This window comes from Astatotilapia calliptera, chromosome 16 (assembly GCF_900246225.1).
Source record: "Astatotilapia calliptera chromosome 16, fAstCal1.2, whole genome shotgun sequence".
NCBI classification, from domain to species: domain Eukaryota; kingdom Metazoa; phylum Chordata; class Actinopteri; order Cichliformes; family Cichlidae; genus Astatotilapia; species Astatotilapia calliptera.
Window position 1 is genome coordinate 2,088,786 of NC_039317.1, and position 144,179 is coordinate 2,232,964.

At 43.5% G+C, this 144,179-nt stretch overlaps 3 protein-coding genes and 1 pseudogene across 5 annotated transcripts; 3 read left to right on the plus strand and 1 right to left on the minus strand.

Moving 5' to 3' along the window:
• The first annotated feature begins 35,780 nt into the window (after positions 1–35,780).
• Positions 35,781–74,013, plus strand: parp4 (poly (ADP-ribose) polymerase family, member 4). Of its 3 annotated transcripts, none has more exons than XM_026143983.1 (36): positions 35,782–36,195; positions 36,796–37,030; positions 37,470–37,563; positions 38,413–38,491; positions 38,586–38,690; positions 39,483–39,641; positions 40,333–40,470; positions 40,634–40,801; positions 41,682–41,833; positions 43,860–43,991; positions 46,968–47,066; positions 47,620–47,803; positions 47,972–48,113; positions 48,947–49,089; positions 49,185–49,316; positions 51,491–51,577; positions 51,750–51,914; positions 51,995–52,041; positions 52,212–52,293; positions 53,125–53,262; positions 53,350–53,539; positions 53,816–53,886; positions 57,645–57,832; positions 58,541–58,640; positions 58,755–58,922; positions 63,946–64,026; positions 64,157–64,237; positions 67,792–67,887; positions 67,980–68,111; positions 68,343–68,390; positions 68,703–68,752; positions 68,828–70,147; positions 70,237–70,306; positions 71,623–71,725; positions 72,846–72,978; positions 73,208–74,013. In XM_026143983.1, the coding sequence occupies exons 1-36, from the start codon at positions 36,070–36,072 to the stop codon at positions 73,413–73,415; spliced, it is 5,646 nt and encodes a 1,881-aa protein (XP_025999768.1). In that variant the 5' UTR covers positions 35,782–36,069; the 3' UTR covers positions 73,416–74,013. The 3 variants fall into 3 exon arrangements, with proteins under 3 accessions (XP_025999767.1, XP_025999768.1, XP_025999766.1); XM_026143981.1 differs by having other exon boundaries at positions 35,782–35,859; positions 36,009–36,195; positions 68,703–70,147; XM_026143982.1 differs by having other exon boundaries at positions 35,781–36,195; positions 43,863–43,991; positions 68,703–70,147.
• Positions 74,014–79,418: 5,405 nt separating this feature from the next.
• Positions 79,419–81,505, plus strand: LOC113008028 (trace amine-associated receptor 13c-like). The gene is made up of 2 exons (XM_026145142.1): positions 79,419–79,591; positions 80,654–81,505. Exons 1-2 carry the CDS (start codon positions 79,419–79,421, stop codon positions 81,471–81,473), a joined length of 993 nt encoding a protein of 330 aa, XP_026000927.1. The 3' UTR covers positions 81,474–81,505.
• A 27,768-nt stretch (positions 81,506–109,273) lies between these two features.
• Positions 109,274–110,383, plus strand: LOC113008475 (trace amine-associated receptor 13c-like). The gene is made up of 2 exons (XM_026145907.1): positions 109,274–109,437; positions 109,555–110,383. The coding sequence occupies exons 1-2, from the start codon at positions 109,274–109,276 to the stop codon at positions 110,381–110,383; spliced, it is 993 nt and encodes a 330-aa protein (XP_026001692.1).
• Positions 110,384–143,635: 33,252 nt separating this feature from the next.
• LOC113008480 (trace amine-associated receptor 13c-like) overlaps positions 143,636–144,179 on the minus strand; it is a 1,130-nt pseudogene continuing 586 nt past the window's right edge.

A 144,179-nucleotide genomic window follows, 5' to 3' on the forward strand; every position in this document is an offset into this window, starting at 1 on the left:
AAGCTAATCCATTTATTCCATATTCTGTAGAATTTGTCTTTTCGAATTTTTAAAAGGAATGTCAGTTTTTCCATTTTAAATATTTCGAACACCACATTAAACCAATCCTCAAGACCCTCAACATCATGTTTCCACCTGTTATGTTTGTTAATGTCTGAAAACAGAGGCAACTTGTACACTTTCAGGGAAATTGCATCATTTTCTATTCAATTTTTTTCATCTGACACCCTCAAACCAAGTACAAATCTTATCCCTTGCATGCTAAACATATTTCTGTTTGTGTTGCATTAAGGCAGCTGCTGTCATCCAGAAACTCTGTATGAAAATAACCTCATACTGCTGCTATACCAACAGCCTCTCTCTCCTCATGTGAGGCTGAGATTCACAATGAGAATGAAGGAATACATGTGACAGCTGATGTGACATGGGCTACAGTACAATATGTATAAAAGGCTGACAGAGAGATAAAAGAAATGCTGAGGAAGGATGAGTTTAAATTTACTGGAGGTGTGTGTGTGTGTGTGGGGGGGGGGGGTAGTTTTTTGAGAATTGAGCCAATCCAGACACAAATCTAGCATTTGAGGTGATATCTCGTATTAAGGGAAATTTTACTGTGAGGGGTCCTCACATCAACAACCCTTTACCGTGTCGCTGCTCAAGCCATGTTGGTATGGACCACTAGAGTCAGAGCTCCTCCTAATGGACATCTTTGAGTACTGCAGTGGTCAGGGCAAGGAATTCAAAATAGGAACAGAAGCAAAGAAACATGATTGTGGATGGGACTAACAAGGCACTCACATTTCAGCCACAAAGCATAGTTAGAAGGCTTTCTTCATCTCTCTGGTGAAGAGAAAAGGGCTAAAACATTATACCTATAAAACACACAGACTGTAAAATATTGAAGACTGTATCACAAGTAAGCATAGCATGTGCAATGAACATACTGAAGATGTGCAGATTTGCATATTCTCCCCATGCCTGCTTCTGTTTCCTCCCACTCCTCCCACGGTCTCATGAGTCAAGGAAGTTTCTTTGAGACGAATACGTCGATAACATGCAGCAGGACAAACGGAGTAAAGATGCTGTTCTCTCACTTTCTTTAGAACCGTTCAGTGGTTGATGTTCAAACATTAATGCACTATTTAGATTAGTGATTGATGAACAATTCATCTCTATGTGCCAAAATCTTTCCAGTATTCATTTTGCTCTAAACAGCCAGCCCAGCTCTGCTGTCCAACACGGGGCAGACAATCAAACTGGCATAAAGTGAGAGACAGAATCTAAAATGTGTTATATAAAACTTTTTAAACCTTATTTTAGGCCTGCAGCTCCTCAAGGTGAGCTGCTGAAAAAAATACTGAACTTATGGGAAAAACCTACTCAGTGTTTTAGAGGAATTAAAAAAATAATTATCACCTTTAACAAGAAAAGAAATATAAAATCCATAAAGAATCCAACCAAGCTTTCAGCTTCTCAAGCTGTTCTAATGTCTCGCAGCGTGAAAACTGAAATTTGCTCCATCAAACGCTTTCATCATGAATTTAGAACAACTTGTAAGAGAAGTCCTGCGGGGAGCCTATTTCACCAAATGTGCAAAAATACAACGTACAGTTTGGAGGAGATTATTTCCTCTTTCATTAATGTTAACACATCCCAGTACTGAGCCATTTGCAACACTCGAATCTAAGAGACCGTTAGTACTCAGAGGCAGCCTCTGAACCGGAGCGGGTAATCAGCTCTGTGGAAACACACTTTAGTTCATATGATAAAGATAAACTTGCACTATGATGAAAGATTACAGGAACCATGATTAAAGAATCTCCTGTACAGACATCGCTGGACTAGAAGTTGTTATTTCCATAAAGATTTGATTTGATTTACATTTTCTCTGACAAGCTGCAGGACATTAAGAGAAACCTGCTGCTGTGTGGGTGTATCAACATTTCATTTAGATGCTTTTTATCTTGTGGAAATGTTGTGTATATGATACTTTCATGGAAGGACTACATTGAATGAGAAGCCTAACAACATGAAAATAAGCACTTTATTTGGTGCATGGTTTTATTTTTCAATTTTTATTTTTATTTTATTTAAACTAGAGGGTAACATGTAGTTTGTAGTGAGACCTTTTGGATTCATGTGAACTTTATTTTCAGATTGGTTAGTTTAGTCGAGCTATTGCATATGCACATTTTACTTCAGATACAAGCAACTGAAGAGTCAGCCCCTCTAACCTCAGAACTTCTCTGTATGGTTTATTATACGAGCAGGAGTTCCTCCAAAATGTTAAATTCTGGCAACATTACCTGAACTTGATCGTCAAACAGTTTCCATATTTTTCTATGTTAATTAAAGTTATTTCAATAATTTAATCACTAATAATATAACCATCAGTTATTTTAGACTGAGTGCAATTACTTATTATTTAAATACACCAAAACCTGCAATCCATAACTACTACCACTCAGCTGTGAATAAGCCTTCAGCTCACTCATTGTGCCACCTGTCATAATGTCAGGCAGGCTGGACCCAAAAAGCAGAGTCGGCAAACAGAAATGTTTACTTAAGTGAATGCAGTGATAATGGAGGAGAGTGAGGAAAGGACTGTGGCTGAGGAGGGAGAGTTCTGAGGAGGAGAGAATGAGAGTTAATGGAAGAGAATATTACAGGTTACGTGTGAACTGAACCAGAGCTAATCTTACTTGAGCTTCTGAGGTGGTAAGTATGGGGGAGTACTGGGTTGGCAGGTGAGTTTCCTCAGAAAACAGGTGGAGAGGAGGAGGCAGACTGACCGTGGGTCATGGCATCTGGAGGTTCAGATGGTGGTGAGGAGGAGAAACAGTGTTCAAGGTTATCAGATCATAGGTGAGTTGATTCTTGAGCCGGCAGGGTTCAAATGGGAAACTCAAGTGGACAGCCAGGAGGAACACAGGAAGAAAAGGGACAAACGAGACTTCGAACAGCAAACCAACCAGTGATTTACGCTGAAATCGGACCATAGAGTCACCATATCGATACGGATGGCCTGGTAGGGAATCATAGCACCGCCTGTCCTGCATATACCTGAAGTCTGGTAAATGAACTACCGACAGCTGAAGATAGGTTGGCCCACGACAAAACACCCCAGAGACCTACCAGACCAACAACTACACCTGAGAAAATTAAAAGAAAAAGAAGGAAGAGAAGCGGAAAAACAAGTGTAGCTACGCATCAGCCACTTGAATAGACAGCACCTCGTAACATCAGGCAGTCACCTCGTTACAAGCCAGTGTTTAAGAGCAAAAATGATGACGACATCCAGGACGGCTGATGTAACATCAGCTATGTCAAGCACCTCAGGAAGGTCTTTTACTGATAAAGAGACTTTAGAGATCAGGAAAAAATCTGTTTTATGCAAGGAGATAATTGCAATGCATCATAATACTAAGAGCTTTGGTGTGGTATTACTTTGTTTGTGTCAAAGGAATCACGTCTTTGTCTGTTATTGCACTATGCAGTACAAAAGAGTGTCCTATTTTCCATGATTAAGAGCCATACATGTTACCAATCCATCCATTTTCTTCCACTTGTCCAGCTCCAGCTGTCTAAACAGAGAAGCCCAGACCTCATTCCCTCTGGCCAGCTCCTGAGTCTCAAGCTCCAGCTGAGAGATGTAATCTTGGTCCTGGTTCTCCTCCAGGCTGAAGACATACAAACTGGTTAGGACCAGATCAGTCCCTTCATTTAAACAGCTATAGGCTCAGCTGCTGGGGGACAACCGTGCATTTAAATGGGAGTATTGATTTTAGCTAACTGTTGTCTCCTTGCTTTTCCTTTCTGTTTTTTTTTGTCCTGTTTATTTTCTTTATGTTTGTAAATTTTATTTGACTAAAAGTAAAAGTTAAGCCAGGTTTCTTAACCCATCAAGGCCAAGTTAACATACCTGGGATTGTACGTACCCAGCTGTTAGACTACTTGAATGACTCGCAGCTGTCTGAAATCTTCCAATCCGGTTTTAAGCCCTTTCGCAGCTCTTGTTAAAGCTATGAATGACATTCTTGTTGCGACTGATCGTGGTAAATATGCTGTGCTTGTCTTATTGGACATGACAGCTGCATTTGACACAGTGGACCACGACCTGCTGATCTCCCGCTTACACCACTGTGTGGGAATTTCTGATTTGGCATTGTCGTGGATAAAATCAAATCTTTCCGAAAGGAGTTTTTGTGTTAAGCTGCGGTTGACCGCGTCCTCTGTGGCCCCTCTGCTTTGGGGTGTCCCCCAGGGATCTATCCTCGGGCCATTATTTTTCTCACTGTATTCACTCTGTCTTGGTGCGATTTTTCGTAAACACCGAGTGTCATTTCATTTGTATGCCGATGACTGTCATCTTTACTTACCCTTTAGTCATTTGGATACTTCCCCATGTCAATCTCTGCTTGACTGTCTTAGCAATGTCAAATCATGGATGGCAAATAACTTTCTAAATGTTAATGATCACAAAAGGGAAACAATTTTATTTGGCCCACATCGCTCTACTGATTCTCCAGATGTTGATTTTGGTGATTCGACCTCCCATCTGAAAAGTTTGATCACAAATCTTGGTGTTAAATTTGATTGCACACTTACCTTTGATGGTCATGTAAATCGGAAGTTAAGCCTTTCCTTACCAAACGCAACTTGGAAACTCGTATTCATGCTTTTATCACTTCATGTCTGGAATATTGTAATTCCCTTTTAATTGGGTTTGGGTCTGGCACTTTGTCACGCCAGCAATTAGTGCAAAATGCGGTGCCACGATTTTTAACCGATAGTAGGAAATTCGATCGCATCACTCCGGTTCCGGCTTCTTTGCATTGGCTTCCCATTGAATTTAGGATTCGTTGTAAAGTTCTTTGACTGGTTTTTAAATCCTTAAACAGTCTGGCTCCTGTCTACTTATCTGATTTGCTGAAGTCACATGTTCCTCCTCGCTGGCTCCGTTCAGCTGAGCAGCTGTTGCTGTCGGTTCCTAAGTCGCGGCTGAAATGCAGAGGAGACCGAGCATTTTCAATTGCGGCTCCGAAGCTTTAGAATAACCCTCCCCTCCATATTAGACAAGCGTCATCAGTGCAGGTCTTTAAGTCCAGATTGAAAACCTATTTTTAATCCCTGGCTTTTAACTCATTTCATTTCATTTTATTTCTTTATTTATTTCACACATGGTTCAACAGTGTTTCATTTCCTTCATACAAATCCTCCTTCCCATTATTATAACACCGCACCCATGGGTGAAAAGGAGCAGGAAGAAGAATACATTCTTATTAGCACCTGCCCCCTATCTGCAATCTAATTATTCTTACAAGAGGGCGCCAACAACCCAAAAAACCATGCAGCACTACTAAATGGCAATGAAAAAATTTCCTTCCACATTTAGCCCAAATTACTTTCATGTTCTTCATATTGATTTATCCTTTTAAGTATGTAACACATTTTAAAACGGTGCATGTTTGTACAACTCTTGAGATTATCTTGAAGAGAATTCCACATTCTTATACCTTTGACTGTCGGACACATTGGCCTTTGTGTGGTCTTAGCAAACTGGTGCTTAAAGTCAAACTTCCTTCTGCTGGCACCACTTCCTGAACACAATACAAACAAACTTTGTAACTTAAGAGGTAATGTACTATTTCTTGCCTTGAACATAAATAATAATGTCTGTAATTTCACTAAGTCTTCAAATTTCAACAATTTCGATTTTATAAACAGATTATTTGTATGTTCTCTATATTTAACATTATGAACCATTCGTACCAGTTTCTTCTGTAGCAAGTATAGAGGCTTTATATTAGTCGCATATGTATTCCTCCACACTTCAGCACAATAACTGAGATAGGGGAAAATTAGTGAGAAATATAAAATACGCATCGCCTTATAATCAAGTATATCTCTGACATTACTCAAAATATAAATATTTTTAACCATCTTTTTTCTAACATGTTCAATATGAGATTTCCATTTTAATTTATCATCCAATGGTACTCCCCAAAAAACGGAGTTCAGTAACTCTGTCAATCAGAACTCTATCAATGGACAGAGTTACTTCATCCTCTTTTACCTTTCCAAAATCATAAATTTCATTTTTGTCAAGTTCAAAGATAATTTGTTTACCTGAAACCATTTTTTTTAGTTTTTTCATTTCAGAATTCAGCCAATTCTTTCAATTTATCCCCAGCACAATAAAAATTTGTATCATCTGTAAACAAAACGAAATTTAACATTTTGGACACATCGCAAATATCATTTATGTATAAATTAAAAAGTTTTGGCCCCAAAACAGAACCTTGAGGAACCCCACATTCAATTTTCAGTCTTTCAGAGGAATTGTCTAAATAATGCACATACTGGGACCTATTTTCTAGATAAGTACTTAACCACTGTAATGCAATTCCTCTCACCCCATAAGTATTAAGCGTAGAAATCAAAACAGAATGTTGCAGCGAATCAAAAGCTTTTTTTAAGTCAATAAATACTCCTATTGTATATTTATTATTGTCTGTTGCACATGAAATATCGTCAGTAGTAGTCATCAATGCTAATGCCGTTGATCTATTTTTCCGAAATCCATATTGATTTTCACTTAGTAATTGATGTTTTTCAATAAAGCTATCAAGTCTTTCCACAAACAGTTTTTCAAGTACTTTAGAAAACTGTGACAGAAGTGACACTGGCCTATAGTTATTAAAACTATGTTTCTCTCCCTTTTTATACAGAGGTATCGCTTTTGCCACTTTCATTCTGTCAGGAAATACACCAGCATGGAATGCAAGATTGAAAATATAACAAGGAGGAGTAATTATACAATCCAATGTCTTTTTAACCATAACCATATCTAAACCATGGCAATCAGTAGATGTCTTATTTTTAGTCTTTTTTAGAATTGCTGCAATTTCTTTTTCAGCGATATCAGCTAAGAATAGACTTAACCACTCTGCTTCCACCTTTCCAATCATCCTTTTGTTCTAGCTTATCATGTTTTCTAATTAGATTCGCCAACTTAGGTCTAATATTTACAAAAAAGGAATTGAATTCATTTACCACTTCATTCATGTCCTTTATAATCTTATTTTCCTTATAAAAATAATTAGGCAAATCTAAGGAAACGTTCCTATTGCCTAATATCTCTCTGAAAATATTCCAAATACCCTTTATATTATTTTTCTTTCTTGAAATAATTTGTTATAATATTCTTTCTTGGCCTTCCTTAATATTAATACTAGCCTATTTTATAGACTTTATATTTCTTATCCTTATACATCTGTCCAATTGCTCTTCCTCCTCCTCCTTACGATATAAGGTACACTGAAAAAAAAAGTTCTTTCAATTTACTTGATTTTATTGTGTACATCGGTCCCACATAATATGAATAAGTATGACTGACTTAATTTTCCACTTTCCCTCAAGTAATTAATGCTTGTCAGATCAAAGTATTTTATTTACATCAGATTACTTTAAAAAAAAAATCATGTTTGATCATCTATTATCATAATATCAATGCATTGCATAATATCAATATATTTTAATGTTTAACACCAACTTATTTTTATTTGCCAGTGGTACGCAATGATATTATGTAATGTAAACACATTGCAATTATGTTCTTGCAACACAAATTATGGCTTTAAATCCTACTTAATTTTTTCAATTGAAATATTAACTGATTACTGACAAAAAAGGCAAAGATTGTGAGTGCTACTGAACAATTCCCCTTTATTAAACTGTAACATCAGTGAAAGCAGCAATTCTGCCATGAACAAGTCTAAAATCACATCCATATAAACTTAACACATTTTTAAAGATAGCCTGCAGAAATAACAAAGAAAAAGTTAGTTTGAGAATATATTTGCAAATATTTCACAAAAAACTGACCTCAGCAGCAAATAAAAGAAAGTGCTTATAGATGATCCCGTCATCTCTTACATATAAGATTTGTATTAATTACACAATTGAAAATGTAAACTAAATTAAGACAACCTGGGGGGGAAAAAAAAAAAAAAAAAAAAAAACCCCACACACAAACACACTTTTATGAATAAACAGATTTACACAAATATAACTTGTGCGTTATCTGACAACAGTTTCAGCTTCTGTACATGCATTTACCTGTACAAGATTTCAACTAAGTTGAGCCTTAAATGACATTGTTACATAATACCAAACACCTACATGAATTTTAATCTTCATTTTAAACATGTAAGCAGGACATTAAGGTTGACTTAGAACATATTGCTAAAAATTGTCAGTAAAAATTTCTTACAACATGATACCAAAAGGAAAAATTATCCTGCATTGCAGTCACATGAGGGGAAAACAATAAAAACATAAGCAGTATAACGTTACTGAACACAAAATGAAAAACTGCAAAGAATTGCAGAAGTGCAGTCTTTGACTTCTCAATGAAACAGATGGTTTTTCATGTAGATACACACTCCCTTGACAGACGCAGCATCAACATCTTCACACTGAAATGAAATGTATGTAATTAGCATCTTCATTCAGCCCTTGTCCTTCATTTAAGTTTTAATAGTGTACTTTACATGAATGTTTTTAAAGTAAAGGCGCACAACTTAATAATAGGTTTACTGGCAATTAATAATAAGTTGACAAAGTGAAGGTTAAAAAAAAACAAGCAGATGTAAAAATACAAAATGAGAGAATTTATCATGGGGAAACATTTGAAATCTTCCACAATTATAAAGTTTCATCCAAAGAGAATCATGTTAAGTGAATGTTGAGGCTTAATCACTTACATTATCCATTTATGCCACAATTCTTTTCAGTATTAGTCCACGCTCTCCTCTTCTGTTGACCAACTTCACCAGGTTGTCCAAGTGGAAATCCAGCTGAGCCAGGAACTTTGTTTGAGGGGGGATGGTGGCAATTCTCTTAAACTCAGCGTTGATCTGAAAACATGAGCACAGAGGAATGAGCTTCAAAAGGTTTAATACCTGGAAGAAGGCCGCAATCACTCATGCTGAAGAAATGGGCTGTCAAATAACAACTGTGCCTTAACCATTTTAGGCTAATACCACAAGAACACCGTGTATGAGGCAAACCTTACCTCATGGAAATCAAATAGAGCAGGCCATCTTGCCATGAAAGCCTCCACCATTGGTGCATCACGAACAACTTCACGTCTTCTGTATGAAAAAGTCTTTTCCATCTTTAGTTTCACCAACTCTGTTACTATTTTTTTATGTCCATGTGGTGGGCTTTGACATGTCAATAGCTTTAAGAGTCCCCTTGTCTGTTACTTCTGAAACTGAGGTAAGGTTAAGAAACTCATTCCCAAACAAGGAATCCATAAACTGAAGTCTGAAACTGCCCTGAAGACAACACTGTCTCTTGACTTCAATGATGAGATCCTCAGTTGATTCAGGCGCTCCATTAGAGAGTGAGCCTTCGACAGGTTCCGTCAGCCAAAACAGTCTTTAGGACCATAGGACTCCCCATAGGACTCTGTAGGAAAAAAAGAATTAAATATCAGACATTCAGAAAGAATCGTTTCAGTTTAGTTTTCATAAAGCTATCCATACCAAATACTCAAAGTTATAAAGATCAGACATAAAAAAGAAGAATTTATTTAATGAAATACATGCTACTGAAGCTATTACACTTATATGAACACCTTTTAATTCTATATGCCTTTTTAAAGTCACAATGTGGACTGATCCAATCTCATAGTCAACCAATGGATAAGTATTAAGGAGTTCACAGAGTGAAACGAGAGTGAATATTCTTGTGGATACTGGGCTGAGCTCAAAAGCTCTGTCGTGCTCTCTGTACCAGCCACCAAGCTCTCTGACAATGTAGAATATGCTGTGGTACAATGCAGATATGGGTTTTCAGTATTCTGGCAATCCACCTGCTGCCCTTTGGGCCAGTGCCATTCCATTTCTATAAGTTATGCCCTTTAATGTCACACACTGTGCAAGGTTGACCTCTAGAATGTCAGGGAATATGTACCTAATGACTTAAGCTATCTCCTTTTTAAGCAAATCCACTAGAAAGGCCGATACAGCTGAGACCTCTAATTCAGACTTGCCAAGAGATGGGGAGTTTAGATGTTAAGCTATCATCATCTGATGTTTTGACTTCTCTAATCATAAAGGTAAAAGATTCCACCATCACAAAAAACATTAATTTTAATTGAAAAAAGGTATTCCAGTCCAGAAGAGCATCAATGGTTTCTTTAAAGTACCAATCTTTCCCTCATTTATACATAATGTTTTGAGAAGCAGCTCACATATGTTCTACACAAAGTAGAAAAAAAAAAAGGGGGGGGAGGGTCCTAATTTGTTTTGGGCCGATGTTGGAAAATTCACAATACATCACTTAATAAGACATACTCTGAACAAACTTATCTCCTTGTAGATATCTGGGGCCTGTTCTTCGTACCGCGCTAAGTGAGTTAGCTGGATGAGATTGTTGACGATTTCGCGTGATCCTGGATCGTTCGGTTCCCCGAAGCCCATCCGGGACTTGCTGTCATAGCAACAGAGCCGTAAGCGTAAACCTGCTCGGGAGCAGGTTTACTTTATGTAAACAGGATTAGATCGCGGCCACGCAGGTATGTCCGCGTCATTTATACGAAAGCAACAGCGATATTCCACCACTGTTTCACCATAAATAAATAACATCAATGTAACTAAAGATAATGCAGCACTTGATCCTTTTATTGATGTCACACAGATACATACAGGTCATTTCCTAAAAAAGGGAAATGTACTATTAACATTCTATTACATGTATGTGATTATTACAGATGTAATTCATATTTCAGAGTAGTAATTGTAAATTACTTCGTGTAAGCAAGATGAGAGACCACGGCTATAAAAGCGAAGGTGGATTTGGGAAGCCTGTCGCAGCCATGTCCTGTCCGTATACGCGAGCCACCCATTGTGGAAGGTGCAAGATTGATAAGGAGAGTTTCCAGAATTCAGCGTATATTGCGGGACAGACAGGATCCTTTAGCTCAGCGCGACAGTGTGCTCATTGAGAGATATCGATATTCCCGTGAGGGTATTATTTACATAACCAACTTGTTGACGAGGGGGTGCAGGACCACCACCTGTCTTTTTTTTTGCTCTGCCCTTTTCTTGGTTGCTGTTATGAACAAACAAACAGATTATTCCAGGGTCTCTTTCCAAGAGACTAAAAGCAATATAAGTGATAAATATTACCATTCTGTAGAATATTCTTATATTTCACTTTTACTTGTTCCCATGTTCTAGTGGGTCCTGTTGTGGCTCTAATGTGAAAGGGGATATAATATAACATATTATAATATAATATAATGTAATATAATATTGGATAATATAGTGTAATATAATAAATCTACCCTACCGCCTACTGGTGTTGGCCAGAGGGGCCGATGGCGCAATATGGCAGCCTGGCTTCTGTCAGTCTGCCCCAGGGCAGCTGTGGCTACAACCGTAGCTGCCTCCACCAGTGTGTGAATGTGAGAGTGAATGAATAGTGGCATTGTAAAGCGCTTTGGGTGCCTTGAAAAGCGCTATATAAATCCACTCCATTATTATTGTTATTATTGAATTACTTACGAGTTTGATTTGTCAGCAACTTTCTGCCAGCCCTCTCTCCTTGTTTTTGCAGCCTTTGCAGTGTTCCCTTGCGTTTTAATTAAACTCTGAAACTCCTGACATCCCTCACTCAAGAGTTCTTGCTCTGCTGCCGAAAAATACCGAGCGCGCTCCTTCGACATTTTCGCCGACCAATCAAAGGGTTGCCGATCAATGTTTCTACTATCGATGCGTAGCCCCTGTTGGGCCACCCAGTGATCTCACATTACTTCATCCAGCTATACTAATCGTCAACAACAGGTGTGTTCGGGGAACCGGAATAGCGAGCTCAGAGTTAGCGCGATGATTTGGTCTTGGATGTTTCATTTGATCTTGGATGTAGTAAGCGACGTACGAAGCACAGGGCCCTGCTGTATTATTTGGGCGTGACCAATAGAATAGTCAAGTAAGTGACACTTCACCTAAAACAATGACTAAATGGAAAAATGATTTGGCATTTATGGACACAGGTTCTCAAACCCACGTCTAAGGTGGCAGGATCCTTATTATAACTTGAGTGCGTGTCATCAGCAAGAATTAAGGTATGGCACTGTGGCCCTCCCAGCTTCTTAAACTCTGACGGTTACAGCCACACTAATTAGCCAATGTAGCCATAGCTAGCACGAGTAACACAAACACTATTGCTCTCTCAGTGACGTTTTAACTTGCTAAGCCATCAAAAACGTCAGTTCTCTGTCACATGGATAAATTCCATATCTGACCGACAACAGCTGCTTTCTCCCGACTATGTGCAATTTGTTAATATTTTTCAGCTTTAGCCACAAAGCTAATACCAACTTTAGCTAGCACTGTAAAAACAACATTACAGATTACGTTTCATATAGCATGCACTACAACAATTCTGTGAAAACGTACCCAACTAAAACAAATGTATTTAAATTACTTACCTTCTCACTATGACTGACTCGGTGCCAAAGGTTGCATGTGGCTGAACAGTCTTCCAGAATCTGGCGGTCAATTGCGCTCTCCTTAAATTATGTTGTTGTCTTATTGGATAAGGTAGGTCTTATTATCCAATCATATTTAGTTGTTGTCTTTGAATATATTGCATCATTTCCGGTTGTGGTCAAACATGATTACAATGGTTTTAGTATTCTAATTTAGTCACTTTAAATCAATGCAAGAAAAATGAGTAGTCTCAGTATTGTTTATAATCAAGTAAATGGTACTTTATTTAATCATGTAATTAAGAGAAACATGAAAAGCTTGTGTAGCATTAACTAAATTCATTTGTGCAAATTCAAAAGCCTGCCAATTCCCATTTTTTCAGTGTATCTGAGGTAAAAAAAAACAAACAAACAGGCAAATGATCACTTATATCATTTATGATGAAGCCACTGTTAATATTATTCAATAAACTAAACTGTGCTAATGCACAAAAGAATACCTGCAGTGGTACTTCTGAGTAAAAAAAACCTCATAAAATATGTATGTGGGGTAATCAGGTTGTGAGCTTTTACTTGTTGCAAATCTGCAACGCCTGCCTCGAGAGGGTTAATAAATGATCAATTAATGTTGCTGATGTATCCGTTATTCTACTCGGCTTTGAAATCGGAGGGTATAATCCATTTCCAAATAATAATTCTAAAAAGTCTGATGCCATCTTGTGATTAGTGTCTTTTCCTAACTCTGTAGGAAACTGACACCTTTCTTATTAATTTTATTTTATTTTTAATTTTGCTAGTTTTTGATCTGTGTTGTTCAGCACTTTGGTCTGCCTGGTGTGTTCTTCAAGTGCTATACAAATAAACTGATGATGATGATTGGGTAGATGTCTGCCTCTCCGTGAGCCCAGTTCTGCTCCGTGTTTGCTCATGGGATCATGAGATCATTGGGATTCTCTCTTTAATATTGCAGGCTCTTTAGCTTACAGTATAAAGTACCTTAAGATGACTGTTATGGTCAACTGGAGCTGTTAAAATAAAATGTAACTGCATTCACATGCCCAGAAACCTTAAAGAAGACGTGTCAGAAGGCAGCCTAATCAAATGACAGAAGCACATCAGGAGCTTCTTTCGGTGTGCTGGAGCAGCAGCAGCTCTACTCTGAGCCCCTTTGGGATTACCGAGCTCCTCACACTATCTAACGGTGAGCTCGGGCACATTTCAGAGGAAGCTTGTATCTGCAGTCCTGTTTTTTCAGTCACTACCTGCTTTTTTGTATTATTAATGGCATAACAATAAAAGTAATGTTTTAAATAGTAAAATACACTCTTCTTTTAATGGAATAGTACAAGTCTGGTTGCCATAATGTATGAAAATGGTTAAATGGACTTTAACATGTGTGAAAATACCCACTGGTTGTCTTAGGAAAATAAATTTCCTTTGGTTTATAAAGACATCTCTAAGAATGATACAATACTGAGAATACAATGATTTCACACTTTTTGCACATTTCGACACGCTCTCATCTCACAAGCTTTTTTCTAAGCTTTGGAGGATTCTGGTGTCTGATGATGCAAGTCCTGGCAGGCAGGAACGGCAGCTGTAAGAATCCCCACTGGGAGGTGTGTGTGTGTGTGTGTGTGTGCGTGTGTGTGTGTGTGTGCGTGTGTGCGTGTTCCATTTCCTATATTGCGAGGACATGTCATAGACCCCATAAAGCTGTGCTTGGTGTTGGCATGACTCATGGCATCATTTCTGCAGATTGTCTCTCTCAGTCTGATTGGCTTCAGAGTGTTCTGGTTATAAATCTCTAACACATGAAAGATAGCCAGTGTGAAGGTGATCAGGAAGGGAATCTAGTGTAAAAATCTGTGGAAATTAAATATCTGGATCCATCTGCTCTGGTGACTAAATTAACATAATGTTGAAACTAGACAATGAGCCTCTCTGCTGTTGTTAGCTGGTATCATACATGTGCCACAAAATGTGAGAAGAAGGAAAGTATTTTGTGGCCTCCTACTTTCTGCTATGTAGCCAGGACAATCCCTGAGTGTGCAGTGTGCTCATCTTTTTACTCCTGTGAGTACACTGTGTGGGTACTTGTAATGCACTTCATAGATTAAGATTCATCACAGATTAAGCATTAGAAATAGCTCATTTAACATGGAGGTATGCAAGTTAAAGCACAGCTAATCTCTCTAACACCACGTTTCTCCCACTGTGCTGTTTGATTTGGAACTGCAGGTTCTGACCTGCATCTGCAAAAGTTGATGCATTTCATTGCTGCTCTCATGATGGGCTGATCAGATAATTGCAACATAAGGCTGCTGGTAAGTGCGACTTCACCTCTGTGCTGGAGACAAGAAAAGCCCAATAACATATTATGAAATATTAAACTACTACTAATATTTTAATGGAAACATTTCAGGGATAATTTCATTTAGGGATTGGCTTTGCTAAGGGTTACATTCAGGAAATAAGTGATGTAATGTCTTCTGAAGCGATGGAAAAATGATTATGTTCAGGAAAGAGTGTGTGGGAGAGCTGCCTCCTGCCGTTCTCTCTGTCAGTCCATTGCTGATTTTCCTTTCCAGCAGGATGCATATCATCCAATTTGTCATCCAAAAATGTTCTTGGGCACAGCAACCCGTACATCTTCACATGCTCATTCTTACTCACAGCATCAGTTTCCAAGCTGGTTGTTTAAAATTCCTCAGCCAAATATTGTCCTCCAGTCTTACTGTGTCATGTTGGCAATGATGCACACATCAGCATGTTAGGGACACAGTGTGTCCTGCTTCTGGACACTACCACTGTTGTCTCAAATTAAACACAGTGAGTGGCACGCTTACTGGAAGGGATGCAAGGTTTAACTGTGATTATCACGTGAAAACACAGGCAACATCTTCAGCCTTTACATATAACTCAGTTCTGCTACAATTTAGCCCATGTGATTTGACGCGTGATGATGGACCCGTGGTGATGGACGCACAATGATGGAGGCACAATGATGGACGCATGGTGATGGACCCGTGATGATGGACGCGTGATGATGGACCCGTGGTGATGGACGCGTGATGATGGACCCGTGGTGATGGACGCGTGGTGATGGACGAACAATGATGGAGGCACAATGATGGAAGCAAAATGATGTGACGCATGATGATGGACCCGTGGTGATGGACGCACAATGATGGACGCGTGGTGATGGACCCGTGGTGATGGACGCATAATGATGGAGGCACAATGATGGAGGAACAATGATGTGACGCATGATGATGGACCCGTGGTGATGGACGCGTGATGATGGACCCGTGGTGATGGACGCACAATGATGGAGGCACAATGATGGAGGAACAATGATGTGACGCATGATGATGGACCCGTGGTGATGGACGCGTGATGATGGACGCGTGGTGATGGACCCGTGGTGATGGACGCATAATGATGGAGGCACAATGATGGAAGCAAAATGATGTGACGCATGATGATGGACCCGTGGTGATGGACGCGTGATGATGGACGCGTGGTGATGGACCCGTGGTGATGGACGCATAATGATGGAGGCACAATGATGGAGGAACAATGATGTGACGCATGATGATGGACCCGTGGTGATGGACGCGTGATGATGGACGCGTGATGATGGACCCGTGGTGATGGACGAACAATGATGGAGGCACAATGATGGAAGCAAAATGATGTGACGCATGATGATGGACCCGTGGTGATGGACGCACAATGATGGACGCGTGGTGATGGACCCGTGGTGATGGACGCACAATGATGGAGGCACAATGATGGAGGAACAATGATGTGACGCATGATGATGGACCCGTGGTGATGGACGCGTGATGATGGACCCGTGGTGATGGACGCACAATGATGGAGGCACAATGATGTAAGCAAAATGATGTGACGCATGATGATGGACCCGTGGTGATGGACGCGTGATGATGGACGCGTGGTGATGGACCCGTGGTGATGGACGCATAATGATGGAGGCACAATGATGGAGGAACAATGATGTGACGCATGATGATGGACCCGTGGTGATGGACGCGTGATGATGGACGCGTGGTGATGGACCCGTGGTGATGGACGCACAATGATGGAGGCACAATGATGGAGGAACAATGATGTGACGCATGATGATGGACCCGTGGTGATGGACGCGTGATGATGGACGCGTGATGATGGACCCGTGGTGATGGACGAACAATGATGGAGGCACAATGATGGAAGCAAAATGATGTGACGCATGATGATGGACCCGTGGTGATGGACGCGTGATGATGGACGCGTGGTGATGGACCTGTGGTGATGGACGCATAATGATGGAGGCACAATGATGGAGGAACAATGATGTGACGCATGATGATGGACCCGTGGTGATGGACGCGTGATGATGGACGCGTGGTGATGGACCCGTGGTGATGGACGCACAATGATGGAGGCACAATGATGGAGGAACAATGATGTGACGCATGATGATGGACCCGTGGTGATGGACGCGTGATGATGGACGCGTGATGATGGACCCGTGGTGATGGACGAACAATGATGGAGGCACAATGATGGAAGCAAAATGATGTGACGCATGATGATGGACCCGTGGTGATGGAGGCACAATGATGGAGGCACAATGATGGAGGAACAATGATGTGACGCATGATGATGGACCAGTGGTGATGGACGCGTGATGATGGACGCGTGATGATGGACCTGTGGTGATGGATGCACAATGATGGAGGAACAATGATGTGACGCATGATGATGGACCCGTGGTGATGGACGCATGATGATGGACCCGTGGTGATGGACGCACAATGATGGAGGCACAATGATGGAGGAACAATGATGTGACGCATGATGATGGACCAGTGGTGATAGATGCGTGATGATGGACGCGTGATGATGGACCTGTGGTGATGGATGCACAATGATGGAGGCACAATGATGGAGGAACAATGATGTGACGCATGATGATGGACCAGTGGTGATAGATGCGTGATGATGGACGCGTGATGATGGACCCGTGGTGATGGATGCACAATGATGGAGGCACAATGATGGAGGAACAATGATGTGACGCATGATGATGGACCAGTGGTGATAGATGCGTGATGATGGACGCGTGATGATGGACCCGTGGTGATGGATGCACAATGATGGAGGCACAATGATGGAGGAACAATGATGTGACGCATGATGATGGGCCCGTGGTGATAGACGCATTATGATGGACGCGTGATGATGGACCCGTGGTGATGGACGCATGATGATAGATGCGTAATGATGGACGCGTGGTGACGGACACATGGTGATGGACGCACAATGATGGACCCGTGGTGATGGACACACAATGATGGACGCATGGTGATGGACGCATAGTAATGGACGCGTGATGATGGACGCACGGTGATGGACGTACGGTGATGGACGCACAATGATGGACCCGTGGTGATGGACACACAATGATGGACGCATGGTGATGGACGCATAGTAATGGACGCGTGATGATGGACGCACGGTGATGGACGTACGGTGATGGACGCACAATGATGGACCTGTGGTGATGGACGCACAATGATAGACGCACGGTGATGGACGCATGGTGATGGACCCGTGATGATGGACGCGTGATGACGGACACATGGTGATGGACGCACAATGATGGACGCATGGTGATGGACACGTGATGACGGACACATGGTGATGGACGCAGAATGATGTGATGCATGATGATGGAGGCGTGGTGATGGACTCAGAATGATGTGACGCAGAATGACGGACGCACGGTGATGGACGCACAATGATGGACACGTGATGATAGATGCGTAAGGATGGACGCGTCGTGATAGACGCAGAATGATGTGACGCGTGATGATGGACGCGTCGTGATAGACGCAGAATGATGTGACGCGTGATGATGGACGCGTCGTGATAGACGCAGAATGATGTGACGCGTGATGATGGACGCACAATGATGGAGGCGTGATGATGGAGGCGTGGTGACGGACACATGGTAATGGACGCACAATGATGGACGCATGGTGATGGATGCCTGATGATGGACGCGTGATGATGGACACATGGTGATGGACGCAGAATGATGTGACGCATGATGATGGACGCATGGTGATGGACGCACAATGATGGCCACGTGATGATAGATGCGTAATGATGGACGCCTGATGATGGACGCGTGATGATGGACACATGGTGATGGACGCAGAATGATGTGACGCGTGGTGATGGACGCATGATGATGGACGCACAATGATGGACGTGTTATGACGGACACATGGTGATAGACGCACAATGATGTGACGCATGATGATGGAGGCGTGGTCATGGACGCATGGTGATGGACCCGTGATGATGAACGCGTGATGATAGACGCGCAATGATGGAGGCGTGGTGACAGACACATGGTGATGGACGCACAATGATGGACGCATGGTGATGGACACGTGATGACGGACACATGGTGATGGACGCAGAATGATGTGACGCATGATGATGGAGGCGTGATGATGGGCGCGTGGTGATGGGCGCGTGATGATGGACCCGTGGTGATGGACGCGTGATGATGGACGCACAATGATGGAGGCGTGGTGACAGACACATGGTGATGGACGCAGAATGACGGACGCATGGTGATGGACGCACGGTGATGGACGCACAATGATGGCCACGTGATGATAGATGCGTAATGATGGACGCGTCGTGATAGACGCAGAATGATGTGACGCGTGATGACGGACACATGGTGATGGACGCAGAATGATGTGACGCATGATGATGGAGACGTGATGATGGTCGCGTGATGATGGTCGCGTGATGATGGACGCAATGATGATGGACCGTGATGATGGACGCGTGATGATGGACACATGATGATGGACGCGTGGTGATAGACGTGTGATGATGGACGTGTGATGACGGACACGTGGTGACGGACACACAATGATGGACGCACGGTGATGGACGCATGGTGATGGACCCGTGATGATGGACGCGTGGTGATGGACGTGTGATGACGGACACATGGTGATGGACGCAGAATGATGTGACGCATGATGATGGAGGCATGATGATGGAGGCGTGATGATGGACACGTGGTGATGGACGCGCAATGATGGAGGCGTGGTGACAGACACATGGTGATGGACGCAGAATGACGGACGCATGGTGATGGACGCACGGTGATGGACGCACAATGATGGCCACGTGATGATAGATGCGTAATGATGGACGCGTCGTGATAGACGCAGAATGATGTGACGCGTGATGACGGACACATGGTGATGGACGCAGAATGATGTGACGCATGATGATGGAGACGTGATGATGGTCGCGTGATGATGGACGCAATGATGATGGACGCGTGATGATGGACGCGTGATGATGGACACATGATGATGGACGCGTGGTGATAGACGTGTGATGATGGACGTGTGATGACGGACACGTGGTGACGGACACACAATGATGGACGCACGGTGATGGACGCATGGTGATGGACGTGTGATGACGGACACATGGTGATGGACGCAGAATGATGTGACGCATGATGATGGAGGCATGATGATGGAGCGTGATGATGGACACGTGATGATGGACGCGTGGTGATGGACGTGTGATGATGGACGCGTGGTGATGGACGTGTGATGACGGACACATGGTGATGGACGCAGAATGATGTGACGCATGATGATGGAGGCATGATGATGGAGGCGTGATGATGGACACGTGATGATGGACGCGTGGTGATGGATGTGTAATGACGGACACATGGTGATGGACGCAGAATGATGTGACGCAGGATGATGGAGGCATGATGATGGAGGCGTGATGATGGACACGTGGTGACGGACACGTGGTGACGGACACATGTCCAGCGACTCTTCTGTCGCTGTCTGAAAATGTCTCGTTGGCGACACATTGGCTTTCTGCTTACCCAACACTGCGACCTAGTGTGAAATGTTCCACATTCAGCTTTCTGACTTTGTAGTTTTGTTGATTTGACTCAGTGGCACATTCACAAAGACGAAACAGACGAAATCTCTGTACGACTCAACAAGGAATGATCGTGTTTGAAACATCAAACATTTAGAAATTTTACCATCACATTTTTTGTTTTCATTTTTTCTTATAACAATATATAAAAAATAACTATTTTTCTTTTTTCTTTGATGCACATGTTTTTCTCTGTTATAAACAACTGACAGCTGTTTGTTTAAAATAGTATACCAAAGCAATGGGAATACGTAGCCATAGCAACAACAGTCCAGAATATCGTACATGCATAGAAAGACTGCAGAGAGTGTGATTTGGTTCATTACTACATTATCACAGTTGAAAAAGCAGCAGAAGCTTTGATTATGTAGTTATTTCACCCCAAAGAGAAGAATATGAATGGCTGTACAGACTCAGGCCATGAGGCCACATGGTTCCCTGGTGGCTGTAAATGACAGTGTTTACATTTATTACTTTTTTAAATATTAAAAAATATTCAAAGTTGCTTTATGAAGCTACACAGTTTATTAAACTTAGATGAGACGTTGAGCATGAGCAAACCAAAGAATGGTTCGATTGTGATCTGTCTTTGAATCAGTTCCTTTAAAATTGTGAGAAAGGTTATAATGGATTGCATTTATATAGCGCTTTTCTAGGTACCCAAAGCGCTTTACAGTTCCACTATTCACTCACTCTCACATTCACACACTGGTGCAGGCAAACCACAGTTGTAGCCACAGCTGCCCTGGGGCAGACTGACAGAAGCAAGGCTGCCATATCACGCCATCGGCCCCTCTGGCCAACACCAGTAGGCGGACACAAAAAAGGTTAGATTGCACATTTTCAGTGGCTGTTCAGTACTTTTGGGACTGCATCACATAGCACTTCTATTCTTACTGCCCAGTTAAAGCCTTTAAAATTGGACAGTCTCTGTTTTCAGGCTAATTTGTGTCTCCTGTATAATAGTGATGTGTCGGTCGCGAACGAAATGGCTCTTAGAGCCGGATCTTTGACGTGAACGACGCGAGCCGTGGGTTTTTTTTTTTTTCTCTCACCCTCCCTCTCTCTCTCGCACTTTTTTTCCGCGTCACTCCGCACGCCAGCCTTGTGCTTTATGCTGGGAAGAGAGGGGGGGCGGTAGTTACACTCAGTAGCACAGGAACAGAGCGGGAGGGAGAGAGAGAGAAAGAGAGCCAGGGACAACAACGTCACATTAGAAAGGTATAGTAATCATCCACAACTATTTTCAGTTGCAGATGATAAAGGATTCAGAAGGTTTATTCATGTAGGTCCATATGACAGAGAATATGCATCTTCTTTTTGTTTTCATATTTTAATTTATATTTAACGTAATAACTCAGAAGCACGTAAAAAAACACAACAGAAGTGCTCCAGGATGCTAGGGGACAGTGTTGAGCTTTTGTTATCTTGTGGCTACACAAGCCAGCAAGTACCAACGACCAGATTTGGTGTGTGGTAGTAAAAGGGTACATGAACTTTTTTTTAAAATTATTTGAATATATATAAGTGCTTGTGTATAAATACACAAACAATACACACATGCTTTCAATTGTGTGATTTAAGTGATCTAGTAGCTCTGTTTCGAAGTTCAGTTCATGCTAGAAATGTGCTTTGGAGTTTGTACATGTTTTGTCTCTAGGGGCCACCGCATATATTTATATATAAACATATATAAATAAAACCACTTCTTTTTTTAACATTAGTAATTCATTTTGTGCATAATTTTATATTATTGTTAATAATAAATAAATTAAAGCAACAAAACAACCTGAAGAGCCGGTTCGGAGCCGAAAGAGCCAGTTCTCTAAAAAGAGCCGGAAATCCCATCACTAATGTATAACCACCTTGTTATAAACATTCTGTATTAACATTAATGAAGGCATCTCTTGACTGGAGTTTGTTATACTACATGATCATTTGGTTCTTTTTTCCCCAGCTAGTGAATACGCTCGTTCTTTTATACAGAACAAACACAAAGCTTTCAGCCTCCTTTACCCTTTATTATTATGCTTTATCCTTTACCTGCAATATCTCTTTGGACTTTATATTAACAGGTCCATTGAAAAGCTACCAAATGCGATTTCAACACTTGAAATCAAGTCCATATCTTTAACTGAATTCACCTATCCATGAAACTGCTTATATGTCAATATGGTACCTTTGTCCCTGACAAAGGTACTGTACTGTTTTACATCCGGCAGATCTATAAGAAAAAGTCATGTTCTGTATGAATTTATAACAATATTGTAACACAGTAACAGTTGGGATGTGGTTTGGGAAAATAAATTAGAAGTATTTAGCTGAAGTGTATTTTATTTATGTTAGTTATTTTTTACCTTGTAGTTCTAAATTGGAAGATTATTGTGATATCGAAATATAAAAATTAAATTATATTCTATTATTTTTTCATTGCTCATAATAAGCGTCACACTGGCGGAAGCCGGTATACCCGCCGAAACGGCGTGCATTTATCGAGACTTTCAACCCCACGTAGGCCAATTATGGATCTTCGGATCCACATTATGTCAGCAGCTCCACCGTGAACTATGTTAAAACAAACAGCGCTCACGCCTCACAGATGACAGCTTACAGTCCTGTAGAGATGAAAGTGACTTCGTACAGGGGCGGAGCGTGGGGGTGGCTTACTGGGCTTAAGCCCAGGTTGTTTTGTCAGAAGCTCTTTTGGAGTGTAATTTTTTCATAGTTAGATGCCTGGCTGACAACTGTATAAAACAAAAAGTACACACAATGTTCGAAGCACATAGTGCACACTGTGGGAATTTACGACTGTGCGTGAATCCCCCCTGATATTGGTATGATCCGAGCTCAGACACTAAGCGCGAGGGGGCGGGGCAGCTGCTGCCTGTGAGTGCACTGTTGGAGAAACGGAGCCAGCCATACTAAGGAGAGCTTAAGTTTGAGCAGGTACCAAAGCAAATCATTCGTACTGTACAAATAATGTAACTATGACGGTGTATCACGAAAGATTGATATCAAACTGATCACTTGACCAATATTACGTTACTTGCTCTTCAAGTGACTCAACAAATGGCGAAATGAAAAGCCGAACAAATGCTATTTTTTTTAGAGTCTTAGCTTACGTGTGTTTATTTCACATTTTCAGTTCTTACCCTCCCCGACTAAATCGGTTTCAGTTATGTACTGAAATATAAGAATGGACATTAGAGGCTTCTTTCAAAGAAAAAACTCAGGTAAATGTTATTTTATATATTATGCTTTGTATGTTGTTCAGTATATTTCTATGCAAAACAAGGCTATGTCCACACGTACCCGGGTATTTTTGAAAACGCAGATTTTTCTACACGTTTGCGCCTTTCGTCCACACGTAAACGGCGTTTTTAGTCACTGAAAATGGAGATTTTTAAAAACTCTGTGCAGGGTGGATATTTTCTAAAACTCAGTTTTTGCATTTACGTGTGGATGAAAAAAACGGAGAAAACGCAGCGTCAAAGATGTGCGCCTTTTTTGACGTCACAGTGTGCGCCACGTTATTGTTTCGGTGAAATGAATTTCTACAATACTGTTACTGTTAATTTTACTCTCTGCAGTGTTTAAATGCTTACATATACACACAGTTACTGTCCCTCCACACATACGACTCGGTTCTGCTTCTATGCCCCAGCTTTGTTTACTTTTTCCCGCCGAGGCTTCTAGACTTCTGATTGGCCAACATTTCTACACGGTTAGGAATATAGCGTCACCTGCTGCTTTGGCATGTTCCTAGCAGCGTTTTCCTTCATTTCTGCCTTTACGTGTGGACGGGATTATTTTTTAAAACGAAAATGGAAAATCTCTGTTTTCAAAAATACCCGTGTACGTGTGGACGTAGCCCAAGAGGGATTTCAGTACACAGCAGGATATTCACATTTGTAACCAGATATTTACATACACTTTAGGTAGAAAACATAAAACATTTTTACTTTACAACATCAATTTAGAGTAAACTTTTGTTTTAGATAAATATTGAAATATATTTTGAATTAGTTAAATGTCAGAATAAAGAGAGACAGAGCTGTCTGTTTTTTATCACTTTCATCAAATTTAGGAGTACATGTACACTAAGTTTATTGTTAATTAATAAGAAACTCCAGACGATTCCATTCTGAGCTGAAGAAGCTTCTGATAGGTTAGTAGAGTGAACCCGAAACTCTGGCTGACCCACACCCAGTTTCACACCTTGGCTCAGGCGATTAGAGGATCATCAGGGGGTCCTTTTGTCCCTCTGTGGGGGGTTACTCCTACTAGGTTTATATCTGGGACTCTCCACCATTTGACCTTAGAACTGAAGAAGCTTCTCGGATGAGAAGTGAAACATCTTCAAGTAACTTAAAGAAGTCCAGACGCTTTTCTTTGCAAGCTCCTTTGACTACGATGACCTGGATGACTGAGAACCTTCACAGACATATCTCGTACCTAGTGTTTCTTTTTAGGTTTGTTATTTTTCAAATTCTATATTTATTAAGTTCTGCAGGCTTGTTTGCACAACAAGGCTAAATAATTATATAAACTTTTCTCAATCTAAATATTGTACTTTGGTAGAATTAAAAAATAAGTGTAGTGCAGGTATATGATGATTTTTAGTGCTACTATCATCTAGTTCTGATTGTGGTTCTGTCTTGGTTAAGTCCCAAGTAGTCCTGATTTTGAACTGTTGTAGTCCTGTTTTAATTCTGGATCAGTTCTGGGTCTGGTTGAATTGGGGTTTAGTCCTCGTGTCTTGATACAGCCCTGACTTTGTTCTGCCTTGCTGCTTAATTAAAATACTAGTTTAAGGTGTCCTGCACATGTGATATATATTTTTCCCTATATGAAGTCATTCTTTTTTGAACAAAACTCAAAACAGAGCCAATTAATCTTTGTTAGGTAGACTGACACGGATGGATTACGTGGCAGAAACACACACGGACACAAAATAGTTTGTGATGCAAGTTTATATACACGAGTAGGGGATATTTACAAGGGAAGGGGCTATATACAGTGACAGATAAAAATGTGCCAGGAGATTAACACCGAGGAGATGAGACGGAGCCGAGGTATGCAGGTAGGCAGATGACGCACCGGAGCTACCTGACAACAAGGAACAAAACAGAGTTTACGGCATACCGTTGATAGCCAAACGTTAAACACAAGTGGACGGAGAGAGTTGGAGAGCTTACTTGACACACAAACCACAGCTGCTGCAGTGACCGCAGCCTGATGGAACGTAGCACTCCGTCGCGGATCCACAATAGCCAACACAAAATCCTAGGTAGACGGACAGGCAATGGAACAGGCACTTGTGACAGCGACAATACTCCGACACCAGACGTCCGTGACTCTGCTCCCTAAAAGCGCTCACTGATGACGTCCGATGCGTCGCAGGTGTGTTGGAATGCCATCAAGCCCCGCCTCGCCTACCTATAACAAAAAGGAAAACAAAACCCAAACAACAACAATACACCTACCCACCACCTCCTAACAGTATCCCCCCCTCAAGGAACGCCACCCGGCGGTCCTCCAGGCTTGTCAGGATGCCTCCTGTAAAAATCCACAATAAGCGCCGGGTCCACAATAAAGGCCCTAGAGACCCAGGAGTGCTCCTCCGGGCCATACCCCTCCCAGTCCACCAGAAACTGGGAGCCACGACGGCGCACATCCAGCAGCCGCCGGACCGAATAGACAGGACCGCCGTCCACCACCCGGGCAGGCGGAGGAGGTTCCACGGGTGGGCACAGCGGACTGCGAGAGACTGGCTGCAGTTGAGAAACGTGGAACGTAGGATGAACCCTCATGGAGGCCGGCAGTTGCAGCCTCACGGAAACAGGATTGATGATGCGTTGGATGGTGAAAGGACCCAGGAAGCGAGGGGCAAGCTTCCTGGTCACGCACTTCAAAGGAACATTTGCAGAGGACAGCCAAACCTGTTGGCCCACGGCGTATTGAGGCGCAGGCGTTCTCCTCCGATCAGCAGCCCGGCGAGTCTGAGACACGGTCCGGAGCAGCGCTGCCTTAGTCCGGCGCCAAATCCTCCGACTGCGACGTAAATGATCCTGCACGGCCGGAACCGCAATCTCCGCCTCCTGAGAAGGAAACAACGGCGGCTGATATCCCAGACAGACCTCAAACGGAGAAAAACCAGTAGCTGCCGAGGTGAGAGAGTTATAAGCATACTCAATCCAAGCAAGATGACCACTCCAGGAAGCGGGGGTCAGAGGAGGCCACACAGTGCAAGGCGGACTCCAGCTGCTGATTGGCCCTTTCAGTCTGTCCATTAGACTGTGGGTGATAGCCCGAGGAAAGGCTCACCCCCACCCCCAACGCAGTACAAAAAGCCTTCCACACCCGAGAAACAAACTGAGGCCCCCTGTCAGACACAATGTCCAAAGGAATCCCATGTAACCGAAAAACGTGATCCACGAGCAAGTGAGCAGTTTCCAGGGCAAAAGGGAGCTTAGACAAAGGGACAAAATGCGCCGCCTTGGAGAACCTGTCCACAATGGTGAGGATCACTGAGTGACCAGCGGAACGCGGCAACCCGGTAACAAAGTCAACTGCAATATGCGACCAAGGTCGACCAGGGACAGGCAGGGGATGCAGCAGCCCGGGAGGGGCCAGATGACGGCTCTTATTGCGCGCACAGGTGTCACAGGCCAGCACATACTCGCGGGCATCACTCACCAAAGCGGGCCACCAAAAGAAGCGCCGTAACAGGGAAACCGTACGACGCACGCCAGGATGACAAGCAAAACGAGACGCGTGCACCCAGTGCAAGACACGCGCACGCACGGCCGCCAGAACAAACAGTTTACCCAGCGGGCCCGAACCCGGGTCCGGATCCTGCCGCTGCGCCTGACGCACCAGGCTCTCGATCTCCCATGTCACGGCCCCCACCACGCAAGACGAGGGAATGATCGGAACCACCCCCGTAGACTCAGACGCGGGGGAAAATTGACGGGACAAGGCGTCCGGCTTAACATTGCGAGAATCCGGGCGAAACGAGATAGTAAAATGGAACCGGCAAAAAAACAGCTGCCACCTGGCCTGCCTGGAGTTAAGCCACTTCGCACTCCGAATGTAAGAGAGATTCTTATGGTCCGTCCAAACCACAAACGGCTGTTCCGCCCCCTCCAACCAGTGACGCCACTCTTCCAAAGCCAGCTTAACCGCCAGCAGCTCACGATTACCCACGTCATAGTTCCGCTCAGCCGGAGAAAACCGCCGCGAAAAAAACGCGCACGGATGGAGACGGCCATCATCGGGCGAGCGCTGCGACAACACCGCCCCCGCACCCACATCAGAAGCATCCACCTCCACAACAAACTGTCTGGCACCATCTGGGTGGGCGAGAACGGGCGCGGAACAAAACAACTCCTTCAACCGAGCAAACGCCTGCTTGGCCTCAGGAGACCAACTGAAAACTCGAGCCGGGGACGTAAGCCGGGTGAGCGGAAGGGTGATCTGACTGAAGTTCTTAATAAATCTGCGATAAAAATTAGCAAACCCCAAAAACCTCTGCAGGTGTTTGCGCGAGGAAGGAGTCGGCCAATCAGCGATCGCTCTGATTTTACCAGGATCGGGCCCCACCCGCCCCTCAGCAAGGACATAGCCCAGGAACGACACAGAACGAGCATGAAACTCACACTTCTCCGCTTTCACGAAAAGTTTGTTTTCCAGAAGCTGCTGCAAAACGCTGCGCACCTGCTGAACATGGTCCTCAAAAGACCGCGAAAAAACAAGGATGTCATCCAAATAAACGAACACACACCGATTCAAAAAGTCCCGAAGCACATCATTAATCAATGCTTGAAACACCGCCGGCGCATTCGTCAGCCCAAAAGGCATTACCAGATATTCGTAATGTCCACGGTGAGTGTTAAAGGCCGTTTTCCACTCATCTCCCTGGCGCATGCACACCAGATGGTACGCATTGCGAAGGTCCAGCTTCGTAAAGGTTCAAAAGCAGAAGAGATCAGGGGAAGAGGGTATTTGTTCTTCACAGTAATGTCATTAAGACCCCGAAAATCAATGCAGGGTCGGAGAGATCCATCTTTCTTATCCACAAAGAAAAAACCCGCCGCCAACGGCGAAGACGACGGACGAATCAAGCCCGCCTCCAGTGACTCCGTGATATACCTCTCCATGGCCGCCTTCTCCGGACCAGAGAGGTTATACAGCCGGCTGGTGGGCAACGGAGCTCCAGGTAACAGTTCAATGCCACAATCATAAGGACGATGGGGGGGAAGCGAGAGCGCACAGCGTTTACTGAAAACCGCCCCTAGATCATGATATTGTTCAGGTACAGACGAAAGATCCACCTCCTCGGGCGCCAGCTTAGACGAGCAGACAGGCGAAGGCGGAAGAGCAGACTGTAAACAGTGAGACAAGCAGTGGCTACTCCAACTCTCAATGCAACGGGAGGACCAATTGATATGAAGATTATGACGCTCGAACCACGGGTAACCTAAAACGATGGGAGACTCCGGGGAGGAAAAAACAAAGAAACGAAGAAGCTCACGATGACTACCAGAAAGAATCAACGAAACCGGTTCAGTCTCGTGAGTGACGGAGGGCAGTAACTGACCGGTGAGAGCCACAACGGAGACGGGAACCTGCAGGGGTTTCGTCTCAATACCGAGACGCCGCGTGAGACCGCTGTCAATAAAATTCTGCTCAGCGCCAGAATCCAAAAGTGCGTTAGTGGAGAAAGTGCCAGAAGCGGCGTTCACGATAGCAGGAAGCTGCATGCGGGGAACTTGGGAAAGAGAGGAAGTGCCACCCACCAGTACTCCCACAGTTACTGGTGGGCACCGCCTTTTGACCGCAACGGGCAGGTGGACACAAAATGGCCCGACTGGCCACAATACAAACACAACCGTCCCTCAAACCGCCTCTGATGCTCCTCCAGCGTCAGCCGCGTACGACCCAACTGCATAGGCTCTTCAGCGGCGGCCGCCGGAGGAGACCGTGCGTGGGCCGGACCGGGAGGAGGGGGACGGGATACTGTGCGCACAGCAGTGCGCTCTCCACTCCCAGCACGGAACCGGCCACCCCTCTCCCTCTCACGCTCGCGAAGGCGATTATCGATACGAATAGCCAGATTAACTAGAGCTCATCTTTCATGCGATCGTTCAACCCGATGACGAAAGCCCCGCGCAACGCGTCATCACCCCACCCCGTCTCCGCGGCCTTAACCCGGAAATCAATAGAAAACTCCGCCACTGACTGGCCCCCTTGGCGGAGCCCGTGCAGTTGCCGCGCGGCCTCATCCGAGCGCAGGGGATGATGAAAAACAGCCTTAAAATCCCGAACAAACTGCTCATACGTGACAGTCTCCAAGGGATGCAGAGCGAGATAAGACTCGGCCCAGTCCAAAGCACGATCACGAAGGGCACCGATAACATGAGAAATCTTAGAAGCATCATCGGAAAACGCTTGGGGAAACCGCTGAAAAAGCAGGGAAACCTGAATCAAAAAACCCCCGCAACGGCCCAACTCTCCCGTAAAAGGCACCAGAGCCGAGGGAGCGGGGTCACGAACAGAGCCCGAACCCCGTGAGGCAGACGGTACAGGCGGGGGGGCAGAAACAGCAGGAACAGTAGGAGGAACTAACCGAGCCAAAGTCTTTTGAATGGCTGACAGGGTCTCATTAACCCGGCCCGCCCATTGCTCGGACGCCGCCAACTGCCGAGACAAGCTTGACAAAGACTCCTCGTGTTTCTGGAGTAAATCGCCGGAAGCGGGACCTGTGTGTTCTGCCGAATCCATCAAAGTGGTCGGAGTATTCTGTTAGGTAGACTGACACGGATGGATTACGTGGCAGAAACACACACGGACACAAAATAGTTTGTGATGCAAGTTTATATACACGAGTAGGGGATATTTACAAGGGAAGGGGCTATATACAGTGACAGATAAAAATGTGCCAGGAGATTAACACCGAGGAGATGAGACGGAGCCGAGGTATGCAGGTAGGCAGATGACGCACCGGAGCTACCTGACAACAAGGAACAAAACAGAGTTTACGGCATACCATTGATAGCCGAACGTTAAACACAAGTGGACGGAGAGAGTTGGAGAGCTTACTTGACACACAAACCACAGCTGCTGCAGTGACCGCAGCCTGATGGAACGTAGCACTCCGTCGCGGATCCACAATAGCCAACACAAAATCCTAGGTAGACGGACAGGCAATGGAACAGGCACTTGTGACAGCGACAATACTCCGACACCAGACGTCCGTGACTCTGCTCCCTAAAAGCGCTCACTGATGACGTCCGATGCGTCGCAGGTGTGTTGGAATGCCATCAAGCCCCGCCTCGCCTACCTATAACAAAAAGGAAAACAAAACCCAAACAACAACAATACACCTACCCACCACCTCCTAACAATCTTTCAGTCATTTCTACCCCCCCCAAAAAAAACAAAAAACAAATCCCACATGCATACTACCCTTTTGGGCTAAGCCCCGGGTGTTTCAAATGTCTGGCTCCGCCTCTGACTTCGTACATCCCTGACCTGCAGACGCTGTGCGCAGAGGTTCAGGAGCAGAAGTCCCGTTGTAAACATATCACGGCAGACCCGACGATGTTTGCATGAACACGCTTTTCACACACGGTTGCTGTACGCACACAGCCGGCTGTAGCTTTGCAGCTCACAGCCCGACACACACCAACACACCAACACAACAGTAGAGAGAGCACAGACGTTAAGGCGGCGATGCGTGATTGCGGGTGCCGCTCAGATGAGTCCGCCCCCCCTGCAGCGGCGCTGCAGACCACACCCCGCCGCACACATTAACCAGGTTAAATACATATTTAGGCAGAATTTTGCAAATATCTACTTTTTTTTTTAGCAGCATCGAGCTTTTTTCCAATTATTTTTTTAAAAGTCAGGTCAAGGCTCCAAAAGCCCAAAGGAGATATAAGGGTGGCTCACAACAGTTTTTCTTTGCTGGATCATTTTAGTTCAGCGTCTTTCCTTTTGTTATATTTCTTTAAGAGTTCAAAATGTGTTAATTACATAAATAAAATGTAATTTTCTCTGTCATGGATTTCATAAGCAACACACCTTAGTTGTTCACACAAAGCATAAAGGTAAAAAACAATATGTACGGTGTTATCTTCATTTTAGATGTCAACAAGTATTTGTGGCTCCCAGAGTTTTCTTTTGCGTGGAAACTGTGTCCAAATGGCTCTTTGGGTCTTAAAGGTTGTGACCCCTGAACTAGACTGTATCACGTCATCTCAACAAAAACGAATTAAGTTGCTGAATTTCATGCAGAGCCTACGTGATTTAATTATGTTCACCATAGAAACATGAAATTATTTTGTTCAAATTACAAGTTAGACTTTTGTAAATGTAACAACCACCCAATTTCCTTTTTTGAGTGTAGAAAAAGATGTCTTTGATTTAATTGGAGATGTGTCAAACTGGGGCCTATTGAGCAAACACAACAATGCAAAGTGAACATTTTTTGTACTACATCTCTTCATCCAGAGGAGGGCAGCATGACTCTGTGTAACGAAGCAGTCCAGACACTGTTTTCATTTACAAGCAGAAAGCCAGCTGACAGCTGTGGATCAGGCTCACAGACTCAGTCCAGGGGTCCATTCTTCGTACTTTTTTTCGGCAGCAGAGCAAGAACTCTTGATTGAGGGATTTCAGGAGTTTCAGAGTTTAATTAAAACGCAAGGGAACACTGCAAAGGCTGCAAAAGCAAGGAGAGAGGGCTGGCAGAAAGTTGCTGACAAATTAAACTCGTAAGTAATTTAATAATAATAATAATAATGGATTGGATTTATATAGCGCTTTTCAAGGCACCCAAAGCGCTTTACAATTCCACTATTCATTCACTCTCACATTCATACACTGGTGGAAGCAGCTACGGTTGTAGCCACAGCTGCCCTGGGACAGACTGACAGAAGCCAGGCTGCCATATCGCGCCATCAGCCCCTCTGGCCAACACCAGTAGGCGGTAGGGTAAATTTATTATATTACACTATATTATATTATATTATATTATATCATATTATATTATATTACATTATATCCTCTTTCACATTAGAGCCACGACAGGACCCACTAGAACATGGGAACAAGTAAAAGTGAAATATAAGAATATTCTACAGAATGGTAATATTTATCACTTATGTTGCTTTTAGTCTCTTGGAAAGAGACCCTGAAATAATCTGTTTGTTTGTTTATAACAGCAACCAAGAAAAGGGCAGAGCAAAAAAAGACAGGTGGTGGTCCTGCACCCCCTCATCAACAAGTTGGTTAAGTAAATAATACCCTCACGGGAAAATCGATATCTCTCTATGAGCACACTGTCGCGCTGAGCTAAAGGATCCTGTCTGTCCCGCAATATACGCTGAATTCTGAAAACTCTCCTTATCAATCTTGCACCTTCCGCAATGGGTTGGTCGCGTATACGGACAGGACATGGCTGCGACAGACTTCCCAAATCCACCTTCGCTTTTATAGCCGTGGTCTCTCATCTTGATTACACGAAGTAATTTACAATTACTACTCTGAAATATGAATTACATCTGTAATAATCACATACATGTAATAGAATGTTAATAGTACATTTCCCTTTTTTAGGAAATGACCTGTATGTATCTGTGTGACATCAATAAAAGGATCAAGTGCTGCATTATCTTTAGTTACATTGATAATATTTATTTATGGTGAAACAGTGGTGGAATATCGCTGTTGCTTTCGTATAAATGAAGCGGACATACCTGCGTGGCCGCGATCTAATCCTGTTTACATAAAGTAAACCTGCTCCCGAGCAGGTTTACGCTTACGGATCTGTTGCTATGACAGCAAGTCCCGGATGAGCTTCGGAGAACCGAACGATCCAAGATCACGCGAAATCGTCAACAATCAAATCCGGCTAACCTACTTAGCGAGGTACGAAGAACGGACCCCAGTACCTGTATTTCCAATGTCAACAGTGATAATCCCTCATTTGCCATTTAAAAACGATTTTGTTGGCCCAATAGGATTAAAAAGATTTCTTTTTTCTTAATCTTTTGTAACATTTGCTCTCAAGCACCAGAGTTTTGTTCGCAACACGGTTTATTGGGGAGGTACAGGAAAGAGGGCACAGGAAAATCCCGAGGAGAGTCAAATGGCCTGTATTTGTACAGCGCTTCACTAGTCCCTAAGGACCCCAAAGCGCTTTACACATCCAGTCATCCACCCATTCACACACACATTCACACACTGGTGATGGCAGCTACATTGTAGCCACAGCCACCCTGGGGCGCACTTACAGAGGCGAGGCTGCCGGACACTGGCCCACCGGGCCCTCTGACCACCACCAATCAACTCACTCCCCCGCTACCCAACAACAACAAGAGCCCCCTCCCCTTCCCGCACACACTCCTCTTTTCCTGCAACCCAAACACTTCTCTTAAAGAAACAGTAACAGTGCACAGACAGTGAACCTGTCAAAGTAAAATAACCTCAACAATCGTTACAATACTTATAAAAATCATCATTATTATTATCATCAAGAAATACTTTAGGAGCAAAAGTCATCCATCCTGATTTTTTGTATGAAAACTTTAAAGAATATACACAACCGGTCAAAACTTTCAGAACTGCCCAATTCTCCAAGTTATATTTTCCAATGAATAGTTTGAAATGGTACAAATGTGGTGAACTAGGTTAAAAAAGGGTAAGGTTACCCAAAACTGTAAAATAATGTACATTTCAGAATTATACAAAAATGCCTTTTCAGGGAACACAATGTTGGTTAACAGTTTAAAGCTGTTCTGCAGTAATGGGGGCGGATGAGGCCTTGAAAGCTGCTGCTACTAACTCCTACAGCTGTTCCAACCCCCTCTGCAGTGATGGACACACTGTAGTTAGCAGCTTGCGTGATAAGTGGCTCACAGGACAACAGCTTCAAGCACAGATTAATGGTGGCCGTAGTAAGTGGAGGAGGGAGTGTGATGGTCTGGGGCTGTTTTCGGTGACTTGTACAGAGTGAGAGGCTCCCTGAGCCAAAATGGCCGCATTCTGCAGCGCCATGCAGCACCCTCTGGTATGCACCTAGTCTGTCAGGGCTTCATCCTACAGCAGGATAATGACACCAAAAAGAGGTCCAAGCTGTGCCACAACTACCTCAGGAAGAAGAACAAGATGGTGAGCTTGAAACACGGAGTGTCCAGTACAGCCTCCAGACTGAAACCCCATCGAGCTGGTTTGAACTGGACAGAAGAGGGAAAGCAAAGCAGCCTACGAGGTCCACATTCGTGGGAACTTCTGCTACAGATGTGGGAGAATATTTGATGTCTATTGTAGAAAGCCATCAAAAAGAGTTTTCATGTTTATATGGGGCCTTGCCTGTTCCTGTTAAAATTTACAAAAATCTGTTTACATTTTTTTAAACAGCAATATGAGAGGAAGCAAGCTCAGTATAAGCCAGTTCATTGTATAATAAAGCAACTGTAGACAACAGTCAGAAACTCTGTACATGCTTAAAACTGAAGGACAGAGATGTGACATAGAAACAGGTTATCACAGTTCACAGTGCAACAGATTAGTGCAGAATACGGATATTTGACACATTCATTATTAGCACATGGATGGCTCCACATGATCAAGTTGAAAACAGGTTGTTTCTGTCATATCTGGTGACATGTGTTAATGCAGACCTTCCCAAAGTGTGGGGCCCGTGCCCTAGGGGGGGCGCGGTATGAAAAGGGGGGGGGAAAAACAAAATGCTTGGACACTGCTAGCACTGGGCGCCTACAGAAAGGCAAAGCAGGAGATGAAGCATCGCTGAATATGTTTCCAAACCAACTTCATTTCAAGCCAAAGACTAGAAAAACAGCTGCGTTTTCAAAAATACCCGTGTAGGTGCGGACGCAGCGTAAAAGAGTTAGTAGTTTATTTTATTACTACCTGTAATTTATTGCAGATTACTGGTATTTGCTTAATTGTTTACTAAATGTTTGAGGTGTGAAATAAACCGCAGTGGAGCAAAATATGGGCGTGTGTGGTTGGAGGATGTGTTTGTGCGTGTGTGTGCGCGCGTGCACGCGGGGGGCGAACATTTTTCTTGTAAAACAAAGGGGGCCCAGCAAAAAACTTTGGGAACCACTGTGTTAAGGTCTGAATATGTGACATTTCAGTCTGATTCGACACTGATTTGTCGTGGAGGTGTTCGAGGACGGAAACGGAAACGCCTCTGTTAACGTCACGACCTTTATTTTGAAAACCAAACCAGACAGGAAGTTAAATGTTGCTGCTCGCTTTAAGTTAGTCACTGGACGAGTGCGTGCTTCGGGTGTTTCGTCAGTACCTTTACTTTGCTGTTTCTGATCGTGTCGATGCTTTGTTGTATTCGTCGTTTACTAACGAGCACGAGTCCCGCGTGGCTGTTCTCTAACTGATCTGTTACGTTGGATACTTTTTGCTGAGAGTTACTTCCGCATTTTAACAGGAGTTGGTGGGAGCGCCAGCAGGGTTTTCTCAGCGCAGCTGTGCGAGACTCGTCTCCAGACATGGCGGTGTTCGACAACTGCTCGGTGCTGTTCGAGCTCAGAGGTTTGTCGTTCAAGGAGAAGAAGACGGTGAAATCAGCAGTCACAGGTCACGGAGGCAACCTTTCGTTTGTGGTCAACAAACAGGTCAGTGAGCTGTCAGCGCGGGGGGAGGGGGCACTCCTCACGGCTGAGTGCTCAAATGAAACTTTACTAAACAACTTTACTTAAAAAGAGCTTTTTTCTTTGGTACCTGCTGCAGCACGTGACTATTTCAGTATAATGTTCACAACATGCCAGAGCTGCACCACGAATGATCGAAGTCATTCTCCCACATCTATAGAAACATGTAGTTAATAGTTGGTCATGAATCGGCTGCACTTCCATGGAGCCTCACACGACTGTCTGGTACCAACAGAAGCACACAAGTGAGCAAAAGTGCTCGCTCTGCAGAAGGACGTCCCTGTGTTAGTGACGATGGTGCAGATGCTGAAGTCTGACCTAATAGAACTAGGTTCTCTTCTGATGGGAAGCTTCAGCAATTCATTATTTTTGTAAAAGTATATATTTGCACACTGACTGACCAACACAGGCCAGCAGTGCAAAACGCCTTTTGGATTGTGTTGTGCTTTCAGCTACAAAGCTGCAGTGTGTGCATTCTGCAGCTTTATGTTCAGAGACCAAAAACCAATAAATACATTTAAAAATCTTAGACTTCTCTCTCATTTCTTCCTACATTTCCCACAGTGCTCTTTGGTAGTGACAACCGATGTATCCAACCTAAGCTCCAACAGGCTGCGTAGCATTCAGAAACACCACACACCTGTGGTCGGGGTGGATTACGTGTACAGGTGTGTGGAGAGAGGAGTTCTCCTGCAGGTGGATGAATACAAGCTGGACACGTCCTCTGCCTTATCAGCTCCTCTTCATCGCTCCTCCTTCAAGGCGGCTCCACTGGCTTCGCTCGCACCTCAGCAGATAGGTCTGTATAGAAAGCACCACTAAGCAGATCTTTACAGTTTCATTTATTTCTGTATTTTTTTTCCATTAATTTGCGTTACAGACACAGACAAGCTGCTAATTCTACCCACATGCAGCACAATGACTGATATTTCCTTTACTGTTCAGTAACATCGTCCCCCCACGCTGATTGAAATACATTCACATTAAAAATGTTCAGCAGACTCAGCCAGCAGGTTGAACTAGTTTTATTAGGTCAGATGAACATGGGTGTGTGCAGCTGTGTGCAGCTGTGTGCAGCTGTGTGCAGTGTTACACATTCACATTGTGTTTAAAGCTGATGCAGCACTGTTGTGCAAATTGATAAGAACCTGTTTGCTACTCGGTGTGTGCAAAGATCTGTGCACAAGGTGATATGATATGGAGTTAATTATTAAACTGTGTGTGTGTCCATACTGCAGGGTCAAAAGGCCGGGCCCAACCTGTGGAGTGTGTCAGTGGGACTCAGAGGGCAGAGAGTCCTGAGAGGAGTGGGAATGTGCTGGACAGGTTCAGGTGAGAGACGCCATCTGTCTATTAGTGAGTTACATTAGGACCATCTGTCTGTTAATGTCGACGCCCTGAGTTATGAAGACACCTCTGACCTGTCACGGTACAGGACAAAGTACCAGGGATGCACTGATCTAATATTTTGGATCAGATGTGTCTGATTCTGGTTCAAGAACCTGGATGTGGTACATGGTTAACAGCCAAGTTCATTCTGCTCTGATTTACACACAAACTGGGTTCATGTGAGCGATTACGCGTGTAATAGGCGTGTAATAGGCGTGTAATAGGCGTGTAATAGGCGTGTAATAGGCATGTAATAGGTGCACCGTGTGCGTTTCACACTTTGCCTCTGCCGAGTGTGAAGTGGACACACAAGCAGAAGTTGCTTTACCAGCAGGAGGAGACAATATATTTAAAGTCAAGAATCACTAGTAAAGGCACGAAGTACATCCCAGCGTCCTTCTGTGCCAGAAAGGATAAAGCTGGGCTGCTAATATGTAATTACATGTTTATACAGCACCACATGACAACAACAGTGGTGTCTTTATATTGTGAGGTAGAGCCTACAGTAATACAAAGATTGTGACTGTGATTATTGTCATGTTGGCTTGAAATCAGGTGTCTCCATCTGCTGGTACTGCGTTGAACTGCAGCACAGACAGCTTTCTCTGTCAGCCCCGCCCACGTTGGCTTCAGATCTGGAAACATTGGCCTGGTTAAAAACCTGAACTGTTTGTTCTCTAAGCTGCTGTAGTTATTAGATTGGTTTAATAGTGCAGATAACTGCTCTGATAAGCTTCCTCCAGTCATGGCGCCTCAGAAGAAAGCTGATGTTTGAAATGTTCATCTTGACAGAATTTATAGAGACACTGATTCGGATCTTCCATCAGACCAAAGTGACTTTCAAGTGGCAAAGTATTCGATCTTTGAAAAGGTAAAAGAACATTTTTGTAGCTTACCACTAATGACATTCCCACAGCAATAATTACTGTAATGACTCTTACTGGTATGAAACATATGCACTGTAGGTAAACAGCAACAGTTGGTGTGTGCTGGAGCTGCAGAGCTTCAAAGGGGAGGAGGGGCGGCAGTACCGTGTGGTCAGATACTGGAAGGATGATATACTCTGTGAGGTAAGAAGTGTTTTTACATGTGTGTATACATGTGTGAGACTGACGCGACTCCACTCTGGTTCATGTTTTCTGTGTCCTGATGTGAAACTCTATAAATGTACATTTGTCTTTTGAAATGAGAGCTGAGCTGGATCCCTGCAGAGAGCGTAGTGTTGCTTCTTTAGCTGCTCGTCTTCAGGTCCAACAAATATTAGTGCGATGAAATCTCCTGACAGAAAAAACCAATCAGTCACAAATGTAGTGTCAGTGTCACGCAGTGCTGGTGAAATACTGTGTGTCATGTGCACACTCTGTCAGTGCGCCCCAGGTGAGCTCGGTGAGCTCGAAATCATCAGCAGTGCTTAAACGAGTCCTGTGCCAAACCTAGAAGGGTTACGACCAACTCCTGGTGACTTCCTGTTTCTCCGTACAACAGCAGCCCATCTGTCACTGCTCATACCTGAAGGATTGTGTGCATAGACAGTATAAAAGATGTTTCAAATATTTTCAAAATAGACTTTTTATTCAGTGTGACCTCAAACAGCTGACAGACTGATAAGCTCAGCAGGAGGGTCAGGACGACTATCGTAGTCTGGGTCCTTCAGATGGAGAGCAGCTTTGAGACGTCCTCCGAGCTGCACTAACGGCAGTGTTGCTGTTCTCTGTGCAGCCGGGTCTGAGACAAGTAAGCAGGGACTGTCTGCAAAACAGGAAGACGTGTTCCACAGTGCACTGTCAGCACAATCACATGTCACTGCTTGCATAGACCTTTGATTTTGTGTCTTTTTTTGCACACATACTTGTGTTTCACAGAAGAAGGCCGTGAGGGACAAGCTGGTGTTTTTGTCCACCTCAGAGGAAGCTCTGGAGGTGTTCCAGGCCCTGAGAGACAGCCTGGAGGCTTCAGGTCTGCGGAGGCAGAGCAGGTTTCCTCCTTCTGCCTGTGAGATGGGCTCTGCGCCCCTGCAGCAGGTCTGACACACTCACTGATGAATATTGCATCACATCTTTGCTCTTTGCTCTCAGCTTTTAGACTCACCTTTATTTACTTCACTCGTTTTTTATTTGAAGAATTAAAGTTTAAAGACATTTTCTTCAATACAAAATGTTTCCCACTTTCTTTCTGAGGTTTAATGAATCTTCAGTTTTTCCAATGAGGAATATTGTTGAATATCAACACTGACCAAAACACTGGTTATAATTTTTGACATATTAAGAGGACACAATATTACAAAGTACACTCCCACCAACCACTGTGGCCTGAAGCATCAACCTTTACTACAGCTATCTTTCTCTCTGTTAAACTGTATTGCAGCAGTTTACAGTACAAAGCTGTGGGTGGATCGGGTCTCACACCATGAATAATAACAGTTCAGTACAGATTAATTAAGAATGTCACCGTCACATCAGATGCTCTGCTTTATGTGTTCGTGTCACATTTTATATTTGTGCTCAGATTAAAGTTTCCTAAAAGTAACATAGAAGGAAAACACGAGCGTTTTGGACGTGTGTCCAAATCTGCTTTAAACTAAAAGGACTGAATTCATGTTTCTGGACGAGAGAACATGTGGGAAATCCTGTTTCTTAGTAGCACGTTTGACATCTGAGACCTCCATCTGTGCTGCTCAGCAGTTGGATGATACATGCTCTGTTTGATTGACAGCTGCTCCTGGAAGAGAAGCTCAACACAGGAAGCTTATCACAGGAAGTGGGTGTGTTTGTGGAGCTGCTGTGGACCGAGGCGCTGGGCTGCCTCGACAACATCCTCAGAGTTTCAGTGGACAAGCTCAGCCTGAATGATGTAAGAGTTTCTCTGTTTGTAAAACGTGGAGCTGCTGACGGTGACCACTGAGAGAAACTGCAGCTTTCCCATCAGCCTGACCTGATAGTGTGTGTGTGTGTGTGTGTGTGTGCATGCGCGTGTGTGTGTGTGTGTGTGTGTGTGTGTGTGTGTGTGTGTGCAGGTGAGCAGGGCAGAGGGCTTGTTGCTTCAGGCTCAGAAGAAGCTGACAGAGGGAAACCACACTGAGCTGATGAGTCTCCTGGAGGACGTCTACACTCTGCTGCCACACAGACAACTCTCCATATTTCCCAGCACCAAGCTCATCTCTCAGAAACTGGACCTCTGTCAGGTACCACGCACACGGCTCTGAGACACGCCCACTGACGTCACACGTACTGAGAAAAATATCCTGCAGAATGATTTCTGTCAGAGATGCAGTGTGACTGAGCCAGGACAGAAAAGCCAACAAAACTATCACAATACAACTTGCAAAAACACGAGAGCACCGACTGGTTCCACCGCTTTGACACATGTAAGAAACAGTTCCATAAAATCTTAAAGGTCAATGTGAGGCACGTGATGTAAAGTACACATAAGGCCTCTCCCAGCTGCTGGGAGTGTTTCTGAAGGAGGAACGTTGCACTATGAACTACGACCCTTTAACTCCACCAGGAGATGGAGCTTTTTCACAAAAACCTTTCACAATTTTTTGATCGCTTTTACGCTGAAATATAAAAAATTGGTTTAGAAAATGTCGAACAGGTGGATAAACGTTAGTCAACCTGACCGTCCTGTGCACTGCGACATACACTACAGACGACCAAAACAATCCCAGCATGCATTTCTTCATTTATCCAGAGATGTTTGGGCTTCAGCTATTCCGGTTCACTGTTCCTCTTAAGAACTTTTCAGCTTTTGCTACTAAAACATATTAACACAGTAAAATGCTAACCAAGCTAGCGCCGCAGCACTGGTGTAAGCTGAGTGCTTCCTGGCTCTGTCCTGTGTCTCAGATATCATCACACATTTGTAGAAAACATTAAAGAAAAAAAATACACGACGACTTCAAAGGTTAAAAGTGTGTTTGAAGGGCCAGAGGAGGATGATGATTGGACAACATCACAAATCCCCCCACTCCAGTGCACAAGTCCATGATATCGATCAGCTCAGCCTCTGTGTTCTCTTTGTATCTTTAGACTAACACAAAACAACGATTTGATTTCCTCCAGTTAATCCGAGATGTTCTGAATGCAAGTGAGATGACTCTGAGGAGCCCCGCCCCTTCCACTGTGGGGAAGTATCGAGCTCTGAGGTGCAGCGTTGAGACGGTTCCCCCCAGTAGCTCCGAGTTTCAGGCTGTGACCGATCTCCTGCAGGACAGGTAGTTTCATGTCCACTTTCCAAACGAGGATTAAGTAACAGCGACACATTCAAATTCATGGTGACATATTGTGATAAGGACCCAACACACAGGATTTCATGTTGTTTTGACGTTTCGTGGTCACTCAGGAATAGCTGCTGCATTCCACACACCCTCCTCCATCTCCGCTGTCACTATATATACACCAATCGATCAAAGCTTTATTCGCCACATGCAGGTTGCCCTGCAGTGAAATGGGACCCCCCCCCCCGACCTTACACACACAACACAGACATCACATGGGGAGACAAGTCGGAGATCGGTAGCGTTACAGAAAAACACTGAAATGTACACTACAATGGGAAAGTACAAGAGGAAAAAAAGAGACCTCTGCTCATGCTGTGCTTCCATGGCAGGACAGCACGAGAACAGGAAACAAAGAAACTCCTCTGCACAGAGAGCACATAAATGTCCACAGCACAACTTTGTGAAAGACATGACAAGCCACAGGATTGGGTGGGAGGTGAGGAGTAATCCGAAGCGAACACAGCAGCCGCCCTGCACAGTGCTACCATTCCAGCGCGGCACACCGACCCGCCGTGTTCCCCCGCAGGAAACAAGCATCCAAGGCGTTTGGAAAGGGAGGGGGATGAGTGTGTGCTTATCAGTGTAAGTGTATGTGTGTGCGTGTCCAGAGTTCAGCGGAGACAGTGTCCTTCGCCCTGCCAGGCTAAGTAAACAGTCTTCCAGCCAACCCAGGTGGCCTTGCAGGGAATGGGAAGGAACAGACTCAACACAGTCGTTATCAGGGTGTTGTTCGGCTCCGGCCTTGAGCCCACAGCTGGCGCTGAAGGGGTCTCCGCATTATAATGGTGGTTTTTCTTTTACAAACAACTCATGAGAATTTCAAGCCGTTTTTAACACTCCGACACCGACACTGGTCTCAATCTCCCGTTAATAGCTGCGAGTTTCTCCATGATGTTATTTACCTTCAGTTCCGTGATCTTTTCAGTCTTTTGCTCACATAGCAGATTCTGAGACCTCACAACCGCAGCCAACTGATCTGCGATGTAATCCAGCTTCTACCCAGAGGTGTTGTTCCGAGTGGATTCTTCCCTGATGTAATCCAACATATGCTCAGAGGTGTTATTCTGAGCATTCACTGCAGCCGTTAGCGCCTCCAAGCTCGTAACCATGCTGCCTTCAGTGAGCCCTTTCTGAGAAGTCGCACCTGTCGTTCCAATCCCAGCGGGCAGCCTTGTGGGGGTTTGAACAGCCGGTTCCGCTCTCTTAATTCTCCGATAAGCCAGGGCCAAGCCAGCTCTGATCAGCAAGAACCCTGTTATCATGGTTCTGAATAGGTAGATATCTTCAGCGTCCTCGATCGACAGTCCCGCCAAGCACACGATCCTCTGCCACCCGTCCATCGTGTATCCGGCAGGGAAAGTCCCTCCAGGGCACTCGGGCTCTCCCGAGCCCAGACTTCTCGTTAAAGGGTGTCAATAGCATCCAGAGACCAGTTGATCAAAGCCATAATTCTCTTTTAGGTTTTAGACACAGACTGTGAGAGTGTTCCAGGGAAGTGAAAAAAGCACGAGACAAGACAAGGACATAAGAAGCAAAGCAGGGAAGATAAGGGAGAGGAGTGCTTTTAGGTGCTCTGCCCCTTCACTTTGGAGTTCCCCCGACCTCAGAAACACTTTATTCCCTCTTTTTAAGTCCAACCTTAAAACCCACCTGTTGAAAATTGCCTACTCCATATAACTCATCCATGAACTTAAACTTTCTGTCTGCTGCTCTTATTATTGTGTATATTTCATGTTTTTATGCCTGTTTATTTGCTGTACAGCGTCCTTGGGTGTTTTGACAGGCGCTTTTAAATCAAATGTATTATTATCCCTGCTGTCAGAAGCCGGTCGTTGCAGAGGTAAACGAGCCAACGTGTTCACAATGATCTGTCTTCAGTTTTCTGGAGCATGTCTTCTGTATGCAACGACACAAAGATCTCTTTCACAGATGTTCCCTCGCTTTAATCTGTGTTTCGCAGCAGGGTGCAGATCCAGCAGATTGTGCGTGTCGGCCGAGGGGTGGAGCTTCAGACCTTTAAGAGCGAGCTGGGGAATGTTAAGCCACTCCTCCATTCCTCCAGTCCCAACAACTTTGTGGGAATCCTGTCTCGGTGAGAACAACTGATCCTGTCGTTTGTCTCATACCTGATTCACTGTAAGAAAACGGACTTCAAGCTGAACCCACATCGACAAAACTCTTCTGTAAAGCCGTCCATTCAGAGACTTAGCTCGTCGCATCGAGCTGTGGTTGACACTCTCATATACACTGAAACAAAGTCTGAATGTCGTCAGGGTGTTGTAGTCACCCGCCGTGGGCAGGCAGGCGGGTGGCGTGAACAACAAGTCAAGAACGTGGCGCTGTGGGGAATTTAAACACTTTAGCTGCAGCTACCAAATATCTCGATGAGTCTGGATCTCAGTGACGTTGACCTCGAGGTCAAAGTTGTCTGGAAACTTCATGATAACTTTAATTGATACCATAGCTGCATGTAGTAGTGACCTTGACCTGAAGGTCAGAGGTCAACTGAGAGTTAATGAGGAACATTTATGCCATAGATGCATCTTTGGGGAGGGGGCGACTTGTGGCCGTCAGTATTTAATTTTATTCAACTTTTGGGGATAAAACACAACCGTGTGGACGTCTTAGTCCGTTTGCATGAACACGTTTGATTTAATATGTCAACCAATCAGATCAAAGACTGAAGGAAAAAACAAAGGTTTTCTGTATTTATTGTGTTTATTGTATTTACATGTAATCTAACTGATAAGCTACCAGGACATCTCTGCCTGTGTTCTGCTGCGAGTGCAGATCTGTGATGCTGTGTGGGAATAATGAATGGAAACTTAATGGGACAGAATCCCGTGTGCTTGGATTCTAAGAAGAGCAACAACAGCTTGCTGTCATGGTGTGCGTGCAGCAGGACTCAAGGTGACAAAACTCAACTTTATTTGCTGGACAGGAAACGAAGAGAAAACTAACTAGACTGGGGAAGATAAACAGGCAGACAGAACTCACATGAGGATACAACACGACACAGAGCAACAAAAACACAGGGCTCGAATAAACACCGGAGCAATCGGGGAATGGGAGAGGGAAACACAGCTGGGACAAATCAGACCTAACTAGACAACAGAAGCAAAACCAACACGCTGCACACAGGACAGGGACTATCAAAATAAAACAGGAAACACAGAAACAAAACTTAAGGACTAGAAATTACAGAACAAAGAACTACTAGAGCTCGAAATACAGAACCTTAAACCAAAAGACTGGTAATGATAAACCACGATGAAAGCTCAATAATTATACCAAAATCAAAACACACGACCCAGGACTGTGACACTTTGGGTCACACCAAAGGTTTGTTGTCTGTTGTGAGACATGTCTCGCTTTTTAACCAGTTACAGGAAACTGTGATTTGTCTTTAACCCTTTAGAGCCGGTCGGAGCGGGCACGCTCTGTTTTGTGTAACTATTTTTAAATCCCGGTAGCTCTGCAACCACGTGAGCTAGCGCAATAATTTTTTTTGCATATGAAACCGGAGGAGTTGTACTTACATCTGATGCCATCAGCTTGTCCTCGGTCACAGTTTCCTTCCACATATAGCTTTGCAAAAACTGCATAAAAAGCGCTTGCAGCAACAAAAACATAATATTCCAGAAACACGCTTTGCCGATCCGATCAGCTGTTTGTAACACTTCCTACGTCCATCAGCGTGAACTATCACATGACCGCATGTCCTGCCCGAAACCGGAAGTGACGTCATTTTTCGCGGAAATGTAGTTTTTACCATCAGGGCCTCATGAGCCTATACTGGTGTTTTTAAAAGTTATCTTTGACTTTATGACTTTCTGTGTCGTTTCTGGGATGCTGAGGACTCATATTGCACTGCTGGAAATAGTTTATTTTGATGCACATGCTGCTTTTTGCAAATTTGCACTATAATATTTATTTTCGTTTTTCCTGCAGTATATAAAAATTGGTGTATTTCAAAAACAAAACTATGAAGACACTCAAAATAAATTTCCTGTGGTGGGAAACTATTTTGTGCAACTTTTTTGTATTTACAGTTTTGAGGGATAAGCCTCTTAAATTTCTCTAACTAGAAATATATGTTAAAAAAACAAAAGCGATTTTCAGTTTTTTTGTAGTTTATTGCACTTTTTTGCAATTTATGTAATTACTATGCACTTAATGCAGACATATTATTAAAATCTGGGCTATAATGGTTGTATTGATGTATATCAACTTGAAATGCTCCCAAAAATGGCTCCACAGCATGTAAAAATATACTATAAGCTCTGGTGGACTTGGTTCTATGGTAGGTCCTAAAGGGTTAAGGACACTGACTGGCCAGGTGGATTTCAGCCGGACACCGTGTCTCTGGATGTTTAGTGCTTTATTTCTACAGCCCCAAATCACAACAACAGTCACCTGAAAATGTTGTTAGTGGTTTCACATTTATCGTGTATACAGACACGCACGATGTGTTTATCACATCACTTTGAAACATGTCGTTTTTTCACCTGTCCTCTCTCTTATTCTTTCACTTTAGATAAACATTATGTCCATAAATATTTGGACAGAGACAGGTTTGGTTTTTTATCACAATGAATTTGTAATGAAGTTCAGACTTTCAGCTTTCATTCAGAGGGTGGAACAAAAAGATGTGAGGAACACAATCTCATCATTTCAGGGGCTCAGACGTCATTGGACAAACGAAACAAGTGAAAGTAATTGTTGAAACGCCTTTTCTGGCACTGACAGCCTGAAGTGTTGAATTCATGGACATCACCAGACGCGAGCCTCCTCCTTTGTCATGCTGTGCCTTCACTGCAGCAGCTTTCAATCGCTGTTTGTTTGTGAGCCAAAGTCTTCAGCCAATGAAACGCTCAGCTGGGTTAAGATCAGCTGACTTGGCTCCGGCTGTACGTCTTGTGTCCATCTGTATTAGGAAACGCCGTCCAATCATTTAGCTCGATTTGAGCAGACCTCCTTTACATAACGATATCTTTACTTTCATATGAATTGTGTGTCTTTAATGTGTGTAGTGAAACAGCAGCTGTGTTTGTGTCCTCCTCTTCAGTGGCCTGCTGCTGCCCCGTGTGGGAGTCGAGCACCACGGCATAGAAAGAACCGACGTCGGCAAACTGGGCGGTGGGATCTACTTTAGTGATTCCCTGAGGTTAGTCGAAAATCCCAATTTGACCAGTTTCTTTGTGTGTCTGACACATACGCTGCTGTGCAAAAGTCTTGAGCCGCCCCTCATTCATTGACAGTTTGCCATTGAGTGAAAAGTGTAATACGACACATAAGGCAAGTATGAAGAACTAGTTCAAGGACGAGAGACGTGTTACAATCTGGACACAAATCTGATGGTTCCATTGATTTTGATTCCCAACACCACTGAACTCAGTCTTGCACCTCTCCCCCGACTACGTGCGCATCGGCAACGCTTTGAACCAATAACGCTTTGAATAAGATCATGAGACTTGTTGCCACTTGTTTTAACGTGATCTTGTGTAATCTGCACGCCTCAGCATCTTCTCCTTGGTTCCCTAAGAAGGGCTGTGAGGTTCATACGCTGTGGAGTGTTTTCAGTCCTCTGGTTGTAGAGTTTCCTCTGAATGTAAAGCAAACACTGACCTGCAGTAATAAAAGCTTTCACTTGTTATTATTGGAGTTTTGATATCTCTGAACCAAGATGGCAGCAACACAGTCACGTTTTCCATCCACAGCACCAGTCTGAAATACTCCAAGCCCGGCGTGACGGATGGCTCCCGGTTGTTGTTGGTGTGTGACGTTGCGTTGGGACGTTGCAGGCAGGTCTACAGGACGGACGTCCTGCTGAAGCAGGCTCCCGACGGATACGACAGCGTGCGCGGAGTCCGCCGCGCTCCAAACACTCCCTCTGAGTTTGAGGTACAGTAGGACTGTGTGAGCGTTTACATGCACACGGATAAACAGACAGAAGAAAACACTTACTGCCCATAAGCTGAATTATTGTTCTTTGCTGAATATTTAACTGTTGTCACACTAGGTTCACTTCACTAACGCACACAAACATACATCCACTCTTGTGTCCTCCAGGATGATGAGTATGTGGTATACAGTCCTGATCAGGTGAAACTCAAGTATGTGGTTCAGTTCAGCATCCAAGGAGACCAGCTAAAGGCCTTCACTCCTGCCGTGGACATGTCACCTGAGCTCTGTCTTCCTTGTTCTGCTGAAGGTGAGCACTGGACAGCTGCGCCTTTGATCGGCTCTTATTTATGGCGATGAACGTGAGAGTACAGTGCGCTCAGCTTAGTGGTTGAACTTGAGCTTTCATACGTTTTTACCCCTCAGCTGTAAAAGGCTCATGTGGTAGCATCGTCACCAAGTTTATAATTCCAGTAAGCTGAGAATTAAATTTGAACCTCAAGTGCTAAAAATCATCAGTGACCCTTGACCTCAAGATCAAGTTCATAGGTCTGAAAACTCCAAAAGGAAGCCACCCAGGATTATGACACTTACTCCAGACTTGCATCTACTCACATTAAGCCCAGACTGATCCCAGTGGGGTTAACCAGTAACACCACCAGATATAACATGTCACTGCTGCACAGCTGTCTTTAAAGGTAAACAGTGATGTCATTCATTAGATGCAGCTTATAATTTACAGATGGACTTCTTTACTCAAAGCACTTTTTAGTTTATCGTAGAAAGACACAAAACCTTTGCATGTAGAGTTGGTGAAACGACACAACAACAGTTTTTTGTCAAGCTCTTCAAAGTGTTTGTTTGCACGTGCAGGATGTTGGTTGGGCCCTCAGCTACAGGTTTGTTGCCATGCAGGCCGAGTCTAAAGAAGTGTCGAGATCCTGCTCCGGTGGCTTCGTCTATGTGAGAGGACTGTGTTTATTGGTCAGGATGGGACTGACAGTCTCTGAACAGCTATGAGATTAGTGGAAATCCTTTGTCAGCACGGTCTGCTATGTGCGAATTATAATTATGAAGCTGAAAGATAGAAATGAAGCTAACCACGTCATTCTGCACTGTTTCGTCTCTTGTTTCTGTGTGTAGAGCTCAGTTTAGGCGATGATATGTTTGAAAGCAGTAAAAACCCCTTGGAAGAGGTGACCGCCGGACTGTTGGACAGCGCTGGTCAGCAGCTCCCTCTGCAGGCCGTTCATGTGAAGTGTAAACTGATGGATCTGCTTTCGCAGGTAACGGTGGCACATCGAGTCGTTTCAGTGTTTTTCATTGTTAGCTTGCTGACATACGATTTGACATTTGATGTGATCGTCTGTGTCCTTCTTAGGTCATCATCTTCCAGAAATACACAAATCTGAGCTCAGTGCCCATTGAGGCAAAGTATGTTTTCCCTCTAGATGATTCAGCTGCAGTGTGTGGGTTTGAAGCTTTCATCAACGGGAAGCATGTCGTGGGACAGGTAACGGAGCGTTATTCAAATACTAGTTCACCGTCTGAACGTTTTCATTTCCTGTTTCTGTGAATTACAATATAAACACCTGTCAAACTCTCTCTATTTATATATATATTAGGGGTGCAACGATACACAAAATTCACGGTTCGGTTCGATACTTTGGTGTCACGGTTCAATATTTTTTCAATACAAAAAAAATGTTCATGCCTTTTTAATTTGTCATTTATTAAATTTTCACGGCACATTCCACACCACATCTCTGTGCGTTCATCATTTGTTTGAAGCCAGCTCACCTCCTGCAAACACTTTTCCGAGAATACGTGCTTCTTTTGTGGTTCGGACTCCTTCTGACATTTGTTTGGAGGTGGAGGAACATCACAGTAATTGCTTAAAGGAACTTCTTCGACATCTTTAAGAGTTCTAAACAAATGTCTGTCCTCCTCCTGAAAATCTTATGTACACAAACACGCGTTGCAACTTCTTATCTTGTGCGCGTCTTTTGTTTTGACAGCGAATGCGCACCTGCGGACCACTTATGTGCAGCCCTGGTTATTTAGCTCGTCATGTTGCAGCCACAGAAATTCTTTTGTCCATGAAACCATAAAGCTGCACTTTCTTTTTGCCTTATAGTCTGATTTGTCATAACTTCTCCGTTTTGTGGTAAGCTTTTCTTTGGCTGTCACTTCTTCACCCTGACCTGTCTTATTTGGCTCAGCAGAACTAAAATATATATCTGTCTGTGAAGGTTCTCAATCATCCAGGTCATCGTAGTCAAATATAAATCCTGCTGCTTTTACACACACTCACATAAGCTCAGCGATGCTCTGCGCGATCAACCTCTCACATGTTTAAGCTGCGGGAGATTTCACTTGTCATGTTTGCATAGTAAGCTAACGATTGATAAGACGATGTCAGAGGAATTGGTGCACAAATTATCATCACTCACAGATCAGTGCTGTCGCTCTCTATACACAGTTCGCGCGATTGCAAAGTGAAAGCAAAAAAACAAGCGCAAATTCAAACACGATTTCAATATGTCACATATTGACAGTGGCTCACCGATGCCAATGACATAATTACCCAGCTACATTTCTGAAAGAATGCAAAAGCATTGACATATATTTTTCCTTCCTACAATAGCCCGACGGGCAGGGAAGAGATAGATTTTGGTAGCCTGACTGGCAAAATCGCTAGCTCCGGGACGTCGGGTTTTACTTTAGTCCATGACTCGCTTACCTTCAGGGTCATACGTCACATGAAAACCAAAATAATTCCAAACGCCAGATCTGAATGAGGGTGGGGGAGGTTCAATTTGCCATGTTGCAAGGAGAGCTTAACTTCTGTCTCGCTAGCTTGCCCTGCGCTCTTCCTTCTGACGATGCTGTCTGTGTTGAGCGCTCAGTGGATCTGCGCTCGACAGTGCAGCCTAGGCGGAGTAGTCGAACGCAGATCCACTGAGCGCTCAACACAGACAGCATCGTCAGAAGGAAAGTTGATAAAATAAATTAAAAATGTTGTATTGTTCGATACATATGCGTACCGAACCGAAAGCACTGTATCGAACGGTTCAATATCTATACAAGTATCGTTGCACCCCTAAAATATATATATATATATATATATATATATATATATATATATTTATTTTATTATTTATTTATTTTATTTTATTTTTTTTATTCATGAAAATGTGACCAAAGCATAACAGGATCTTTTATTATTCCTGTTGTTGTTGTCAAAGCCCAGCAGTCTGTTGATAATACCCAGTACTCTGACGCTGGAGGGAGTAGAAAAGCATTCTTTAGTGTTTTCCACAAAGTTCTGCCAACATCAACGAGCCTTGAAGCAGCCGGGTTTGTAAAAGACTTCAGGCTGTGACTACATCACCCTTCAGCTCACTCGCTCTTTTGCTAGTTTGATCTATCAAATGCAACATTTAGGTTTATTTTGGACATTGAAGTTCTCATGAGCTCATTGGCTAATGATTTGTGAGTCACAATTTGTTGACCAATAAGCACGTGGGTTCTCTCATTTCACAGCCCTGTGCTCGTGACATTTGGATTCAAAAGATGAACGATGAATAGTAAAGCTGCTCAGTTTGAGGCACTACGTCTATCGTGTATATAAAGCCTGTGCTGTTCAACACAACGTGAGCAAACCAATGGATGTTTGTTTCTCAGGTGAAGGAGAAAGAAAAAGCTCGCAAGGAGTACAAACAGGCTATTGAGAAAGGACATGGAGCTTATCTCATGGACCAGGATGCACCTGTACGTCTAAGCACGCACACACACACGCGCACACACACACACACACACACACACACACACACACACACACACACACTCATCATGCGGGTCCAGAGCTGTTTAGCGTCTCCTGGTGTTATGTAGGCCCTTTTAGCCGCCGCTGGTTGTGACATGGTCTGTATCCTCACTGCAGGATGTGTTCACCATCAGTGTGGGTAACCTGCCCCCTGGTGCAACTGTCCTCATCAAAGTGACCTTTGTCTCCGAGCTGATCGTCAGGGACGGCACAATTCTCTTCTCCCTGCCCGGCAGCGTGGCTCCGTGGCAGGAGAGTGCATCCCTCAACCAGACCACACAGGTAACAGAGATCCTGTCCGGCTCATGATTGAATCAGAGTTTGCTTTGATGACAAATATGACTTTAAACGTCACTCCACAGGTCAGTGTGGAGAAGGTGTGTGTAACTGATGAAGCTGCGAGTGTGAGGTGAGCGAAATGAAGCATTTCTGTTAACCAGTCTGAACCTCGTCTGCTCATATCCACCTCCAAACTGTTAAGAACTGAACAACAGCTTTGCAGTATTTACAGCTTCATTATTTCGTGTATCCTCATGTTTTTGGTTTGGGGTTGTTCAATCACTGTTCCTTTGCTCTCAGAGAGTTCACCTTGGACCTGTCAGCTGAAATGCCCTATGAGATCTCCAGCCTGCAATGTATCACTCACCAAGTCAAGATGAAGGTCATTTGGCTTTTTATTTTACATTTAAGCAGTGAAACTGAATATTTTATTTACAAAAAATGTGTCCAAGTGGAAGATGGTAGATAATGAAAAGAAGAGGCCCCAGGACAGATCCCTGCACGCCTGCAACCAGAGGAAAGGGCTGAGAAGTGAAGGATTTAAGTCGAATAAACTGAGTGATTTAAACCTGGCTAGTGGGATATGGGAGAGACCGAAGGAGGCGAGCCTACTGAGGAGAATTGAGTGAGAAATGGTATCAAAAGCAGCAGTCAGATCGAGAAGAATAAGAATGGAGAGTAAACCAGAGTCGGCTGCCATGAGAAGATCATTGGTTACTTTTATCAGCACAGTTTCAGTGCTGTGGGGCGGCGAAGACCAGACTGCAACTGTTCATGCAGATTATTATTAGTTACGTATCATCCAAATCTTTTGGGATTTAAGTCCCTCTGATCGAGCATGTGAACAAATGACAACCTGGCTGCATTTGGAATTGAATCAGAAGTCGTTAAAATGAATTCTGCTACTAGTAATAACAATAATTACAATCATTATTATACTTGTTGCCGTTTGTTCTTCATTTACAGCTTTCCAAAACACCGTCATTCATTCTATTTAAAGATTTCGATTGTTAATATTTGTTTACTGTGACTCTATTTTAGTTGGAAATCATTTCTATTTGACCTGTTGTCTGTGTCCAGTCAGAGGAAAGCTGGGTGGACCATACCACTAATTGTTTTACCTCAAAGTTTAAACCAAACTGCTGTTTACAAATATGGATTTATTGCATGCAAACCAATCATTTTTTGCTCTTTAATGTTTGTGGTCATGTAGAAAACCGACTGTAAGGCAGTGGTGAGCGTGCTGCCAGGACAGATCATGGGTCCAGATGGATTCCAGCTGTCCATCATGCTGTCTGACGTCCACCTGCCCAGGATGTGGGTGGAGAAACACCCTGACAAGGACAGCCAGGTTTGTCTGTCGCTCTCTTTGTCTTCTCCTCCTGTCACTCTAAAAATGCTGCTTTTTTGTTCAGCCATCTTGTTTCCGTCCCTTTAGGCCTGCATGTTGGTTTTCTATCCAGACTTTGAGGTCAGCTCCAGTTCAGACGCAGATGAAGTCATCCTGCTGTTGGACACGTCCGAATCCATGAAGGGAGAGTCTCTCCGCTCGGCCCGCAGAATCGCCCTGCAGATTCTCAAAAGCCTGGATCGCAGCCTGAGACTCAATGTGGTTTTGTTTGGAACAGGTCGGTTTGTACTTGCAGCCTGAGGCAGCTTTTAGGCTAACATTTAAAAAGTGTTAGCTCAAGTCATCCTGAAGGATGTGAATAACAAGAGCAGCACGTCTTTCTGTGAGCAAACCTGTGTCACTCACAAGAGTTTCATTTACAGTTTGTCATATTTGCATTTTTCCCACACAATACTTGGATGAAGCTGTTAATCACATATTACTGAGGAAACCCTGCAAATGCTTGCTGTAGCCAGTGGTAGCTTTCTTAACTTTTACTGTGTTTGCCTTTCAGATCACACAGAAGCTTTTCTAACAGTGACGCCACTTGGTGAAGTTTATGAAGAAGCCCAGAGATTCATCAAGGTCAGTTATAAATCTGCTGTGCTCTTATAGCTCCGGGTACTGAGTAGCATGGCTGCATGCTGCTCTATTTGTTCTATTCTTATCTTAGCAGGTACGCTAACACTAGCTAACATGATCCAGAAAAAGCCCTTCTTTCACCTCAGCCCTAAAAGGCTGATGGGGTTTTGTCACCACCCTGCCGAGTGGGCCACGCCGTCTCCCAAGTTTGTGAATGTGATAACTTGAGAACGAAGCCATGTAGGATTTTCAAATTCTTACTATAGGTGTATCTACCAACAGTGTCAGACATGTTTGAATCTTAGTGACCATGATCTCAAGGTCAGAGGTCAACTGTTCTGAAAAGCTTCAATTCATTTTTATTTATATAGCACCAAATCACAACAAAAGTCCCTTAAGGCGCTTTATGTTGTACAGAGATACAGAGAAAAACCCAACAATCATATGACCCCCTATGAGCAAGCACTTTGGCGACAGTGGGAAGGAAAAACTCCCTTTTAACAGGAAGAAACCTCCGGCAGAACCAGGCTCAGGGAGGGGCGGGGCCATCTGCTGTGACTGGTTGGGGTGAGAGAAGGAAGACAGGATAAAGACATGCTGTGGAAGAGAGACGGAGGTTAATAACAGATATGATTCAATGCAGAGAGGTCTGTTAACACACAGTGAGTGAGAAAGGTGACTGGAAACTTAACTTGTGACACATCAGACTTATTGGTAATGTCACAAGAACAACAATGGTGTGCTTGGTTTCAACGTAACTTTATTCTTTCATGAGTTATTTACAAGTTTCTGACCATTTATAAAATGTGTTCAATGTGCTGCCCATTGGGTTGGATTGTCAATGCAACCCTCTTCTCCCACTCTTCACACACTGATAATAACACCACAGGAGAAATGCCAGCACAGGCATCCAGTATCCGTAGTTCCAGGTGCTGCACATCTCGTATCTTCACATCATAGACAATTGCCTTCAGATGACCCCAAAGATAAAAGTCTAAGGGGGTCAGATAGGGAGACCTTGGTGGCCATTCAACTGGCCCACGACGACCAATCCACTTTCCAGGAAACTGTTCATCTAGGAATGCTCGGACCTGCACCCATAATGTGGTGGTGCACCATCCTGCTGGAAAAACTGAGGGAACGTGCCAGCTTCAGTGCACAAAGAGGGAAACACATCATCATGTAGCAATTTCAAATATCCAGTGGCCTTGAGGTTTCCATTGATGAAGAATGGACCCACTATCGTTGTGCCCCATATACCACACCAAACCATCACTTTTGTTGTTCCAACAGTCTTGGAGGGATCCATCCAATGTGGGTTAGTGTCAGACCAATAGCGGTGGTTTTGTTTGTTATTATTCTGCAAATTCTGTGCACCGATCGGGGTCATCCTCGCTGAGATGCTGCAGCAGCTGGAGTTTGTAATGGTGCCATTTGTGAGTAGCACTACTGCACATATTACTTTGTACATTTACACTACTCTGGTCAGTTGTTTACTTGCACTGCTGTGACAATACATTGGGGTGCTAATATGGCACAAGACACTTTAACATTGTATTCACACAATGTACATTTTCAGATTTTGAATCTATTTAATTTATTTATTGTATATATTGTCTTTTTGCACAGTCAAAGGAGAGTTCAGGACACATTTCACTGTGTTGCACTCGTATGACTCTGCATATAACAAATAAAGAGCCTTGAATCTTGATGTAAGGAGCAAAAGACCGCACTAGGGACTGAGCTCTTGGAAACTGAGCTACTGACTGTAGTGACGTTTATGGGTGAAGTTGAGCAGCTGACTGAGCTAATTGCTGAGTTTCATGCTGAGCTGGCAGCTCTGAGTGCTCTGGCCACAACTCAGCGTTCCCTGAGTGCTCTAATTCAGCACGTGCGATTTCAAAGTCCACTAAAAAAGCTACACAGTCCGCTGAATTAGCTCACTTGATCCCCTCGCCAAGGTCGAAGGCGGTTGTTCCAGAACCATGTTCTGCCTCAGTTACTAACTTTAAGGCAGCAGGTTAACAGCCACACAAACAGTCTGAGAATGCACAGCCTATTAATGGGCTCTAGTTTAAACACTCCAGTCAGAATGAGCACAAGAAAAATAGTTTCCATCACTCCCTGAACTCTCCTGCCCAGAATGAACAGTCACTGTTTCAGCAGGTAGTGACAAAATGCCTCGGTTACTCACAACAGCTTCACAATTAGTAACTACAGGGACGGCTGACAGTGAACTAACAGTCTCCAGGCCCACTGGCCCAGAGAAACCCACAGTGGACGGGTTAGACAAAACCTTTCTCTCTACTTTCAGCTGGCTTAGCATTGCTAGTGAGTGGGGAAGAAACGGCCTTCATCTTGTTAATAGCAAGTGGTGTTACAACTATGGTGGAGTCTGAGTTACTTTGTCTGCTGACTCAGCAGACGTTGAAGGAGTTAGAAAAGATGGGGTAGGGTGCCGATGGCGAGGAAGCCTTCTTCCCTGAAGTGGAGGGTCCAACAAGTGAGCAGCAAACGACGGTGGGGAAACTGTCCGCCTATGAAGAAAAACCAGGCAACAAGAGCTCCCAGGGAGGCAGCCGCATCCTCCTCGCCCGGACCGCCCAAACCAAACGGCTCAAAGCTGGAACTTGCCCTCAGCACGGTTACAATTCGAATTATTTTCTTAATGTCCAAAAAGCTCACTACACACTACCCGTGTGTGACGTGAAGGACGGGATTTATTTATAGTGAGTGGAAAAAACAACATGTACAAATGCAGCACTGTGGCTCCCGTGGCGATTCCTCTGCGAGTCCGACACACGTGTCCATAAACAGTGAGGAGGTGACAACTCCAAAACCCGATTGCGCTCCGTGGTTTCCCCTCGAGACGACACTACCGACTCCTGGTGGCACAAAACACACACAGCTCAGCAGGAAACCCACAGTAGTGATGTCGTTCACATAAACGCTCATCAACGGAGGTACTTTACAGGTTTGGAATAGACTGGAGCTCCGCCCCCTTCTTAAAAAGGACTCTCTTGATGAGGCCATCAGCTGCAGCTGCTAACGAGCGGCAGGTGTCGCAGTCCCTTCAGTGGCCCAAAGTACCCCGGAGCGCGTATGACCACACACACAGGGAGGAGGAGGAAAACCACCAAAAACACAACATATAAAATAAACATACAAAAAATGCATTAGCTTACTTAGACCCAGGCCATGACAGTAACCTCCACTAAAGCTGTTTCTGTGCTGTGATGAGCTCTGAAACTAATGGTGGACATTGGCCTTTATTACAGTTTGTTCCATGTTTTTGCTTTTATGACTCCAGTAACACGTCAAAAGATTTTGCAACTTCCCCACAGACAAAGAAATGATCAGTTTCTATGGTGGGTTCATGTGAACAGTGAAAGACAGCAATGAGGAAAAGCATCTAGAAAAATGCATTTGAAAAACGTTACACATTCATTTTCATGAAGGAAAAAGTATTTGATCCTCTGGTGATCACAGAGGTCAGGCGTGTCGTGCAGTTGCAGGTTTTGCACACATCTCAGTTTGTCCCGCTCATGTTTGCAGATCCTCTCCAAGTCAGAAATGTTTTGTGGCTGATGAACTAAAACCTTCGGCTCCCTCCACAGATTTTCTATGTATAGCTTCTATTATAATGTGACTGTGTTGTATTAGTGAATATATTTTGATGTTAATGGCACTGGTAATGTTGTGTTTAAAGCCAAACTCAACAGAGAGTTTTGAACAAGCTCGATTCTTCTCTTTCCTATTAGCACTCCGCTCCATTAGGGGGAGGCACTGAGCTGTGGCGCCCCCTGCGAGCGCTCAGCCTGCTGCCTCCATCGCGCGGCATCAGGAACCTGCTGCTGCTGTCGGACGGCCACATCCAGAACACCGAGCTCACCTTGAAGCTGCTCAGAGACGATGCTCAGCACAGTCGCCTCTTCACCTGTGGCCTCAGGTCTGAAAAGGGTTCTGAGTGGGAAAATAATAATAATAATAATGGAGTGGATTTATACAGCGCTTTTCAAGGCACCCAAAGCGCTTTACAATGCCACTATTCATTCACTCTCACATTCACACACTGGTGGAGGCAAGCTACGGTTGTAGCCACAGATGCCCCCAGGGCATCATCTATACACATCTATACACTGTGTAGCAGCCTTGTGTTTAAATAGTTGCCCTGTGAAGTTATTCTCTAAGCTAAGTTGTACACAAGTACAGGATGTCATTTGAGAGTTGTTGTTTTTTTAAGTGTTACACAGCTGTGTCGTCCTACAGCTGTGGTCACAAGTTTACATCCATTTATCATGAACATGATCGTCATGGTAACAGTAGGCTTTCATGATTTCTCTGAACTGCTCTTTTTCCAAGATTATTATACAGTTTACATCTTTAATGAGCTTAAAAAACAAGAAGTGGGTACACAGTTTGTAAACGTTTGCCCACAGCTGTATACTGTCGCATTAAAGTGTGTCCTGCTGTTTAAACGGTACAGTCACCAGTAAGAGACGTGAATTTACAAAGCACAAGGCCTGAATAACAACATTAACAACACGGATCATTGTAATGGACGCTGTGATGCTCTGCACACTGAGCTTCTTCTTGATTTGATCCATTTGATCTTTTAAATATGTATAAAGTATATCTATGTGTCTGATGATTTTAGCACAATGGCCAACCAACACATGCTGAGAGCCCTGGCTCAAGCAGGGGGCGGAGCCTATGAGTTCTTCGACACAAAAACCAAACACAACTGGACAGAGAAGGTGAGCGCTCATGTCATACATAAGCAGCTGTTAATTGTTGTTATTCAGTTGTTGACTCGTTATAAGAAGATCATAAATAACATCCAAAATTTTCTCTGTCTGTTTTGTTTACAGGTGGCCTGTCAGCTGAAGCGTATGGCATCTCCTGGCTGCAGTTCAGTGTCTGTCAAGTGGCAGCAGTTCAGCCCAACAAGTCCACCTCTGCAGGCTCCCAAGCAGCTGCATGCTCTGTTCAATGACTGTCACACTCTGGTTTATGGCTTTGTGCCACACTGTACTCAGGTAAGCTGCTTCTCTACTCTCTGAACACAGCCCTGCCTTTTCCTTCTTTTCTGTCTTTTAGAATAGAAAAGAATAGAATTCAACTTTATTGTCATTGCACATATCATGAAATGCAGTTTGCATCCATGCAGAAGTGCTTTAGCCATGATATAGGTATATTACAAAATATATATCAGCAATAATAAAGATATATTACAAAAATGGGTCTATTATGGGTGTGTTACAGTGTACACGGTATGAAGGTATGTTATGAATATGCAATAACTATAAGGCTGTAGTAGGGCTGTGCGACATGACAAAAATCTAATATCCCGTTATAAGACATTTATCGTCCTGACAACGGTATAAATCACAAAAATTTAATATTTTCTGTAAATTCTGTGAATCTCGAACAACTTTACTTGTGTGAAGCTTTTCCAGCTGGGCGTCCTTTACTTGGACTCCAGTGTTTTAACCGATGCATGAAACTATACAGGTCGCCCTGCAGTGGAATGAACCCGCCCCCGACCTTACACACACTACACAGACATCACATGGGGATACAAGTCGGAGAACGGTTGCATTACAGGAAAACACTGAAATGTACACTACAATGGGAAAGTACAAGAGGAAAAAAAGAGACCTCTGCTCATGCTGGGCTACAGGAGGACAGCATGAGAACAGGAAACAAAAACTCCTCTGCACAGAAAAGCACATAAATGTCCACAGTACAACATTATGGAGCACGTGACCAGCAACAGGGTTGGGTAGGGGATAAGGAGTTCACCCAGGCAACACAGCAGCCATCCTGCCACTGCGCCGACTCTCCAGCGCGGGCCCAGACCCGCCTCGTGTTCCCAGGAGGCAACAAGCATCGAAGGCGTTGGAAGGGGAGGGGGATGTGTGAGTGCTTATCAGTGTAAGTGTATGTGTGTGCGTGTCCATAGTTCAGCTGAGACAGTGTCCTTCGCCCTATCAGGCTAAGTAAACCCAGCCAACCCAGGTTCCTTGCATAGAGTGGGAAGAACAGTCAAAACAGTCGTTATCAGGGAGTTTTTGTTCGGCTCCAGCCTTTAGACATAAGTTGTAACGGACACCATTTTCTTTCAAAGTTTGAGTCCAAAGTTTATTTTTTAGCACCTGACGGCTCTTTTTTTTCTTAAGTGCACAAACCTCCACCTCTGGTCTTGCCGGAGTCATCTGCTAACCTGTCGGCTCGATGTGTGTAGCGTCCTGCTAACTCAGTAGCATATTGTCCGGGCAGCTGTTGTTCAGCCAACCTCCGGTGTTCTGGAGATCTCTGGGATGAGTCGGAGATCGGCGATAAAACTGTTGGAGTTATGAGTCCAAATGTCCAGAAGGTCTTGTCTGCTGTAGGTCAGCAACGCACAGCAATTCTGGATGAAGAATCCGGTCAAAAATGGATTAAAACAACCCGCTAAAAGGCAGATTCTGGAGGGACACTGAGCCTCGTGTTGTTCATGTGACGCCATCTTACATTTAGAAATGTACAAAGTACGTTTTGCTGCTGCTAAAAATGTCCATGTAACAAGTGAGAATATGATCGGCAGTGTTGTGATTTGCTGTGTGGCAGACAGGATTGGACCCAAACGCAGAACTCACAGACACCAGGGTGAACTGAAAGAGGCAGCTTTATCTTGGCTAAAGTGGAAACACTGACGTCGGACAAGGACTATCAAAATAAAACAGGAAACACAGAGCGAAACTCAGACTCAGGACACACAAGCTTAACAAGGAGACTTTTTTGTTGGTTTGTTTGTTTTTATGAGATGTTTTGATTTGATAAGTATCTGAGGCTGAGACCCCGATGCTGTAAAACATGATTGCTGGGCTTCATTTCTGTATCCAACTGTAGTTCTAAGATTAGCTGTTTACTAGCTAATGTTGTTCATGAGACTCATCTCACCTTGGTAATATAAATATAATATGGTGAATATATTAAAGTTATCATTTTCACCATTATTAGTTATTACAGCAGTGAGCTTGAACTGTGCCAAACGCTGAGCCTCAGTAAAGATTCAAGTTGCAGTTATTTATATTTCCTGTCTCCTTAAATCTTCACTCAAAGACAAGTAAGTATCTGTGACAGTGTGTATACAGATGTATTATATATAAGAGACAAATATTGTTCGTTTAATATGTTGGCATTACTAAATTTGGCTCAATGCTTACATATATGTGTAAAAAGCAAATGTACGAGCTGTGATAACTGTGTCTGATAGAATGAAGAGTAGACTGATATATGAAATATTCCTTTATTGGGTGAGAAAATCAGACCATGTCATAACTGCTGTAAGTCACACAGAATAGACATCAGAGCCTTAAACAGGCTGACGTCTGCTAAATGGGTCAAACTGGGCAGGAAGTCTACAAACACATAACATCCTTATAGAATATGATGTAACACTATAGATCAACTTAGCTCAGAATATATAAAGCATATAAACAATTACAGCAATATGATGCAACAAACACAGCAGCTACTGATCCAAAATACTCAAAGCTTCATAGAACTGAAACCAACATTTATTTTAGCTCCATTCTGCTGCTGATACATACTTTAGGTTTCTGAACATTAAACTTGTTGCTGCCTTTCATAGTGTGTAACTTGAAGGCCCTGAGTACTCTGAGTACTTTCTCCCACACTGGAAACACTGGGATGATCACATTATTTGAACATTACCTAATAAGACTGATTCAGCACAGACAGTTATGTTAAACTTTCCTAGCAGTCCTTCACAAACAGGGAACAGTCTGTCTATTCTCTCCATCTGTCAGCTGCTGCTGGCTCTTCCTCCTCCTCTTCCTCACACACTGCTGAGTTTGTCCTGGTGGATCATCAGGGGTGCAAAGCCTCACAGATGATGTGCAGCAGTGGCTCCCTCAGTCTGTCCTCACTCTGGACACTTGCAGTCGTCACACATGGAAATCAAATGTGTGATAAGCTGCAGGATTCAAACACAAGTGTAACTTATAAACACATGTTCATACTTTTATTCCACAATCAGAGAGAAAGAAACAGAGAGAGAGAGTGCAGGACAGACAGACAGGTGACAGTCTCAGGTGTACACACTGCTACACAACAGCACCAGAGAAGCAGGATTTAGTGTTTGTGTTATTACGAGTGTAAACAAGAAGAGTTCCAGATGGTGCAGTGGACACATGTGTGACTGCTGTGATTAAAGCATCTTTCTTTCAGCTTAACGAGTGAACCGTCAGCTCGTTCAAACACACGTTAAAGTGCGTTTGGCTCGACACCACCGAACAGAGGCAGCAATATAACACAGCTAACATTAACAGTGCAGTGAATCCTGCTTGTGCCGTGATGTTCAGGACTGCAAACCGAGCAGCATCACTGACTTTCAGCTTGTTGTGTTTGTGGATATATGACTGACTTTAATTATCCACAAAATCATCACATTCTCTGTAGGATTAAGGTCGACTATTGAACGGCGTATATTTTAAAGTAAAGGTTTTAAAACCAAGTTAGTACAAACGTCGCTAATATCACACAACTTTCCCGACATGTGACCAACAGTAATGTTTTAATGTTCTTCATTATTAAACATTCGCACATAAATAAGTGGCATAAGCTGTGTCCCAAAACGTAGGCTGCATCCTCCTGAGGCTGCATTTGTAGACCTTTTAACATCACAGCGACGCAGCAAAGGCTGTCCGAATTCGTAGACCCCTCTGAATCTGGCCGACAAATGCGTCCTCCTTTTCCCCAGATTTCAAGAATGGGTCGGTGTATCCTTCGTGGCCTGCCATATCCCAGAATTCATAGCGCCGCCCAGCCAATTCAAGTTTCCAACAATGGCTTAACACTGTAGTGTTTGCTGTACAGGGTATCGAGGAATGCTCAGACCTCTGCATTGGAGAGACCAAACAGCAACTTCATAACGCACGCTACAACACAGAAGAGCCACCGCCACGGGACAAGACTCGGCGGTCCATCTGCATCTAAAGGTCAAAGGTCACTCTTTGAGGATGCCAGTGTTCACGTTTTGGACAGAGAAGACAGATGGTTTGAAAGAGGAGTGAAAGAAGCTATTTACATCCACTGTGAGCGACCAGCTTTGAACAGAGGGCGGGGCTTATGAAACCAACTGTCTGCCATCTATAATCCAGTTTGAGATCCTTCCCAGACGCCTTAACGCCCACTCACATCCTGGGCCATCTGACCTCAGGAAATCACATGATAGGGTGGGGCCAGGTTTCACAATGAGCTCACCCGAAACTCTGGCTGATTGTGACCCACACCTGCTTTCACACCTTGGCTCATGTGATTAGAGGATCATCAGGGGGTCCTTTTGTCCCTCTGTGGGGGGAAACTCCCACTAGGTTTATATCTGGGACTCTCCACCATTTGACCTTAGAACTGAAGAAGCTTCTCGGATGAGAGGTGAAACGTCTTCAAGTAACTTAAAGTAGTCCAGACGCTTTTCTTTGCAAGCTCCTTTGACTACGATGACCTGGATGACTGAGAACCTTCACAGACATTGGAAGTGGATCTTTAACTTATTCCCAGTACCTAATTTCACTCTGTCACTATTCTATGGATAATCCAAATTGCCACTAGGTGTGAATGTGAGTGTGAATGGTTGTCTGTCCCTGTGTGTTGGCCCTGCGACAGACTGGCGACCTGTCCAGGGTGTACCCCGCCTTTCGCCCTATGACAGCTGGGATAGGCTCCAGCGCCCCCCGCGACCCTGAAAAGGATAAGCGGAAGCGAATGGATGGATGGATGGATGGATGGACTATTCTTTGGTTAGTAATGCTTTGGTTGAAACTTCAGGCATAGTTATATTTCTACCAGCTGAACAGTAACTGCGAGTGGCCTGAGGGGAGCAACAAATGAGTTAACACTAATCTGCATCAGTGTGACTGCTGACTTAGAAACTGTGAAGAGCAAAATATTTGAACTTTATTTTAATTTGCAGTCTCTGGCTTTTTGACCTGATTAAAGAGTTACAGCACAACACCGTTAGACAATAATGATAATGCCGTTGTTTTAACACAGGCGACTCTACTGGGAAATCTGAGTGGTCAGGAGCTCAAAACAATGGTGTCAACCAGCGAGCTGCAGAAAACAAAGGGCACAGTAAGAACGCACACTGACACTCAACAGTAGCTGCTGTATGAGCATACATCTCACTTGTTAAGCCTGGAATCCTCACGCAGGCTGACTGCCATCACAGGACAGTGAGGTAATTGTTATGTCATGTGTTTAGTTTCTTCACAAGCTCACCGCGAGGGCCGTCATCAGGGATTATGAAGACGGGAACCTGGACACCAGTGAAGCTGAACACGAGGTACTTTGCAGATAAGTGAGACCAAAGATTGAAATTTACAGTAGTTGTTGTTGTTTTACTGATATATATATATTTTGTTGTTCTTCAAATTTTTCTTCCAGTTCAGTTTAGTTTCAAAATCCTTATTACAATAAATACAGCTGTGGTCAAAGGTTTACTCATCATGGACATATGTTCGTACTATTTCGTACTACATTGTGAACTGTTAATCATTTCTTATAGCATATTTTAGTGATGCTGTAAAATGATGTTATGCTTATCTTTACCAGCCTATAAAGTTGTGTTTGATAGCACTGATTAGATTGACCAGTAGAAGAACAGAAAAGAACTCAGTGAAGAAGAATTGTAGATTTGGACACATTGGGAAGGTCTCTTGCAGCCATTTCTAAACAACTACAGATTCCAGCACCATCAGTTCAGGTGAACATTATTATTCAGATGTGTCACCACTCTGCCAAGGTCTGGAAGAAGACACAACCCCTCAGATGAGAGGAAGTTTGTAAGGATGTTCAGGAACAACCCAACAAAGCTCCAGCCTGCCAGAAACTGGAAATGATATCCGATTCAGTAATTTAGGTCAGGATCGGACCGATACTGTATATTGGATTGGTCCCTAGTAGAACGTACATATATTTGTTTAGAAATGTAGAGAGTTAAAGTAAAAAGCAGTCAGAAAATAAACTACTGATAAACTAGTACTTGGAGCAGGGCGATATGACCAAAAATATTTATCACCATATACATTTGAAAATTTGCAATAACGATATAACTGACGATATAATTGACACGAGACGAAACACTTTAAAACTCCACAACTTTATTAGTGCAAAAAAAACCCATCAATGTATTTTCACTTAAACAAGCAGCTGTTTTTATCTGCATTAAAGTTATATAAAAATGTAACAGTGCAAATTCCTCGCTGACAGTTTAACCAAAAGGCATTTCCGATGGAAACTGAACGACACATCCTCAGCATAACCATGTATAACATCCACAACACTTAAAAAGAGGTTAAACACACACAATACGGTAACATTATGTTGAAGCACAGTACACATCACTCCGCGAGGCTCCGCCTACGATAGCCGTAATGCTCCGACCAGTGTTGCCAACTTAGCGACTTTGTCACTATACTTAGCGAGTTTTCAGACCCCTTAGCGACTTTTTTTTCTAAAAAGTGACTAGCGACAAATCTGGTGACTTTTTCTGTTGTTATTGGAGACTTATTTATGACGACAGATGATGTGCAGATCGATCCTGAAATATCGATTCCTCCGATACCAATCGTTTATGTTCTAGAATCGATTCTCACATTAAAATATCGATATTTTAGTACTTTATAGTAAATTTGTAGTTTATCATGAACAGGAACACATTGGAAAGAAACGATAACATTTGGATTGTCTATGTTTGGAAGGAACTATTTTCCCTTCCGCCTTTCATAGTCATGTGTGAAACACGGCTGTATAAATGTGTGGCAGCCTCTGGCGTGCGCACTCACAACAATGGCTGAGTGTAATTGGAGTCGTGTGGACGTATTTTACCTCCACAGGCAGCCAAGACGCGGTTTGCGATACATGTGGCAAGAAAGTGAAGTGTTGTGGCAACATTAACCTCGTCAAACACCTCAGAGTAAATCACATCACAGAATATGATGAGCGCATGTTGAGGTGAACTGAAGAGGAGGACAGGGACAGGTGCTGGTAGGGCGAGACAGACGTCTCTCACGGAGTCCTTTAGTGCTGCAGGCAGGCAACGTGTTCAAATAGCACAACTTCAGTTTTTTATTTCTATATGATGAACTCTGCATTATTAAGTGATAAGAACAAGTAATCTGATGTTCTGTAATCATTATGACGCTATAATTTGAGATACAATAAATAAAATAAGTTTTTGTACAAAGTATCGGATCAGTATCGTCGATACCACCCTGAATATTACTTGGTATCGGATCAGAAAGGCAATCAGTGGTATCGCACATCACTAATGAACACTTTTTGACGTGAAAGCACGTATCGCTCTTCTCAACAAGCAGCGGTGCTGCCGTGGGCACCTCGCCCATGCCAAAGCGCTCACGGGCGGAGGATAGTGCTCCCCCCGCTGCTATCAGGGCGGGAGACGTTCACACCTGTGCGTCCAAACTGCAAATGAATCGCGCATGAGCGAAGCCGCTGCTCCCGCACTGACTGTAACGCAGTCAGTTCTTCTTTTATTGTTATGCTGTTTTGTGGATCAGGTTTAAAACTACTTAAACACACACACACACACACACACACACACACACACACACACACACTGTAACTCCACCAGAGTGCCTATCTTGGGTCACTTTTGCCGGTCCAAGCCCGGGTAAAGGAGCAGGGTTGGAATTGTGACATTAAAAAAAACAATAATTGCTAAAAGAAATTTAATTTGTAGTTCTAAATAAATTTTTTACTCACTTTATGTCCACGATGTTATTTTTCTCTCCAACACTGTAGGTTACAATTACATTAGCATTATGCAAATTAAGTGATGACGTCATTTGGCAACTTCTAGCGACTTTTAGGACAGCCAATAACGATTTTCCTTACTGAGGAGTTGGCAACACTGGCTCCAATAATCCATCAAGCGGTGCGGCTTCGTAGCTTAGCAAAGTCGTACTGAAACATCTGACAGATTTTCGAGCGCCGTGCACATAAAATCGTTCCGAGGTCAGTAAACACAACCAGAGTTCATACATAAGGCACACGGGATTATAAGGGGCTCTGTCGACTTTCAGAAAAATCAAAGGATTGATTTTAAGTGCGCCGTATTTTCCAAACAACACGGTAATAACGACGGCCCGCTAGCATGCGCTACCAAAAATAGTGCTTTGTTGTGTATCTGAGGGACGAAAGCCAAACCAGTTCCACACCAGTGAAGCTGCAGCATTTTTACAAACCAGTTCAGGTTCATCAGTTTCATTCAACGATCCGCTTTCGCCCTTCTCGTTCTCTGTTGCCGCCGTGCTTCTTCCACCATGTGCGTATGAAAACAAAGGCACTGCGCATGCGCGTTTCACCCATATTCTATCACGATATTTAATTTTCTTATCATTGCCCAACATTACACCGGTGTTACCGTGAACGGTATGATACGGCCCAGCCCTACTAGTACTGATACCTAAAAATCGTACTTCATTACAGTAACAAAGTATTTGTACTTACTTCTTACTTACTTCCCACCTTAGGGGGATATTATTACATGACGGATCAGCCGGTACTTGGCCAGGGACCCACCAGGTGCCTGTCATGGGCCTGTCAGGAATAAGGCAGCCTGTATAAGTGGCTGTATCTGTACAACAGCTTATCTCTGGCCTAAATGATGTCAAGCAGCAGGACAATGATCCCATTCGTTCCCACTGCTGTCCAAACTGACAGAAGTTGGCTTAGGCTCTCTAGTTAACAGTGCTGGGATTGTTTAACAATACATTCCTCATGGATATCTTCAGAGGTGACGACAGGCTGATTGTTAGCATACCTGGGTGGGCTGTGAGGGAGAAACTCTGGAAACTGACTTTTTTACTTTTACAGGGTAAGAAAGCAGAGTTGAAGTCCTTCATCATCGAGTTAAGCAAAGAGTTTTCCATCCTGTCTCAGTTTACCAGCTTCGTGGCCATTGAGGAACGGGTTTGTCAAATCAGCCTTTTTCACATTTACAGTTTGTTTTCCATTCTTTTAGCTTTTTTATCAAATATTTATTTAACTGATCTTATTTTTAGGACTCAGAGCAACCACAGCCTGGTTTTACAGACATCCCCAAGCTGATTGCAGAGGAAGATGTGGACTTCCTTCCCTACATTAACTGGATTTCTCCCGAGGATGATGAAGACCTAATAGAGGCATACTCTTTGGTATGAATTTTTTAAACTGTTGTTCATACATGACTAGTCCTCATGCGCATAAACTGGAGCTGTAGTTTTGCCAAAGATTTTGTTTCAGCGGCCGAGGGAGCAACACATCTGTGTTCCTGTCCTTTACTAAACATGTGATCATCATGTCATTGATCGTACTGACTGTGTTGCTGCTGCAATCTTCACAAATGCTGACGTTTATGATTTCATGCTTTTGTCTTGCTGCTGCAGGAGGAAGATTGCGGCTTTGATTTGTTTGAGATTTGTGGTTCACTCACGGTTAGTCCCCTTACACTAAGACGCTGATGCTGCACATTCAGTAAAACAAATTCAAGAAATTTAACAAATATATGGAACAATAATCAATTCAGTTCAATTTCAGAAATATCTAAATGGCATGTAGCAGATGTCCTGCAGGCAAACAAACTATGTGATTCTTTTGTTGAGTTAATGTTGATGTAGAACTTTTCTTATATTGTGAAACCTGTCAAAATACATTACCAACAGTATTTCTGATAGAATTCATCTCAACACATTTAGAGGTTTGTAGAGTCGGAGTTTAAATTTCTGCTTATTTCTCTCCTTTCATAGAGTCCCGACTCCTCTCCTCCAGCTCCACCTCCTTCTTCTTTTAAGGAGCTTGCTTCAGACGATGTTCCCCACCTTTCTTTTCTTGGACATCCGGCTCCCCCTCCGCCTCCTTCTTTTAAGGAGGGTGCTTCAATGTATTCTTTTTCTGGACACCCGGCTCCCCCTCCGCCTCCTTCTTTTATGAAGCGTGCTTCAGACGATGTTCCCCACCTTTCTTTTCTTGGACACTCGGCTCCCCCTCCGCCTCCTTCTTTTAAGGGGGGTGCTTCAGACGATGTTCCCCTCCTTTCTTTTTCTAGACCTCCGCCTCCTTCTTTTATGAAGCGTGCTTCAGAGGGTGTTTCAAGACTTATTCCACAAGGACTGTCCATCCCTTCTTCATTTTGTGGTTACTATCCTCGTAGTCAATCCATGGATTCATTTTCATTTGGCATTTCATCATCATCAGACAGTCAGGCAGTGAAGGACATCGATATTCCAATTCAGAGCTGTAGCACTCAGATTAGCAGGTCATCACTCCACACTCAAGGTTACACTTCAGCGATGAGTAATCGGGTACTGAGTGCACTTGATTCTGTGTCTGATGAGGAAGAACAGAGTTCATCTGTTGAAGGCGTTTCTTACAGGGCCTGTAAAAAGCCTAAAAAATACAAAGACGGAGCAGCCAGGCGTCCGTCTTTCAGCCGTCTTTCTTGTAGTTCTTTCTTTGAAGTCAGAGAACAACTTCCTGAGACGTCAGCTCCAGTGGATTTAGAGCACCAAGCAAAACCTCACCTCCAAATATATGGTCAGGCAGGGAAAAGACCCGAGTTTAAGAGTAAAGTCTTTCCTGAGAAGTCCTATTTGTCTCCCGAATTGTGCGGCCTCAGCACAAATGGGAGTCTTCCTGACACTGCTCCTGCAGCAGTACCGTCTCAGATGGTTGTTGAATCTGATGAAACGGCTCCTCTGTTTGTTGCACAGACTGCCAGAGACAGAGGGCCGTATTTTGGGTCAGCTAAGTTTACTTCCAGTGGCTTTCACTCTCAGTTAGGTAGCTCAAGCTCCACCTATGATGGTGCTCCGGGATATACAGTGGTTCCTGTGACGTCAGCTCCATCAGATTTAGAGCACCAACCAAAACCGGACTTGTGCTTACGATCATTAAGGCGGATAAGGGGAAGACCCTGCGGGAGAACAACTTCTTATCTTGCGTCCTCTTTATCTCCCACCTGTTCCGACAAAGATGTTCCTGTAAGCCCTGCAAGGGCTCCTGAGAAGGCCGCTCAGCTTCATCGCAGAGGAAGGGCTCCCTCTTATAGTTTATCCAAAGTTAAGAGTGCATCACAACCTCACCATGAACTTGAAGCTCAGAGCAATGTTCGACAAAGAACGCGCGTCATAGCTTTCGTCGCTGGCCATCAGGATCTCCCGACTAACCCTGTCCTGCGTCATCAGTCAGCTGCGTGAGTCTCTGAACATTTCTACACACATTCTGTTTGTTAACTATGAGAAGTGTTTGTCTAACAGATGGAAATGACTGTATGTTAACTAGACCGAATGCAGCAGAATCTCCTGAAGCGCTGAAGCTCAAATGGATGAAGATCTTCCAGATGCAACATTCAGTGAGCTTTTTGTGGTTTTATAGTCTTGGGTTCACTTAAGCAAACATAGCTGTTTATCACTCGGACAAAGCAACAGCTTCCTTTGGCTCTCTGACAGGTTAAAACTGCGAAGGAAGCTTAATTTTTTTACTGAATCACTTGTTAACATCTGTTTTATTTCTATGGGACTTGTCATTGTTAGGGTCATGGGTGGGTGGAGCCTATTCCAGCTGTCATGGGGCGAAAGGCGGAGTAGACCCTGGAGAGACTGCTAGTGTATTGCAAGGCTAACACAGAGAATTTAACCTCCTAGGACCTGGCGTCCACATGTGGACATCATATTCTGGGTTGTCTAGACCAAAATACAAAATTTTGGTAAAAACAAAGAATCACATAATTATTTGTTTTTACATTCATCAGGTTCAATCAGCCCAAATAACGAGAAGAGAAATAAAAAATGCCGTGTAAGAGTTCAGGTCTTACGAGGTTAAACATAACTGTCAGGTTAGGCTCAGACTAGGGTTTTAGTCTGTGTGATATTAACAGAGCATGCAAACATCCGTTGTTTTGAAACTTTAAGCTACATTTCAGAGTTTTATGATAGGAATATGTAAAGAAAGCTTCCAGTGATGCCCCTCTGCCTCCTTGTAGACACACCTGTCGTATCAATTTGAAAATTCTACCTCACCTCGTTCTCAACTCGTCACATTCACAAGATTTCCAGAAAACTTGACCTCCAACCTTTACCTTATACTAAAGGCCACTGGTATTCAAACTGGTCTGAGGTTTGTAGTGGCTGCACCTGTTTTTGAGTTACTGCATTCACAAGCTCAAGTGCCCATGCTGCCCACCTGCCCAGCAGGGTGGAGACGGTACCCCATCACACTTTTACAGCCGAGGGGTGAAAATCATTTTGACGCAGAAAGAATCGCAGCTAATGATGAGTGTGGGATCATAATGGGGATATAAACAAGACCTTGCTATCACGTTTACCCAGAATGCAGTTTTTCAAATGGTATCCAGTTAATTATCAGAAAACAGATAAAACAGCCACGTTTCTGTCAATCTACATCACAGATATTAAACTGGTAATATATGTCATGACAGTGATGCTCAAAGTTGGTCATAGAGTTAAAAGTGTTTTATCGTAGTGAACGTTTCATGTGGTTAGCTCCTGTGCTTTGGTAGAGTTAGCAAGGCTCAAAAAAGCTGGACAGAATTATTAAAATGACCAAGGACAAAACTGTAACACACACCTTTGTACTCTGAGTGCATGCAACTGGAAAAAATGTAAATGTCACTTTGATATAATGGCGTTATTTTTATGCGTGTTGTAGGAAGGGTACTGGGAACTAACCACAGAGCTGGGGGAACTACTTAATGTCAACGTGGACCTGTTTGCCAACGTGTTCCTGAAGAACAAAGGCATCCATTCTCTCGGTGAGAGCTCGTTCAATTCTGATCTGGAGGTGGAAAAACTAGCTTTGTACTTTCAAGTTTTATGAAAGTTAACAAGTATGTATGCTTACTTGGGATCATGTTAACAATGCATATAAAATGTGACTCACATCCACCAAGGTCTTTAAGGTCAACTTAAGATTTATTGGTGGAAAATTGACAAAAAGCCTCGAATAACTTAGAAACTGCAGTTCTTACATGTGTGTTTTGTTAAAGTACATAAAGTGCCATATAAAGATTTACAGCATCAGGTTACATTTGAGGTCTGACCTAAGTAGTACTAAACAGTAAAAAGAAATGACACATATCCACATAAATAAAACCTAATTCTTTGCATTTGTTTTCATGGCACTTCTTAAAGTTTACAAAGAGCAGAAAACAAAGTGGTTCCCAACAAAAGCCGATGCTGGTCCTTTAAATAAAGCCCAGAGACTGATGGGTGCACAGATTTGTGCTCTGAGTGCTTCTTGTTTTTCAAGTTATTGTAAGTTTACTAAAAACATAAATTTACTTAGTTTTATAATTATTATGAGCTCACACTTAACACTTTACCTCGATGTCTGTAAGAAAAATTTTGCAATAACCATTTTATACCAACACGTTCTCACTCACAAAGCGCAACATTCTGCGCTAAGTGACAAATCATCGATATATTACGCTTCCGATCACTCAACACGTCCCTATATTACGAGATCGGAAAAATGAGGAAACCATTTGGAATGTATCTACACGTTTGTTTTACTCGCTTTGGAAAACACGATCCAACATCATTGAAGTGCTGGTTATGGTTTGGGATCAGGTTAGGGCTGGAATACATGGCAGAAGCGTCATTCTATTGGATTTCATCCATAACCCGTTATATGCTGTTTTCTAGGAGCTCAGATGTTAATTAACCTTATTTTTCATTATTTCTTTAAAAAAATCAGGCACATGTTAAACCTGTAGATTATTCCCCAGCGCGATGTTTAAATGGGCAGCTGTTGTTTGAGATTGATTCATTATGTTGATTCTGTTCGTCTGGACGTTGCGTCTGGAACACTTCGGTTATAAAAGGACCATTTTGTGATTTACTTTGGGATCTTTTTTGCATGTGTGTTTGAAGGCGTGACAGCCCACAAAGATATCCTGAGGCTGGTGGCGACTCTTCTGGTTCTGCAGCTGATGAAAGTGGACAAACTGGAAGAAGGCAAACTGCTCCGCACCCTGTTCTGTCTGGAAGAAGCTTCTCAGTCCAGGTCTGTCCAACACAGGATGCACAACAGCTTAGAGTAAAATTTCTCTGCAGTTGTTACAAATCAGCTGAAATTAAGCTTGAAAAACATTTTGTACAAAATGTGATTTGATGTATTAATGAAGCTTATTTCACTATGCCTTGCATGACTTTAGAAATGCAGGTCTGGAAATATTTGCACCACGATGGTTTTAACAAGTTTGTTCACTACTGTGACTGTCTTTTTCATTCAGGCCTGAACGATGGGAGCAGGTGAAGAAGGCGGTGGACTGGGTTTGCTGGGCTGACCGACAGTACCCCTGTGTCTATTGTCGGCTAGAGTTTGGTTTGAGCTGGGAGTCCGCCACCCGTCAGCTACTGGGTTATGAAAGCCTCCCTCCCTTCTCGCCTCTCTGTGGTCTTGATCTACAGAGGACAACGGCCCGAGTACTGGTCCAGTGAGAAGATGCTGTGGACACCGCGTAGCCTTTCAGAGGGGATTGCAGTAGCTTTAGATATGCTTGTAGATGAATATGCATGTATTCCTTTTCCTTTTAAGAATTGTGTACTCTGTGTGTTTATACATGTATGGATAATCTCAAATCTGCTGTAATCTAATTTCTCAAATGTTACAAATACAGGTCATTTACACGGAGCATTTACTGCACATAGAGCAGTTGTTTTGTCATCTGTGAAGTTTGCCCGAAAAGCAAACTGGTGTTTGATCCAGGTCAGGTGGTAAAATGTACTTAATTTGAGACACAAGTTGTTATTTTTTTTATTGCATAGCACAGTATCGGTTTTTTAAAACACTTCATAGCTGTTGGTGGCAGCAGTTGTTGTTTGTGCAGTGGGATAATGGTGGAGGGTAAATACCTCTGATGCTGGAGGACCGATGTTGACTCTCCAGTGATTGGGTAGCAGAATGTAGGAGTCTCCCCTGGTTACGGGCATCAGCCAGGTTTGTGTCCTTTGTGTTTGATGCACATTGTAACACAGTCAGTGACTTGATACTTATTTACATGTAACAAGGGTTGTTGTTAATAAATTGCTACTGTGACCTGTTTGTGCCGGTGCTTTACCTTGCTGCCTTTTACAGCTGCTGCCGTGTTAAGTTGCTGAGGGAGGCTGAAGAAATTGAATACATGCAAAGGGTACCAGGTTTGAGGGTCTCGGGATCTTATCACTGCTTTTTGAAGATGAAGTGGTTTTCTTAGGTTCACCAAGCTATCACATCCGGCTGACACCAAGATGGTCATAGTAAGGAGCTCAGTCATTTAGGTGAGAGAGGTGTTGACTGGCATGAAAACCATCACTATGGTCAGGCCGTCCCATCTGTGCTGAGAACAGAGGCAATGAGTTGAATGTGTTTTTCAACAGATTGAAATGCTCACCTCCCTCCTGATTTACCTGTAGTCATCCTTCAGTCCATGCCACTCTCTCTCCACTTTGCACCTCAGGCTAAATCTGAAACACTCCGCGTCCACACTATCATTTTCAAAGAGTTGTGCATCCACACTGAAACGACCTAAAATGCTTACATTCCAGTCCTGCGCATGCATGTAAAGTAAGAAGATTCGACCCGCCTCATTTCTGTCTGCCGTTTATTTTCTTTCCGGCTCTTTGAAAATTGGCCAAATGTGGAGGAAAAGCACCGAGTTTTTTAAATGGACTAACAATGAGGTGGAGTTGTTGCTGCGAGGAACACAAAAGCACAAATTGCAAAAGCGAGTGAGAATTAAAGCATTTGAAGAAAAGCTCTCTGGAGCATGTGCAGACTGATATTAATCTTTAACAGGGCTGTCAAACCTGAGAGCTAACAGAACAACTGCTGCTCCGCTGTCTCAGTTTAATTGGTCACATGACTGCATCATATAACTAAAATGCGTCATCTTTCCAAAAGTCTGCGGCCACGTGAAAACAGCGTTTTCAATTGTTTCTGCTTTTTCAAAAAGCTCCGTTTTCCTTGACCGAAAACCCCGTCTCAGTGTGGAGTGAAGGCCAAAACGGAGACAAAAAGATGTGTTTTCAAATGAAAACGTATTAGTGTGGACATGGCCACAGCCTCCTGTGAGTCCTGACACCCCTCCCCCCACCTGTCACTTTCACTCATGTCCAGGCTCATGAAGACTGGACCAGAAGGCGAGCACTGTGCCAACTCTCCTGGGTGATAAGCTAACAGCAATGAATGTGGATGCTTGTCTTGTCCTGGATTGTTGAGTATGTGACAGGAAAGTCACAGTATGTGCGTCTTCTTTATTGTGTGTCTGATAAGGTGACCAACAACACAAGGGCACCCCTTCCTCTTCACCATCTACACTGCACAGAGTCCTGCCACCTTCAGAGGTTTTGTGATGACTCTGCGGTGGTTGGATGCATCACTGAGAGTGATGAGTCACAGTACCGGGCTGTGGTCGACTCCTTTGTCAGGTGGTGCGATCAGAATCAGCTGCAGCTCAACGTGGCAAAGACCAAAGAATTGATAGTGGACTTCAGGAAGACCAGGAAAACTGTGACCCCTGTTTCAATCCAGCGGGTCGATGTGGACATTGTGGAGGGCTATAAATACCTCGGAGTACACACTGATAGTAAACTGGACTGGTTAAAAACACCACTGCACTTTACAGGAAGGGCCAGAGTCATATCCATTTTCTGAGGCAACTAAGGCTTAGACGTTTTCAGCTGAACTTTGCTCACCACTTCCCACAACCACCCTGACTCTCCTTTCCCTGTGTTTCAGTGCCCTAGACCGCTGATTCTTGAACCACAGTTTTCCTGCTGGCCAGTTTAAGCTCATGTCTGCCTGGTCTGGAGTTTCATAGTCCATGTTAGATGTGTTTAATACTCTAGCTTGTGTCCCGATCCGTGATTGAGGTGTGAGACAAACAACTACTGGTCCAAGTGCGTCAAAACAATGATTTTATTAAACACGTGTGTGGAAAGATACAGCTCTATATTGTCAATGCAGATCTTCCGTCAAAACATACTTTCAGCGTGGTTTTATTATGTCAGGGTTAACGCCCCTTCTTGCATCAGAAAAAACATCACATGTACAGGTTATAATTAACGACAGTTCAACAAGTTTCCGTGTTCAACAGCATTTCCTCCTTATTTGGTTGTCTGGCCCCCCCAGATGTTTCCTGTGGACCCCGGATCACTAGTTGCTAAGCAGAGACAAAGTCTTTCACCTTTACCCTAGAAATGATACTTCATACGTGTATGTAAGCGTGTTAGGCCTTCATTCACAGCATGCAGGTCATTGCATCAACATATCAGTTCAGACATGGCGCTGAGCCTTCCTTAGACTGTATGCTCAACTCTATCATGAGCACAAATGCAATGTGCGTAATAACCTGATTGAAACTATGTTTAATAAATGGAATAAATGACACTGCTCAAAGCTAAATAAAAAGATGTAAAAGAATCAACCTGATATAAAATGATATAATCCCCACACTTGCACATTCATAGTTCATTTGCTCGAATCCGGTTTCATAGCCTTAGTTCTTGGTCATTGTGTTGTACTTTGTTTCTGTAAATAAAATATTCTAATCACTAAGCTCTGCTTTTGGTTTCATTTCTCACTGCTGGCTACCGAGCCTTGACACCCCCAAGGCAAGTGTTCCAGATGGGAGCCCACAAATCCAACACAGAGGGTCCAGTTGTCCAGTATTTTTGTTTTCAAAAGAAACAGCAAATCGAGCTACAGTGGGGCAAAAAAGTATTTAGTCAGCCACCGATTGTGCAAGTTCCCCCACCTAAAATGATGACAGAGGTCAGTAATTTGCACCAGAGGTACACTTCAACTGTGAGAGACAGAATGTGAAAAAAAAATCCATGAATCCACATGGTAGGATTTGTAAAGAATTTATTGGTAAATCAGGGTGGAAAATAAGTATTTGGTCAATAACAAAAATACAACTCAATACTTTGTAACATAACCTTTGTTGGCAATAACAGAGGTCAAACGTTTACTATAGGTCTTTACCAGGTTTGCACACACAGTAGCTGGTATTTTGGCCCATTCCTCCATGCAGATCTTCTCGAGAGCAGTGATGTTTTGGGGCTGTCGCCGAGCAACACGGACTTTCAACTCCCGCCACAGATTTTCTATGGGGTTGAGGTCTGGAGACTGGCTAGGCCACTCCAGGACTTTCAAATGCTTCTTACGGAGCCACTCCTTTGTTGCCCGGGCGGTGTGTTTTGGATCATTGTCATGTTGGAAGACCCAGCCTCGTTTCATCTTCAAAGTTCTCACTGATGGAAGGAGGTTTTGGCTCAAAATCTCACGATACATGGCCCCATTCATTCTGTCCTTAACACAGATCAGTCGTCCTGTCCCCTTGGCAGAAAAACAGCCCCATAGCATGATGTTTCCACCCCCATGCTTCACAGTAGGTATGGTGTTCTTGGGATGCAACTCAGTATTCTTCTTCCTCCAAACACGACGAGTTGAGTTTATACCAAAAAGTTCTACTTTGGTTTCATCTGACCACATGACATTCTCCCAATCCTCTGCTGTATCATCCATGTGCTCTCTGGCAAACTTCAGACGGGCCTGGACATGCACTGGCTTCAGCAGCGGAACACGTCTGGCACTGCGGGATTTGATTCCCTGCCGTTGTAGTGTGTTACTGATGGTGACCTTTGTTACTTTGGTCCCAGCTCTCTGCAGGTCATTCACCAGGTCCCCCCGTGTGGTTCTGGGATCTTTGCTCACCGTTCTCATGATCATTTTGACCCCACGGGATGAGATCTTGCGTGGAGCCCCAGATCGAGGGAGATTATCAGTGGTCTTGTATGTCTTCCATTTTCTGATGATTGCTCCCACAGTTGATTTTTTCACACCAAGCTGCTTGCCTATTGTAGATTCACTCTTCCCAGTCTGGTGCAGGTCTACAATTCTTTTCCTGGTGTCCTTCGAAAGCTCTTTGGTCTTGGCCATGGCGGAGTTTGGAGTCTGACTGTTTGAGGTTGTGGACAGGTGTCTTTTATACAGATGATGAGTTCAAACAGGTGCCATTCATACAGGTAACGAGTGGGGGACAGAAAAGCTTCTTACAGAAGACGTTACAGGTCTGTGAGAGCCAGAGATTTTCCTTGTTTGAGGTGACCAAATACTTATTTTCCACCCTGATTTACGAATAAATTCTTTACAAATCCTACCATGTGAATTCATGGATTTTTTTTTCACATTCTGTCTCTCACAGTTGAAGTGTACCTCTGGTGCGAATTACTGACCTCTGTCATCATTTTAAGTGGGGGAACTTGCACAATCGGTGGCTGACTAAATACTTTTTTGCCCCACTGTATTTCTTACCATGTCAAAACAGCATCCCAGTAAAGGAAAGCTTCAGCTCTCAAGGTTGCTCAGTGACAAACTCTTCCAAGTCTGGAACATATAATAGGTTGTTTGATAAAGTGGGAGACACAAACAGATGAAAAAGGTTTTTACTCCATATAGCTGAAAAGCATTTCTACCAGGATGAAACAAATAGTTGGGTAGCGCCACCACCTTTTCATTCTCCAAGACCACGACTCCCCAACAACAGACAGCAAGCCAGCCACCCTCTTGCTTCACTCAGTCGAATGCTGAAGAATTGACCTGGGATGAGACAATAGTTTATGCAAGGCATATCAACAACAGCTTTCTGGGTGTCCTTGTGCGGTTTTGCAAGGATCGAGTGGGAGCTACTGCTGATATCAAAGACATTTTAGTTTTCTAGTGAAAAGACACTAAAAAAGAAGAACTTTGTGCAGTACTTTTGGTATTTATATTTGTAATTGAGCTATATTAGACCTATTTCTTTTATTTTGTAACTTTGTAATATATTGTATTATTTAATTAGTTCAGTCTGTTACTGTTCTTTTTCTCTTGGAGCAACTGTAACAACATTATTTACTTCGGGATTAATAAAGTTTTCTGATTTTGATTCTGATTGAGAAGAGAACTGTTACTCCTTCACATCAAAAGGAAGCCGGTGAAATGGGTCAGACATCTGGATATGATGCTTCTTGGACACCTGGATGAGGTGTTTGGGGAATGTTTATCACAAGACCCTGCAGGGTCTTGTGATAAACATGTCATGTTGTGATAAACATGTCATCATGACATGCTGGTGACATTATGTCTTTGGAGCCCAGAAAAAGAAGCATAGGTGGCTGGACAGGAGGCATAGGCATCCCTTCTTAGACTCGTGCGCCTGAAATCCAGGAGAAACAGCAGGAAATGAAATGATGTATCGGTGGAATGGGTGTGTTTTTATTTTTGTCAAGCTGTGAAACATAAGTAAATCTCAGGACGTGCATTTCCAGTGAAAGCGTTAGAGAATATCACACAAGAGATTTTCTGTGGTGGATGGAGAAAAGGAGTAGGAGGAGTAAGGTAAGTCACATTACACGGATAGCTTTAGTCAGAAAGGTGCCAGTGTTCAGCAGCTTTCATCTTCTTTTCCCTTTCTGCTCATGGAGAACGTGTATGGACAACAATTCTGCTTTCCACAGCTCCTCAACACCTCCTGTAGGAAGCCGCTGCAACATCACAATCAGACCATTTTTCTCTACATTCTGCTTTGCTGCATCTCTCTGCTCACAGTGACTCTCAACGTCCTGGTCATCATCTCTATCTCCCACTTCAGGTGTTAAAGTAAACTTTACTGTGATATATTGTGTTTGACTTCAGCATACTTGGATTAGCTACAGAGTACTCTTCACATTTGGCCTTTACTAAACTGTAATAGCTCTCTTTTAGAAAGGAACAGCTGATGTGATAAATGTTTGTACTATTTAACTGAAATGATTTTATATTCTGACCTCCTCCTCTCAGAATGATGTGGAAACGAGAGGTTTGCCCTACTTTGTTGCACTGGATTGTTTATTGTATGTTGTTTTACTTTCAGAACTGGTGCATTACTGTAGCCTTCCACCTGCTGCAGGTTTATTAATATTATGTTACAGAAACTTAGGTGTTATATTTGACAGTTCGATGTCTCTTGAGAAACACTCTAAACAACTTGTCCGGAACTGTTTTTATCATCTAAGAAACATTTCTAAACTCAGGCTACTGGTGTCAAAGGCAGAACTTGAGATGATTATTCATGCTTTTATCTCTTCTCGTTTGGATTATTGTAAAGGTCTTTTTACGTGTCTTAACAAATCAGCTCTGGATCGCCTTCAGTCTGTACAGAATGCAGCGGCAAGACTTTTAACTGGTACAAACAAGAGGTCACACATTACTCCAGTTTTGGCTTCTCTTCATTGGTTGCCTGTAAATTTTAGGGTTCATTTTAAAATTTTAGTTGTAACTTTTAGAGCTCTGCATGGTGAAGCTCCCCAGTATATCTCTGACCTGTTGAAACCTCATGCTTCATCCCGAGCACTTAGGTCTTCAGGTCAGAGGCTACTGGTGGTCCCACGTACTAGATTTAAAACACGTGGGGATCGGGCTTTTCAGGCACTGGCACCTAGGCTGTGGAACTCTCTGCCGTTGTCTTTACGCTGTCTAGACTCTACTGACTCCTTTAAAAAGCAGCTGAAGACATTTTTATACAAACGGGCTTTTAATTAATTTTAACTTGTATGTCTGATCTTACTGTAAAGCACTTTGTGATTTTTATCTGTGAAATGTGCTATATAAATAAATTTTACTTTTACTTTACTTTACTTACTTTACATCTTTCTTTCTGTTTTTTTCTTCTCAGGCAGCTTCACAACCAAACCAACCTCTTCCTCCTCTCTCTCGCTGTCTCAGACCTCCTTGTTGGCCTCCTGCTGATGCCGCCTCGAATCCTCCTTTTAGGGGGCTGCTGGTTTTTGGGCACCTTCATGTGTGGACTGTTTTACTATGCCTCTTTTGTTCTCACATCTGCCTCAGTAGGAAACATGGTGCTTATTTCATTTGACCGGTATGTAGCTATTTGTGACCCCTTGTCCTACCCCACCACAGTTACTGAGAGAAAAGTCCAAATCAGTGTCTGTCTGTGTTGGGCCTGTTCACTGCTGTATAACGGCACAATACTAAACAACTTTCTGAAGCAGCCAGACAGATATAATTCTTGTGACGGGGAATGCATAGTTGTAATTAATTTCATAACTGGTGCTTTTGATGTCGTAGCTACCTTCATCGGCCCCACTGCTGTGATCATATTTCTGTACATGAGAGTATTTCTGGTGGCTGTGTCTCAGGCTCAGGCTATGAGATCTCATGTTGCCTTTGTTACTTCAAAGGGTTCAGTTCACGTTGCCATTAAGAAGTCTGAGAGAAAAGCAGCTACAACTATTGGTGTTGTTGTGGCTGTGTTTCTGATGTGTTTCTGTCCTTACTTTTATCCCTCTCTCGCAGGGCAGGACACATCAACCAGTGTGGAATTTTCAGTTTTTGGGGTCTGGTTACTTTATTGTAATTCCTGTCTAAATCCACTTATCTATGCGTTTTTCTATCCCTGGTTTAGGAAGACTGTTAAACTGATAGTTACATTGCAGATTTTGCAGCCTGACTCTTGTGATGCCAACATACTGTAGAATTAAAATCCTATCACTCCTCAGTTAGTCAAATACACTGTAAAGGTCAAAATGTGAAAAAATAAGTTGATATCTGACATCTTCTTCAGCTGTTAATGAAAAATTGCATCAATTATTTGTAATAATGTATCAATATTGATTATTACCAGCTGTAATAAACAATATTAATCAAGAATTGATCAAGATCCTTTAACTTCTTCATGAAAAATGCACATGCATACTCCAGAGTCACTATGAAGACTTGTGTCTCATCTTCATTCACTCCACTCTCGTCAAAGAACCTTTTTATTTTGTAGATGGTTCCTTAGCTATTACAAATGGTTCTTTAAAGAACAAAAGGTTCTTCATCCTTAGCTGTCTAAGTTGGTGGTGTAAATGGCATAAATATTTACTCACTATAACGAGGCTGTGAATTCTACTGTGTGTTTTGTTTGTGTGCATGTGTGTGCGAGGGGGGAGGGCGGGTTACCTGGTGATTACCCTTTAAGAGCAGATGGTAGGAAACTGAATATTCAAATAAAGTTAGAAATACTTGCTTAAAAATATACTGGTGGCAGGGGTGGAGGCCAAAGCCTGAAGACCCCCCCACACACACACACACACACACCTAACCCAGCAAACCCATTGATCACAAATAATGTGGTAATAGAATATGAAATTTATTATAAAGATGTTTATGAATATGGTGAGTTAACAAACAGTAGAAACAATACACACATTCAAACACTGTACTTTAGTTTTAAGTTTTAATAAAGTATTACTATTTTCTGCTTCAAGGCATTACTTTTGAGATTATTATATATCTTAGAAAATATAGCATAATGATAATACTAGTTATTGTAAACTTTACAAACCACCCAGCAGTATGTAAAGTCAAATTATAAAATACAAGTAAATAACAATTGCACAACAGAATGTCAATGAGTTATGACAAAGCGCACTGCTTAGGTAAAGGATCTGAGCACTTGTTCATCACTGAGCAATTTGTTAATATGTGTTTTTAACCCAAATGACAGGGAGAGAGAGAGACGTCAGAACACGTCGTACTATGGCAACCTCCCGGGAGGGACGGAGGGGGTCAGTCGTTGGGATGCGCAGGCAGATCGTGCGAACACTAGTGATGTGTGATACCACTGATTTCCTTTCCGATCCGATACCAAGTAATATCCAGGGTGGTATCGACGATACTGATCCGATACTTTGTACAAAAACTTATTTTATTTATTGTATCTCAAACTATACCATCATAATGATTACAGGACATCAGATTACTTGTTCTTATCACTTAATGATGCAGAGTTCATCATATAGAAATAAAAAACTGAAGTTGTTATTTGGACTATTTGCTATTTGAACACGTTGCCTGCCTGCAGCACTAAAGGACTCCATGAGAGACGTCTGTCTCGCCGTAGCAGCACCTGTCCCTGTCCTCCTCTTCAGTTCGTCTCAACATACGCTCGTTATATTCTGTGATATGATTTACTCTGAGGTGTTTGACGAGGTTAATGTTGCCACAACCATACATGCCAACCCTCCCGATTTTTCCGGGAGAATCCCGAATTTCTCCCAAGTTATTAGATTAGATTAAATTTAATTTTATTAACCCATTGGGAGGGGTCCGCTGGGGTTTTCACACAGCTGAGTAAACGTTAAACAGAAAACTGATTAAAGAAAGTGTGAGATGGTCGAGAGTTTACGCCAGCGCCCGGTTATATTTGAGATAGCAAGGAGCAGACGGCAGTTTCACTCCACCGAGGGAGCTCGTGACGTACTACCCGACTTTCTTTAGACCACGAAGGCCGGTCCTCAGGTGGAAGCGGCCTCTGAACTTGGACACCCCCGCTGTTTCCGGGCTGGCCAATAATAACGGTGACATTTAACGTATTTTATCCGATAAATAAACCCTGTAAAATATATTTATCCCCCCCAACAGCCCTTTTGAATGTCTCCCTAATTCTGAGGTAGAAACTGCAGACAGTCAGATTAACAGTATTTTGTCTCTATCTACCATTCTGCAATTCATCTCATGTAAACAATAACGTGGCGCACAGCTGACGTGAAAAAAGGCACATACCTGTGACGCTGCGTGATGAACTCTGTATTCCTCGTCCACACGTAAACGTAAAAAAGGAGTTTTAAAAAATCTCTGTTTTCGGTGATTCGAAACGCCGTTTACGTGGACGAAACAGCTGCGCGTTCAAAAATACCCGTGTAGGTGCGGACGCAGCGTAAAAGAGTTAGTAGTTTATTTTATTACTACCTGTAATTTTTTGCAGATTACTTGTATTTGCTTAATTGTTTACTAAATGTTTGAGGTGAGAAATAAACCGCAAACGAGCAAAATATGGGCGTGTGGTTGGAGGATGTGTTTGTGCGTGTGCGTGCACGCGGGGGGTGGGGGGGCAACATTTTTCCTGTAAAAAGTCTGGCAACCACTGCATTAAGCCAAGAAGAGGTCATTATACTAGCAGGAGGTATAAAAGCCGGACCAAAGTTCAGCACGTGGTTAAAGTTTGTAATCCAGCCGGGGTGTAAATATCACTCAGCAGCCAGTCGTAGAGCTGAAGCATCAACACATAAATCTACCCGGCTTAAATCACAAGAGCACCTCTGACCGAAAAGCTGTAGATTTTTCTTGTTTGCACAAATTAATATATATATATATATCTATCACCCTTATGATAAAACCCATGTCAGCCATTGGTTTATGGACTTTGTATTTTGAAGCCTCAACATTTGCTTTATCGCTATGTTGTTTTTTTGTGAGCCTTTTGGGACCACATTAGGATGAGGGATCAGAATCTGGAGTCGTGCACACTATTGTTTCATTTATTGTGTATCCATAAGATTTATACAGCAGATCCAAGTTGTGCCTTGAAAACAGGAAAGTCGTCTGCACAGAGGAGAACTTTAATAGCAGGCTTGTACAAAGTGAGGCTTTGTGCTCACATTTGCTGCAAACACTCGATTTACCCTGTTTTGATGCAGAATTCACTTGAAATCAGGCAAGAACTGGACTTATTTTTTATAATGTGTTCTTGTGAATTGATTGTGTATCGCATATGTTTGATTTGACTTTCTGCAAGACAACAGTTGTCCGCTGGCCAAAAAAGTTTTCCAAATACCTCCACGTGATCAAGCCTGGATTTAGAAAAGAATAGCAAAAAATCTGCACCTCCTGCTTCACATGCAATTTGTGTTTGTGTGTTCAGAGGCGGCGGCGAGAGGGGAGACCTCGGCACATCCAGCTGGAGAGCCTGACCAGGAGGAGTCGAACATTAACTCAGCTCTTCCAGGGCACCCTGCAGACTTGGCTGCTGGCGACAACGAGGGATGACGTGAACGCCAAACTGGAGTCCATCACAGGTCAACTGCAGGTATGCGAGTCAGACCTTCTGAGGAGGGTTTCACTTTTCTCTCTTCTTTATAATTGACTCTTTTTCTCTCTCTCTCAGCTCCTTGTCTCAGAGTGGGAGGGATTTGAAGCACAAAGGGAGGAACTTGTCGTTTGGTTGGCTGATATGGATGTCCGCCTGAGTGAGGTTGACCAGCTGACAGGAAACACCAGTGAAAAACCGAAACAACTGCAGGTGTGGGCTTGTTTTGATATGAGATATATTTGATATGATACATACGTCAGAGACATTATCCTAAACTGGTCTAACAAAGGACATGAAACTTACCTTACATAATGCTGAAGTTCATTGATAATTTTAATCAAAAACTTGTTGAAATATTTTTACTGAACATACAAGCATCTGCTGATGAAAATGTGTTGATTTAATGGTCTGTTATGAAGCTATTGCTATTTCTAATGTGTTTTATCACTTTCTGATGTTTTATTAATTAAACAATACATGTATTAATTGTTGCGTTATCTATAGATATAGTATTTATATATATTTATTTATAATATAGTAAAAATATTGAATTATTACTGTTTAAATGACTAATATGTGACATGTATTAGTAGTGATGTTGTGCTGAGGGTTAAAATGCCTTTTTGTCTTTTGGTAACTACGAAATGGCAATAAACCATTAATATATGTCTATGCTGTGCTCGTATTTATTTTACGAGCACAGCTCATAAAGAACCATTTTAAAAAAGGTTCTTTGAAAAAACATTAAAGGTGCCCCAAAGAACCACTTCTTGATGGCTCTTTGGGGCACCTTTAAAGGTTCTTCAAAGAACCATTGTTTGAAAGGTTCTTTGTGGCACCAAAAAAGGTTCTTCTATGGCATCAGTCTAAAGAACCACTTTTGGTTCCAGTTGGCACCTTTATTTTTCTGAGTGCAGAGTGTTTTTGTTTGTTTGTTTGCTTGTTTTTAACAGCAGTGACTGATGAGCCTTAAGGTATGAGATACAGCATGTGTGAGAACAGCAACTGTAATAAAGTGTCAAAAGAGCTAGAATGTGGTTGGGTCCGTCATTGGTACTGAAACCCAGGAGGCAGCATGGCGGAACCACGACCGGGCCAGCCAGCGGAGGTGTTAGCCTGAATGGTAGCTGAGCTAGCACCCACATGGGGGGAGTAGGCGGCGGTCTCTCGCTGACAGGCGGAACAGCTGCAGGACCGGTCCAAGCAGCTGATAGCGAGTTTGGCTTGGTCGGTTCTGTTCCTTGCCAACACTCCTGCCGGCCCCACCAGCGTCTTTTAACCACATGGGGGAGGGAGGAGACCCCCGCATCTTTCCGGAGGGACCTGTCCAGGCTGGGCCTGTGGTCAGCACATGAAGAGGAGGACCTGCTCTGCCTGAGTCGGAGGTCGCTGTGCCATCCTCACCAGAGGCCAGCACGCCATCTGGACCTCCCACAGTTCTGCCAGAGATCAGTGCCCTGTGTTGCCCCGCGCTAACCCCTCTAACCCCTTGCAGCCTGTGAACCCTGTCTCTGCCACGCGGTGGCCTCCGGTCCAGCTCCATGGGCGGCCCCCAGATCCCATTCATCCCTGCTAATGGTCCATGACCTGGGGATGCCGACGGTGGTGGCTGATTCCCTCTCCTGCTTGCGGGTCTCAGTTGGGCAATGTGGGTATGTGGCAGGCGTGGTTTGTGGTGCAGCTGCAGGGGAAACCGACACACTGGAGCACATCAGCAATCATGCCTCATCTGCTTAAAAAGAATGAACTCAGTCCTGAGCTGTTGTTGTTACGTATGTGTGGCTGACAGCTGGAGAGCTGCAGCCGAGTGTGAGAACAGCAACCGTAATAAAGTCAAAGTCAAATTTATTTATATAGCACATTTAAAAAAACAAATGTTGACAAAGGTGCTGTACATTTAAGATAATCAAAAGAGAGAAAAACATAGGAAGACATGATAAAAAATTAAACAAAAGAAGCATGAAATGAGAAGATTTGAGTAAGAAATGAGACAAATGAAATGTCTGTGAAGGTTCTCAGTCATCCAGGTCATTGTAGTCTAAGGATTGTGAGATTGTGATATTATCTAATGCCTGTCATGGTCCTGGGCCATGTGGGCCCAGTATTCTTAGTTCCTTGTATTTTTGTATTTCGTTCCTTATTTAGGCCATGTTTTCTGAGTTGCCCTGTTGTGTTGTTCCCTAAGTGTTTTCCCTTCATGGCTTTTACCCCCTGTGTGCCCCTCTGTGTATCTGTGAGCCCTCGTCTCTCCTTATGTTTTATTCCATGTTTCCCCTGCCCTTTATGTCTAAGTTCTCCCCGTGCTCTCTCTCCCCCCTGTGTGCCCTCTATGTATTTATGAGCCCTCGTCTCCCTTTGTGGTTGTTTCATGTTTCCCCAGCCCGTTATGTCTGTGTTTTCCCCGTGCTCTCTCTCCTCCTGTCTGAACCTCTGTGCCTGTACATGTCATGTTCAGTTCACCCCGCCCTGTCTCGTTATGATTATCAGTATCACCTGTGTTCCCCGTGTGTGCCCACTTTCCTCGTTTACCCTCTGTGTATTTCTGTCTGAGTCTCCCTCTGTTCGGCGTCGCGTTCTCCCTCATGCCGTGTGTGGTTCTCCCCGTGTCTTCCGGTATATGTTACTTTAGCTTTTCCCAGTTTAGTGTAGTTTTGCATTGCTTTTGTATCATCGTTATTGTTTATCACCTGTCAGCAATAAAGCTGCATTTTGAGTTTATCCCCTGTGTCTGTGAGTTTGCAATTTGGGTCCTCATCCTGCCTGCCACACGGCCGAATCATGACAATGCCATGTTATACCCCTGATTAATGATTGTGAAATTATTATGTAGTTTTAGTTTGCATTATTCTCCTGAATTAGAAGAAGGTGATAACTATTACATTTGTTAAACTGATTTGTATTACATTGGACTGCTGATTTATTGTGAATGAATGATATTGTTTATGATGCATTATACTGCTGAGTTATAAGAAATACTGTTTTCAGAGAGTCAGGACCTTGTTTTCTGATAATAGAGGAGACAGAGAGCTTCTGTCTGGTAAAAGGTCAGAAGCGTCAACGGGCGGGGTGAGGCCGAGTGCATTTTGAGGTCGAGACACACGAGACGCAAACAGTAGTTAGACTCATGTTTAGGTAAGAGTTCAAATAATAGTTTGCAAAAGCTTGTAGCTGCAAAATGATGTCTGCATAAGGGACAGTTTGCTCCAGGAGATAAGCGAGAGTTGGAAGATTAATAGGAAGCACCTGGCCTCGAGACGGAGAAGATGTCCTTTTAAATGTGTCAAAAGTTGTCAACAGAACATCTGTGCTTTTGAAACTTATGCATGTAATGTATCTGCTTTGACGCATGAGGGGGCGTCATAAAAGTAAACCCTGATGGTATAAAAACAACTGCTTGTGTATCATTGGGCGGCGATCGATGCTGTCGGTGTGCAGTGTTCATCTCCCCACGCGTGTGTTCATTAAATCATCGTTTGACTTAACTCTCCTGGACCATTGTTGTTTTTGTGCTCACCCTCAATATTTGAACTCGTAACAGGACAAATAAAAGTAATACAAACTCATTCTGATTTAAAAGCCCAGGAATAAAAATGGGTTTTCAAACAGGTTTTGAAAGTGTCTGATGTTGGGGAGGATTTGTAATCAAGTGTTGAAAGTGCCAGAATGTGGTTGGGTCCATCATTCTTGCCACAGACAAGGTGTATTACAAGCGAGTGGACTGCCCCAAGTGGAAGGGAGTTGTTACTGGTCAAGACGGAGCAGTAGTGTTCGTCAGACATGGAGGTAAGTGACGGACAAGGTAAGCGACTCATGTTGTAACTGACGTCAGACCCTGGAGATTTTGGTGGAAAATTAAAACAAATGGTAGTTTAGATTTGAACAAATTCATTTAAGCTTCAGCATTACCAAATACACTTATCAATTGTCTTATAACTAACAATATTTGTCTAAATCATCTCCAACACCCTGGAGAACAACGGGGAGAGTTTAGAGGCTCTCCAAGATTACATTGATCAGTGCTTCCAGGATCTCGTGATGCCAGCCGGCAAAGATATTGCCGACATACTGGAGTCAATCGACCAACGATTGTCCAGTTTCGACGCAAGGCTGTCCTTGGTGGAGATTCTTCACCGGGAATTTAAATGCTTGCGAGAATCCCTGGAGTTCAGCCAGCAGCAGGTGGAAACGCTTGCTGCTGAAAATGCCACGCTAAGGGAGTCGGTGAAATGTCTCACAGATAATGTTACCCAGCTCAATAGAGAAAATAAAAAAATAAAAGAAGCAGTTATTGATCTACAAGCTCGTAGCATGCGTGATAATCTTGTATTTTCTGGTATTCCAGAAGCCGATGGAGAGGACGCGGAGACCACGGTAAAAAGCGTCATCAAAACCCACCTGAAGCTGCCGGAGGACACTGTGAAGAACATCGTCTTCGATCGGGTACATCGCCTCGGCCCCATTCAGGCTACGGCCGGGAGACCACGTCCTATCGTGGTCAAATTCGGCCACTTCAAACAAAAGCAACATGTGAAAAGCCGCGGAAGGGAATTAGAAGGAACGGACTTCAGCGTGAACGACCAGTTCCCCAAAGAGATCTTGGAACGACGCAGGGTCCTCTTCCCAATCCGACGCGGCTTCATCCAGAAGGGCTCCCGCGCTGTCATCGCTGTGGACCGGCTGTACGTGGACGGACAGCTCCACCGCTACCCCAACATCACTCCGTGGCTGTATTAACCTCACACCAGATAAGAATCAGCTGCACCCTTTCCCTATCCACTCACACTAACTTGCATTAACATCTGTTTAACTTACCAGTATCAAATCGCATCTTAAAGTGTGATTTCATAGCAGAATTAAAACCGTCACTCTCCGTCAGTGATTTAATTGGAATGTTTACGTTTTGGTTTTTTTTCTTCTCGTTTTTTTTCTCTCTCTCTTTTCCCCCTCTTGGTTTTATGCTGCTCACCCCTGTCCTTGGTTTCTTTCTTTTTTATTTTCTTTCACTGCTTCGATCACCTGCTTCCAGACTCATCCACAAACAACATCCTTTATTTCGACATTATACGCACAACACGATCACGCACAATCATGCGCTCAACGGCAGCACATTTACATCAGTCAGACAGCGCACACAGTCATATAAGATACACACACACTTAAGCCAAGCCTACTCATATTAGTAACTATGCAAACACATAGTCAGACTCAGGGAGCATCTCGCCACACATTTTTTCTCTCTCTCCTTCTCTTTATTTATGAACAAGTGACGTATTCTCTCCACCTGTCTAAGCAACGCACACAGCATACATCCCTAGTTATACACAAACATCTATGGGTGCACTGAGGTTCATTACATGGAATATAAATGGAGCTGGCTCCAGAGAAAAGAGGTTAAAAATATTTAACCAACTCAAAAAACTGGAGGCAGATGTGGCCACTTTCATGAGTAAATCATATAAGGATACATGATTTACTCATGAAAGTGGCCACTTTCGCATTACTTTCATACATTGTTTTAGTAAGTATCCAAAACATACAAGTTTCATTATATAATTTTTCAAGGGATCTTATATCTGTTTTCACTCTTGTATGCTTTTCATACAAGTTTCACAAAAGACAGATACAAACTTTATAAGATTTATATATATCTTTTCCATATGGGTATACTTGATAAAAAGCTATGTATTGCAAGTGTATATGGTCCAAATGTTGATGATCCCTCATTCTTTCACGGTTTTTTCAGTGCACTCTCTGAACACTTAGATGGCACACTTGATCTTGGAGGCGACCTCAACCTTGGACTAAATGAAGACATGGATAGGCTCAATACAGCGGGAACTCAGCGTAATTGGCAGTCCACAAATATAATCAAACAGTATATGAGCGACTTTGGTCTTTGCGATGCATGGCGCTCCCTTCACCCCACCAGTAAGGAATATACTTTTTTCTCACATGTTCATCACTCTTACTCTCGTCTGGATTATTTTTTGGTCAGCAGCTCACTGCTGAGCGACATTTCAGACACTGAGATTCACCCTATAGCTGTCAGCGATCATGGTCCTGTATCTTTAACACTAATGCACAAGAATAATACTACGCCAAGAAAAAACTGGAGATTTAATACATCACTACTTAAAGATGAAGACTTTATTAAATATTTAAAAAAAGAGTGGACTTCATATTTAGACTATAATGACACTCCCGGAACATCAGCTTCTGTTCTATGGGAAGCAGAGATGGGCAGTAACCGGTAAAGCGTTACCGTAATCTGATTACTTTTTTCAAGTAACGAGTAAAGTAAGGGATTACTATTGCAAAAACGGTAATTAGATTACCGTTACTTTCCCGTAGGAACGCTGCGTTACTGCGTTACTAAAACCGTGATTTTTTTTGCGAGAATGTCTCACGACAGTGACGTAAGCGAGTGCGCCGTTAATAACAACAATGGATCATATATCGAGGGGAGAGAGTATGAGCGTGCAGCGTTTAAAGCGTGGAAGTACTGACCTTACTTTGAGTTTGATTCCATAAAAAGTGACAAAAACATTCGTGTCCACTGTGCGTGGGAAGAAAACTTCTTTTTACAGCGAAAAAAACCCTAAACTTCCAAGCAAGCACCGAGTAGCTACGACGTAATGGGAAACTCACAGAGAAACTCACGGATTCTTCAACTGACTGCTGCACACCTGCACCAGGGTAAACCTCCGCCTACCCCACTCCTGCTTTACAGGTGAAAATAGAGCAACAGGACCGCTGAGTCTTTGACTTTATTTATTTTCTGCTGTGTTTTACTTGCATCTATTTGAAAGACTGAGTGTAAACACACCAAAAAAAATTTATTTTATGTGCTGCAATGTGCAGAAAATAGGTTTAAATGTTAAACTAATTTATTCAAGTCAGAGAATGTTGCATATAATTTTATTTTTGCTTGATGCATAAAGTTAAAAGATTAAAACTGATAAAACAAGTTAAAAAAAGATACTTTTCCATTTGATTACATTTTGTATGATGGATTATGCAGAAAAAGTAGAATTGGGCTGAAAGATCTATCGCTTTATCACCTATTCAGGTTGTAAATCGTGTTTTTAAAAAGTAACTAAGTAATTAATTACTTTTGAAAATAAGTAATCAGTAAAGTAACGGGATTACTAAAAACTCCCTGAAAAGCCTTCAGCTAATCCAAAATGCTGCAGCAAGAGTCCTGACAGGGACTAGAAAGAGAGAACAGATTTCTCCTGTTTTGGCTTCCCTTCATTGGCTTCCTGTTAAATCCAGGATTCAAAATCCTGCTCCTCACATACAAGGTCTTAAATAATCAGGCCCCATCTTATCTTAATGACCTTGTAGTACCATATCACCCTATTAGAGCACTTCGCTCTCGCTCTGCAGGCCTACTTGTTGTTCCTAGAGTATTTAAAAGTAGAATGGGAGGCAGAGCCTTCAGTTTTCAGGCCCCTCTTCTGTGGAACCAGCTTCCAGTTTGGATTCGGGAGACAGACACTATCTCTACTTTTAAGATTAGGCTTAAAACTTTCCTTTTTGCTAAAGCATATAGTTAGGGCTGGACCAGGTGACCCTGAATCCTCCCTTAGGTATGCTGCAATAGACGTAGGCTGCCGGGGGATTCCCATGATGCATTGAGTTTTTCCTTTCCAGTCACCTTTCTCACTCACTACGTATTAATAGACCTCTCTGCATTGAATCATATCTGTTATTAACCTCTGTCTCTCTTCCACAGCATGTCTTTATCCTGTCTTCCTTCTCTCACCCCAACCGGTCGCAGCAGATGGCCCCGCCCCTCCCTGAGCCTGGTTCTGCCGGAGGTTTCTTCCTGTTAAAAGGGAGTTTTTCCTTCCCACTGTCGCCAAAGTGCTGCTCATAGGGGGTCATATGATTGTTGGGTTTTTCTCTGTATCTATGAAGCGCCTTGAGGCGCCTTTTGTTGTGATTTGGCGCTATATAAATAAAATTGAATTGAATTGAAATTGAACATTTTTGGGGAAGTAATCTGTAATTAGTTACTGATTACTTTTTTCAAGTAACTTGACCAACACTGATGGGAAGCAGGGAAAGCTGTGTTGAGAGGTAAAATAATTTCTTTCTCATCACACAAAAAGAAAGAAGAAAACAAAAATATTAAGGAATTAGAAAAAAACCATCAAATCCCTAGAAGAAGCCTACGCGTGCGACCAAGATCAGGAAACATTGAACAAAATACGCAAAACAAAACTAGAATTAAATGAGATAATTGATAAAAAAAAACAAAATTCTTACCACAAAGACTACGCTTACAAAATTATGAACATGGTAATAAATCCGGTCAATTTCTAGCAAACCAGCTAAAAATAAATAAAGAAAAAACAACTATAGGTGCTGTTCAAGATTCATCTGGGAAGTATATGACCCGAAACAAATAAACAACATTTTCAGGGATTTCTATAAAACGTATTCACCACAAATAAACCCGTCTAAAAAGGAAATTGATCAGTTTTTGGACAACATAACTCTTCCAAAATTATTAGACACTCAAGCAATGGCACTGGATTCACCACTGACACCAGGTGAACTCCAGGAAGCCCTGATAAGTATGCCCAGTAATAAGGCTCCAGGTCCAGACGGCTTTCCTGCAGAATTCTACAAAGAATTCTGGTCGATTCTAGCACCAGTTTTCTACAGAACGTTGTTGGAAATCAAAGAAAAGGGCAGACTTCCATCAAATATGAATTCTGCAAACATTAATCTCCTGCTAAAACCAGGCAAAGACCCTGTATATCCCTCAAGCTATCGTCCAAAATCCCTTATAAATGTAGACCTTAAAATAATCTGCAAAGCTCTCTCAAAGAGACTGGAGAAAATAACCCCCCTCTTAATTCATCCTGACCAAACTGGTTTCATAAAAGGTAGGCACTCATCAACAAATACACGTAGATTACTTAATTTGATAGACTACTCATACAGTAAAAACCTTGAAACTACCATATTTTCTTTAGATGCAGAAAAAGCGTTTGACAGTTAACTGGTCAATTTGGTAAAGTAAATCTGTTGGGCATCCTTCTTCGCCTTTAGACAATAATTCTGATGGCAAAAGAGCCAAACGGGACAGGCAAAAAAAGGAAGGAATACATGCACGTTCGTGTTAATGCGCAATGGGAATGTGTTTAAATATGGATTTTGCATTTTACATTAGCAGTGCAATGAAATAATCATTTTATGCTTTTATGTTCAGGAACACAAGTCAGCAATAACCACAGAATGCAGAATATTTTATTTGCTGCAAACATATATCTATATCAATATTTAATAGAAATGCTGATTGTATCATAATTATACAATTCCTGAACAAATTTAAAAGGTATAAATATATAGTGTAGCAAGCGTGTAAATGAATGCTCCTCCACACTGCTTCCCCTGGAGGATAAACGAGACATTACCACTGTTTTTCCTTAATGCCGCTTCGGGGAGTTATTACTCATGGTTGCATCATCCACATCAAGGGCAGAGGATATCGTTATGGCCACCCATCAGCCTGAGAATCGGTCAGGATTCCAAAGGGGACACTAAAAAAAGGACTCAAACAGATGAACTTTACAAATAAAGAAAACTAAACACACATAAAGATGTGACTTAGAGAACATAGAAGACACTAGGAAAACCAGAGACAAGTGTTGCCTTCCTGGGCAACAGGAAGGCAACACTCAAGGGAACTAATTAACCATTTCTCAAAAAACCAAAACAGTCAAGAATTAACAAAATTTGAAAAATTCCAACACAAATGCTGGGTCACAGACACAAAAACACCCAAACAAACACCCAAACAAACAAACAAACAAACAAACAAACAAACAAACAAACAAACAAACAAAAAACTTAAATAATCTTAACTTCATTGGACAACTTAGCAAGAGTTGCATCATCCTTTGATATTCCACCTTGCTTTGACTGACATTAACAATTAACACCTCTAATTTGAGCACTGTCATCATTTGATCACTAATGAGAGCATGTGGGAAAACAGTCATTACCTACAGAGTCAAACAGTCATTAGCAGCAATTAAAGGGCAACACACAAGCTGTTGAGAGCCTGGTGAGACTCTTAATAATAATGTGTGTGTGCATGCGTGCATGTAGGTGTGCATGTCTCTGTGTGTTATGTAAAACTCAGTGGTTATTAATAGTGGGAAAAAGTTGAAGTTGAAAGTGAAACAAACAGATATGTGTTTGGAGACAAGTTCTGTACAATTACATTTTCCATTGTATCAATATTATGATTGTCATTTAGTTTTGCGATTTTGCACTGACAATCTAGCCCACATCCCATCACACATTTGCTAGTGTTTAATTCTTAGTCAGGTCATTTAAAAACAGTTTTATAGCTTCTGATTATGGAAAATAAGATTGAAAACCAAATCCAAAAAACATGACATGCTGTGTAAAATGTAAAAGGTCAGGCTATGTTTACCACAGTGTAGCATTTCCTCTTCTTTTAACAACAGTCTGTAAACATCTGAGAACTCCAGAGACCAGTTACTGGACTTTTTGAAGATGAATTTTGTCTTGTTCTTGTCTGATATAAGATTGTAGCTGTTTAGCAGCTGGATTGCATTGGGATTTGTTATGGCTAATATCTCATAATTAGCACCACATATTTGTGTTTTATACTTTATTGTATACAGTAAAGTAATGTAAAGTAGTATTAGATGTAGATTGCTATACTCAAATACTAACATACATAAACAGTTCAAGTTCAGATTTATTTATATAGCACTTTTTAAAAAGTGTTGAACAAAGTACTGTACAATAACATGGACAAAGCAGAAGACATAAACAAAGAAAAATAGAATAGTGTTTTAGAAGAGAATAAAATCATAAAAAGAATAATAGTAAAAAACTCATGATGAATCAAAAGCCATAGAATACAAACCAGTCTTCAGACAGATTTTAAAAGTATCCAGTGTTGGGGAGGACCTGATATGCAAAGGCAATGTATTTCACAGTTTGGGGGCAGTCACAGCAAATTCCCGATCGCCTCTATGTTTTAATCTGGACCTATGGACAACCAAAAGCATTTGGTCTGCAGACCTCAAGGATCTTGGGGGAGAATACCAGGTTAGGAGGTCAGCAAGATATGTAGGGGCTAGTTTATGCAACGTCTTAAAAACAAGTGTTAAGATCTTAAAGTCAATTCAAAAGCTGACTGGCAGCCAGTGTAGTGATGCAAGTATAGGAGATACAGTGGGGCAAAAAAGTATTTAGTCAGCCACCGTTTGTGCAAGTTCCCCCACCTAAAATGATGACAGAGGTCAGTAATTTGCACCAGAGGTACACTTCAACTGTGAGAGACAGAATGTGAAAAAAAAATCCATGAATTCACATGGTAGGATTTGTAAAGAATTTATTCGTAAATCAGGGTGGAAAATAAGTATTTATTTTATTAGTATTTATTAGTATTTATTTAAATATTTAATAGTATTTATTTATTAAATATTTTTATGAGAAAGTTATTTTCTGTTATTTTCTGGGGGTGGCTGTAGCTCAGGTGGCAGAGCAGGTCAGCCACTAATCAGAAGGTTGGTGGTTCGATCCCAGGCTGCATCCTGGCTGCATGCCAAATATCCTTGGGCAAGATACTAACCCCGTGTTTGCCTACTGGTGGTGGTCAGAGGGCCCGGTGGCGCCTGTGTCCGGCAGCCTCGCCTCTGTCAGTGCACCCCAGGGCAGCTGTGGCTACAATGTAGCTTGCTATCGCCAGTGTGTGAATGTGTGCGTGAATGGGTGGATGACTGAATGTAGTGTAAAGCGCTTTGGGGTCCTATGGACTAGAAAAGCGCTATACAAATGCAGGCCATTTACCATATTTTGGAGCCCCAGCTGCCGGAATATTACTGCTTTTTTAGGATTTTTTTTTTTACAGTGTAGTTTTCTAAGGGGCCAAGGTCATAATGGTCAGAAGGAGCAAAGACAATGACCTGAGTTTTCTGTTCATTTAGATTTAGAAAATTTAGAGCCATCCGTGGCTTGATATCTTCTAGACAATCAAACAGTCCCTTCAGAGGATTCACCGATTTTCGTTTCAGTGGTAGGTAAATCTGAGAGTCATCTGCGTAGCAATCAAATGAAATACCATATTTTTTAATAATTAATCCCAACGGAAGCATATAAATTGAAAATAGGACTGGACCAAGGATAGAGCCCTGGAGGACACCCCAAAAAGGTGTGGTCCTTGGAGACAATGTGTCTCTGAATCTAAGAGAGAAAGTTCGATTAGATAAGTAGGATTTAAACCATTCCAAAGCAAGCCCTTTAATTCCAGCACATTGTTCCATTCGAGTGATAAGAATCCTGTGATCTACTGTGTCAAAAGCAGCACTGAGGTCTAATAATATTAAAACAGCTGAGTGGACCTGTTAACAGGTAATGCCTGATTTAGATTTTTATAAGAGCAGGCGAAGGGATCTGCTGTATTTGAATTGATTGTACAAGATCGGAGTTTGGGCACAGTAGATCTACCAGGCTACCCTGAAAAGGGAACCTCAAATAGGACAGGCATGTGTTCCGAAAAATTTACAGTATGTTACAGATTTCAGTGTCAAAGAGTGACAGGCTGTAAAAAAGTACAAAATCCAGGGTATGACAGCATTCGTGAGTTGGGCCTTTGACTGATTGAACAAGATTAAATGAGTCTATAAGGTTTAAAAAATCATTGGTAAGCAGAGTATTTAAGCAACAAATGTGAATTACTGAGCACAGAAACATCTGTGCTCTGTATGGCCTGGAATTCCAAATTCCAAATGGGAGATACCCCCTCAGCTGGTGGAGAATGACTGAGCTAAGAGCCTGTGGGACTTCCAGATACAGACGAAGAAAATCATGGTGGCTAACCAACCAGACATTGTCGTGGTGGACAAGCAGAAGAAGATGGCCATAGGAAGATGGAACACAAGAAGGTTGGGAAATAACAAGGACTCGAGAAGATGTGGAGGGTGAAGGTAAAAGTGGTCCCAGTGGTAATTGGAGACCTAGGTGCAGTGACTCCGAGCTAAGCAAGAAGCTCCAGCAGATCCCAGGACCAATACTGGAGATCTCTGTCCAAAAGAGCACAGTCTTAGGAACAGCTAAGATACTGTGCAGGACACTCAAGCTCCCAGGCCTCTGGTAGAGGACTGGAGTTTAAAGGACTGACCACCCACAGAGGCAAGAGGTGATTTTTTTGTATGTGTGTGTATACAGTATATAATAACAATTTAAAGCTGTTCTACAGCAATGGAAGCCTTGAAAACAGTTGCTCCAACTTTTCTGGACAACTTACTGCGGCGGGGTGTGTCTTAGGTGTGGTGGCTGCTGAGACACACCGGAGCTCCATCAGCTCATCAAGCCTCACCCGCAAGGTGCCGAAACCCAGGTGCTGGGATGGCGGAACCAGGACCGGACCAGCCAGTCGCCGGACCCAAGTGCTGGCCCAAATGGTTGCCGAGCTCATGGCCACACAGAGGGAGCAGTGTTTTGCCATCAGGTGGAACAGCTGCAGGACCGGATGCAGCTGATAGGGACTCTGGCAGCTTGGGACAGTTTCCTGGCCGACACCGCCGCCGGCCCCACCAGCATCCCTTAGCTACATAGGGGAGGGAGGCAACTCTTATGCTATTCTGGAGATCAGCACGCCAGAGGAACCGACCCTGGCCAAGTCAGAGATCTGCGCACTGTCTGGACCTGCTCATGCCGAGCCGGAGGTCTGCATACTGGAGGGATCTGCGGCAGGGGAAGCTGAGACACACCGGAGCAACAACAGCTCAACACACCTCCCCTGCATAAAAGAGTGTGCCAGGAACCTTAGGTTGTTGTTGTTGGGGTTTTTTTGTGTGGGGGGGGACCCTGAAAAACTGCAGCTGTGTGCTGGAGAACACGGAATTATCCCTCTTAAAATGATTAAAATCACACAGGTGTTTCATGTCAGGTGCACATCATTAGTACATCGTTACTCAGCATTTTAAAGGAGCCTTGCCTATTTAAACCTCAGATTTATTTTAGTGTGCTCCTGACTGTTGGGGTTGTTTTGACCCAGGTTATTGTTGCCGTGTGGTGCTGTTACTCGCCACACCATGTGGGGGCATTGTTTGTACTCTGTGATGTCTGTGTTATGTAAGTTTCCAGGTGGAGGCTGACCATTGGTGGAAGAGGGAATGAGGCCAGCTACAAATTGGGACCTGACTGAGCCGCCAGTCCCTCGTCCTACTTCCTGTTTCCAGTGTGCTGCGCGTTTGGGGCCCTTCGTGCCGTGTGACAGAGCTAGGCTGCAGTAAAAACAGTGTAGAGAGTCGTTTATCTGGACATAGTAGCTGTAGGGGTGGGAAGTTGTTTCTTTTACAACCTTTTTCTCCTGTTTTGGGTAGGGAGACAGGTTAGAGGTTTGTATTTTCTTTTGGGGTTGACTCACTATAGTTAAGTTAGTTCTGATTCATTTCCAGTGTGTTTTGTTTGTTGTTTTGGCCATGCCCACCCTGACGCTCACTACCTGTCAAGTTAATAAAACGACTAGTCATTGCAAAGCTGTGGCTGTGTGATTTACTTATTTTTATTATTTTTCTTGTGTTGCACTCCAGCCCCCCAAGGCCAGTGTGTAACATAATTGGGGGCTCGTCCTTGCCCGTTTGTGTTTTGTGGGGTTCGTGTAAATGGTAAATGGACTGATTCTTATATAGTGCTTTTCTACTCTCCCGGAGTACTCAAAGCGCTCTATACAACATGCCTCATTCACTCATTCACACCCATTTCTAAACTCAAGTGAAACCTAAACTGCATTCATACTCCGATGAAGCATCGAAGGGCAACTTGGGGTTAGTATCTTGCCCTAGGATATTTGCCATGCAGACTGGGGATACCAAGGATCAAACCATCAACCTTCCGATCAGTAGTTGATCTGCTCTACCACCTGAGCCACAGCCACCCCGTGTAGGCGTGTGGTGTTTGTTGCTTTGTGTGTCTATTGTTTGGTGGCTGGTGTGTGTTGTTGGCCGCAAATGGAGTTTGATTTGGATAAGTTCGCTAAGACTCCTACCTTGCAGCAGTTGAACAGGTGTAGAAAGGAGGATTTGCTGCTTATTGCCGGCCGTTTTGATGTGCATGCTCCAGTGGTGGTGAAGAAGGATGAATTGCGGCGGCTGTGGCCTTGGGTGAGCGGGGCCTGTTGGCGGGTGTGGCGGTTGCCAGTGAGGCGGGCGAGGCTGCTGTGGAGCCGCTAGCTCATTTACCTGTTTTTTCCACTACTCCTCCTGTAACCTCTTCTGCTGTAGCTCCTCCTATTCCTACGGTGGGGACGTCAGCTGAGGAGCTCCAGCTGATGCTCCGCATTAAGGAGGTGGAATTGAGTAATCACAAGTTGGAGGTGGAGGCGATGCACCTTCGGGTGAGAGCGCTAGAGCTAGAACGCCAGCCTCCGCCATGTAGCCCTACGCCTGCGCCACCCACACCTGGTCTCACCCAAGCTCCCCATCAAGATTCTGATGTGGGTAAGCACATTAAATTGGTGCCACCCTTTAGTAAGTCTGAGGTGGATTCGTTCTTTGCTGCTTTTGAGCGTGTTGCTACTGCGTTGAAATGGCCGGAGGAGGTCTGGGCCTTGCTGCTGCAATGTTGGCTGGTGGGTAGGGCTCAGGAGGTTTGTGCTAGTCTCTTGGCAACTAGATGAGGTGTTCAGACCTTTTGTCACTGTCTGGTGATGCAGCGGACCAGGTTCCAATCACCATTGACCAGGAATGTTATTTTAATCTCACTGTGTTATTATTCACCCACACTGTCAGTATTCCATTATTACTTCATTAGTCTGCATCAGTTTATCATGTATCATGTACCATGTAATACAGCACCAGCATAGCCTGAGGCCCAACAGGTCCAAGTCATCTCAGGACACTTGGACCCACAATTTCACATTACTACACACGATACACACTTGTTTTTGTCTCAGATAGGTTGAGTGAAAACATCTGGAGTACAAGTCCGGGAAAGGGTTGTTATCTGATGAGTTCTGGGGGAATTCTATTGACGTCATAATGACTATAAAGCTTTCTGTCTTTGTGCAGACGGAGAAGAAGTCCGGCTCCTCCCACACTGTACTGTGTGTTTTAATAAAATAATCTGTGTTGACCCACTATGGACTTTTCAGTCGTATGTCTCTTCCTCAAAATCGAACCACGACACCATATTAAGGGATACGGGGGCCAAAGCATTCTGTAGCGCGGCGTGGAATTGTGCCTTTCTCTCAGCAGTCGTATTGTGGCTCTGATTTGTTGGTGTGGGGGATTAAGATGAGTATTTTGCGCATGCCGCTTCATACTATTACCTTGACCTCGCCCTTTGTATCGGGCGCAGTGCGGGTGGAGGTGCAAGATCAGCTGCCAATTGAAGGCATTGATCTTAGTCTGGGAAACGACTTGGCTGGGGGAAAGGTGTTTCCGGCCACTCCTGAAGTCACTGAATGTCCTACTCTGGATATTTTTTGTCATACCTCTCCTGGACTTGGCGACTCCACAGTTTTCCCGGCATGTGTGGTTACACGTGCTTGGGCTCGTCTCCTTGGTGATGTGGTGGTACCATACTACTTACTAACACTGCGCCTGTACCAAACCCATACACAGCATTATCAGCTATCACGTGTGACCAAAAGTGGTTCATGTGTATTGACCTGGCAAATGCATTCTTTTGTCTTCCACTGCATGAGTCACTCAGGGACATTTTCTCATTCACATACAGAGGTCAGCAATTCAGATACACACGTTTGCCACAAGGCTTTGCACTTTCTCCAGGCATTTTCAATCAGGTGCTCAAAGAGGCCCTGTCAACATGTAATTTGCCTGATGGATGTACATTAACCCTCCTGCCATCCTTTAAAAAACTCACACCCATCACCCTAGGGACCATTCTCAGCCACGCCATAAAAAGACCATATATCCATATTTTATTCCACTTTAAATTAGCCAACCTTGTAAAACTACTTCTCCCTGAAATATTCATGTAAAGTTTTAATTATATTTTCGTTGTTTTAACCCTTCAAATCCCAGTGTTATTACATGAGCGCCCTGTGTTATAAGCCCCAAAAACCAAAAAACGAAACTAAATATTTCCACAAAAAACCAGTTGAAGTAATATGTGATTGTCATTATAAGTAGGCCTTTAGATGGACCAAAGATTGGCACCAACATACATTTTGACCTGCCATTATTTTTTTTGCATTTTTTTTGCAATTTAAAAATTAAAACTTCAAGGCCCTGAGTCTTCATTGACATCCAAGAAAAGAAGAAAAAATAAAATCATATGATGATAATTTGGGGTTGAAAAATAGCGTTTATAATGGAAGTCAATGGGCAGAAAATGGTCCCCAGGGTGATGGGTGTGGGGATTTCTGCTGCTCAGCCATTTTAGGCTGATTTAAGGAATTCACACTGGAATATTAACATTGACAGGTAAAAACTATCCTGTGGCAAGTTTGGTTATATTCCACTGAACACAGTGGAAATGGCAGCCATTTAACACATAGCAGTGGCACAAAAAGGTCCCAAGAAGGCAGGAGGGTTAATACAGTATGTTGATGATCTTCTCATTGCAGCTCCGTCAGCAGCGGATTTTGCAGCAGCCTCGCTCGTTGTGTTGAATAGATTGGCAGAGGGTGGCTTCAAAGTGAGTAAAGAAAAGTTGCAGTTAGTTCGACCTGAGGTAACATTTTTGGCCAGGTAATCGCACACAAATCAGCGGGTTTGATGAACACACACACAGACCAAATTCTGACACATCCAAAACCGCGAACTGTGAGAGAAATGCTTTCTTTTCTTGGTTTGACAGGTTACAGCAGACAGTTCATTCCGGATTATGCAGGTAAAACTGCCCCTTTAAGGGGCCTAATGAAGCAAGTTGGCGTTCGAAATCTCAAAGCTGAGTTGCCTTGGACACCTGACACCGAAACTGGGAACTGGAGAAGGCCTTGGCTGACCCAGATGAGGTGAGTATCATAAAATGCAAAGCGCACTCACAAGGAACCAGCATGGTGGCAAAAGGAAGCCAGAAAGCAGATGAAGCCGCAAAGGAGGCGGCAGGCTACAAAGGACGGAGACAAATGATACAGGTAACTGCAGAAGAGGAAGTGTCCACTAACATGACTGAGGAAGTCAAACAGGCTCAGGAGGAGGCATCCCCGTGTTAACAGCCAAAATGGCGAAACAGAAGGTGAATGAGGCCCACGGGCTTGCCCACGTGGGGGTAGCACAGATGGAGAGAAACTTGTGTCATTGGTGGCATCCTGAGTTGAGAGAAATCTCATCTCTCATATCTGAGACGTTCTTGGATGGTTCTGAGTCACATAATAGCCCTTCCCCGGAGGTAGACGGTGACAAATCTAAAGTTTTTAGTGTAGTATCAGAGGACTTGTGTTTGGCAGTGAACAGGGAGCAGCTTGTTGAGGCTCAACAGTCTGATGATACTTTGTCTGCCTGCCGATCTGCTGCCCAGCAGCAGGTGGCTGTACCTGGTCCTGCATCCTACCAATTTGACCGCGGGGTTCTGTTGCACAAGTGGACTCCGGTGTCTGGGTTAGAGGGTGATGTGGTCACTCAGATTGTGGTGCCGACGGAGTACCGATCCCAGGTTTTGAGTCTTGCCCATGAGCATCATCTGTCGGGCCACTTAGGGATTAGAAAAATGTATGACAGAGTGCTCCGCTATTTTTTTTGGCCAGGGCTTAAATCTGATGTGGCTCTTTATTGTCGGTCCTGTCATGTTTGTCAGGTGTCTGGCAAGCCCAATCAGGTCATCCCTCCTGCCCCTTTACATCCTATCCCTGCAATAGGTGAGCCCTTCGAACATGTCATAGCGGTCTGCGTAGGGCCCTTGCCGAAGACCAAGGCAGGTTACCAGTATGTACTTACCATAATGTGTGCGACCACACGGTTTCCAGAAGATATTCTACTGCGATCGCTCAGGGCAAAGGCCGTTGTGAAAGCACTAGTTCAGTTTTTTTCTACATTTGGGTTACCAAAATACATTCAAACCGACCAGGGATCTAATTTCCTGTTTAGGGTTTTTGCTCAAGTTATGTTTGAACTGTCTGTTAAGCACCGGGTGACTAGTGCTTATCACCCAGAAACTCAGGGGGCATTGGAGCGATTCCACCAGACTCTAAAGGCCATGTTGCGGAAGTACTGTGTTGAAACTGATTCAGAATGGGATGTGGGCCTGCCATTGTTGCTGTTTGCCATTCGAGAAGCCACACAAGAGTCCCTGGGTTTTAGCCCGGCGGAGTTGGTTTTTGGACACACTGTGCATGGACCCTTACGTCTGCTCCAGGAGAGGTGGCTTGCAGACCAGCCGAGACCCGCGCACAATATACTTGATTATGTGAGTTCGTTTAGGGAGAGGTTGCACGCTGCGTGTGAGTTGGCACGTAGCTCGCTTTCTAATGCCCAGAGCAATATGAAGGAGAGGTATGATAGGAAAACCCCCAAGCGCACCAACATGGGCTCCCCTGTTGTGACGGTGGGATCACCCTCCTACCAACCTGAGGTGGATGGGTTGCATGAGCACCAGGGACCAAGTTCTGGGGGACGCTTAGAGAATTCAAAAATCCTGGAGGATCTTGAGGCTCATTTGTTTTACTTGGATGAGCCCCTCAAGCAGGACATATATAGTCTGATTTGTGGCCATGCCATGCTTTTTAGTGACAAAAAGAGACTCAAACCACCGTGCTTGAGCATGATAAAGATGTTGGTGACCACAGGCCCATTAAGCAGCATGCCTACCGGGTCAACCCAGTAAAGCGGGCTGTTATGAAGAAGGAGGTGGAATACTTGCTGAAGAATGGTTTTGCAGTCCCTAGCTTAAGCCCCTGGAGTTCACCTACCCTTTTGGTGCCTAAATCTGACCAAACTCCACGCTTCTGTAATGACTACCGCAAAGTAAATGCCGTCACTAAACCAGACTCTTTTCCGCTCCCACGCATGGATGATTGCGTAGATAGGGTGGGTTCAGCCAGATTTGTCACAAAGTTGGATCTTTTGAAAGGTTATTGGCAGGTGCCCCTTTCACCACGGGCGGCTGAGATCTCTGCTTTTGTGACACCAGACCACTTCCTGCAATATACTGTGATGCCGTTTGGGTTAAGAAATGCTCCGGCCACGTTCCAAAGACCGATGAATATGGTGCTATTGGGTGTCCATGGCTGTGAGGTTTACTAAGATGATATTGTCGTTTATTCACCATGTCCATGGCCAGAGCACATGGACATGGTGCGGGAAGTTTTTGCCCGGTTGAAGGATGCCTGTTTGACAGTGAATCTTGCCAAGTGCGAGTTCGGCAAAGCTGTGGTTACCTATCTGGGGAAACAGGTGGGACAGGGGCAGGTACGCCCTCTCACGGCCAAAGTCCAGGCCATTTTGGATTTCCCAGTACCAACAACACGGCGTCAACTTCGCCGTTTTCTGGGTATGTGTGGCTACTACCGTGGGTTTTGCCACAGCGGTTACTCCCTTGACTGCGTTGACAAGTCCGTCACACCTCCTTTTGTGGAACTCTGACTGTCAGGAAGCATTTGACTCAGCCAAAGCCCTGTTGTGCTGTCCCCCAGTTTTAGGTGCCCCTGATTTTACTCGCGTGTTCAAGTTAGAGCTGGATGCCAGTGCTTAGGGTGCAGGTGCTGTACTTTTGCAGTACACCTACTGAGTACAACCCATGTTCCAATGTCCAGCCATCTGTTTGTGACCTCAAGCTGAAGTGCACTTGGGTTCTGCAGCAGGACAATGATCCAAAAAACACCATCTCTTAATGCCTTGAGAAAACAAACTGAAGACTTTGGAGTGGCACTAATAAAACCAAGGAGCTGGTGTTAGACTTCCGCAGGCACAAGCATCCTCCACTGCAAACACTGAACATCCAAGGTGGCTGTGGACAGCTACAGATACCTTGGTGTTTATCTAAACAATAAACTGGACTGGACTCATAACTCAGACGCCCTCTACAGCAAAGGGCAGAGCAGGCTGTGCCTGCTGCAGAGACTCAGGTCTTTTGGAGTGAAGGGCTCACTCCTGAAGACCTTCTGTAGTGTTTTCAACGAGGATGTTGGTGACACCGAGTTAAACCACAAATGAAGACCCTGGAGTTTAGTTACAGCTTGTTTAATTGTCTCCATGAACATGTGGTGAAAACTGAAATGACAGAAAATAAACTCCATCTCAAGAGGCAGAAGCACGTTTACATCAATAAAGTGCATTACTCTCACTAAAACATTCATGTTAGCAAAATATACATTAATATCCAAAGCTATCTATATGAACTGTCATATAAAGTAACTTACGGCGTTCCAGCCTGATAATTCGGAGTAGATGGCATTTGATTACATCTCCATACTGCCTTTAGCATGAGGAGCCTGTTTCTCAGCAAAACTGAGTGCTTGACCAAAACCGGAAGTGCTTGACCGGAACCGGAAGTGCCCCGCCAGAACAGGAAATACATTTTAGCGATATTTTCCTTTTAAACAAAACGTATGTAAAGCATGAATTATTCATTTTAACAACACATATTAATTTTTTAATGGCAAATCTTTTTAGAATTATTTATTTCAAACTTATGAACCTATTTATTCAGAGAAATGCCTTAAGGGCAACACACCTTCTATAACTCTGTGGTGGCCTCAGCCATGTTTTATGGTGTAGTCTGCTGGGGCAGCAACATCTCTGCCAGGGACAGGAAGAGACTGAACAGGCTGATCCACAGGGCCAGCTCTGTTCTAGGATGCCCTCTGGACCCATTGGAGGTAGTGAGTGACAGGAGAATGGCGTCATCCGTGTTGGACGACATCTCCCACCCCATGCAGGAGACTCTGACAGCACTGAGCAACTCCTTCAGTGGCAGGCTGCGGCACCCACGGTGTGGGACGGAGAGATTTCACAGGTTCCCCCCATGGTGTCAGACTCCACAACAAAGACTTTTGCAGCTGATAAAACACACACAAACCCACACATGTGCAATAAGACTAAGTGCAATACTCTTTTTATGACAAAGTTGTATTTTAACTCAGTTGTATATAGGATTTGTATTCTATTTTTATCCTATTGTATATATTATTTGATTTGATTTGATTCTATTGCATACAGTATTTTATTTTATTCTATTCTATTCTGCAAGTTGTGTACAGTATCTTTCTTTATATTCTTATTGTATTCCAGTGTTCTCTAATTTTTGCTATATAACTTTGCACTGTCCATTTTCTGCTGTGACAAAACAAAATTCCCACGTGTGGGACTAATAAAGGTTATCTTATCTTATCTTATCTTATTTTACCTTATTGTATCTTCTCTTCTCAAACAGATCCACAGAGGATGCCATCGCCCACGTCCTACACACCACTCTCAGCCACGTGGACAAGAAACAGGGTAACTATGTGCGAATGCTGTTTGTTGATTACAGTTCAGCGTTTAACACAATAGTGCCCTGCAGACTGTTCACAAAGCTGAGGGATCTGGGACTTAACAGCCGTCTGTGTGCATGGGTGTTGGACTTCCTCACTGGCAGAACTCAGGTGGTGAGGGTGGGCAGGTGCTTCTCCAACAGCATCACCATCAACACAGGAGCACCTCAGGGATGTGTCCTCTCGCCACTGCTCTACTCCCTCTACACTTCAGACTGTGTGGCCACCCATGGCTCCAGCACCATTGTGAAGTTTGCTGACGACACAGTGGTGTTGGGTGCCATCTCCAACAACGATGAGGCGGCCTACATGGATGAAGTGAAGAATCTGGCATCGTGGTGCCAGGACAACCACCTCCAGCTGAACGTCAGCAAGACCAAGGAGCTGGTGGTGGACTTCAGAAGGGGTCAGCACAGAGACTACAAGCCCATTATCATCAATGGAGCTCCAGTGGAGAGGGTGCAGTCCTTCAAATATCTTGGTGTCCACATCTCCTCAGACCTGACATGGGCTGCCCACATTCTGGTCCAGACCAAAAAGGCTAGGCAGCGCCTGTATCACCTACGACAACTGAGGAAGTTCAGGGTCTCTCCAAAGATCCTCAGGATTTTCTATACAGGCGCTGTGGAGAGCATCCTCACACAGAACATGACATCGTGGTTTGGGAACAGCTGTGTGAAGGACCAAAAAGCTCTCCAGAGAGTGATCCGTACAGCAGAGCGCTGCTGCAGGATTGCTCTCCCCCCGCTTCAGGACACCTACACCAGGAGATGCCGGACTAGAGCAGCGCAGATACTGAAGGACCCGTCCCATCCTGGCAACAAACTGTTCCAACTTCTGCAATCTGGTAGAAGGTTCCACATCTTCCGGGCAAGGACAGAGAGACTCAAGAGGAGCTTCTATCCCCAAGCCATCTGTGCCCTAAACACACACACCCGCCCTCTCACATCATCTATAATTGACTGAGACAGGACTCTTCCAGACACTCTAAACCCAGACACAATGTACATTTCAAATTCCTTTAAATTTAAATATGTTTATATTGTCTATCCTGTAAAATAGTCAGATGTCTATTCATATTAATGTACAGAATTCACCTGCTTGCTGCTACTACTGCACATTCACCCAGTGTATATACTATATGTATATATATATATATATATATATATATATATATATATATATATATATATATATATATATATATATATATATATATATATATATATATATTTTTGCACATGTCGAGGAGCGTGTCAGGCTACATTTCACTGTGTGTTATACTTGTATAACTATGCATGTGACAAATAAAGAACCTTGAACCTTGAACCTCTTAAAACCCTCCAATGTGGCTGAATTACAACAATTCTGCAAAGATGGGTGGGCCAAAATTCCTCCAACACGCTTGATTGGAATTTGATTTTTTGCCCCCTAATAATAAAGCCCTTCATTATGAAACTTCATTTTGTTTTCTTGTGTAATCTTTGTCTTATATTTTAATTTGTTTGATGATCTGAAACATTTGGGTGTGACAAATATACCAAAAAAAAAAAGGAATTCAGGAAGGAGGCAAACAATTTTTTAACACCTTTGTCCATTACAGATACTAAAATTGGTCTGTGAACCCTTATGGAGCAAATGTACATAGGGCTCAATATGAGATGAGATGAGATAGCCTTTATTTGTCAGTTGCAGGTCTTTTTCCCACAACCAAGATGACAGACCTTGCCGACCGTACATACAATACACAAACATCACACTGGGGAGACAGGTCAGGCCAGGTAGCGAGGAAAAAAAACATGGAAATGTGTAACACAGAAGGATAATACAGGAATGCACAGATATCAACACACCATAGCACAATAAACACAGACAGCAACATGGGAAATATGTGGAAGGAGGGACCTTTTTTAATGAAGAGAACATGGGAGGAGTAAAAGAACAAGATAAACCTAATCAGCTCACCTCCTGTGATGATGATGGAGGGAGTTGAATTCTGCTTTCCACATCTGCTCAACTCCTCTTGCAGAAAGGCTCTGCATCCTGTCTCAGTTTCCACGCTCATTTACATGATAATATCTTCTATCTCTGTGCTCACTGCAACTCTTAACCTGCTGGTCATCATCTCCATCTCCCACTTCAAGTAGCCACATATTTTGTAAAGTTAAAAGATTAATAGCTTATTTTAAGGAAAAACTTAAAAAAAAAAAATAACAACTATGAATTTATGCTGCAAGTAACAAGTTCTTTTTTTCTCTAGGCAGCTCCATAATCCCACCAACTTCCTCCTCCTCTCTCTGGCTGTCTCCGATTTCTTTGTGGGTCTCTATTTACTCTTTTACATAATGTTTATAGACGGCTGCTGGTATTTTGGTGACTTCATGTGTATTCTGTATTATGTTATTGGCACAATTAACACCTCTTCCTCAATAGGAACCATGGTACTGATATCAGTTGACCGTTATGTGGCCATTTGTGATCCTCTGCATTATCCCACCAAAGTCACTGCAAAAAGAGTTCAGATCTGTGTTTCACTGTGTTGGAGCTTTTCTGCCCTTGCTGGTAGTTTCCTCTTAAAGGACAACTTGAAACAGCAAAGCAGGTTTAATTCTTGTGTGGGAGAGTGTGTTGTCCATATTAACTTTATTGAATATGTTGCAGATCTTGCTTTGAACTTCCTACTTCCTATTACTGTCATTATAGTTCTGTATTTGAGAATATTTGTAGTGGTTGTGTCTCAGGTTCGGGCCATGCGGACTCATACTGCAGGTGTCACATACCAGTGTTCAAGGAAGGGAAATCCAAAGAAATCAGAGATGAAAGCAGCCAGGACTCTTGGTATTGTTGTAATTGCATTCTTGTCATGCGCCTTACCATTTTATTGTGTCACACTCACAGGCCAGAATGCCTTCCTCAACGGATCATCTTCTGCATTTGTTTTATGTCTTTTCTATTTTAATTCGTGCCTCAACCCTATCGTCTATGCCTTATTCTACCCCTGGTTTAGAAAATCTATTAAGCTTATTGTTACATTTCAAATACTGAAGTCTGGCTCCAGGAATGCCAACATAGTCAAAGTGACAGAATAGTGACTAAAACGAGGTCTCTACTGTTTTAGCAGCAGTTTACGAGTAAGTCAGCCCAAACAAGCAGTGTTATATTTTCAGATTGCAACATTGCTCACATATCCGTGTCGTAACTAAACCAAGAAACAAAATAAAGTAAAAATGTGTTTGCCCATAAATGCCTCTTTACTATTGCCCTCATCACTACCCTGAAATCAACCCCTTGTGCTTTGAATCAGGGAACAGTAGATAATGTGTTCAAACAGAAATTCTTAATTATTACAGCCTTCACTGTTTCCTTGAATTCACTTTACATTACTTTTTTTAAATTCTTTTTTTCTGTAAAACCAAACCAAAGAAATACTGAACAAATTTCATTCATTGAGTTTAATGTTCATAACTGTGTGAGTTAGGCCTAACTTTCTGCAGATCCAAAGCAATAGGCATCATTTTGAATCACTGTAGTATTGTAGTACTTGTAGTGAAAATTAGCAGTCAGGTAATATATAAAGTAAGGCTCTTTCAAATGTTTTTAATATTATAAAAACATCTATTTTAATGCAAACTATGATGTATGAACAGAGGAAACAGAAGTTCAAAGTGGGTTATTTCTGAATTTGTGACACCATCACAAGACCAAAATACAAAGAATAACCAAAACAAAAGAGGTCTGGATTAGGCAGTCTGGAAATATCCTTTAGGCTGCTGGGTGGGGGATTCCCATCACCCACTAAGCATATTTCATACACTATCTGTGTTTCTATACACTACCTTGTCAGGTGATGTGAGGTAGAGAGAAGCAGAAGTCTTGTCATCACAATTGCAAGTGAGTAAACTTTCAGTTGTGAAGTTGTGAAACCATCTAGCTTTATGGTCAGAGTGCTAAAACAAAGCTTTTCCTATTTTCAAATAATTAAGAATTAAAGTATTATTCCATAGCCAAGGTAAATGAAAATATTAGTTTGAACAATATGTTAAAAATTAGTTTCAGTAGTAAAAATGTTTTCTGTGCTTATACATGATCCAGTTTCAACTTCGGTAGATTAGTGGGTGACTGCAGAAATGCGAGAAGATAAGAACTCAGCTACAAAACCATCATTATACGTGACTAGGGATGGGTATTGATAAGATTTTCAAGATTCTGATTCCATTTTCGATTCTGTTTAACGATTCCATTCTTTATCGATTCTTTTTAAGAAAGGAGAACACTAAGGTCGATTAGCTTAGAACTTTTGAAGGCAAACCATTTCTCACTCACTATCGATAACTCCACAGTTTTCCCTTCTCCTCAGGTAAAGAGCCTTGGTGTCATCCTAGACAGTTCACTTTCCTATAAATCTCACATCAATAACCTCACCCGTTCTGCCTACTTCCATCTACGTAACATTAACAGATTGCTTCCTTCTCTTTCCACCCAGTCTACGTCCATTCTTGTACATAGTCTTGTTACCTCCCGTATTGACTACTGCAATTCTCTTCTGCATGGTCTCCCCCAAAAATCCCTCCATAAGCTTCAACTGGTTCAGAACTCTGCTGCTCGCATTATCACCAGAACCCATGTTCTTCAGGAACTTCACTGGCTCCCTGTGAAATTCCGGATAATTTTCAAACTTTCTCTGCTCACCTTCAAGGCCATTCATAACCTCGCTCCTTCTTACCTTTCTGACCTGTTAACCACCACTTGTTCTGCCCGTTCACTTCGTTCCTCTTCTTCTGTCCAGCTTACTGTACCCTCCTTCCGCCTCACCACCATGGGAAGCAGAGCTTTCAGCTGCTCTGCTCCCAGGCTGTGGAATTCCCTGCCCCCTGAAATAAGAAATATTGGTTCTCTCCCCCAGTTTAAATCCCAACTCAAAACTCATCTGTTCAAATCTGCATATTCACTGTGAATCCACTGTTTGTTCATTTTATCTTGTGCTTTTATTTTATTGTTCTTATTCTGCCATTGTTTTACTAAGTGTTTTATCCTATTGTAAAGTGTCCTTGGGTGACATGAAAGGCGCTCATAAATAAAATTTATTATTATTATTATTATTATTATTATTATTATTATTATTATTATTATTATTAATAATAATAACTTTGTTTTATATCTTCTCTTTGAACAAGATAGAAATTTAGGAGTAACATGGCCTTACAAACCCAACACTGAGATCTTAAGTGATCCACAGCCTACGGCTCTTCAATGGGGTGTCACAGGGTCCCCGGGGAAAAAAATTGTAAATGTAAAATAAATATTCTTCTGTAGCAATAACAAAGTATAACATAAATTATTCTGTAGCAATTACACAAGAATATCCAGTAATGTCCCTGCCTACAATTAAACACATTCACTTACCGAAAATCATCTGCTGTGGCAAATGGGTGCAAGCCTTTGACCACAAAGTTAGTCACTGCTCGGTGACATTCGTTTATCCTGGTCTGAAAGGAGACGCTACCGCTAGACTGCAGCGAGAACTGCCAGCATCTGAACCAGACTCTTCCTTGGTTTTCTTGGTGTTTAGGGTGAGGTTATTGTAGTTACACCATTCTGACAGTTGCTGGACCTCATCCCTGTAGGCGGTGTCATCATTGTTGGTGATGAGCCCCATCAGAGTGGTGTCGTCTGCAAACTTGATGATCATGTTGCAGGGGTGCGTAGGGGTGCAGTCACTGGTGTAGATAGTGTATAATAGTGGACTCAGCACACATCCCTGTGGTAAGCCAGTACTGAGTGACAGGGTGGATGATCGCTGGTTGCCAACCTTGACTGATTGTGAACGGTCTGTGAGGAAGTTTTTGATCCATGCACATGTGGAGGGGGGGAAGTCCAAGTTTACCAGCTTGTCTATAAGAATGTCTGGGATGATAGTATTGAAGGCCGAGCTGAAATCAACAAAGAGCATCCTTACTGATTGTTGGGAAGCATTTAAGTAACAAAGTGTTGCAGGTTACCTTTGTGGTGGCCATCTTGTTTTCCCAGTAAAGAGGAAGCCTGCCTCAATTGCAGCTCTTTTATAGGCCAGTCTGTATTAAGAAGGTGTGTCTTTAGAGTATTTAAAGGGAGTAGGAAATGGATGAGGGGCCATTTTGAAAAGTTGCTGTCTGCATGTGTATGATGTTGGCAAGAGATAATAAAACAATTACTTTAATTAAGATAGAGTGAAGTCTGATGTTTCCCTCACCGCCCCTCACTGTGTAACACTGATGTCCCAGGATTCTCCAGGTGATGAAGAGCGGAGTGGACAGCAGTGGAAATTGCATCCTCTGTGGACCTATTTGCCTTGTAGGCAAACTGGTGGGGGTCGAAGCTGGGTGGGAGGCTGTCCTTTATGTGTTTTAGGACCAGCTTCTCAAAGCACTTTACAACCGCTGGAGTCAGTGCGATGGGTCTGTAGTCACTGAGGCTACTGATGGTGGTGGACTTGGGGACTGGGACTATTGTTGATGATTTCAGGCAGTGAGGGACAGAGGCATGTGTCAGGGAGAGGTTGAATAGTCTGGTGAACACAGGAGCCAGCTGGTCGGCACAGGCTTTGAGCCCTCTACCAGGTATTCCAGCAGCTTTCCTCTGATTTACTGCTCTGAACACATTGCGGACCTGATGTTGTTGGAGGCTAAATGTGTGGGGGCTGTGCTCAGAGGACACTGTGGGCAGGGTGGTGTGCATGGTGGGGGTGACTGCAGTTTTCTCGAAGCGGGCAAAAAAAGTGGTTAAGTTCCTCCGCTAACGAGATGTCCATATTATCTATATTTGTCCCATTGGCTTTGTAATTGGTGATGTGTTTCAGGCCCTCCCATACCTTCCTGGAGTTGTTATCAGAGAGGTGATCTGAGAGCTTGTTTGAATAGTCCAGTTTTTGCTGCTCTGATGCCTTTTTTAAGGTCTGCTCTTGCTCTGCTGTACATGTCCTGGTCCCCCCTGTATGCAGAGTTGCGTGCCTTTAACAGTGCCTGAACCTTGCTTGTCATCCAGGGTTTACGGTTGGGGTAGAACCGGACCCGCTTTTCCGTGGTGACAGTGTCCATGCAGTGTTTGATGTAACCCAGCACTGCGGTTGTGTGAGTCTTGATCTCCTGGAAGCTCAGTAGCACAGCTCTCTGTGTGATGTCTGCTGTGCTGAAGATGATCTCTGATCCTCCTGAAGACTCTCTCCTGGCCTCAGCTCCCATCTTGTGGACGATCTCAGCCACTCCTTCTCGTCATGGCACCTCACGACATCTACAGATTAAAAATAACACTCCTCTTGCCACACGGCTTTCACCATGTGTCAACTCCCCAATGAGACATGCACAAGAATGTTGCACAGTCTCCCTAAAACAATCTCCAGGGTTTCCCACTTGGAGCAGCCATACTCCAACCTGTAACTCTGTGTAAAAACATTAATCAGCAGTCACATGTTAAACTTGTTTAACTCCCAGCTCCACCTGGAGCCTGTAAGCTGGAAAACAAATCTGTTAAATCAAACTTCACATTTGCAACCAACTATAGATCATAAGGGTAATAAAGTATTCAGCATAACAGACAAGTATCATGTGCAGGTTTTCTCCAATCATTAAATCACTATTATTGCCATAATTTGTCCCTAATCATGAATCATCCCAATTTATTCCACAATTTAATCTGTGACTTTCCTTAAACAATGTCACTCCACCCATTTCATCACTATGAGCTCAATAGTGGCCAGCTAATGAGCCCATATTCAACTATTTCATAAACACTGCATCTCTTATTTGTTTCCTCATGTCACTTGTCTGTTTTCTGCTGAATCCTCTACATGCACTCTTAGAAAAAACAAACATTAGGAACACACATGGATCGTCCTGGTGGGCAGGTGTCGGCCATCCACATTCCAGAGGTGCCGTAAAAGGCCATAAAATTAAGCCTGCTGTAAAAGGAATGACACTGGTTTCAACACAGTATAACAGCATCACCAACTCAAAACCTGTAAACACAGTTTTCTTCACACATAAACCCAGAAATTCTGTAGTAGAAAAACATTAACTAGTTACTGCTCCTGTAAAAAGAAACACATAAATTCATCCATCCTTTCGTTCTGTCTAGGTGGAGGTTAACCTTGAGTCGTGGTCAAGTCTTATCAGCTTTTACCAGTCGGTTTTTCCTCTTTCACTCATTCATTCATACATTCATTCTCTCTTTCTTTGCTGATAGTGGAAACCTATCGTCGCATTTAGTTTCCACTTTCAGCAAAATGACGTCATTTCAAAAGAAAAAGAAGAACTTTAGATTGGATTACTTCGCTGAATCCTTTTTAGGCAGGGACTCTCATTTTCTAATTGTCCCAGATAAGTGGCTTTCTCCTGAGCCCATTTTAATGTGGAGAAACTCACTTGCAACAATTTTCTCGACGACGTGTAGCGCTTTAATTCCCGACGTGCAGATCTGCTTAAAGAAAAGAAATTCACAAACAGAAATCAGTGCACTGTTCAAAAATAAAAATAAAATGAAAAATAAAAGATAAAACTGTAAAACAAAAGTAAATAAAAATACAGAAGCCCGGTCTTAGGACTTGTTGCAGTATATTCTTTCTCTTATACGTGAGAAAACACCAAATCTAAAACTTGGTGCCATGGTAAAACTTTCCCCATACTTCAGAAACAAAAACAAAACAAAACAAAAAATCTGCCAGTTTCACTCATTTAAACTCTGTGGAACATGATAGCAGGATTCTGTTCACCCTGCTGTCATGTTCCCCAAAATAATACTAATTCAGTCGTCTATGTATCAGTTCTCAACCCACTCAATAAACCAGACAGGATGATGGTAACAGTATTGCCTACTTAAAATTGTGTTTGATCTTCATTACGTGTGTGTGTGTGTGTGTTAGTCGGGTTAATACATTTTCTGTTTTTATGTATCCTTTCATGTACCTTCCCCCTTTTTTCTGAAACAAAACTCCGCTCACTCCAAATTTTGTTTCAGAAACATCCAAATGAAGAACTCTGTCATAGTCAGGCACAGCTAAACCCCAAATGCTTGCAGGTTACCATAGGCAACCACACTGTGTGTTGTTAACCCCTTCTACAAATACCCTCTTTTAATATGTAACACTTTGTGTATGATTTTTTTTTTTTTTTTTATCTCTGGTGCATATTATCTACATGTGTGTTGTCACCTTTCCATTTTTCTAACAGTACACTTGCATACCTCAGTGCTTGTCTTCCTCCCCTTTTTGTGGTGGTCTGGACACTGTGTCAATCCTCCACTTCCAGGCAGTCGCTTGTCTCCCTGGATTCCTTAACCCAATTTGATTCCCCACACTAAAACAGCAGCCTCAGCCCTCTTCTGCTCCTTTTCTTCTCTCCCACTTTTCAGTCCAATGGCAGTCAGTTTTCTTCAGCTTTGTCCCGTGTCTCTCTTTGTCCCACTGTCTCTTTCATTGCCATCTCACTCCAAACATGGCAAATGTCAAACTCAGACAGTCTTCTCAAAAGTCCTTCACACTTTGCAGCTTGCTGGAAACGCATCTCCATCCATCCAATCTAGATGGTGGTTCTTCTCTTTCTGATGCCGTTTGCCCACAGCGCTGCTGGACCTCTCTGCTCAGAACTCTGGTATTGTCTCTTGGACTTCTGTCCACTGTTGATGTTCCTGCTCGTGCTTCTGAAACTGCACTCGGCGTCTTCAGGGAGAGATTAGCTTCCTTGGAGCTTGCTTGCTCAGGATGAGGACGGGAAGCTGCAAAACAATTCAGCCAAAAATTCTGGCTGGGTGTTTCTATTTTTTCTAATGATTTCAACCTATAATTTTCTTCCGACTGCTGCCCGTGGAGAATTGATCCAGGTCCGTTCCCCACCTGTAAACGACAGACTGAGAGACTTTCATTATTTACTCTTTGTAAATGGTAAATGGCCTGCTTTTGTATAGCGCTTTTCTAGTCCCTAAGGACCCCAAAGCGCTTTACACTACATTCAGTCATTCACCCATTCACACACTGGTGATGGCAGCTACATTGTAGCCACAGCTGCCCTGGGGCGCACTGACAGAGGCGAGGCTGCCAGACACAGGCGCCACCGGGCCCTCTGACCACCACCAGTAGGCAAACATGGGGTTAGTATCTTGCCCAAGGATATTTTGCAGGCAGCCAGGAGGCAGCCTGGGATCGAACCACCGACCTTCTGATTAGTGGCTGACCTGCTCTGCCACCTGAGCTACAGCCATCAAGGAATGCACACACACTCACAGGCTGGTCACTCGCCCCCACCTTTTCTTTCTCTCACACACACGCACATTTTACTCTTCATTCGTTCCACCTGTGAACCCGCCCTCTCGAGGCTGGCTCACACACACTTCGTGCTTCTCGCAGTCCCATTCAAACTTTCTGCGAGACACTTCTGCTTATTCCGGACAACGCCCTAAGCGGCACACAGAGCGGGTGCCGTCCGCTCTTGTGCACCTCACAAATTATTCAAACTGCACCACGGACTCGATACCGCGGTTTCTCTTCCCCTAAAAAATATAAAACCAAATTCAACCCCCCAATTGACTTCACAGCTTCCAACGACTCGTGACACGGCCTTCTGCCGCGATTTCTGCACACCACAAACACACACTTTTAGACACGAATTCTTTTTGTTACTTTAATTGACTCCCGTACTTCCGACTAGACGCCGACTCTAACGGCGCTTTCACACACACACACACACGCAATCTACACACACTGCAGTCAGTGGGCTGAGCCAAGCAGTCGTACTCTCACTACGAACGAACTTGCCCCCACTCTCATGCATGTTATCAACCGCGACTAGGATCCAACACCTAGCTTTAGTTATTTAGGGCGCCCTCAGTGCCCAGGTTACCAACCTGGCAAATCCCAAGGACGCGTCCGACCAAGGGTGGAGTTGCCAAACTCGGAGCACACACGGCCCTCAGCCGGCGACAAGGCCTTAAACCCCGCTTTCTAACTAATAGTAACACACGTTTCCTGCTTTAATGCACGGGGACGGTTCACAACACCGCCACTTTTTTCCTAATAACTAAGACGGATCACACACCGCCGCGGATGAAACACCGATTCTATTAATCCGTAACAAACGTCTCCTGCTTTAACGCACCGAGATGTTCTTACGAGGCGCTAAACATCAACCTGAGTTCTTAGCAAAAGTCTCTTGCTTTAGTCGCTCACAGTACGCTAAACATCAACTTGGAGTTCTTACAAAAGTCTCTTGCTTTAACGCACTGAGACGGACGCTAGCCGCCTTTTTTTCTACTGAGTGAATTTACACTGGGATACGTTCAACTTAGCGAACAGATAATTTAGGCTTTAAACAATATGCACAGTTCGAAAATAAACAGGTCGTGCTTACCTTTTAATCATGTGAGCTAGCTCTCTGTTCGCCTCGTTTCACGATCTCAGCTCTGCCAATTCATCCTCTCTGTGCCTCGAGCGAATCCCGGGTTTCACGGCACCAAAACTGTTAAGAAATCAGTTTTACCCCGGTTCTTTTTATTCCTCGAGCATCCAGAGATGGCACCGGACTCAGTAGTCATTTTCACAAAACTTTATTCATCTTTACTCATCTTTTACTCATCTTTACGCATCTTCATTTATCCTCATTTAAGCATGCATCTTTGTCAGGGAATAAACAATTATCAAACACTCAGGTGAAGAAATGACACTCAGACACTTTGACAGTTAACGTGCACGGGTGAACTCAGAGAGACTCACGTCCCACACAGATCTTACATCTTTATTTATACTCATTGTACATGGTGAAACACAGATAAAACAGGAACTTAGCTGCACGCCCTTCACTCGTGAGTGGAGAACATGCAGTTCCTGGAACTTAATCTAACAATAACAGCTGGTTTTCACAACTCATTGTGGTTAATGCTTTGTACGCTATCTATGGCAAACCTTCTGTTGCTATTAGAGATGGCACGATACCACTTTTTTATGTCCGATACCGATACCGATATCATAAATTTGGATATCTGCCGATACCGATATGAATCCGATATAGTGTTTTTTAAATCAACAAAACTGTTTTTTTAAATATCTTGCTGCATTTTGTATAAGTTCATACTCAAGTTTAAAACAACAACTACACTAAAGCTATTCTGTTATACCTGTATGCAAAAAAAAAATATTTCATAGTTCAGCAATACTGATCAATCTAATAAACTTAAACCTACACCATCCTCCCTATTCTGGTATTTTAAAGAGTACTTAGCGTAAATATTAAGCAACCTAACTAATAGGGTTCCAACTCCCAGCAACAACAAAAATAAATAAATAAAAAATAGGGAACCCCCCCTCACGCGCCACCTCATGATGCTTAATCGACGTAATCAATCTTAATTTGATGCAGTGTGAAAAAAAAATGCACAGAAATCAATTATTTTTCAAGAAATATTAAATAGATTCAACATCTTTCTTCAACAAAATTGCAGACTGCACAGATGGCACCTTCCCAAAGGAAAATGTACTATAGCTTACTAGGGTATATTAGACTTAACAGTTACTATATACAGTAATTGACTTCTATACATTTTACATCAGATTAAAACTTTGGGTGTAAGATTCGGATAATTATTTATTAAAAGCTCGACATTTTAAATGAGAATAAGAAAGAAAAGTATGTCTTTGTGCCCCCTTTTCCCTGTTAATGCCCTATCGGCCCCCCTGGCTAAACTTTGCTAGATCCGCCCCTGCACAGTTACAGCCGTCAGCTGTAGAAAAAGATCCTGGTGTAGAAAGTAATATTAAATAAATTCTAACAACAGCTGATCAAGCTTAAACGTGCTGCTGTTGTTCAGCCGCTGGTTTCCTCTTTCTGGTGCAAAGTGGGCCAAAAACAAACAAGAGAGACGGACTCGCTACAGAAAAGCCGATCAGCTGATCATTAAGCAGTTTCATGATTGAAGTAGCAGCAAGAAGAGGCAGTCGCTTGTTAAGCTTAACGCAGGAATGCTTTACAAACATTCAGAGATGGACTTACACACTTGCTTTACTTCTCTCGGGATAACTTTGTCGGAGATGAAATGCTGGGTTGCTAGCGAAGCTCCACATGCTATCCAGACCACCGACAGGTCCCGCATGCCACAGCCGCTCTATCACGTGATGCATACTGCTCCGAGTGCTAACGTTCTGAGGTGAGTTACGGCGTGTTGCAAGTTTTGTGAGGTGCTTTCGTGATATTTAATGGATCGGATTACATTTTTTATTTTTCTCCGATATCCGATCCAGTAATTTAGGTCAGTATCGGACCGATACCGATACGTAATATCGGATCGGTCCATCTCTAGTTGCTATGTGCTGATAACTAGAATATGCTTAAAGAAACTGACAGAAAAAACAACTGCTATATATGTGCCGGCAGTCAGGGAGTGTGCTCTCATGATAATTAAGTTTTGCACGTTCCTCTGACTGCTACAAGCATAAGGGAAATTTAAACATAATACACTCATATTTATTTCGCTGAAGGCATATATTCATAAAAGATAAAAATACTGTAACAATCTTCTAGAAGGGAAGACTTGCCAGGCCGGTGCCCCTTTGCAAAATCTTCACTCCTTTGTCTGTGAAACACAGTTTTGTAGGGGCGACCCTATCATAAAACCCCCCCACAGTGTGCTGCAAACTCTGTCTGTGTCTATGTGCACGAGCACATGAATGCCTATGAGAGCGCACATGAGTGAGTGTGCGTGTGGATGTGTGTGCGTGACAGTTAAAACACTGTGGGTGTAGGTGACTCCCTAGAGGTCATAAAAAACCCATCTCCCTTCCAGACCACAGTTATCCAGGTCAAATGTTGAGACCCCCACCCAAACATTCTCTGGGGAATTTCCACTCAGCATTAACTCCTCTCTGTTTTACTTTCACAGTTCAATTGGGGAGGGTCTCCTATACTCTACTCCTAAGTTCATGACACAATCAGGCCTTTATTACATTGAGGGCAGTGTCAGTGTCTCTATAATAATTCTAGATTCTATGTTAACACATTTCTAAACTCTAAATCAGCTAAACATTTCTACAAGTCTCCCTTTTTTATCTGCCCTAAGGCAGATAAAACTAAACTAAATCCCTCACCATAATGTTTTCATACTGTGACTCCCCATTTCCCAAAAGTGGCATCATGGTGTCGGCCTTTGTATCAGATTCTCCCACAGCACGATTGATGAGTCTTACAAGCAAAGCTCTGATACAAGGCACACAACAACACCCACATGTCACTAATACTGCAATAATACTGCATCCAAGATGGCGGCGCGTGAACAACGCGAGGCTCAGTGTCTCTCCAGAATCTGCTATTTAGCGGTTTTTTATCTACTTTTAACCGGATTATTCGTCCAGAATTGCTGTGCGTTGCTGACCTACAGCAGACAAGAGCTTCTGGACATCTGGACTCACAACTCCAACAGTTTTATCGCCGATCTCTGACTCATCCCAGAGATCTCCAGAACACCAGAGGCTGCCCACTCTCCCCGGCCGGGCGGAAGTGCACGCAGACGGCGCCGAGATCGTAAACAAAGGCGAGGTAGGCGCGGAGGGCTACGGGCTACGGGCTAAGCTAAAGCTAACACCACACCGGCTGCCTTTACCCAGTATTTTCCTCGCCAATGTCCGTTCTCTGGCAAACAAAATGGATGAGATACGGCTCTCCATCACTAACAACAGACGGATTATGGACTCAAATGTCATGTTTTTCACCGAAACATGGTTGAACAACAGCTGCCCGGACAATGCTATCGAGTTAGCAGGACGCCACACACACCAAGCCGACAGGCTAGCAGATGACTCCGGCAAGACCAGAGGTGGAGGTTTGTGCATTTATATTAACAATGCTTGGTGCATGAACTCCACTACTACTGAGAGTCACTGCTCACCTAATGCGGAGTTTTTAATGGTCAAATGCAGACCTTATTATCTCCCCAGAGAACTCACTTCGATCATACTCACTGCCGTGTATATCCCCCCCGACGCTAATGCTAGGTTGGCCATGAAAGAACTTTCTGCAGCCATTAACAAACACCAGAATAAACACCCCGAGGCTGCTTTTATTGTTGCTGGCGACTTCAACCACACCAACTTAAAGACAGTCCTCCCCAGATTCCACCAACATGTCTCCTGCCACACCAGAGGAGACAAGACTTTAGACCATGTGTATTCCAACCTGGCTGGAGCCTACAAAGCCACACCCCTCCCCCACATTGGACAATCGGACCATCTCTCCCTGTTCCTCACACCTAGGTATTCACCACTCATCCAACGTGTGAAACCTGCTGTGAGGACAATTAAAGTGTGGCCAGAGGGGACAGACGCAGTGCTCCAGGACAGATTTAAAAACACAGACTGGAATATGTTCACCCACACAGACCTGGACCAGTACGCCTCATCTGTACTGGATTACATCTCTGAAACCACAGACAGTGTCACCACCCAGAAACGGATCACCATGTACCCCAACCAGAAGCCTTGGATGAACCGGGATGTTCGTCTCCTCCTGAAGGCCCGCAACACCGCCTTTAGGTCAGGAGATGCACACGCCTACAGCACAGCCAGGGCTAATCTAAAGAAGGGCATCAAAAAAGCCAAACACCATTACAAAAAGAAGGTAGAAGAACACTTCTCCAACTCCAACCCCCGACGCATGTGGCAAGGACTCCAGACCATTACAGACTACAGGACCACCAAACCCTCCCCCGCATCCTCTGATGTCTCCTTCCTCAATGAGCTCAACAACTTTTATGCTCGTTTTGAGCGAGGGAACCCCACAACCACAACCAAAGCAGACATGACGCCAGACCACCAACCTCTGACTCTCTCCCCCACCGATGTAGGAGCGGTGCTGAGCAGGATCAATGTCCACAAGGCTGCAGGTCCCGATGGCATCCCCGGGCGTGTTCTCAGAGCGTGTTCTGGGGAGCTTGCAGGAGTGCTCACAGACATATTCAATCTGTCCTTGGCCCACGCTGTGGTACCGGCCTGCTTCAAATCCACCTCCATCGTCCCGATACCCAAAAACTCCAACCCATCTTGCCTCAATGACTACCGCCCAGTAGCACTCACCCCCATCATCACTAAGTGCTTAGAGCAGCTGGTCCTAGCACACTTCAAATCCTGTCTCCCCCCCACCCTGGACCCCCACCAATTCGCATACCGCCAGAACAGGAGCACAGAGGATGCAGTCTCCATCGCACTGCACTCTGTCCTCTCACACCTGGACAACAACAACACCTACGCCAGAATGCTGTTTATAGACTTCAGTTCAGCGTTCAATACAATCCACCCCTCACAACTCATCAGGAAACTGACAGACCTGGGCATCAGTTCCCTCATCTGCAAATGGTTACTGGACTTCCTGACCAACCGCCCCCAACATGTCCGGCTGGATAACCACTGCTCATCTACCATCACAATGAACACCGGTGTACCACAAGGCTGTGTGATGAGCCCTTTCCTCTACTCCCTCTTCACCCACGACTGCAGACCTGCTGATGGTTCCAACACCATCATTAAGTTTGCAGATGACACCACGGTGATTGGCCTCATCAGTGACAACGATGAGGCCGCCTACAGGGAGGAGGTGGATCGTCTGGCTGAGTGGTGCGACACAAACAACCTGCTGCTTAACACCGAGAAGACCAAGGAGCTCATCGTGGACTACAGGAGGAATGCTGACCCACATCCACCCATCCACATTAAGGGGATGGCTGTGGAGCGTGTGAGCAGCTTCAAGTTCCTGGGAGTCCACATCTCCGAGGATCTCACCTGGACGACCAACTGCTCCAAGCTGGTCAAGAAGGCTCACCAGTGCCTCTTCTTCTTGAGGACTCTGAGGAAGAACCACCTGTCCTCAGACATCCTGGTGAACTTCTATCGTTGCACCATCGAGAGCATCCTGACCAACTGTATAACAGTCTGGTACGGGAACTGCTCTGCCTCGGACCGGAAGGCGTTGCAGAGGGTCGTGAAAACTGCCCAGCGCATCGCCGGAGCACCACTTCCTGCCATAAAAGACATCTACAGGAAGCGGTGTCTGAAAAGGGCTGGGAAAATCATCAAAGACCCCAGTCACCCATCACATGGACTCTTCACCCTCCTGCCCTCTGGGAGGCGCCACAGGAGCCTCCGGACTAAGACCACCAGGTACCGGAACAGCTTCTTCCCCACAGCTGTCAGACTCCTGAACTCTGCCTCCTGACATCTGACCCACGTTAAACTCATGGACTGAACATACACACCCCCACAATGGACAACTGTACCCTCAAACACACAATAATAACATGGAGTGAACCACCACTCACAACCACTAGCACTTTATATAGCCTCTGTAGAAACTATCTACACCCTCACTTATCTTAACTGCACTACTGTATAGCGTTACTGTGTAACGTCTTCTGTAAGACGCTTTTCTGTCCCCCACTCGTTACCTGTATGAATGGCACCTGTTTGAACTCATCATCTGTATAAAAGACACCTGTCCACAGCCTCAAACAGTCAGACTCCAAACTCCGCCATGGCCAAGACCAAAGAGCTTTCGAAGGACACCAGGAACAGGATTGTAGACCTGCACCAGACTGGGAAGAGTGAATCTACAATTGGCAAGCAGCTTGGTGTGAAAAAATCAACTGTGGGAGCAATCATCAGAAAATGGAAGGCATACAAGACCACTGATAATCTCCCACGATCTGGGGCTCCACGCAAGATCTCATCCCGTGGGGTCAAAATGATCATGAGAACGGTGAGCAAAGATCCCAGAACCACACGGGGGGACCTGGTGAATGACCTGCAGAGAGCTGGGACCAAAGTAACAAAGGTCACCATCAGTAACACACTACAACGGCAGGGAATCAAATCCCGCAGTGCCAGACGTGTTCCGCTGCTGAAGCCAGTGCATGTCCAGGCCCGTCTGAAGTTTGCCAGAGAGCACATGGATGATACAGCAGAGGATTGGGAGAATGTCATGTGGTCAGATGAAACCAAAGTAGAACTTTTTGGTATAAACTCAACTCGTCGTGTTTGGAGGACGAAGAATACCGAGTTGCATCCCAAGAACACCATACCTACTGTGAAGCATGGGGGTGGAAACATCATGCTATGGGGCTGTTTTTCTGCCAAGGGGACAGGACGACTGATCCGTGTTAAGGACAGAATGAATGGGGCCATGTATCGTGAGATTTTGAGCCAAAACCTCCTTCCATCAGTGAGAACTTTGAAGATGAAACGAGGCTGGGTCTTCCAACATGACAATGATCCAAAACACACCGCCCGGGCAACAAAGGAGTGGCTCCGTAAGAAGCATTTGAAAGTCCTGGAGTGGCCTAGCCAGTCTCCAGACCTCAACCCCATAGAAAATCTGTGGCGGGAGTTGAAAGTCCGTGTTGCTCGGCGACAGCCCCAAAACATCACTGCTCTCGAGAAGATCTGCATGGAGGAATGGGCCAAAATACCAGCTACTGTGTGTGCAAACCTGGTAAAGACCTATAGTAAACGTTTGCCCTCTGTTATTGCCAACAAAGGTTATGTTACAAAGTATTGAGTTGTATTTTTGTTATTGACCAAATACTTATTTTCCACCCTGATTTACCAATAAATTCTTTACAAATCCTACCATGTGGATTCATGGATTTTTTTTTCACATTCTGTCTCTCACAGTTAACGTGTACCTCTGGTGCAAATTACTGACCTCTGTCATCATTTTAGGTGGGGGAACTTGCACAATCGGTGGCTGACTGAATGACTGCAGCAATTTCCTAATGTTTTAAACCTGCTCAACATTTGGCAATAAACCCCTTTCTGATTTCTGATTTCTGACTAAATACTTTTTTGCCCCACTGTATCTAATGCCATCCGATTTTGTACTGCCATTAAAGATGTTGGACCCAACTGCTCAGCAAGCCCTTCAACCGCGTCCCTGGTCAGGTTCGCCAATCTCAGGACATTATAGTGCACATAATTAATACGATCCACATTCTTATTTGGAGTTACTGGAAAAAATGCAGAAATTATGGGAAGATTTTCAAATCCTCCAGCAATTTGGTCAGCTAACTTAAATTCATTAGGCACACCCCTAGGGACTCCAATGGCATCTATATATGTTGGTGATCTTAATGTAAGGTCAAACGATCCTGGTGACCGCTTGGCCAACACATGGCGTCTCCGTCTGGCTGTCAATTGAGCGGTGCCGGGCTTACCCAGCCGCACCCCCTTTTCACCTACTAAAACGAGAGGTGCACCTAAACGTACCATAGCACAGAGACCAGAAGTCCCACTAGGAATTCTAACATATAATCTGTACCCACCACAATAATAATACAAACCAGCACGTGCCCACAGGCCTATTTCGGTGCCAGTGTCTCTTGATAGCTTTCCTCTGGCCAGGTACGTCACAGTGCACCAATCGGCGTTAATCTCCCCGGCCTCATGCTCATGTCTGTCAGGGAAAGACACAGTAAAGTTAAAACACGTATAGTTGGCTTTTCTTGGTGTGAAAGCACCAAGTACAGTGTCATTACCTATTGGTGGAAACAAACTAGCTAACGTAGTACAATTACCTTCAGAAACCGCTTCTCTCGTGAGTCTGAGCATGCACTCAAATCCCCACTGGTCTTCTGGATATAGGGGAGCTGGTTCTGTAAAAAGATGTGGGCGAGCAGCTGCGCACCCCACACAATCTCAAACATTTTGTTCTCTAGCATTTTGGATGAGCCAGTCTAGCCACAGATTGCTGTCATGATAGCCAGTGGCCATTGAAATGAGCTGTTTAGGTTTGAGTCTTGTATAATCTACTTCAAGTATTTGTGGGCCCGATTCAGAAAGTGACAATGGTGAGGGAGATGTTGAGACAATTATTTCAGCCACATCAGGTGCAGAATCTTTAAAATTAATTTTAACCAGACCATATGGATCCTTCCCTGAGACATCTGCTCCTATAAATAAATACACCACAGATCGGGCAGGCCACACAGTGTCATACCAACGATTCAGTGAGAGAGTCAACGGGTTCTGCCCAGTTGAGAAGTCCCGCTGAAACCCAAGCTTCTGCCACGTGGTGTCCTTGTAGGGGCGCCACATGCCAGAATACTCCACTATGGTAGACCAGTAATCACAAGGGCCCTTCCAATAAGTGTGTTAGGGGTAGCCAAGCTTCTGATTATTACACTCTATATCTACCATTGGATTGTAACCTACCCAAACATCATATCTCCGCCATGAACTATTTAAGCCTTTACATTTAATGACAGCACAAAGATCGAATGCATACGAAGTAGTGGACCCTTTAACGTAGTCCAGCTCTATACCGCCATAGTAATCCAAACACTCATCAGATTTACCTGTTTTGCTGCGTTTGGTTCGCTCCGCCGTGGCCTGTGAAGGTGGTATCCCCAGAGTGGACTCAGATCTGTCTCTGGGCAATTCACTTTCAAGAAAAATTCGAGTTACAATTACGACAGTTATCACTCCTAACACTACCATTGCTCTCCAATTTCCCCATAACCCCATTTTGGTTATTTCTCTCATCCCTTTTCTGTCCAATGTAATTTCACTTGCTCTTTGTTTGTTTTGTTTTGTTTGTTGTTGTTGTTTTTTTTAAAAAAAACTTTATCTTCTGAGTCAGGTGATTCTCTGTTGCTCTTCTTTCTTCAACTTCCGGGGTGGACTACCCTTCAGTCGTTGCATGGATCAGGGATTTATTCTGTCCCTGGGCTGGGATCCATGTGGGGGTCTCAGCCGAGTTCCCCCTCTTTTCCTTTGCAGAGAGCCTTTCCGACCTCTTAGGCTCTTCCGCCACAGCACACTGGCTCCAGTGGTACCAGGTTTCGCGTTACCCTTTCAGTCGGACCGCATGTGAGGTCCTGGTCTCCACCTCGAATGGACCTGTCCACCTGGGCTCATTCCACTTTCGTTTGTAGACCTTCAGCCACACCCACTTTGCCTCTGGCACCGTCTGCTCCTGTCCTTGGCCTGCAGTCACCTGTGATGTAAAACTTAAGACAAGAGCTTTCAGTGTTTTAAATTGCTTTAAATGTTCAAATGTAGGCATTTCTTGTCTTAAAGCTGGCACCCCTGCAGTGGGGCCAGGAAATTGTCTCCCGGTGAACAACTCATAAGGAGTAAACCCGGTGGACTGATTTACTGAGCATCTAATGCTCATGAGTGCTATTGGTAACGCATCAACCCAATCCATTTTAGTTTAGTTTTGATTCATTCGCTCAACCTTACCTTGAGACTGTGGATGATAAACTGTCTCGAACCTGTGTTGCAACCCTAACATGGATTCCACTTCCTGCAAATGTTTATTCTTAAAATGTGTCCCATTATCTGATCTAATTCTCTCTGGGAATCCATGCCAGGGAATATAATGATTTACCAAACACTTAATGACTGTGGTGCTGTCTTCTCTCCGGGCTGGCACGCCTCTGGCCACCCTGTCAAACTATCCACACATACCAGCAGGTATCTAAAACCCCTCACTGGTGTCACCATGTCTGTGTAGTCAATCACTATTTCCTGGCCCGGCCTCTGTGTCAGGGGAAACTGACCATCTCTGGTTTCACTGTAGGTTTAGGATTGTGATGGCCACAGATAAGGCAGGTTCGCACATATTCCCTCAACATGTCCTTCAGGAATGGGTGCCACCAATGACAGAGATTCCTCTCCATCTGGGCCACACCCACATGCCCAAGGCCATGAGCTTCTCTGATCTTTTTCTCTGCCAAATCTGCAGTCAACACTGGTCTTCCATCTGGCCCCCTCCAAATGTTGCTTACCTTTATGGCTCCTCTCTCCTTCCAGAGTGACTTTTCTTCTGGAGAGGCCTTCTCTTGTTCTTTTATGATCTCTTCGCGTTCCAGCCCTGGATTTTCTTCCCAATCCATTCCCACACTTACCATTTGTCTGATCCCCGTGTAGCCAACCACCTTTTTGGCTGCTTCATCCGTTGCTCGATTACCTCGAGCAACCCAAGTGGCTGAATCATCGTGCCCCTTGCACTTTATTATTGCTACCTCCAGGGGTCCTTCCAGCGCTTCTTCCAGGGCCTTCATCTCCATCTCATGTTTGATTGGTTGTTGATTGGTAGTGAGAAATCCAGCTCTCTTCCACTGACTCAGCTCCACATGTGCAGCTCCAAAGGCATAGGCTGAATCAGTGTAAATGTTTATCTTTTTTCCTTGAGAGCTTCAATCAGTGCAACCACCTCTGCTCTCTGCGCTGACTGCTGCCCTTCCAACTTTACTGCTTTGATCACCTCCAGCTGCTCCCCTCTCTTACTTACCACTGCATAGCCTGCCTTGAGCCCCTCCTTCTCATCCCTAAAGCAGCAGCCATCTGTGAAGAGATCCTCTGCTCCTTCCATGGCTTCCGCTTTGAGATCTGGTCTTGTTTTCTCTTCTCTCCAGACTGCCTGGGCGCAGTCGTGCGGTTCCCCTGACCCCATTTGGTCTGCCATGTTTATCCCTTCATGTGTGAAAGTCAAATTTGGAGCCTCCAGCACTTTGCTGAGCCTCTGTTGTCTAAGTGGGGTCATGGTGAAGGCCTGAGTGTTAACATAAGCCACCACACTGTGTGTTGTTAAAACTCTCAGTGGGTGTCCTCTGACTATATGTGCTACTTTCTGGATGGCCTTTGCCACTCCAGCTACATGCTGAGTGCATGTAGGGTGCCTTTTCTCCATGTTGTCTAAACATACACTGATGTACATTAAAACCTGTCTGCCTCCCCCTTTTTTCGGAAACAAAACGCCATTCACCACCCCTTTTGTTTCAGAAACATCCAAGAAGTCCCTGTTGTAATCTGGCACAGCTAAATCTACTGCATGAGAAAGGTCCTGTTTCAAAGAAATGAAACATTGTTCAGCGTCAGTAGTCCAGTTAGACTTAGCAGTCAGGTCTCTCATTCCATGCTGCTTCACCAAATCACGCAAAGGCTTAGTGCGGCCCACATAGTCTGGAATGTACTGTCACAGTCTCCGGGGAGAATGGCACTTCTATGAGCAGCCACCATCCCCACCATATGCTGTTTCACCTCTCTCCCTAAAAAAGTCACCTGTGGTCTCACCAACTGTAATTTTTCTTTACTCACTTTAAAGCCCGCCTCCGCCAGTCTCCTGAGCACGGTCATGGTGGCCTGAAAGCAAGCGTCTGCCGTGGGAGCGGCAATCAGGAGGTTGTCCATATTTGAACCAGAGTGCAGCTAGCCGGCATCACACATGGTTACAACATCTGCTTCAACACTTGGTTAAAAATCCCCAGTGACAGAGCAAATCCCTGTGGCAACCGAGTATACCTTAACTGTTGACCCCTGTAAGAGAAAGAAAACACATCACGCAGAGAGTGGTGCGAAGGTAAACAAAAGAAGGCATTTGCCAGGTCAATGCATGTAAACCAACGCTGCTCTGGGGAGAGATTAGTCAACGCAGTAAATGGATTAGGAACCAGCACAATTTTAGTTTTCAAAATTGCACTAATAGCCCGCAAATCATGAGCCGTACGGTATTTACCTGTGCCATGCTTTTCCACTGGCAAAATGGGCGTGTTCCATTGAGACGTGGAAGGCTCCAAACCCCCCACCTTTAACCAGCTCTTTTGTTCCTCCGCCAAGTGGACCAGGGCTGCTACGCCCTGCGGTCCAACATAAATATCCCTGGTAGAGACCTGCCATGCTTTCCCCTCCAGGAATTCATGGAACAGGTCTTCATACCACTCAGTATTTTCGCGATCATAAAAGAGTGTCACGTGGTATGGGTCAATGGGTGGAGCATACACCTCTAGGCCCATGACCCGCTCCAGGCGCACCCCTTCCATACCCCAGGGTGCCTCTCACACCCACCGAGCCACCACGACCTCTTGCCCTTCCTCTACCGGCCCACACATTACCTCCCCAACTGGCCATGGGTGCGCTCTGCAAACCATCATAATGTGTCCAGGGATTCATTGGATAAATATTTGGGTTAAATTCAAGTATTTTTGGCTCAGGAGGGCAGTCTTGAGCTACCATCACCTTGGGTGTTAATTTATTCTCTTTTTTTTTTCACTTACCTTGTGTTTCGCTTCTCCCAAGTTAAGTTTAAGCAATTGTTCTTGAAGCTCCTCCAACTCCCCTTTCTTTTTATCCTTGATTTGCTTATATTTATCCAAATGATGCACCAAGTGTCTCTCCCAGCGATGTGCGTCTGCCCCTTCTAAATCAGGGTCATCTAAAAATTTTTCTCTTACCTGTTCTGGTACTCCCTCTAGCACTGCCTGTCTAAACCAAACCTGATGAAGGCCACGTGTGGAAGGGTTATAACCCGTGTTCTGCAACCACTTCTCTTTCATCTGTTCTACATAATCTCTAGAATTTTGATCAAGGTTCCACTCTAACTTAATAATGGCAGACACATTCGGGGTTGGATATTGTTGGCGCACAGCATTCCCAATCTGCTCCCGCACTCTAAAAAAGGGTGTAGAGTCTGGTCTAGTGGTGACAGCTGCTCCAGTGCAGTAACTGTCATACACCGGCCAGCTTTTTTTTTTTTTCTCGTTTGGCTCTCAGCGAAGGCGGTCGCACTTTTTCTCCTCTCCTCCTTTCCCTTATCTTCCCTGCTTAGCCTCTGTGTCCTTGTCTTGTCTCATGTGCATTACTTTCCCTGGAACAGTCTCTCACTGTCGTTCTCTAAAACCTAAAAGAGAATTTGATAACGACTGTGTGATGACTATTCTTCCCATCCCATGCAAGCCCACCTGGGTTGGCTGGAGGACTGTTTACTTAGCCTGATAGGGCGAAGGACACTGTCTCAGCTGAACTCTGGACACGCACACACATACACTTACACTGATAAGCACTCACTCATCCCCCCTCCCTTTCCAACGGCTTCGATGCTTGTTGCCCACTGGGAACACGAGGCGGGTCCGGGCCCGCGCTGGAGATGGCGCCGTTGCAGGATGGCTGCTGTGTTGCCTGGGATTACTCCTCATCCCCTTCCCAACCCTGTGGCTTGTCATGTCTTTCACAATGTTGTGCTGTGGACATTCATTTGCTTTTTTGTGCAGAGGAGTTTTTTTTTTTTTTTTTTGTTTCCTGTTTTCGTGCTGTCCTACCATGGAAGCACAGCATGAGTGGAGGTCTCTTTTTTTCCTCTTGTACCTTCCCGTTGTTGTGTACATTTCAGTGTTTTTCTGTAACGCTACCGATCTCCGACTTGTAACCCCATGTGATGTCTGTGTTATGTGTGTAAGGTCGGGGGGGGGGGGGGGGGTCCCATTTCACTGCAGGGCAACCTGCTTGTGACAGATAAAGCTTTGATTGATTGATTGATTGATTGATTGATTGATTGATTGATTGATTGATTGATTGATTGATCTATTCTCTCACCTCCTGCTGCAACCACTAGGGGCATTCCTAATGCAGAACTGGGGTGTCGCAGGACTTCCCCCTGGGGTTTTTCTGCCACTTTCATTTGACTTCTTCTCCACATCGGATGACCTCCAAGCTCTCCTCCACTGCGAAGCCATTGCTCCTCCATCTCCTCTTTCTGTCTTCGAGATCCAAATGCGGGCCATCCTCTTGAGTCATCTTCATCCCCTCCTGCACTTTGAATCACACTACACTCATCTATATCCTCTTCCAGAGTGCCCTGTATCCAACCATCCCAGGAGTCAACACCTCTTACCTTAGGTATTTGCACCTTAAGATGCACCTTCTTCCTCACATCTGGACCTAAGACTCCACTCCCTTTAGCTTTTACCTTTTGCTTCTTAAATTTTTCCCAAAATTGTTCTTCATTGAACCGTTTCCTCACCACGTCCACCAGTTTCTCTACCTCTTCGGGTAATAATTCCAGAGGAGTCCTAGCTGTTGCTCCGGCTGCACCAGACTGTTCTTCCTCTCCTTCCTCGTCCTCACCATCTTTTTGTTCCAAGTTGGTCTGAGTATGACCAGCAGGTAGCGCTGTCTTTGTAGGTCCTATTGCTATGTTTTGTTGCTGCGGCTTAGGGCGGTGCTGGTCCTCATAGTCACACTCCGCCTGCCCTCCAGTTAGGCGCAGCACCGTTCCCTCTTCATTCTCCATCCTGCCATCCTCAATACTCAATGTTGGATAATTACCACAATATGGTGGAGGACGTGCTGAAAAAGGAGGGGCTGTGGGGTGAGGGTGTGAAAGACCACCAGGTCTCAACTTACCTTCCTCTTCCACAGGTTCCCTCATCCAGTGCTCCAGTCCTTGGTAGCTGATTCCCCATACAGCCAGCCTGGCTCGTTTCTCCTCCTCCTCTTTTATTTGTTTCCTAACTCCCCTCTTCTCCAAAGTATGTGCTCCATCCAACTCTCTCCTGAGTTTCTCCTCCTTCTCCTCGGATGCCTTGGCCGCTTCCAATAAAACCTTTGCGAGAGAACATTGCATATCACCTTTTATTCCAGCTTGATCACATACACTCATTATTTCCTTCCCCATTTCCAGTATTTTATCATTCTTACCTGTCAGATGTCCGGTCATGGTGATCTTCAATGCTTCCCCTAATTTCGCTTTTTGCTTATCAACAGTTTTCCATTGCATTTCTCCCTCTGTTGGACTCCTCACTCCTTCTCTAATAATCTCCTCTTGTTCAGCCATTATTTTTAACCCACCTGGAATTCCGTTACTTACCACCAGATGTCGTCGTTTGTTTTCGTCGGGACCCTCCGAGCTCCTCCTTATTACTCCTCCTTCGTTTCACCTATGAGCCCACCCCTTAAGGCTGGCACTCACACACCTACTTCTCGCAGTCCAGTTCGCAACTCACTGCAGGACACTTCCTCCTCTGCTTATTCCGGACAACTCCCTAAGCGGCACACAGAGCAGGTGCCGTCCGCTCTTGTGCACCTCACAAATTATTCAAACTGTGCCACGGACTCGATACCGCGGTTTCTCTTCCCCTAAAAAATATAAAACCAAATTCAACCCCCCAATTGACTTCACAGTTTGCAACAACTCGTGACACGGCCTCCTGCCGCGATTTCTACACACCACAAACACACACTTTTAGACACAAATTCTTTTTGTTACTTTAATTGACTCCTGTACTTCAGACGAGACACAGACTCTAACGGCGCTTTCACACACACACGCAATCTACACACACTGCAGTCAGTGGGACGAGCCAAGCAGTCGTACTCTACGAAGCAACTTGCCCCCACTCTCATGCAGGTTACCAACCACGACTACGATCCAACACCTAGCTTTAGTTATTTAGGGCGCCCCCGGTGCCCAGGTTACCAACCTGGCTCCTGTCCCACAGGTCCCAACGACGCGTCCGAAGATGGGTTGAGTTGCCAAACTCTCAACACACCCACGGCCCTCAGCTGGCGACAAGGCCTTAAACCCCGTTTTCTAACTAATAGTAACACACGTTTCCTGCTTTAACGCACGGGCACGGTTCACAACACCGCCACTTTTTTCCTAATAACTAAGACGGATCACACACCGCCGCGGATGAAACACCGATTCTATTAATCCGTAACAAACGTCTCCTGCTTTAACGCACTGAGATGTTCTTACGGGACGCTAAACATCAACCTGAGTTCTTAGCAAAAGTCTCTTGCTTTAACGCATTGGGACGGACGCTAGCCGCCTTTTTTTCTACTGAGTGAATTTACACTGGGTGAGCTAAGTCTCCATTTTCCGGAATGTAAAATTAAAGATCTTTTGAGTTAGACCACTTTGAGCCATGTCTCTCTTGGCCGTTGAAGAATACAAAGAATGGGATTTAATAGCACCAAGTTATTTAAAATTTTAAAAGTATACAAAAGGATTTTAAAAATGATACAGTATTTGATGGGGAGCCAGTGTAGATTGGCTAGGGCAGGGGTGAAGTGATTATGCCTTCTGGAGCCAGTTAAGAGACGTGCTGCGGCAATTTGAACTAATTGTGTCCTTGGGCAAGACACTTTACCCTACCCTACTACCCTACTACAGTGATGGCGCAATATGGCAGCGTCGCTTCTGTCAGTCTGCCCCAGGGCAGCTGTGGCTACAACTGTAGCTGCCTCCACCAGTGTGTGAATGTGACTTGTAAAGCGCTATATAAATGCAATCCATTATTATTAGTAGTAATGAAAGTGAGGATAAGCTTTTTAAGGTCTTTATGTGGAATATAGGGCTTTGCCTTGGAAATTTGGCATAGCTGGTAAAAACTCATTTTCACAACTGTGGAGACTTGCTTGAGGGAGCTATCCAGGACCACTCCAAGATTTCTAACGGTATAAGAGAGATGGCCTACATAGGACCCCAGTGTATCAGTTAGCTGGTTCAGGGGAATGTGACTATCAAAAACAATAATTTGTGTTTTGTTTTCACTTAGGATTAGAGAGTTCAATAGGGGAGCTACTGTTAACACGTGGGACTGATAGGATTTGACCTGCAGTGCTTCTCAGGTTTGCTTATTTTATCAGTGTTAGCAGGGAAGACACCTGGAAAGTTTTGAGGTATGTAGGACTGAGCAAGTCCCGTCAGCTCCATCTGAACTGTACATTATCTACTGGGTAAGACTCATAGTACATATAGGAGGGCCAGGCGCGATAAAATACATTAATTAAATATGCCATTAAATACAAGTTTCCTTTAATTTCTGAGGAATATTACAGTAGATCTGGATGAAACTTAGTCCAGAGGTACAGTAGGAGTCCCAGAAGAAGAATGTGTTGAAAGTTGGACATCAACTATTGAGGAAGATTTTTAATGAATTTTTGAAATTGACACAATTCTATTGTGTTGACTGTATTGCATTGAATACATGTTTCCTTTAATTTCTGAGAAATATTACAGTAGATCTGGATGAAACCTGGTCCAGAGGTACAGTAGGTGTCAACTATTAAGGAAGATTTTTAATGATTTTTAATGATTTTTTTGAAAATACAAAAAATACAATAAAAGTGTATTGACTGTATTGCATTGAATATAAATGTCCTTTAATTTCTGAGGAATATTACAGTAAATCTGGATGAAACTTGGCACAGAGGTACAGTAGGTGTCCAAGAGTAAGTCTCTTTTGGAAGATGGACCTCAACTATTAAGGAAGATTTTTAATGTTTGTTTTTAAATTGACATAATTAAAGTGTATTGACTGTATTGCATTGAATATAAATGCCCTTTAATTTCTGAGGAATATTACAGTAGATCTGCATGAAACGTGGCCCAGAGGTACAGTAGGTGTTCCAGAGGGGGAATGTGTTGAAAGTTGGGCCTCAACTCAATTCAATTCAATTCAATTTTATTTATATAGCGCCAAATCACAACAAAAGTCGCCTCAAGGCGCTTCATAGATACAGAGAAAAACCCAACAATCATATGACCCCCTATGAGCAAGCACTTTGGCGACAGTGGGAAGGAAAAACTCCCTTTTAACAGGAAGAAACCTCCGGCAGAACCAGGCTCAGGGAGGGGCGGCCATCTGCTGCGACCGGTTGGGGTGAGAGAAGGAAGACAGGATAAAGACATGCTGTGGAAGAGAGACAGAGGTTAATAACAGATATGATTCAATGCAGAGAGGTCTATTAATACATAGTGAGTGAGAAAGGTGACTGGAAAGGAAAAACTCAATGCATCATGGGAATCCCACTGGCAGCCTACATCTATTGCAGCATAACAAAGGGAGGATTCAGGGTCACCTGGTCCAGCCCTAACTATATGCTTTAGAAAAAAGGAAAGTTTTAAGCCTAATCTTAAAAGTAGAGATAGTGTCTGTCTCCCGAATCCAAACTGGAAGCTGGTTCCACAGAAGAGGGGCCTGAAAACTGAAGGCTCTCCCTCCCATTCTACTTTTAAATACTCTAGGAACAACAAGTAGGCCTGCAGAGCGAGAGCGGAGCGCTCTAATAGGGTGATATGGTACTACAAGGTCATTAAGATAAGATGGGGCCTGATTATTTAAGACCTTGTATGTGAGGAGCAGGATTTTGAATTCAATTCTGGATTTAACAGGAAGCCAATGAAGGGAAGCCAAAACAGGAGAAATATGCTCTCTCTTTCTAGTCCCTGTCAGGACTCTTGCTGCAGCATTTTGGATTAGCTGAAGGCTTTTCAGTGAGTTTTTTGGACATCCTGATAATAATGAATTACAGTAGTCCAGCCTGGAAGTAATAAATGCATGAACTAGTTTTTCCGCGTCACTCTGAGACAGGATATTTCTAATTTTAGAGATGTTGCGCAAATGGAAGAAAGCAGTCTTACATATTTGTTTAATATGTGCGTTGAAGGACATGTCCTGGTCAAAAATGACTCCAAGGTTCCTCACCGCGTTACTGGAGGCCAAGGTAATGCCATCCAGAGTAAGAATCTGATTAGATACCATATTTCTAAGATTTTCAGGGCCGAGTACAATAACCTCAGTTTTATCTGAATTAAGAAGCAGAAAGTTAGCGGCCATCCAGGTCTTTATGTCTTTAAGACATTCCTGCAGTTTAACTAATTGGTGTGTGTTATCTGGCTTCATGGACAGATAGAGCTGGGTGTCATCTGCATAGCAGTGAAAATGTATGCTATGTCTTCTAATGATACTGCCTAAGGGAAGCATGTATAATGTAAACAGAATTGGTCCTAGCACTGAACCCTGTGGAACTCCATAATTAACCTCAGTGTGTGAAGAGGACTCTCCATTTACATGCACGAATTGGAGTCTATTAGATAGATATGATACAAACCACTGCAGCGCAGTACTTGTAATACCTACAGCATGTTCTAATCGCTCTAATAGGATATTATGATCAACAGTATCGAACGCTGCACTGAGGTCTAGCAGGACAAGCACAGAGATGAGTCCACTGTCAGAGGCCATAAGAAGATCATTTGTAACCTTCACTAAAGCTGTTTCTGTGCTGTGCTGAGCTCTGAAACCTGACTGAAACTCTTCAAATAAACCATTCCTCTGCAGATGATCTGTTAGCTGTTTGACAACTACTCTTTCAAGGATTTTTGATATGAAAGGAAGGTTGGAGATTGGCCTATAATTAGCTAAGACTGCTGGGTCTAGAGATGGCTTTTTGAGTAAAGGTTTAACTACAGCCAGCTTGAAGGCCTGTGGTACATAGCCGATTATTAGAGATAGGTTGATCATATTTAAGATCGAAGAATTAATTAATGGCAGGACTTCTTTGAGCAGTTTTGTAGGAATGGGGTCTAAAAGACACGTTGATGGTTTGGAGGAAGTAATTATTGAAGTTAACTCAGAAAGATCAATTGGAGAAAAAGAGTCTAACTTAATATCAATGGTACTAAGAGTAGCTGTAGATAATATTACATCTGTGGGATGATTACTGGTAATTTTTTCTCTAATGATAAAAATTTTATTTGTGAAGAAGTTCATGAAGTCATTACTAGTTAACGTTAAAGGGATGGTTGGCTCAACAGAGCTCTGACTTTTTGTCAGCCTGGCTACAGTGCTGAAGAGAAACCTAGGGTTGTTCTTATTTTCTTCAATCAGTGATGAATAGTAAGATGTTCTGGCTTTGCGGAGGGCTTTCTTATAAAGCAGCAAACTATTTCTCCAGGCTAAATGATGATCCTCTAGATTTGTGACACGCCATTTCCTCTCCAGATTACGAGTCATCTGCTTTAGGGTACGTGTTTCAGAATTATACCACGGAGTCAGGTACTTCTGATTTGAGGCCTTAGTTTTCACAGGAGCTACAGTATCCAGAGTCGTACGTAGTGAGGAGGTGAAATTATTAACAAGATAATCGACCTCTGTTGGGGTAGCGTTCAGATAGCTGCTTTGCTCTGTGTTGGTACAGGGCATTGGAGATGATAACAGTGGGTGGATTATATTCTTAAACTTAGTTACAGTGCTTTCAGAAAGACATCTACTTTGATAAAGTCTACTCTTCACCGCTGTGTAATCAATTATTGTAAAAGTAAATGTTATCAGGAAATGATCAGACAGGAGAGGGTTTTCAGGAAACACTGTTAAATGTTCAGGTTCGATGCCATATGTTAAAACAAGATCTAGAGTGTGATTAAAGTGGTGGGTGGGTTCTTTTACATTTTGAGAGAAACCAATTGAGTCTAATAACAGATTAAATGCCATGTTGAGGCTGTCATTTTTAGCATCTACATGGATGTTAAAATCACCCACAATAATTATTTTATCTGAGCTCAGAACTAAATCAGATAAAAGGTCTGAGAAATCAGACAGAAACTCTGTGTAAGGCCCAGGTGGACGATAGATGATAACAAGTAAGACTGGTTTCTGAGTTTCACTGCTGGGGTGGACAATGTTAAGCATCAGGCTTTCAAATGAATTAAAAGTCTGTCTTGGTCTTTCATTAATTAATAGGCTGGTGTGAAAAATTGCTGCCACACCGCCCCCTCGGCCTGTGCTTCGAGATTTCTGGTAGTTAGAATGGCTCGGGGGTGTTGATTCATTTAGACTAACATAATCATCCTGCTGCAACCAGGTTTCTGTAAGGCAGAGTAAATCAATTTGTTGATCAATTATTAAGTCATGTACTAACAGAGACTTGGAGGAGAGAGACCTAATATTTAATAATCCACATTTCACTGTTTTACTCTTTGGTTCAGATGTGGATACTTTATTGTTCTTTCTTTGTGATTGTTTATGTTTAAGTTGTTTGTTGCTGGTTTTTAGTTTGTTTTTTGTCTGTTTGGGAGCTGACACAGTCTCTATGGAGATGGGTTTTTGGGGGGGTAGCAGGAGGAGAGAAGCTGCAGAGAAGCGTGTAAGACTGCAACTCTGCTTCCTGGTCCCAACTCTGGATAGTCATATTTTGGGGGGTTTAATAAATTTGTCCATATTTCTAGAAATGAGAGCTGCTCCATCCAAAGTGGGATGGATGCCGTCTCTCCTAACAAGACCAGGTTTCCTCCAGAAGGTTTGCCAATTATCTATGAAGCCCACATCGTTTCTGGGACACCACTCAGACAGCCAGCAATTTAAGGAGAACATGCGGCTAAACATGTCACTCCTGGTCTGATTGGGGAGGGGACCAGAGAAAACTACAGAGTCCGACATTGTTTTGGCAAAGTTGCACACCGATTCAATATTGATTTTAGTGACCTCCGATTGGCGTAACCGGGTGTCATTACTGCCGACGTGAATTATGATTTTACTGAATTTACGTTTACCCTTAGCCAGCAGTTTTAAATTTCCTTCAATGTCGCCTGCTCTGGCCCCTGGAAGACAATTGACTATGGTTGCCGGTGTCTCTAGCTTCACATGTCTGAGAACAGAATCGCCAATTACCAGAGTTTGACCCCCGGCGGGTGTGTCGCCGAGTGGGGAAAAACGGTTAGACACATGAACGGGTTGGTGGTGTACCTGGGGCTTCTGTTTAGGACTATGCTTCCTCCTCACCGTGACCCAGCCGCCCTGATTCCCCAGCTGCTTGGGACCTGCCGGGGAACAGCTAGCGGGGCCTACGCTATTTTCGGCTGCACCAGCTACAGGGGCCTGGCTAGCTGCGGGTGAATGAAGGGTGCGAAGCCGAGTCTCCAATTCAGTAATCCTGGCCTCCAGCGCTGCAAATATGCTACATTTGTTACAGATATCATTACTGCTAAAGGAGGCCGAGGAGTAACTAAACATCTGACACAATGAGCAAGAAAGTGCAGGAGGGACAGGTGAAGTAGCCATGGTGCTAATGAGTCGGCTACGAGCTAAGCTAGGCTAGCGAGACAGTACAGAGACAGTGAGTGAATACTTTGGCTATAAATTAGGTAGTGAGTACACAGAAAGTGTGCTTCGGAGGAAGCACGTGAAGATTATACTATGAAAGAAGAATGTATTTAAAAGTTGTTAATTAAATCGCTAAGCAAATAAGCTACTCAGAAACACCACTGTGTTTGAGCAGGAACAGGAAGTGATACTCTACCACAGAGCGAGCGAACACCAAGTGACAGCGCCACCACTATTAAGGATGATTTTAAATGAAATTTTGAAAATGACATAATTATACTGTATTGAATTGATTATAAATGTTCTTTAATTTTTGAAGAATATTACAGTAGATCTGGATGAAACCTGGCCCAGAGGTACAGTAGGTGTTCCAGAGGAGGATTGTGTTGAAATCTGGACATCAACTATCAAGAATGATTTTTAATGAATTTTTCAATATGCAACCAGACTGTCCCGATGGCTGTATTGGGCTATCCCATTGCAATTTGTGTGGGCGTGTGCGTGTGTGATTGTTCGCATGCGCGCATGTGTGCGTGGGTCTAGGCTTTCGATCGGGAAATAACGAGAAAAGGCGCTACCGTAAATATTGGTGTAGAAGCGCAAGAAAATTCATGCGGTGGATAAGAAGTGGCTTGCTTGACCATGGCTCACAAATGACGGCTCACTTGACCGCGGTCATTAATTCCCTCTGACGTTTGCTGTTTTGCTTCCACCACGATAAAAATCAAACTTCATGCACAGCTCACTGTGTGTACTTCAAGAACAGTTTCCCATCTCAAATCTCTGTTTTCTGCATTATTCATTCACTCATTATTACCCACCAGTCTACCGTTGTTTACAGCGCTGTCGGCCACTGTGGTTTTTTTTCTTACTTAAATGTCCTTGGACAAGAAAGCCTAATTTCTGCTGTTCAATACTGAAGAAATTTAAACTTTTTAAGATTATGCAAAATTGCAGAATATTTTTAAGGTTATCTGCTTTAAAAAGCCAGACCAGGAAAAGCGCCTTCATGTTTTTCTGTGTTTTATTCTCAGTTACTTTGACACAAAGGCATCTGTTGTGATGTTACACCTATGATAAAGTCTCATAGTATCAGTACTGATAAATGATCAGAAATATACATTTCTGACTATCTCAGGCAAAATTGAATCGAATTGGAACCTTGTGAATTGGAATCGAATGGATTATAGAAATCAGTGATGATACCCAGCCCTAGTGAGCAGCTAGGCCCGACAGAGTGGATGCAGCTGTGGGTAAAAAGAAAAGATCAAAAGAACTATTGATACAATTTTTGTTAAGGCCTGATCCGTAGACAGTGCTCTGACACGGAGCCATCAGTCTCTGAACACTGAAAAATCACAGTGTATCCAGAAAACACATTATATGCTGTGATAAATCCACTGCCCAAGAGTACCCTCTCGCCACTGCCTTTCAGCGAAGGAGGCCAATGTGATGATTAAGTTTAACATTGTCTACAATGTTGCCAAAGAGTGCCAAAGCACTTTAAGCACAAGCACTTTTACAGTAACTTATCTTTTTTGTAGAAATGTGCTCCAAATAAATAACGTTGTTGACAAGTTTGTTAATTAATTGTTTACAAATGAATATTGTCTATATAGACCGCAATTTTCCCCTCAAAAAGTGCACATGTAAAACTGCGGTGTTGAGCGTTGTGGTTGAAAATTTGGGTGCGCCTAAATTTTGTGCTGGTGCGCCTAAAAAAAAAAGGCGCACCAGTGTAACCGTGGCAAAAAGTTAGTCTAGAGCCTTACATAAGCATAATATATTTATAATAACCAATCATTTTTTATCTCTAAATAGTCAAATCCATATCATACAAACAAATAAATTAGTTGAATATGTCAACACTTGATGACAGTATGCATTCTATTGCTCACTATCACAATTATTATGTAAATAAAGATATCGCGGTAGCCCGTTGTGTTTCCTTATAAACCTATGCTATTTTTTTTCTTTCAAGAACAATGCAGCAATTTTATTTATTTAGAGAAGACTTTCAGAGCATGTCACAAATAATTGCAAGTGCATTACAATGGATTCACAAATATTGATATCAAGAATATAGTACAGAAAGAAACATCGTATGGCTCCCACAGGACCCGGGATGATTAATCAAAGATTATAAGAGATTAAATACTGAGAGAGGCTGGATATACAGCAGAAACTGACATCATGGCATTCTGATATTATACAATAGTACCTGCAACAAAAAAGTACTGCGCCGCGTAAAATTTTAAAATGTTGTCAAGCTGCTCAAGTACCTCCAATAAGTATATGCAATATATAATTGATGTAATTATTTTTCTGTAGATTTTATCTATCTATCTATCTATCTATCTATCTATCTATCTATCTATCTATCTATCTATCTATCTATCTATCTATCTATCTATCTATCTATCTATCTATAATTGGATCTGGGGCACTTGCTTTTGCTTTTAACTTATTTTGCAATTTTAAGATTTTAGAGGCTATAAGGAACCAAAACAAATATTTTGATGTATTTGAGGCCACAGGCTAACTGGCTGCCAACAATAGAAAAGAAGAAGTAATCTTCTTCTTTTCTTTTGCAGTTTATATATAATATAATATATATTTGCAATTTGAAATATGGAAATATTATTTTATTTATTTGGCTTGACTTGAAGGGCTTATTTCAGTCACAGCATGCTGGCATCACTGGAGCCAGACTTGACTATTTGAAATGTAACAATAAGTTTAACAGATTTTCTAAACCATGGGTAGAAAAAGGCATAGATGATAGGGTTGAGACAGGAATTAAAATAAAACAAACATAAAAAAAAAGGTAACGGATGAAATATCAAGCAGTGTGTCCTGGCCTGAGAGTATTACACTGTAATATGGGAATAGGCATATCAGAAATGCAACAATAACAATGCCAAGAGTCCTAGCTGCTTTCAGTTCAGATTTTTTTGGATTTACTTTCCCCCTCTGTGTGACAGCTGCAACATGAGGTTGCATGGCCCGAATCTGAAACACGGCCACGGCAAATACTCTTACATACAAAATTACGATGACAGTAATGGGAAGGAGGATTGTCAAAATAAGATCGGTAACTTGTATTGCAAAGTCAACATAAATAACACACTCTCCAAAGCAGGAATTAAATCTACCTGGTTTATCCAGGTTATCCTTCAAGAGCACACCGACTACTAGGAGCGAGCAAATCCAACACATTAAGAC

Coding starts and splice junctions, on each gene's coding strand:
- LOC113008475 (XM_026145907.1), top strand. CDS start 109,274: ATGGAGGGAGTTGAATTCTGCTTTCCACATCTGCTCAACTCCTCTTGC. Junction 109,438..109,554: donor ATCTCCATCTCCCACTTCAA/GTAGCCACATAT, acceptor TTTTTTCTCTAG/GCAGCTCCATAATCCCACCA.
- parp4 (XM_026143981.1), top strand. CDS start 36,070: ATGGCGGTGTTCGACAACTGCTCGGTGCTGTTCGAGCTCAGAGGTTTG. Junction 47,067..47,619: donor TACTTTAGTGATTCCCTGAG/GTTAGTCGAAAA, acceptor TTCCATCCACAG/CACCAGTCTGAAATACTCCA. Junction 53,263..53,349: donor ACCCTGACAAGGACAGCCAG/GTTTGTCTGTCG, acceptor CCGTCCCTTTAG/GCCTGCATGTTGGTTTTCTA.
- LOC113008028 (XM_026145142.1), top strand. CDS start 79,419: ATGGAGAACGTGTATGGACAACAATTCTGCTTTCCACAGCTCCTCAAC. Junction 79,592..80,653: donor ATCTCTATCTCCCACTTCAG/GTGTTAAAGTAA, acceptor TTTTCTTCTCAG/GCAGCTTCACAACCAAACCA.